The sequence below is a fragment of the Oncorhynchus nerka genome, linkage group LG13 (assembly GCF_034236695.1).
Source record: "Oncorhynchus nerka isolate Pitt River linkage group LG13, Oner_Uvic_2.0, whole genome shotgun sequence".
Classification (NCBI taxonomy): domain Eukaryota; kingdom Metazoa; phylum Chordata; class Actinopteri; order Salmoniformes; family Salmonidae; genus Oncorhynchus; species Oncorhynchus nerka.
The window spans coordinates 77869836-77981305 of NC_088408.1; the positions used below are offsets into that span (position 1 = coordinate 77869836).

Consider the following 111470-nt stretch of genomic DNA (forward strand, 5'->3'; position numbering starts at 1 on the left):
GACACTTGGAGGGGAGTGGAGACAATCGCAAAGACAGGTGAAACAGATCAGGGTGTGACATAACCCTAATTTTCCTCTAAGTCACTGGATAAGTGTCTGCTAAATTTTAAAATGTAGCAACTTTGCAACTACTTTTTAGCTGCTTTGCAACTACTTAGCATGTTAGCTAACCCTAATCTTAAACCTTTAACCTTAACCTTAACCCCTAGCCTAGCTAACTTTAGCTACCTAGCTAATGTTAGCCACAACAAATTGGAATTCGTAACATATAATTCGTATCAATTCGTAACATATACAAATTTGAGTGTCGCAGATTTTTGTTGAGTCCAGATTGGTGCATTTTACAGGATCACACACACACACACACACACACACACACACACACACACACACACACACACACACACACACACACACCTTGACCCTCTCTCGACTCTATTTACGCTACCTAAGATTAATTGCTTTATGTTTTGATGTTCACTATCGACTAAGAGTAAAATCTAGCAAATCTACACCCACACAGAGGCATGCATTTAACAGTGTATAGATGTATAGTGGGAGTTGGTAGTTACACACACACTCACACACAGTATGCCATGTTCTCATTACGGGTGTCAACAACTGGTGGGTGGTTGTCGTGAGGCCATAATGTTTGTTTCCCATTTTCCATCGCCCACACAATGTCAGTTAGGAGTGAGAAACCGACCACAGAATTAGATTCCTAACCAACTCATTCTGATTCCATGACCCCAACCACAAGCAAATAACTGCTTTCGTTCTGTTCAATGCCAAGCGTTCTAAATACAAAAAGCACTTTTCACAGGAGAGTGCTCTCCAATCAAGTGTTACCTGCAGTCGTGTGTGAATTACTGCGGTTGGTAAAACAGTGAAAGTGGATTCAGGAGGTTATTCTACACAATTTTCAGCTCTCACACACCCACTCCAAATAAGTCTATTGGAAAAGAACAACCCCACACACTACAAACATATCTTAAGAAATATCTGTTACGCTTCACTGCACATTCTGTGTTACAGAGCGACGGAACAACCGATTTTGCATGTGTAACTCTGTTTCTCATTAAGAAAAAACTAGCTATTTGACTTTTTGGTATGGTTCGTTGTGTGCAAAATTATTCAGCCCCCTTAAGTTAATACTTTGTAGCGCCACCTTTTGCTGCGATTACAGCTGTAAGTCGCTTGGGGTATGTCTCTATCAGTTTTGCACATGGAGAGACTGAAATTTTTTCCCATTCCTCCTTGCAAAACAGCTCGAGCTCAGTGAGGTTGGATGGAGAGCATTTGTGAACAGCAGTTTTCAGTTCTTTCCACAGATTCTCGATTGGATTCAGGTCTGGACTTTGACTTGGCCATTCTAACACCTGGATATGTTTATCTTTGAACCATTCCATTGTAGATTTTGCTTTATGTTTTGGATCATTGTCTTGTTGGAAGACAAATCTCCGTCCCAGTCTCAGGTCTTTTGCAGACTCCATCAGGTTTTCTTCCAGAATGGTCCTGTATTTGGCTCCATCCATCTTCCCATCAATTTTAACCATCTTCCCTGTCCCTGCTGAAGAAAAGCAGGCCCAAACCATGATGCTGCCACCACCATATTTGACAGTGGGGATGGTGTGTTCAGGGTGATGAGCTGTGTTGCTTTTACGCCAAACATAACGTTTTGCATTGTTGCCAAAAAGTTCAATTTTGTTTTCATCTGACCAGAGCACCTTCTTCCACATGTTTGGTGTGTCTCCCAGGTGGCTTGTGGCAAACTTTAAACAACACTTTTTATGGATATCTTTAAGAAATGGCTTTCTTCTTGCCACTCTTCCATAAAGGCCAGATTTGTGCAATATACGACTGATTGTTGTCCTATGGACAGAGTCTCCCACCTCAGCTGTAGATCTCTGCAGTTCATCCAGAGTGATCATGGGCCTCTTGGCTGCATCTCTGATCAGTCTTCTCCTTGTATGAGCTGAAAGTTTAGAGGGACGGACAGGTCTTGGTAGATTTGCAGTGGTCTGATACTCCTTCCATTTCAATATTATCGCTTGCACAGTGCTCCTTGGGATGTTTAAAGCTTGGGAAATCTTTTTGTATCCAAATCCGTCTTTAAACTTTTTCACAACAGTATCTTGGACCTGCCTGGTGTGTTCCTTGTTCTTCATGATGCTCTCTGTGCTTTTAACGGACCTCTGAGACTATCACAGTGCAGGTGCATTTATACGGAGACTTGATTACACACAGGTGGATTGTATTTATCATCATTAGTCATTTAGGTCAACATTGGATCATTCAGAGATCCTCACTGAACTTCTGGAGAGAGTTTGCTGCACTGAAAGTAAAGGGGCTGACTAATTTTGCACGCCCAATTTTTCAGTTTTTGATTTGTTAAAAAAGTTTGAAATATCCAATAAATGTCGTTCCACTTCATGATTGTGTCCCACTTGTTGTTGATTCTTCACAAAAAAATACAGTTTTATATCTTTATGTTTGAAGCCTGAAATGTGGCAAAAGGTCGCAAAGTTCAAGGGGGCCGAATACTTTCGCAAGGCACTGTAGCTTGAAAATCTAGCTAACGTTGCTTATAATTAAGTTAGCTAGCTTGCTTAACATTGACTACAGTATATGATCAAACTAGCTACATTAGGCTCTAGATACCGTTGTCATATTTTGTTTGAAAAGGTAAAAGGTCAGTGGTGAAACGTCACAACTTGGCAACTCGAACAACAGTTTGTAATTTAGATTTGAAGTGAATTTCAAGTGAAACCTACCAGTCGGAACAAGACATTTCCGACAACTCCCATAGCACATGAACGCAGCATGTCTCAATGTCTGTGTGTTCTGAGGTAGGATTGGATAGAGTGCAATCTCTGCAGCTGTGTGTCCTGTGTTAGTGAGCAAGTGAGAATTGTCAAAATCAAAACCCAACCTTTAAGTAAGTCATGACGAACTCATTAACAAAACTCAATTTTGGACAAGACTGACTATATGAACAAAATAATCCTATTTACACATTGTAGTCAAATTGACTACAAAGTGTAAATAGAAAGTGACACTAGAATACATTTTTCTGACTAATATCAATGCCACATAGGACATTTTCTATCAGATAAATTGTTTTAAACTGAGGAGATTATTTTAGGATTTGTGCTTTTGGAATAAAAATTAGACTAGAGTCAAACTAGACAAGGTCTGAAGTATCCTACTGCTCTCTCAGGAAGTACCAATTGATTCCTGTCACTGATTGGCCAGAGAGCCCACTCACCTGGTATCTCCCAGCTGGCACATAATGTTCTAAGAACCATATGTTTCTTAGAGCTTGGTGACTGTTGTTGTCCTATGGTTATTTTACATACAATATTCCCACAACGTTCTGGGAATGGTGCAGGATAGTTGCTTGGCTTCGGAACATTCTCAGCACATTTAAGGAACTTCATAAAATAATATAATTTTCTTGGTATTTCTTTACTATACCCAGAACGTTTCCTAAAGGTTCAAACATGGTTACATTTCATTTCAATTTTGGTCATGTTCTAGGAACGTTCTCCAACTGGTTTGATATTGGGAACATTCTCAAATAATTCAGAGTACGTTAACGAACAACGTTCTTCTGTGGAAATGTCAGTACTTCAGCATATTGTTTCCTCATGGTTCTATTTAAAGTCATATTCTCACATTGTTCCGAGAACGTTAAGAAACAATGTTCTTCTGTGGGAATTTCAGGACTTCAGCATAACGTTTCTTACAGGTTTCCTCATGGTTCTATTTAAAGTCATGTTCTCAAATTTTACAGAGAACGTTAAGGAAACTTTCCATAATAAATACAAGAAAACTTTAGTCACATTCAGACAACATTCTAAAAATGTTATTTAAAAACATATACATCCCGTTCTCAGCATCAACCAAACTCTCTCTATCCTCTATCATGTTAAGTGTGTTCAGGTGTATTGGCCGAACCCACTAGTTTCTTAATGAGTGTTTGTATCCTTTGAAATATGGTCTGTTTGAATAGACTAAAATGAAAAGCTTTGTATGAGTTAAAAAATAACAAGGCATGCTAGCTCCCTCCTGGTGGCACAGTGGACTAATTCCATGGTTAGAGTCCAGGAGATCATAGATTTGAAACTCACTGACACCGTGCCACAATAAAAAATAAATGTGTTTGCAGCCTCCACACAGACAGTGTGGGGAAAAAGGCGCAACAGTGCCTCTTCAACCTCAGGAGGTAGAAGAAATTTGGCTTGGCACCTAAAACCCTCACAAATGTTTACAGATGCACAATTGAGGGCATCCTGTTGGGCTGTATCACCGCCTGGTACGGCAACTGCACTGCCCACAACCGCAGGGCACTCCAGAGGGTGGTGCGGACTTCCCAATGCATCACCGGGGTTGAAAACTACCTGCCCTCCAGTACACCTACAGCACCCTATACACATAGACTTGAATTCACTGGCCACTTTAATAATGGAACACTATCACTTTAATAATGTTTATATATTTTGCATTACTCAGTATATACTATATTCTATCCTATTCTACTGTATCTTAGTCTATGCCGATCTGACACTGCTTGCCCAAATATTTATGTATTCTTAATTCCATTTATGTACTTTAGATTTGTATGTATTGTTGTGAAATTGTTAGATATTACTGCACTGTTGGAGCTAGAAACACACGCATTTCGCTACACCCGCAATAATATCTGCTAAACAGGTGTATGTGAGCAATACAATTTGATTTGATTAATGCCTCAGCAAATTAATTTCCATGTGTCTTATTTGTGCTTGGAGTTCAAAATATTTAACACACACTAAGCAAACAGAGTTATAAAAATTCTTATTGAAACATTTACTCCGAACGTTATCTAATAACCTATGATTTCCGTTCTCAGAACATTAATAAAACCTCAGGGAACCATAGTAAAACGTTCTCAGACCCTCCCTGCATTATAAAATGCATGTTTCCAGAACAGGTGAAAGTTTCACTTCCGTTCGCAGGACGTTTAAAAAACATTCTGTTTTACAGGTCAGGAAACGTATGACTCGTTCCCAGAACCCAGTGGTGTAGTGGAGGGTATACTCACTTCTTAAACCCCATGCTGTGTATCAAAGTAGTGTTATGCAGGTATACGACGTATCAGTTAATAAGGCTGATGGAACAGAACAGACTGTTGATAAACTATTATTTCTTCACATTTTAGGTGTAGCAAAGTGCACACCATGGTAGGCCTTTGTGCGAATGTTACAAAATGCCAGTGGTTTCATAGACAGAGACAGAAATGTCCGTTAGAAATGTAGAAAGAGGGGAGATCTAAAGATGCAACAACTATAATGGATTGCTAATATGACTATAATAATGCATTTGGCTTCTAGACAATGAAAGAAAGTTTAAAGAAAACCAATAGAACATGAGGAAGTCTTTATATAATAATTGTCTTTATGTTTCTATGGTGTGATTTTGGCTGTATGCTACTTTGAAACAAGGTAATACATGTTTAATAATATGAAGTAAAACATCGTCTTCTGGTAGATGGAAAGGCTTTCCCAAAAATGACATGTTAACTATCTACAAAGTAGCTTATTTATGCCAACCTGGCAGAATGATATCATGATTATTTGCAATAATCCAGTGGCCATTTGTTTTGCTAAATCCATCTCATGTGCTACAGAAACACTGCTAACCAAACAACAGTACAACAGTGCTTGCCTGCACACATGAAGTAAAGGGTAACTACTCTCAAAAATAAAATGTCTTATATTTTTCCCAGACCTCAAAATTGGTCTCCTGATGTAGTTTAAACATTTTCATGGACTTTAGTAGAACATCCAATTTTTCTATAACAAAAGTGTGACTTTGAGAGCAAAGACCTGATTTAAAAAAAACAGAGACTTGTGAATTTCTGACGCAATTGACAGTCTCATTTATCTGTTTCAATAGTAGGCATACTAATAGTCTCCTTGCACAGTACAGCTTGGGTTTGCCTGACTGTAAAAGACCAATATGGGATTGATACTTTTAGGTCATTGAGTGTATGTCACTGTTTGTCATAGAATTATTCACACAGGGTGCCGTTTGGGATTTCTTTTGCTCAATTACAGTATACCCACTTCTCCAGGCACCACTACACCACTGCCAGAACCAATGAGAAACCAAAAATGTGCATTCCCACAACTTCCAAGGAATTAAATGTCTCAGGTCTAAATTAGTCCCTGATTAGAGGATAAAATCAACTGTGCAGCAGTGCCACAAATCTGTATTTTGACAGCACACCTTGTTTTACAGAAAGTATCCATATCCCTTGACTTATTCTACATTTTATTATGTTACAGCCTGAATTCAACATTTATAAAATAGCTTTTGTCACCCTTAATGACAAAGTGAAAACGTGTTTTAGACATTTTTGCAAAATAAATGTATTGAAAATTAAATACAAAAATACCTAATTTACAGAGGTATTCACACCCCTGAGTCAATACATGTTAGAATCAAACTTGGCAGTGATTACAGCTGTGAATCTTTCTGGGTAAGTCTCTAAGAGCTTTGCACACCTGGATTGTACAACATTTGCATATTATTCTCTTTAAAAATCTTCAAGCTCTGTCAAGTTGGTTGTTGATCATTGCTAGACAACCATTTTCAATTATTGCCATAGATTTTCAAGCCTATTTAAGCATAGCCGTGGGAAGTAGTTGCAAATGTAGTGCACTGGTCCTTTTATAGTCCTGTATTAGCAGGCCAGCATGGTCTCAAAATCAAATCAAATCAAATGTATTTCTAAAGCCCTTCTTACATCAGCTGATATCTCAAAGTGCTGTACAGAAACAGCAAGCAATGCAGGTGTAGAAGCATGGTGGCTAGGAAAAACTCCCTAGAAAGGCCAGAACCGAGGAAGAAACCTAGAGAGGAACTAGGCTATGAGGGGTTGCCAGTCCTCTTCTGGCTGTGCCGGGTGACGATTATAATAGAAGATGTTCAAATGTTCATAGATGACCAGCAGGGTCAAATAATAATAATCACAGTGGTTGTCGAGGGTGCAACAGGTCAGCATCTCAGGAGTAAATGTCAGTTGGCTTTTCATAGCTGATCATTCAGAGTATCTCTACCACTCCTGCTGTCTCTAGAGAGTTGAAAACAGCAGGTAGCACGTCCGGTGAACAGGTCAGGGTTCCATAGCCGCAGGCAGAACAGTTGAAACTGGAGCAGCAGCACGGCCAGGTGGACTGGGGACAGCAAGGAGTCATCAGGTAGTCCTGAGGCATGGTCCTAGGACTCAGGTCCTCAGAGAGAAAGAAAGAAAATATCAAGAAAAAAATCAAGAAAAAAAAGAAAGAAAGAAAGAAAGAGAGAGAGAAAGAGAGAGATAATTAGAGAGAGCATACTTAAATTCACACAGGACACCGGATAAGATAGGAGAAATACTACAGATATAACAGACAGACCCTAGCCCCCCGACACATAAACTACTGCAGCATAATACTGGAGGCTGAGACAGGAGGGGTCGGGTGACACTGTGGGGGGGGGGGGGGGGTCGCCAATCCAGACAGGAAGATCACGTCAATGCTCATCCAGAAGTGGCGCTCCTAGTGGCCGGGGACTTTAATGCAGGCAAACTAAATACATTTTACCTAATTTCTACCAGCATGTCATATGTGCAACCAGAGGGAAAAAAAACTCTAAACCACCTTTACTCCACACACAGAGACTGATACAAAGCTCTCCCTCGCTCTCCATTTGGCAAATCTGACCATAATTCCTCCTGATTCCTGCTTACAAGCAAAAACTAAAGCATGAAGTACCAGTTACTTGCTCAATATGGAAGTGGTCAGATGATGCGGAATATCACTGGATTAATCCAATGGTATTGGGAAGTATACCACCTCAGTCACCGGCTTCATCAATAAGTGCATTGATGACGTCATTCCCACAGTGACAGAACATACATTTCCCAACCAGAAGCCATGGATTACAGGCAACATCCACACAAAGCTAAAAGCTAGAGATTCCGCTTTCAAGGAGCGGGACACTAATCCGGACGCTTATAAGAAATCCCACTATGCCCTCAGACGAACCATCAAACAAGCAAAGCTTCAATACAGGACTAAATTGAATCCTACTACACTGGCTCTGATGCTCGTCGGATGTGGCAGGGCTTGAAAGATATTACAGACTATAAAGGGAAACCTAGCCGCGAGCTGTCCAGTGACGCAAAACTACCAGATGAGCCAAATGCCTTTTAGGCGTACGTCGAGGTAAGCAACACTGAAGCATGCATGAGAGCACCAGCTGTTCCAGACGACTGTGTGATCACACTCCCCACAAATGATGTGAGCAAGACCTTTAAACAAGTCAACATTCATAAAGCCACGGGGCCAGACGGATTACCAGGATGTGTACTCAAAGCATGTGTAGACCAATTGGCAAGTGTCTTCACAGACATTTTCAACCTCTCCCTGACCAAGTCTGTAATACCTACATGTGTCAAACAGACAAACCACCATAGTCCCTGTGCCCAAAAAAGTGAAGGTAACCTGCCTAAATGATTACCGCCCGTAGCACTCATGTCGGTAGCCATGAAGTGCTTTGAAAGGCATGTCATGGCTCACATCAACACCATCATGCCAGAAACTCTATACCCACTCCATTTCTCATACCGCCCCAACAGATCCACAGATGACGCAATCTTAATCGCACTCCACACTGCCCTTTCCCACCTGGGCAAAAGGAACACCTATGTGAGAATGATGTTCATTGACTACAGCTCAGCGTTCAACACCATAGTGCCCACAAAGCTCATTACAGCCATTCAACTCTGTAGCTGTTTTAAATTCACAATTGGCCTCATGGTGAAATCCCTGAGCGGTTTCCTTCCTCTCCATCAACTGCCCTACTTTGTGAGGCATTGGAAAACCTCCCTGGTCTTTGTGGTTGAATCTGTGTTTGTAATTCACTGCTTAACTGAGGGACCAATAATTGTATGTGTGGGATACAGAGATGAGGTATTCATTCAAATATGTTAAACACTATTTCTACTGCACACAGAGTGAGTCCATGCAACTTATTATGTGACTTGTTAAGCACATTTTTACTCCCCAACTTGCCATAACAAAGGGGTTTTTATTGACACAAGACATTTCATCTTTTCATGTTTAATGAATTTTTAAAAATGTATAAAAACATAATTCCACTATGACATTGTGGGTTATTGTGTGTTTGCCAGCGACACAAAATCTCAATTTAATCAGTTTTAAATTCAGGCTGTAACACAACAAAATTTGGAAATAGTCAAAGGGTGTGAATACTTTCTGAAGACATTATTATATAAATGTACATAGACAAACTTGTTTTCCAGCTTAGAAAGTATTTCATCTGTGTGAAAAACAGCAGGACTTGTAAAGCAAATTTTTACTCCTGAAATGTATTTAGGCTTGCCATAACAAAGGGGTTGAATAATTATTGACTCAACACATTTCTTCTTTTAATTTTTTATTAATTTGTAAACATTTCGAAAAACACAATTTCACTTTGACACTACTGGGTATTTATTGTATGTAGGGCAGTGACAAAAAAATCTAAATTTAACCCATTTTGAATTCCAGTTGTACAACAAAATGTGGAAAAATTCTTTCTGAAGGCTATATATTTTTTTAACAAAGGGTGACTGATTTCATTCCACTAAGAGCCTCATTCTATTACTTGATGGTTGGAATGGCTCAGAATAGCGTCTCCTAAATGAAGAGCCACCAGCTTGATGCTGGTTGTAACTAGAAACATGTTTTTATTTCAAAGGTGACTCGCGCACTGGAGAAGAGGCTTTAGGACCCCTTGATGAAATTCTGACCTGGAGGTCTAGAACAGCCAAGTCACCCAAAATATAAGTCAGTTTTCAACATCCATCCATGACTGAGAATGTCAGGAGATGAAGTGAAAACTGGATCCTAGGGGCAACAGTGAGCGCTGTTCCCTTCATCTATCTCTGATTCTGAAGGTTGGATGTTTGAATCCAGCTATAAAGGTTGTTTTTGATATTTATGTTTTAAGCCTATCCCAAACCTTAACCCTTACCTTAATCATTCAGAATTAATGCCTAACCTTAAGAATTTGGAGTTAATTTCTCAAATGAACCCTAATCTTTAAAATGCAGAGTTAATACCTAAACTTAACCTTAAACACGTTGAAATGTTATACGTTTTGAACAACTTCTACATTTGACGTTTGAGAAACATTTAATTCTGATGTGAGACTGTGAGAGCTGGTAGGTCTATCAGTCTTCGCCTCTAATCAGGGACTGAATCAGACCTGAGACACCAGTTGAGTTGAATCTGGCAGACCTCTGGACCTCAAGGCTTGTATTTGAGTATCCCTGGTTTAGGCGGATCGCCATGCAAGAAGGTTTTGGAGGGACCCATTGGTTTAGTGAGAAAGCCTGCCACTGTGTGTGCATGTGAAAGAAACCTCAATTGAACCAAGGTGGGTAGCTGCTGGTGGTATCCTTATGTTATTCCAATCACACATGTATGTGTGTATTTGTACTTGCGTGCATTTGTGTGTATATGTGAGTGTATGTGTGTGTGCACACCTTTGTATACTGTATTGTTGGCCTGGCAACATGTAACGATTTTGAAGAAATCGCCTAAACACTCACACAGTCATCCTCTCTGGGAAAGCTTATCTTGTAATGTATTGTGTGTGTAGCAACACTAGAACTAAAGCCCTACCAGAAATTTCACACCTGTTCCTCATTCTGCTTGGCACACGGTATGTGTGTGCATGTGTTACATTGAATTGGCCATGATTGGCCTGCCAATATTTCACCCTGCACAGTGTAAGCAATATGTCAATCTCTGTTTGTATTTTCTCTTGCTCTCCTACTCCCCCCCCTCTCTCTCTCTCTGTCTCTCTCTCTCTCTCTCTCTCTCTCTCTCTCTCTCTCTCTCGGTTAGAGCATAAATAATCATGTCCATCAGTGTGTGGGTACGTAACTGCTTAGAGTGGTGCGTGGAGGCAAGACAGATCTAATCATTTCAGACAGTAAATCTGAATCTGAATAACTGATTTATTCATAGGTCATAGTACTAACTGACATTTACATTTAAACACACACTCTCCTACTGTCTCTTTCCTTGGCCCAAAAGTGTGTGTGTGTGTGTGTGTGTGTGTGTGTGTGTGTGTGTGTGTGTGTGTGTGTGTGTGTGTGTGTGTGTGTGTGTGTGTGTGTGTGTGTGTGTGTGTGTGTGTGTGAGAGAGAGAGAGAGAGAGAGTGTAAGGAACATATCTTTAAGTACTAACAACCACAAGGTGCTGAGTAAAAGGAACACATGGGGTCCTTTTTTGTTTTGTTACGTATTCTTGCCAAGAGAGAAGGAGTCTTGATATTGACTAAATGCCTTAGCCATGACAGATCTGTATTCGTACTGGGACCAACTCTGACAACAAGAGATGATTGAGGACCTGAACAGGACACACACACACACATACTGAGATAATACATAGAGCTACAAAGCTCTTTATCCAGGCTTTGGTTTGATCAAGACAGCTAAATTGAATTATATTCTGAGAAAATGAAGCAGTCTGTCTTCAAATAGGTAGGCTAGTATCCTCATGGGGGTGAGGGTTAGATTTTAGGGTGAGGGATGGAGGGGGTGGGGACACCGAAGAAAATGTAAAATGCATCAGGTAATTTTATCATTTAGATGACATTTTCAAGTTAGAGTGGAATAAGCAGGCACTTGTCTTCATGATGCCATTAGGTCTGGTCAGAAAGATGTCTTTCGATTTACATTAGATAACATGGACGGGGGACCTGATCCTCAATCTAGATCAGCACTCCTACTCTGAGACGTTCAATAAATACGGCTCATTTTTTGCCCTTGACTTCTCAGATCTCCATCTCTCTATTTCCTATTTTATAAATAAATGTTTAAAAAAAGTCGTAAAATTATGAATGAAAATGGAGTCTGATTCATATTTTGGTATTTGCTCCATTAGTCCATTGTTGATATAGTCCCAAAATGTTTTGCATGTCAGCAATCAAGTTTTCAAGATATGTAACTTTCAAAATACCGTTTTTTATTTTAACTAGGCAAGTCAGTTAAGAACATATTCTTATTTACAATGACAGCCAAGGAACAGTGAGTTAACTGCCTTCTTCAGGGGCAAAATAACAGATTATTTTTACCTTGTCAGCTCAGGGATTTGATCTAGCAACCATTCAGTTACTGGCCCAATAATTTAACCACTAGGCTACCTGCTTCCCCTAGGCTAATCTGGCTTGTATGATGCATTTTGCATCATGTGATGCTGCGTTTGGCTTCATGTGATGGAAAATGCATCATAGGTGCAAATGTCAGTATTTTGAGGAGGACTGGTCCTAGACCGCCATCCACTGGATATCTCTAGATATCTACATTTATTATCTGAATAATACTAAAACTTGGTCTTCAAAGCTATCACTAGAGGACGCTGTTACATTATAAATCACCTCTTCATACAGGCAGGTATTCGCTGTCCCTCTTTGCTTTATGGCCCTGAACTTGATCCACTACAGGCTTGTGCAAGCTTTTGCTCCAACATGCTGGAAAGAAGTAAGGCTGTGGCCAGTTCACTTGAGATTAACTTTTGGATGGACAAAAACGGACAATTAATAAATGCATGTACTATTTCATCCTCATCATGTGTCTGTGTGGCCATAGCCTAAGATGTTTGTGTTGGCTGTTGTTTCATTCAACAGGATATATTTGAGGGCAGGACAGATACAGTGCCTTCAAAAAGTATTCATACCCCTTGACTAATTCCACATTTTGATGTGTTACAGCCTGAATTTAAAATGTATTAAATATATGTTTTCTCACCCATCTACACACAATACCCCATAATGACAAATTGAAAACATGTTTTTAGACATTTTTGCAAATGTTTTGAAATGAAATACAGAAATATTGAATTTACATAAGTATTCACACCCCTGAGTCAGTACATGTTAGTGTTAGCTTTGGCAGCGATTACAGATGTGTTTCTGGGTAAGTGTTTCTGGGTAATTCTCTAAGAGCTTTGCACACCTGGATTGTACAATATCTTCACATGATTTATTTTACGATTCCTCAAGCTCTGTCAAGTTGATTCCTCAAGTTCTGTCAATCATTGCTTAACAGCCATTTTCAAGTCTTGCCATAGATTTCAAGTCGATTTAAGTAATAACCTGCAACTAGGCCACTCAGGAAGATTCAATGTCATCTTGGTAACCAACTCAGTGTATATTTGGCTATGTGTTTTAAGTTATTGCCCTGCTGAAAGGTGAATTTGTTTCTCAGTCTTTTGGAAAGCAGACAGAACCAGGTTTTTCTCTAGGACTTTTCATGAGCTGAACTCTACTCCATTAATTTATTTCCTAAAATACTCCCTAGTCCTTGCCAATGACAAGCATACACATGACATGATGCAGCCACCACCATGCTTGAAAATATAAAGAGTGGTACTCGGTGATGTGTTGTGTTGGATTGGCCCCAAACATAACACTTTGTTTTACTTTGGTGCCTTATTGCAAACAGGATGCATGTTTTGGAATATTTGTATTCTGTACAGACTTCCTTCTTTTGACTCTGTAAATTAGGTTAGTATTGTGGAGTAACTATAATGTGAATGATCCATCCTCAGTTGGATCCTGTCACAGCCATTAAACTCTCCGGAAGCCTGTATCTTTGTAGTGGCTGGCTGTATTGATACACCGTCCAGAGTGTAATTAATAACTTCACGCTCAAAGGGATATTCACTGTCTCCTTTTTTAACCCATCTACCATAAGTTCCGTTGTTTGTGAAGCAATGGAAAACTTCCCAGGTCTTTGTGGTTGAATCTGTGTTTGAAGTTCACCGCTCAACTAAGTGACCTTACAGATAATTGTATGTGAGGGGTACAGAGATGAGGTAGTCATTCAGGAATCATGTTAAACACTATTATTGCACACAGAGTGAGTCCATGCACCTTATGTGACTTGTAATCACATTTTTACTTCGGAACTTATTTCAGCTTGCCTTAAAGTGGAAATTGTATTGAGACATTTATATTGGACAATTTAGCCACTACACACACAATACCCTATAATGCCAAAGTGGAATGATGTTTTTATCCATTTTTACTAATTAAATATTAAAAGTCAATAAGTCATTGAGTCAATAAGTATTCAACCCCTTTGTTAATCCTTTAGCCACAATGGAGAGGGGTGAAATGTTAGTCTAGACGCATTAACATCCCATGTCCAGAGTTTGATTCAAGTTGAAAAATAATACATTTATTTGTCGTTGTTCTGGATACAAAAATGCATTGAATTCTACCAAAACTAATTCTGATCATTAAACTAAAGGAAGAAACAGCATGATAAACATGGTCTGGCATGGTCAAAAGACTGTGTGCAGCCATTCCAGTCACTCCCAGTAGGCCTTGGAGCATGTATGCCTTCTAACTGTATTCTCCATTGGCCTGTAGAGGGGGTACACACACTTGACAGGGGATTAACAGCAAACACACATACAACAGAAATGCATTGAATTGGAAACATACCGATATACAATATGACATATTTGGCTCCTACAGTGTGTATGCCAGTGACACAAAATCTCAATGTAATCCACTTTATATTCAAGCTGTAACTCCACAAAATGTAGAAAAAGTCAAGGGGTGTGAATACTTTAAGGCACTGTATGTATACAGGGCATCATTATATAAACATACATAGACAAACATGTGTTTTCCAGTTTATAAAGTATTTCATCTATGTGAAAAACAGCAGGAATCTGCCTCCACATTGGCAAATAAAGTGCAGTAACAGACAGTGTAAATCACAATACTGTCAAAACCATAATAAAATTAAAAATTAAAGTTTTATAAAAACACCATAAGGATTGAGATGGCTTCTTCCCTTTGCCCAGAGCAGACCTACAAGCTACAGCCAACACCTATGATTTGATAAGGATGAGCTTGTTTCAGATTTGCACAATCAGGAAATTGATTGTATTGATGTATTGCCCTTAATACATTAAATCACCTGATCAAGATACAAATCATTCACATTTAGCTTTACAGACAGTAGTTATTACTCTGGTAACCAACAGCTTGCTGGGGTTTATCACACAGTATAGGCCTTTATGTCAGCCCTTGCAAAATGTCCAAAAAGGCAAACACATACACATATATATATCTCCTGCCAGCAGTACAGCAGATATACATTTCTCTCACCATGTACTGTCTCTGTGGGTTTCTCTCAGATACAGCCCAGCCCGTGGCAGAGTGGGTAAACATTTCTCTGAGCAGTTATATGAGGCTGTGGCCACGCAGAGACACATAAAAACGTGTGAAATCGATCAACTTTCTTCATCACAGTCCAAGTGGATTAGGTGGACTTTAGTCCAACTTTTTGGACTAATCCACCTAGTGGAAGTGCATATATACAGTACATTTCTCTTGAGTCTTCCTCTGAAATATATTTCTGCTAGTCTTGTTAGTGGCAAAGCGTATATATAAATATATGGCTAATGATGGGGTCAGTGACACAGAACGTCGGTCTCAAACTGCAGCAGCTGTCCCATGAAGGCCAGGTTAGGAGAGATGACCTGGCGTCGCTGCTTCACGAAGTCGAAAGCCTCGTCCAATCGGACGCGGCGGGTGTGGATGAGGTAGGCCAGACAGATAGTGGCCGAGCGAGAGATGCCGGCCTGGCAGTGCACCAGCACACGACCACCACTCTCCTTCACCGAGTCTGCAACAGAGAAGGTACAGAGCAGGGTAGTTAGCTTTGAGCTCTGTGTTTTAGCAAACAGTCTCAATAGTCTAAAATGGTTTCCTTCCTCGTCTCTTCAATCTAGATATATGTGAAAGAAATGTCCCAGAAATTGGCAATCTTTCACCTGTCCTGCGTTTTCAAATTAAGGAGAGGAGACAATGGTCGTGTTCCCCTGCTCAGACGTTGCTGACGCATGCCAGATCTTACAATGCCTTGATAGATACTTTACGTACCAGCTTACCACATCATATGTTATATTAATCTGGTGCACAACGCCACAGTCGATGACATGGCACACAACCATTGGTGGATGATAGCAACGTCTGAGCAGGGGAACCTGACCAATGTCTGCGTACCAAATTAGAATAAGGTGCCTTTTGGGACACACCCAGAAGGTGATGCTAGTAGTAGAACTGACCTATGAAGGCGATGGCCTCAGGGAAGCGGGCTGCGATGTCTGCAGCCAGGCTGTCCTCTACAGTGAGTCTCATGTATTTTAGGTCCTCTTCATACAGGTTGGGGCTGGAGGAGGACACATTGAGCACTGCCGTGATCCCCGCTGCAGTGAGAGTTTCGCGCCTTGAGGAATGAACTGCACTGCCCAGAAACAGGAAGGGGAGGAGCTCCACTGGACCCTCCTGTTAATCGAATACAAACCAACCAATCAAAAACAATAACCAACCAAAACATGACTTTGATTTCAATCCATGAAGGAAAAACATCCCAAACCAAATAAAGTAGTGGACAAATGCCTGAGAAAAATATCCTCATGCAACTGTTTCAGTTATTTTCCCAGTGTCTCACCTGATCATAGGGTGGTGTTTTCCGCCCTGTCACGCTAGGCTCTGGGTCCATCATTGCAGGGCTGTGTCCCAGCAGGCCTGGGGAGTTGAAACAGACTTCTGGATATTCTTCATGGAACCCCTCAAAGCCACCTGCCATTAAGAAACATTACAATGACACTCAGCAGCTTATGACATAACTCCTTACCTCTTCTGTACCAGATAGGAACATGACCTAGTTAGATGATGGTTTGTAGAGGAAATTATAAAAAATGTATGTAACGTAATAATATGGTTATTATAATATTTTGGCCTAAAAATATGAATTAACAACTCCAATTTTGGACTTTTTGGGCTATTCTTGTTTTATTTTGTAGGCCATTTGATTTCATTCAAAATGTATCTAATAGTCGACTTGTTTTGCTTTGTAGCCTGGTAAATCTCACCTTTTAGAAAGCAGATCTGTGCTGAGCTGGATTGGACATCGGCTTGTAAAGCGTTCAGCAGCATACTGGCCAAGCTCTCCCCTTTCAGTTCGGCCATAGAAAGGCTACTCTCATCAAGCACCACCATTGGCGAGAAATCCCCCCTGCACAGCCGACCAAGGAGGTCCTTGTCCGCGACCAACCACTCCAAACAAACAACGGAGCTCTTGGAACGACGCCGGAGCATTGAGTTCCAGTTGACATTGCGGGACTCAGAGATGTGAGTCCTGGAGAAGGCAAGGAAAGGCCGACAGTCCAGCAGTACACAGCCACCTGAGGTGAACTGGTCCCGGGGAGTTCTGAGGATGTGGGCCAACTCAATACCAGTTATCTCCAGAGGCTCGCTGTTTGAACACATTGTTTAGTTCTGGTCCCAAAAATAAACAGGTAAAAAAATTGTCGCTTTGATTTGTTTCTCCTGTGGAAAGTTATAGACCAGCCTAAAAGCAGCAAAATGTTTGGCAAAACACACTTGTTCTTGATCAGAATATATTTCAAACTTGATCAACTAATTAAAACAATTTGAGTTCAGTCAGAGAGTACTGAATGTGACTATTTCCATAAACAATTCACCTCGAAATTAGTACTAAACTGTCTTTACCTCTTGTTTCTTGTTAAGAGATGGGATGAGATTGGAGGGACAGGGTTTTATACCAAACTGCTACTCCGCCCTCTTTTTCCACATAAGGAGGACACATCACAGACGGAACGACCATATAAGCTCATCTGTCTGTACCGGAACTCCTTATAAGGTGTTTGACGTAAAAACTCGGATTTTCCAAAACCACACGTGGTGCTTGGGGTTTACCCTGTGTTTGTTCTAAATTACATCATGTTTTGACTTTAAGCACCCATTTTAACACACACACACATCTCATTTAAACTGTTTCCATTGATTCACGGCTGATTAATTGAAATTGCAGGGGGGTAGCCTATGACATATAAAACATATTATTTTTACATGCTATTTTGTTATCAATCAAGGGTTTACAGATAAGTTTAGGGTTGGGTTAAAGGTTATGGTCAGATAAATATCTGTGTTTCAGTTCCAATCCTCTAGTTGTGTCCTTGCCTCTGGTTACAGTTGGACGTGTGAAAGTTGATTAGAATTAATACCTTGCTGTTGATTAGAATGGATATCCATTATCACTGTGGTGGAAAAATACCCCCAGACAGCCAGCCATCCAAACTACAGAACTGATACAAAGTTTGTGAATGTCTGTTTGAGATGCATTACTATATATATATATAGATCTCTCTCTCTCTCTCTCTCTCTCTCTCTCTCTAAGAGTAACTTTTCATTAAGAAAACATATTTTAGCCATAGTTATAGTGAAGCAAGTCAATTATGGTCTTCATTTTGACAGTTTGTTTCAAAAGTTATATATTTTTGTCATTTAGTAGTAAATCTCTCTCTTTTTTCACCCTAGAGGTGCAACTCTACCATTGAAATCATGATGCAGAGGGAAGGTGCCTCTACGTCATCTCAAGGGAGGGATTCAGGGTGTCCGCTTTGTTATTGTTCTAACTGCAGATTGCAGCTTTAAATCAAATCAAATGTTATTTGTCACATGTGCCGAATACAGCGGGTGTAGACTTTACTGTGAAATGCTTACTTATGAGCCTTTCCCAACTATGCAGAATTAAAAAGTAAGAAAATCAACTATTTTGTGAATGTTGAGAATATTATAAAGAAAATGTGCCAAACACACAGGTGTATTGATGCATGTGTGTGAGCGCTTATGTAATGAGTTAGGCTATTCTGCACAGCAGAGAAGGATAAATATTTACATCATACCCTATTCATAAACTGTTTCCCACCCCCTCTCTCTGGCTCCCTCCCTCTCTCTGATTTACATGTTAATCTGACCCCAGTCTGGTTGGAGTTGTCCCTAATCTGAGCTAATGTTCTGTAGAATTCCATTCATTAACCCTTTCATAGCATTAATTAACTCTGTTATTAATAACTCTGTTTCAACTTTGGCTCCATTCATTCTTTACAACAACAATAGTAACCATGATTGTCTACCACTGGTGAGTCATAACCTTGTGCAGTGATGATGTATGTAGTTGTAATTAAGGAGTCAGCAGGACTGTGGTACTATGCTAGAGTATCTACCTTCCATCAGCACAAAATACAGCCTAACAGTCATCTGACCTCCTGCTCCCTTCTCCACCACTTCCTTGTAATCCACAGCACATCCATTCACTGTTTCTCCCACTATTTTCCTCCCACTCCACTTCCTTTCTCTCCCTCCATCTCTCATTCTCTCTTTCTCCCTCCCTTGTCTTTGTAAACTGAGACTGCACGTACTGTACCAGAGTGACACACACACAGTCACACGGTTCTAATTGCCAACAGGCACACACACATATCATGCTTGGCAACCGCTGAGCTAGCTTTACTGACATGCAATACAAACACAATCTGTCAGGCTCTCCCACACAAAACCCAGAATATTACTCAGAGAGCTACAGTACAGTGTTCTATAATCCTTCCTTAAATAGAGACTGTGTGTGTGTGTGTGTGTGTGTGTGTGTGTGTGTGTGTGTGTGTGTGTCTAGTGTCTACGCACCTGAGGGTGAGCATGGAGGTTAGAGTAACAGGATGTATGTGGTACAGCTTCCTGTAATGCTGACATGTGGGCAAACGACAAGAGGAAAACACCCCCATGACCCACACACACACACCTTTAAAACCTTCATCCTGGAAAATACACTTTGTTCATTTTCCAAATGAGTCAGTGAGCAATGCAATAGTGAAATGAATTATTGATGCCACCTTCACATGTAGGATGCTGTGGCTAACATTGAGGCAGTGTGACAAGTCCCTTTTAAAGTCAAGCATTGTCAGTAAAAGGGGCTATTCCATGAAGGTGGGAAATAAAACAAAAGAGCTACAGTAGTCAAGACCCTGTATCTCTTATTACTAATAAAGGTTAAGATAGGAAATTCAAATATTTTGAAAAGGTTTTGTTTTCAGTTTCACTCACTTGATTACATTGCACAAGCGAATGAAAACCTTGTGTGTATGTTCGTCAACAGCATTACTGCGCATATCAATGTTGAGCAACCATGACGCTTTGTAAAGACACACTGGACACTTAGAAGGAGCTGGTTTTTACAAATGGAATATTTTTTGAGAGAGGAAACCATCTTTTGATTGATTGATTGGCTAATAACTCCAGTACAAAATACTGATGGTGATGATGAGTGAAGGGCCCTAATGTAGACTGTTTTACTTCTCTGTTATGGCCCTCTCTCACTCACGTGTCTCTCTCTAGCCCACTTTTTAATACTCTCTTTATCTGAATGAAAAGGGAACTTGAATATGGAAACGGTCTCTGTTTCCCCTCCCCCTCGCCTACCCTCCCCCCCTGCTCCCATAGTGGATTATCTAGAATTAGGTTAACATTTGGGAATATTCATCTGAAAAAGTCTAATCTAGGAGTTTTACCTCCATCCCTCACTCCTCTCATCCTCCCTCTTCATCCTATCCCACGTGTCTATAATCTTCTCTCCGTTCAGAAAACCTTATTAAGGTCAATCAAGTGAATTAAATGAAATGATGTGTGTGTGTGTGTGTGTTACACTCTGAGATAGTTATTAACAGTGTCAGTATTCATTTACACCTTCTCTTAACTTTGTGTTTTTTTTAAACTCAAAATCTTGTCCATCCCTTCTCATATTCCACATCAGTCACATTCTTGTTCCGCTGTCATCATCTCTTCCCTTCCCTCTCCTCCTCTTCTCTCTGTTGTCTCAGAGTCATCAATCTGGTGGAAGGACACACACACACACACACACACACACACACACACACATATTGTTCAGACTTTATGACATTATGTCATTCTATTTCCTCGTCAACTCTGACACCTACAAGACCATGGTGCTTGCCTACGGAGCTTTGAGGGGAACGGCACCTCAGTACCTCCAGGCTCTACACCCAAACAAGGGCACTGCGTTCATCCACCTCTGGCCTGCTCGCCTCCCTACCACTGAGGAAGTACAGTTCCCGCTCAGCCCAGTCAAAACTGTTCGCTGCTCTGGCCCCCCAATGGTGGAACAAACTCCCTCACGACGCCAGGACAGCGGAGTCAATCACCACCTTCCGGAGACACCTGAAACCCCACCTCTTTAAGGAATACCTAGGATAGGATAAAGTAATCCTTCTCACCCCCCTTAAAAGACCTAGATGCACTATTGTAAAGTGGCTGTTCCACTGGATGTCATAAGGTGAAAGCACCAATTTGTAAGTCGCTCTGGATAAGAGCGTCTGCTAAATGACTTAAATGTAATGTAAATGTAAATGTGTCCTTGATTATTCAAGGAAAAAGTTTACATTTCTGTTACTTCTCACTCTGCTGTATGTGTAGTATCTTTCCTATTTATTGTATTTCTGTATCTACTATTCCTGGCAACTAACAGTAGATACTTCAAAATGTAACATCTGTTGGGAGGCTGTGGGATATGAGGGTAATGAGAAACAATTCTATCAGTGCGATTTCCTACACAGGGAAAAAAAAATGAATTTTGGAAGGGAAATGAGATTGGACTTGTCTGCTACCACAGAAGATCTGTCCTGGTTCCACAAATTTCACACAGCCAAATTTCTCAATTCATCTTTTGAACATCGATTCATATTTTTTCTAATTAATCCCTCCATCATCTCTCTCCCCCTCTGTCTCTCCCACTCCTATTTTAAGCAATCACTCACTCGGTCACTCTCTCCTCCTCCCCTTTCTCTGTCTTTCTCCCTCCCTCTCCCTCACCCATCATTCACTCTGTCCCCCACCTTTACCCTCCATCCCTCTCTCACCCAAAAGCAATAGCAAGGGCTAGGCTGACCGTCAGACTCAGGGCAGTAACCATGATGATGATGACCAGCAGGAGGTCAGTGGGAGGGTGAGAAATGGGGGAGGCATCATAACTAGGAGGGAGGGAGGGCAGGGTGAGGAGAGATCTGGGAGTCGGGACAGGTGACGGGGTGACTGTGGACAAAAGAGAGGGAGAGGTGAAGGGTGATCTGGCCTATTCTGTTTCCAAACGTCTTTATTTTCATCCCATTTCATGCCTATTCTTACTGGAGAATTGGAACCCCTGAATGTCTATGCCTCTATCAATGCCTTTAACAAAGACTGATCTGTCCTCTTGAAGTAGTCACTAATCTAACACAGCTGGATAAGTGAAAGCAAAGAATATAACTTTTAACAACTCTTATCGCTTTAACATTGAGGGAAGGGAGAAAGGGATGATGCATTTCTGAAGTAGGCCAGGGGCTACATGTATTCAAACTAGCATACCAGTGAGCAGGAAGTGTGTGCGTGAAAGGACAGTTCCTTTGCCATCCGTTAGGAGGCAGCGGTACATGCCCTCCTCATCGACATGCAGCTGGTTCAGCACCACAGAGGAATCCTCAGTAACCACCAGCACTCTGAAATCACCCTCTGTCAGCTAGAGGGAAGTGAAAAATGGGAAAGGGATGGATGAAAGTCAAAATGAATAACATTACATGTATGTGTTCAAAGCCAGAACACTTCAGTGTGTTTGTCTGTGTGTGTGTGTGTGCACCCTCACATTTGCAGTCCTTTGCGTCCCTGGAGCCCAGGTGTAGTGATAATCTGGCCGGCCCACAACTAGACTATGCCAGGGGAGGAAACAGTCCAACACTGCCTGGCCCCCCTCTGCTGCCTCCACTGGATACTCTACCAGAGAGAGAGGAGTAGGGGGAGGATCGGGGTAGAGGGAGAGAGAATGAAAATGAGAGGGAGGAGGGAGTGAGGAAGAGAGAATAATGCTTAGAGGAAGGGAGGGATAGACAGTGGGATTGATTTAACCTCAGATTAGAATAGTTTGAACAGGTCAATATTACCTAAGTCATCTATGACATTCAATAAGAGTAGACAGTGCTGCTGCATAAAGACAGACACACAGGCTCGCCCACGCATGAACGCACACATGGATGCACGCACACACACTCACCCCCGCAGTCCTGAGTGGTAGAGGGGCAGGTGTGCAGCTTGTACTGACAGGAAATGCAGTTCATTACTCTCTGATACAGCAACCCTGCAGTTTAAAAAGACAGCACAATTTGTTGCTGATCTATAAAGTAATAACTGTAATGGCAGAGGTTGTGTGTGTGTGAGTGTGAGATCACAGACCAATAGGCGAGGTGAAATGATAGCACTATGGAAGGGGGTGAAAGGAATGGCAGGAATGACAAATTAATTAAATTGCTCATGGGCTTACCACATTTGTTTGGGCAGAGACCTGACAAAACGAAAACAAGACATTAGTTAAATTCCACTCTAAAGTGTTGCCATACACTGTTATTACAGAAAGAATCATAAACATATTACAGTGCCACTGATATCACTGTTGGTATTGTTGATATTAACACTAGGCTACAGCTGAACCAGTCACCTTTCTGGGCAAAAGTCTGCAGGTGTTTCTCCAGAATTTTCCTGCCTTTCTCCAGAATTTGAATGGCCTCAAACGTCAGAGGCCCTTACACAGGGAGAGGACATACAGACTGTAGTCAGTTTCACACGCACGCAAATACGCAAGCACAAACACACGCAGGCACACACCTGTGAGTTGGCTTCCCTGGAAACGGTCAAACTCACTCTGGTATTCTGTACTGGCCCTGTAGAGGGTGGTCGGGTCTGGGGGCACACACACACACGTATTAACATGCTCTGTAACGCCTACTAAGAGGTCTGTACCTTTTTGGCACAGTTGGTAGTGCGCTTGGCTCGTAAGTAACAACCACCTACCAATAACTCCGCTATACTGGTTGCTGGTGGTTGTGTAGGTGACGTAGGCGTAGTCTAGAATCTTCTTCAGTTCTATCTGGTCCTCGATGGTGGCAGAGGCAGCAGCCAATAGGTAGTCTTCATGAAGGAGCCTGACCCTGCGGTCACACTGCAGACAGGGTCTCCCCGCAGGGACACAGCACAGCAGGGACAGGAGACATAGAAGGCTGGGGACAGACAGGAGCCGGACAGACAGGGCACTAGCTGCCTTTTCCATAGCTAACTTTACTGACACAGATGGAGAGAGATTGACCTAAGTTGTTTCAACCCCAAAGCGTTATGATGCTCTACAAATGCGTAACTCCATGGCAGCTGTTTTAATAGGTTGAACAATATACAACCTTCTAATATGGGAAGATAAAATTGTTAACTACTCACTAAAGAAAAGCAACTTAAGTGGTAGAATTAGAACTATAGAATTAGAATGAAGAATTCCATTTCTATGGCAGCAAGCAACACATAGTACTGTGAAGTCACTGACACTAAAGTTTGAAACACTCAAACACTTGATAGAAATATAATTCTACTGTGTTCCTGCAGTAACTTTACAGGGACATCACAACTGTCTTGCTTTGCATAGTTCAATGGGGGCCTAATGGGAACACTTTGTTAAGTTTGTGGCTCACTGCTGACACTAAGTGGTGGAAGCTGGGCATGTGCAACAGTGATAGCCTGTAACTGCTGGATCAAATCCAGTATAATAACATAGCTGACATGATAATGTATAGTCATGGAGGGTCAATAAAAAGGTATTCATGATTGGCACCCTATTCTCTGCAGTTAAATACTTTTGACCAGGGCCCATAGGGATCTGATCAAAAGCAGTGCACTATATAGGCCAGAGAATAGGGTGCCAGTTGGGATGCAGCAAAGTGTTTGTATTAAAGCCTTCATCAGGGTGTTTTCAACACTGAGCTATATATTGCCAGGGAATGACAGTACAACAACAAATAACATAATAGGCTAACAATAATAGACAGGAGACAAACCATAAAAATGGATGGCATTTACATTGGCTGGCTATATCTGTAATCAAAACCATACATATCAGAATGACTGGACGTGGATAAAGCAACAGAATGAACCCTATGTAACAAACCCAGGCTAAGTCCCAAATAGCACCATATAAACAATGAAAATAAATCGTTTGATTTCACTATTAGTTATTGTCAGGACCCGGTTACGAACTCGGGTCTCCGGTGTGAGAAAGTCACTTTGCAAACTGAGCCACTAGTCGGCAGAACCCAGAAGATGAGGCAGACACAGCAGTACTGGAAACTGTGTTTTAATAAAGTAAAAAGGAATGTTCAGGCAAAAATATAAATCCACAACGTCAAAAGTAATTCCAAGAGAACAAAGGTAATCCTCCAAGTCAAAAAGGTAAATCCACAAGGTGGTAGGTACAGCAGAAAAAAGCCTCAAAAATAAATAAACGAGAACAAAAACAGAGTACCTCAAGAGCGTCCAACTGGTGCAACAAATGTTCACAGCGTCGCTGGGGCTGGGTGCTAACATTCAAACACAGAGCAAAGAACTGAGGAAAACTAAGGGTTTAAATACATTCAAGGGAAAGAGGCACAGGTGCAAATCATAACTGGGAACAAGGGAAAACAAAAGGGTCAAAAAGCACAATGGGGGCATCTAGTGACCAAAACCGGAACAACCCTGGCCAAGTCCTGACAGTTATGTTCAACTATTCTATTTAAGTTTAAACATGTCTATTTAAGTTTAAAACGTGTTGCTATAATAACAGATGAACTGACATGTTTTTGGAAACCAGAATGTGTATGTGGCTTTACAATAAACAATGACTGGATTATAATGAGAGGAAAGTCACCAAGTGATAACACCAACTAATCAATATTCCATGCATGTACATTAGTCATTGCAAATTATAATTTACATGTCAAGACACTTTATTTAAATTTAATTCAATAGCAAATAATAGTAAGGATGGTCTATTGATTAATATCATCGGAAAGTATTCAGACCCCTTGACTTTTCCCACATTTTATTACATTACAGCCATATTCTAAAATGGATTAAATAACAAAAAATCATCAGCAATCCACACACAATACTCCATAAATAAAAAGCAAAAACATGTTTTTAGAAATGTTTGCACATTTATTATAAAAATAAACAGAAATACCTTATTTACATAAGTATCCAGAGCTCAGGTGCATCCTGTTTCCATTGATCATCCTTGAGATGTTTCTACAACTGATTGGAGTCCACCTCTGGTAAATTCAATTGATTGGACATGATTTGGAAAGGTACACACCTGTCTATATAAGGTCCCACAGTTGACGGTGCATGTCAGAGCAAAAACCAAACCATCTTCCATCGAAGGAATTGTCCGTAGAGCTCAAAGACAGCATTGTGTCGAGGCAGAGATCTGGGGAAGGGTACCAAAACATTTCTGCAGCATTGAATGTCCCCAAGAACACAGCGGCCTCCATCATTCTTAAATGGAAGAGGTTTGGAGCTAGCAAGACTATTCCTAGAACTGGATGCCATTCTGGACACCAAACTGAGCAATCGGGGGGGAAAGGGCCTTTGTCAGAGGTCCTCTGTGGAGATGAGAGCACGTTCCAGAAGGACAACCATCTCTGCAGCATTCCACCAATCAGGCCTTTATGGTAGAGTGGCCAGACGGAAGCCACTCCTTGGTAAATGGCACATGACAGCCCGCTTGGAGTTTGCCAAAAGGCACCTAAAGAAACAAGATTCTCTGGTCTGATGAAACCAAGATTGAACTCTTTGGTCTGAATGCCAAGCAACAAATCTGGAGAAAACCTGGCACCATCCCTACGGTGAAGCATGGTGGTGGCAGCATCATACTGTGGGGATGTTTTTCAGCGACAGGGACTGGGAGACTAGTCAGGATCGAGGCAAAGCTGAACAGGGCAAAGTACAGAGAGATCCTTGATGAAAACCTGCTTCAGAGCACTCAGGTCCTCAGACTGGGGCAAAGGTTCACCTTCTAACAGGACAACAACTCTTAAGCACACAGCCAAGACAATTTTGAATTTTTTAATATTTAACCTTTAACTAAGCAAGTCAGTTACGAACAAATTCTTACTTACAATGACGGGCTACCAAACCTGGACGATTTGATTCAGCCTGGTTTCGAACCAGGGACTGTAGTGACAACTCTTGCACTGAGATGCAGTGCCTTAGACCGTTACGCCACCCGGGAGCCCAAATGCTGGAGTATCTTCGGGACAAGTCTCTGAATGTCCTTGATTGGCCCGGACTTGAACCCGATCAAACATCTCTGGAGAGACCTGAAAATAGCTGTGCAGCAACTCTCCCCATCCAACCTGACAGAGCTTGAGAAGATCTGCAGAGAAGAATGGGAGAAAATCCACAAATACAGGTTTGCCAAGCTTGTAGCATCATACTGTCAAACTGACATACATCATAAGCTTGAAGAAGAAGCTTGAAGAACAAGAAGAATCGATGCTGTAATCGCTGCCAAAGGTACTTCAACAAAGTATTGAGTAAAGGGTCTGAATACTTATGTAAATGTAGTATGTCAGTTTGACATTTTTATAGATTAGCAAACGTTTCTAAAAACACGTTTTTGCTTTGTCATTTTGAATACTTTCCGAAGGCACTGTAAATACAGTTAAATACCCTCTTAAATATTTGGGAACCCTATTTGTTGTTTTTATTCAATTCAGTTGGTATGAGAACGGTAGCCCCTATCTGCAAAAGCAGGGCGTCTGAGGAAAGCTGAGTATCTTGGCTATTGATCTGTGCCTTAACATCTTTGGTCTGACTTACTACCATATATGGGCATACAAATATATAAGGCCAGGCGGAGCCGATTACCTCATTTTAAGGTTTTTCGACCGTGACGTTCCGAGGGGTTCGTGCTGACTGTGCGGAGATTGTGACAGTTGGTTAAACTGCATCCCTTGACAAGGCAAGAACCAGATGTCAGGAGAAGTGCAGTATTATCATAAGGAGACGTATACTTGGAATATGTTGGAGGAATGGAGGGAAAAAGAGAGGCAGAGGACGTCTGAGAGAGAGAGAGAGGAAGAGTGTGAGCTTGAGTCAGTAAAGAAATGTCGGGAAAAGGGAGATGGTTTGTTAAAGAAGCATGGTAGAAAGTGGAAGCAGGGTGAGCTGACAGGAGAAGTGGAAATATATGAGGTCGAAGTATAGGAGGTGGGTGATGTGGTGAAGTTCTCGGAGCCTGAGGCTTGTACCGAGGGTCACGATAAAGAGGCGTCTGTGACAGTAGGGTTGACGTTTTTGGAAAAAGTGGACACTTGCCTTTTGTCTGATCCAGTTGTGGTTTCAGGGTGGGTGAAAACAGAGTTGGGTGGGGTGGAATCGGTGAGGGTAACCAGAAGTCTTCTTGTGATATAATTGTTTGTGTTTCTGCTGGTCAGAGAGAGAAGGCGATCCGCGTTAAATGAATGGGGGAAAGAAATGTGAATTGTTTTTCTCTCAAGTGAAGGGCGTGATTACTGGCGTAGAAGTAAATGTACAAGTTGACCAAGTGAAAGGGAAGATTCTCGATGTTTGTGATGCTCGTCGTTTGGTGCGACGCAGACAGGGTGATGAGACAGAAGAGTCATTGTCTGTTATTTTTAGTTTTGATGTTGAGTCTTTGCCCGACAAAGTGATTTTAAGAACTTATTTATCCTGTATGAGCTTTTCTGCCGAATACATTACATTGTTACAAGTGTCAAGCTTATGGGCATGTGGCAGACGTGTGTAGGAGGGAGGTTCCTAGGTGTGAGAAGTGTACAGAAGGACATGAGACAAAGGATGTGTAGCATTGGGGAAAGTAGTGGAATGTGTGGGTGCCCATGGGGCTGGGGATCAGAAATGTCCCGTGCGAGAGAGGCTGGTACAGATTTTCAGGGTTAGAGTAGAGCAGAAGTTGTCATATGCTGAGGCAGTGAAGAAAGTAGAGGAAGATGGGTCAAGGGGGAGTGATCCTGAGAGTCGTGGTGTAAGTAGAAGATCTGTACCATATATGAAAATTTACTTACAAGCATCATCCTCATGGAGAGACTTTCCAGATTTCAAACCTTTAGATAATGAAAAATGTAAAACACGCATCACATCTTGCGTTTGGTTCTGACTACATTGTATAATGAAAATACGATATATGTTTAATTCTACAAGACAATGGCTTTTACGATTCCAAAAACAATGAACACAAATTTGATATGTAGCCTTGAGCTACATGGTGGTCTGGTGAATCCTGTTTTGTTGCATGGCCTGAAAGGGCATGTGTATCAGACCACCTTAGTTTCTATTTAACGTGCCAATAGAGAAGCTTCTGTTACTACCGTTATGTATCTGGATTTAGCAACCACATGTTTATCTGATATTAATCATTCCTATGGCAACTATGTTGCTATCTAGGTGTAATCTCGCTATTTGATTAAAGGCTGTTGTATCGCACGCCCCTAGGAAGAGGGAACGCAACACCCTGCTACAACTCAGCTCCCCGTGGAGTGAAAAAAATATATGGGATTGTAGGTGTGAGTAAGGATGACAAAAGGCAGAGAATTTACCGTTTACTGGGAATGTATTCCTTCACACGGTTAATTTGGGGAAAAGGGGCTGAACAGAACCAAAGCAAAGAAAGTAAATGCCACAGCCCCCTCTCCTGCCTTACCTGCCTACCCACTACTTACATAACTTAGCACCACCTGGTGCGCTAACCAAAATACAGGGGGTGGTCCACCCAGGTCTTTCCTAGTGTGCATAGACAGTTAATACTACGGGTTATGTATGCCCGCAGGCCTCTTGCCTAAGCACTCCATAGGTGCCTTCCCCTTCCTCCCTGGGAACAAATTAAACAGAATATTACAAACTACTTCACAAAAAAAACTCTGAGAAACAACTAACACAGGACATAACCATCAGCTCTCTGAGCAACAACTAATACAGGACATAACCATCAGCTCTCTGAGCAACAACTAACACAGGACATAACCATCAGCTCTCTGAGCAACAACTAATACAGGACATAACCATCAGCTCTCTGAGCAACAACTAACACAGGACATAACCATCAGCTCTCTGAGCAACAACTAATACAGGACATAACCATCAGCTCTCTGAGCAACAACTAATACAGGACATAACCATCAGCTCTCTGAGCAACAACTAATACAGGACATAACCATCAGCTCTCTGAGCAACAACTAATACAGGACATAACCATCAGCTCTCTGAGCAACAACTAATACAGGACATAACCATCAGCTCTCTGAGCAACAACTAATACAGGACATAACCATCAGCTCTCTGAGCAACAACTAATACAGGACATAACCATCAGCTCTCTGAGCAACAACTAACACAGGACATAACCATCAGCTCTCTGAGCAACAACTAATACAGGACATAACCATCAGCTCTCTGAGCAACAACTAATACAGGACATAACCATCAGCTCTCTGAGCAACAACTAACACAGGACATAACCATCAGCTCTCTGAGCAACAACTAATACAGGACATAACCATCAGCTCTCTGAGCAACAACTAATACAGGACATAACCATCAGCTCTCTGAGCAACAACTAATACAGGACATAACCATCAGCTCTCTGAGCAACAACTAACACAGGACATAACCATCAGCTCTCTGAGCAACAACTAACACAGGGCATAACCATCAGCTCTCTGAGCAACAACTAACACAGGGCATAACCATCAGCTCTCTGAGCAACAACTAATACAGGACATAACCATCAGCTCTCTGAGCAACAACTAATACAGGACATAACCATCAGCTCTCTGAGCAACAACTAATACAGGACATAACCATCAGCTCTCTGAGCAACAACTAATACAGGACATAACCATCAGCTCTCTGAGCAACAACTAATACAGGACATAACCATCAGCTCTCTGAGCAACAACTAATACAGGACATAACCATCAGCTCTCTGAGCAACAACTAATACAGGACATAACCATCAGCTCTCTGAGCAACAACTAATACAGGACATAACCATCAGCTCTCTGAGCAACAACTAATACAGGACATAACCATCAGCTCTCTGAGCAACAACTAATACAGGACATAACCATCAGCTCTCTGAGCAACAACTAATACAGGACATAACCATCAGCTCTCTGAGCAACAACTAATACAGGACATAACCATCAGCTCTCTGAGCAACAACTAATACAGGACATAACCATCAGCTCTCTGAGCAACAACTAATACAGGACATAACCATCAGCTCTCTAAGCAACAACTAATACAGGACATAACCATCAGCTCTCTGAGCAACAACTAATACAGGACATAACCATCAGCTCTCTGAGCAACAACTAATACAGGACATAACCATCAGCTCTCTCTCAGCAACACTAACCAAAATACAGGACATAACCATCAGCTCTCTCTCAGCAACACTAACCAAAATACAGGACATAACCATCAGCTCTCTGAGAAACAACTAATACAGGACATAACCATCAGCTCTCTGAGAAACAACTAATACAGGACATAACCATCAGCTCTCTGAGCAACAACTAACACAGGACATAACCATCAGCTCTCTGAGAAACAACTAATACAGGACATAACCATCAGCTCTCTGAGCAACAACTAACACAGGGCATAACCATCAGCTCTCTGAGCAACAACTAACACAGGGCATAACCATCAGCTCTCTGAGAAACAACTAATACAGGACATAACCATCAGCTCTCTGAGCAACAACTAACACAGGACATAACCATCAGCTCTCTGAGCAACAACTAATACAGGACATAACCATCAGCTCTCTGAGCAACAACTAACACAGGACATAACCATCAGCTCTCTGAGCAACAACTAATACAGGACATAACCATCAGCTCTCTCTCAGCAACACTAACCAAAATACAGGACATAACCATCAGCTCTCTGAGCAACAACTAATACAGGACATAACCATCAGCTCTCTGAGCAACAACTAATACAGGACATAACCATCAGCTCTCTGAGCAACAACTAATACAGGACATAACCATCAGCTCTCTGAGCAACAACTAACACAGGACATAACCATCAGCTCTCTGAGCAACAACTAACACAGGATATAACCATCAGCTCTCTGAGCAACAACTAATACAGGACATAACCATCAGCTCTCTGAGCAACAACTAATACAGGACATAACCATCAGCTCTCTCTCAGCAACACTAACCAAAATACAGGACATAACCATAAGCTCTCTCTCAGCAACACTAACCAAAATACAGGACATAACCATAAGCTTGCTCTCTGTCTCACACCTCTCAGATGGGCTTCAGTGAAACATGGGAAAAAATCTCACCTCTAATTAGTCCACACCCTTTGATTATATGCATAAAACATGTAGCCCTGTCCCATCCTTACAACTATATTGTTTAAAGAAAATACACGCAACAATCTTGATCTCTTGACAGTAATGTTGACTTTCTTTTCTTCTAGATATCCCTTCGTTCTGATTTAATTATTATATATTCAATTATATAGATGACTTTGTGGTTCATTTGATACTTTTGTTGATGTATTTCTATAGGCCGTAAACTCCAGTGTTTCCTTTTTCTATTTTTACAGGATGTTGAACTTTTTTTATGTGCTTAAGTTGAGTCTCCATCAGTTTCCCAGTAAGTGACCATTTCTTCACATTTAACATTTAAAACCACGAGGCAGTAAGCTGCTGATATCATCATATAAACAAATTTGGGGCTCTTTACCATAATTCAAATAGTGTTTTGTCTCTTATAAGATGAGAGCAAAAAAACATCATCCAGTTGGCCATTTGCTCAGATATCCCCTGTCAAGACCCTTGGATCAGAGGGACAAGGACTATGACTCCTTCACTTCCACCTTTCACTTTGAGGACCCTCTATTTCCCCCTCACCGCACCCCCAAACCTGTCCCTCCCCCACTGCTCCGACCCACACCACCACCCCCAGACGAGGACCCATACAGGCCCATTAAGCCCCCTAATACCTCTGATCCCTCTGTCCCTCCTTTCAAAGGCGCTGTCTAACCTATCACAGGTATTGTATACATATCCTCCCTGTTTTCTTAGTGGAAACTGTGATCACTTTGCCCTTCCCCCCCCACTAGCCCTGTGTACCCAACCCTCATACTCCACACGCGGGGACACAGAACAAGGTGTGCCCATACAACGAAACGTAATCCCGAGCAGCCCGGAGTATTCATTCTGCCCCCAGTGGCCAACCAGACAGATTGGCCCCCATCCCGCCCTGTAACCCATATTTGTACTTCCTTCAGGACAGAGCACAAACACGAGGGCGGAGGCAGCAGAGGGACTTCCTGGACCCATCTTTGTATTCCCATCTGAGGTGGCCACTGGGATGGGCAACAGTGGGGTTAACATGTTGTCTCCTCCCCTACGACCTGACTCTGTTCCTCCCCCCATCCTCATTTACCCTGGTGTTTTTATTCCCATCATAGGAGAAAACATCAGACATAGATAATCGCCTGCTGAGATTCAGACTTCACTGATTCAAAGTAGTTTTCCCCAGTTCACTCCACAGATACCCAGCTACTTTTGTATTGAAAGTAGCTGGAGATTAAACTAAATAAATGTATAATGCTGACTATTATATAACAATCCACACTGTCAATCGTTGGGTCTTTCTATACTTAATGCATATTTCTGTTTACCATTGGATGTAAAACAATTATCTGCAATAAATGAATAAAACTTGTGTGTTGCGATTTTACAGTGTATCTGTGCACATTTTGGGAAGAAATACTACCATTTAATTAATGAATATTAGATAATGGCGTTTTAATGTGCAGCATGGTCTATTTGGTCTATTTGTTTTTCTGTGTTTACGCAAATCATTCCTGAGGAATGAGGGTGTTCCTTTGGTTTGGTGGTATGATATAATTAAAAAATCATTCTTCCTTTAATGACTACTGTAAAGTCTTGACAGAATATTGCCCTGGGTCTAAAATTCTGTTTTAGTAGTTGTTTACTGGGCTTATAGTTTTTTTCTTCAAATTACATTGGTTCGTCTGTCTGTATGTTATTTCCGTTACTCTCTCATTCAACACTTTGGGGGATTTAATGTTGAAGTTTCTATTCTTCAAATATAGACTAGACTAAAGTATATACCAGTATTGCCATATATACCAGTAAATGTGTCAGAAAATGTAATGAATTATTATGGAGTGACACTTGGTTTATCCCACGCACCAAATCATGCATATAAGCATACCCCATTCATACAGTTTCTATTGTTCATTCATACATCGCATTTGATTCTATAGTATTTTTATTAGTGCTGGATATACAGCAGGAACAGTAGCTTTTCATTTGTATTCATTGGGACTGTATACCCCTTCCTTTTTATGCTGAAGAGGAGAGGATACTCAACCTAATCAAGGTAATGCTTAGAATAAAATTTATTTTCTACTAGTCTTTGGCATATACAGTCGTATGAAAAAGTTTGGGCACCCCTGACAATTTCCATGATTTCCATTTATAAATAATTGGGTGTTTGGATCAGCAATTTCATTTTGATCTATCAAATAACTGATGGACACAGTAATATTTCAGTAGTGAAATTAGGTTTATTGGATTAACAGAAAATGTGCAATATGCATCAAAACAAAATTAGACAGGTGCATAAATTTGGGCACCCCAATAGAAAAATCACATCAATATTTAGTAGAGCTTCCTTTTGCTAAAATAACAGCCTCTAGACGCTTCCCATAGCCTCTAATGAGTTTCTGGATGAAGGTATTTTGGACCATTCCTCCTTACAAAACATCTCCAGTTCAGTTAGGTTTGATGGTTGCCGAGCATGGGCAGCCCGCTTCAAATCATCCCACAGATTCTCAATGATATTCAGGTCTGGGGACTGGGATGGCCATTCCAGAACATTGTACTTGTTCCTCTGCATAAATGCCAGGGTAGATTTTGAGCAGTTTTGAGTCGTTGTCTTGTTGAAATATCCAGCCCCGGCACAAGAATCAACTGATTCTTCAACATTATTCACAAGAATCTGCTGATATTGAGTGGAATCCATGCGACCCTCAACTTGAACAAGATTCCCAGTACCGACACTGGCCACACAGCCCCACAGCCACACAGCCCCACAGCCACACAGCCCCACAGCATGATGGAACCCCCACCATATTTTACTGTGGGTGGCAAGTGTTTTTCTTGGAACGCTGTGTTCTTTTGCCGCCATGCATAACGTCCCTTGTTATGACCAAATAACTCAACCTTTGTTTCATCAGTCCACAGCACCTTATTCCAAAATTAAGCTGGCTTGTCCAAATGTGCGTTTGCATACCTCAAGCGACTCTGTTTGTGGCGTGTATGCAGAAAAGGCTTCTTCCGCATCACTCTCCCATACAGCTTCTCCTTGTGCAAAGTGCGCTGAATTGTTTAACGATGCACAGTGACACCATCTGCAGCAAGATGATGTTGAAGGTCTTTGGAGGTGGTCTGTGGGCTGTTTTTGACCGTTCTCACCATCCTTTGCCTTTGCCTCTCCGATATTTTACTTGGCCTGCCACTTCTGGCCTTAACAAGAACTGTGCCTGTGGTCTTCCATTTCCTCACTATGTTCCTTACAGTGGACACTGACAGCTTAAATCTCTGCGATAGCATTTTGTAGCCTTCCTCTAAACCATAATGTTGAACAATCTTTGTTTTCAGGTCATTTGAGAGTTGTTTTGAGGCCCCCATGTTGCCACTCTTCAGAGGAGAGTCAAAGAGAACAACAACTTGCAATTGGCCACCTTAAATACCTTTTCTCATGATTGGATGCACTTGTCTATGAAGTTCCAGGATTAATGAGCTCACTAACCCAATTGTGTGTTCCAATTAATCTGTGCTAAGTTACAGGTATTCAAATCAACAGAATGACAAGGATGCCCACATTTTTGCATAGCCTATTTTTCACATCTGATTTAATTTCATACAACTTAATATTGCTAAACTAAAAATCTTTGTCTGGACAATACCCCAGTACTCAGCTTTTATTAGAAAATGAATGGCATGCCACTGTGATCATTTTCTGTGACGACAGAGTAAATTATTATGCAGCCTCAGAGTGATGCCCAAACTTTTTCATACGAATGTAGTGTTGAATGGTCAAATGGTCCTGTGTTTTGGACAATCATATCACATGACCTGGATTTGAACATTTATTTATAGCTTTTTCAACAACCTGTCTCCTTTTTATGTCAGATGGTCCAGCTCCATCCGCAGATAATTGCTTTAATTTTTTGGTGTAATTCTAATTCCTGGCTTAAAATAACAGTTAAAATCTAGGTCATGAGACATGACAGTTCAAAACACATGGCCCTATAGAATGAATAATGTTACATTATAATGTATTCAATAAACCTTTGGTACTCAACATTGTTTGTCAAGTTTACTATGTTAAAAAAAGTGACATTTATTTGACTCTTTTAGAAATGAAGGAAAAGAAATTGGAGATTTTGAGGACCGCCTTCTATATTTTATTTGTGGCAACAGTAGCATCTTCAAAACCAGTAAGAGTGCCCCTGCCGTTTTCCATCATCTTTATTCTTATAAATCTGTCATTCTTATAATGTGCACAATGACAAAGTCAGTGAATAGAGACTGTGTCAAAAGTGTCTATGTTTCTACACTCAAATAGTATTTATATTTGTGAAACCAGGTCAGTCTACATGGATTCCAATTCAGAAGCATGATAGCTGACAGCCTGGAATTGTCTGAGTCCTCAGAGTCCAGCAAGTCTTCCTCAGAGAATGGTCAGCCAATGGTCGCTGGCACTGAGATCGCAATACCAGACACTCAGGAGGAGACAGACCCACCAGACAGTGAAGCTATAGCCTCTGAAACAGCCTCAGAAGTTGATGATGCTTTAATTGCTTCACAAACCACACTTCAAACGGATGCCTCATCAGCAGATGCACTAAATGGGACAGACACTGAGGCTACCTCACAGCATCCAGTCATCGTCGCATTGACGGATTCTCCCAGTCTGACTTCTGATAATGTCACAACCCATATACGGTCTATGGTCACAACGGCTCTGCCATCAATCACTGACACAGCCACAATTCAAACATTATATGTGGGCACAACTTCTCCCCCGGGCCCATACCACATGCCCATTATGGAGCAGCCAACTCCTCCACCAGTCTCCCCAATACCAAGCCTAACTCCCCAGCAGCTAGTTCCATTGGGAACCACTGATGACATAGCTGGTGTGCCAGGTTGTTTTACTGTAGTATACATAACCAGCCCTCATGCTCAGCCAGTTCCTGTTAGAGGTGATAACATTTAAAGCAGAGAGGAAGTTATTATATCATTGATTAAAGTCAGACATAAAAGCTGGCTTCTTTTTTTCATTTGTCTTTATGAACATATGAGCACATTGCAGCCACATAGTGAGCTGGAGGGGCGCCTGTGCTGCAACTGGCTGAAGCGCTCATGAAAATGATTCACTATAATATTTTGCACTATATAAGTGACACATATGTAGATGCACTGTACTTTATATTGCTCAGTGTCTTCCATGAGTCAGTCTCACATGTATTTGTATTTTTTCCCATCTTTTATCGTGTGATTTATTTTGAAAGGTGACACAGATTGCATTAACACTGTCAACAACATTTTAGTCTATTTGTAAAAGAGGACCCACCATCTGTAAATAAATGCTCTTTAAACATTTAGAAAAAGGACGGAAGTCAGAAAGAGTACCTTTTTGTGTGCTGCAGGATATTTTGGGGCTTTTGATTATACTGCAAAACTTATTACAGGCGATTTGCAGATAATGCCAGCTGTTGGGCATTCTTTGTGACTCCCATTGTGTCCTCAGTTATCATTGAATGAATGAATGATGATTACATTCCTGTTTTAATTTTGTACTGTAAAGTTTGTCTTGTATACAATTGAATGTCTGACCCAGAAAGACAGAGACCCTGGAGCAGATGTTGTTTAACTTCTGGTATGAATGCAATGCAGTGAGTGAACAAGTGGGTGTTGTTTTTTCTCCCGGTATTACAGAGACACTGTTGTTGAGAGATACCAAAGCTCATGGCATGAAGTATGTTTGCCACCGCACAACACACATTGATCATTTACTAAAAATATTTTTCAAATAGCTTCACTACTTGGACCCCAAATAAACATTTGAAAGTTGTACTTTTTCATATTCCTACATGGAACGTATAGGAACCATAGACCAAGCTGGACCCAATGGTCAGCCTACCATGCAAAAGGCAGCAGAAGGTATCTAAATGCATCTGCTACGTTGTATAGATTATAACCTGCAACCAGGTTAGCCCCCTGTTGTCCTGAGATGATAACAGTCTGTAATCTGATGCATTGCGAATGTTAAGCTCTTGAGCCGCTTAAAACCACTTGTGGTGTAAAATTCATACTCATCTGATAATGTGGACAGAACACCATACTAACATTAATAGCCTGGTCAGAAATTACCTCTATTTTGTAGCACTTATTTGGCAATGTTTTTCAAAACTCCCAACTGAAATAAGTAAGTTGTTGTTGTCCTCATTGGGAATTGTATTCATTAACATTTGAATAACATCTTATTCAAGTACCTGTGAAGATGTATGATATTCATAATTTGAATCTACTGTACATAGATTAAACACTCTTTACAATCCATTTAGAGGTCCTATTGAAATCCACGTAATCCTATGGTATGATACTGCTTGTGACTGAGTACTACACCCTAATAAGTCTTGATTTGTGTCTAAATACTATAATGACCAGGTCTGTCTAGTCAACAACAAACACTATTTCTGCATGTTCTTCACTTAAATACAAAAACATTGTAGTGAAAATAAAATTAACAAATGCTTGTTCCTAGGGATGAGGTCAATTATAGTTTGTCAGAACTCTTTTAATCACATTTCAATTTAGATTGACCCGTCCCCGACCCTCAGTGCACTAGTTCATATAAACATGTTTTTTAATATATTTAAATAGTTCTCCTGAGCCTGGCAGCTCTATTCAAACATCAAGGCTATAACAAGTTCAGCTTAAGTCCTTAATTGCTTTAACCAATAGACTGGTATGGGAACAGAGGAGAAAAAAGGAAATACATTATATTGAAACAGGCCCAGTACAAGTGTTTGACTAGATCTGTGTGTAGACCTTTTAATCAGCAAGTCAATAATCTGATATCCTATAAGAGGATTCCTTTTCCAAGCCAAGTTATGTCAGACAATAAAATGGCTGTTGAGTTCTTTTATAGAATTAATATCTTCTCTACGATCACCATCACTATATTCTTGTCAGTGTTATTGTATATAATTGTTCTCCATGTGTAGTTGTAACATAATTCATGTAATTGAATATATGTCAAAGTGAGCTTGTGGCATTGATTCTAATAGGCTAAGAGAGACCACAGACACCTGTTGTCCACTCTGACAGGAAGCATGTTAACGTCTTAAAGTCCTTATCCTCTTTAAACACCCCCACACCCTCTTTGTTCTCCTGCAGCACAGAGGTCTCTGTGTCATAACAATCTGGCAATAAACAATTAACAATAACGTTCAGACTATTTTCTGGAATTATGTGAAAACCAAAATGAATGTATTGTATCGCAAGAGAATACAAAAATCCCCTCGTTGGAGATTCATTCATTCAAATTCTTAATTTGTCCCCTAAGCCTAAGGAAACTATCACCTAATCTTTACATTCTTAAGAGACAATGGATTAGCTTACACCTAGATGACTCAATTGGAGCAGTGCTTGGCCAGCGTTCATGAATGCATGTGCTCAGCAGTATCAGTAATATGTAATACATACAGTGGGGAGAACAAGTATTTGATACACTGCCGATTTTGCAGGTTTTCCTATTAACAAAGCATGTAGAGGTCTGTAATTTTTATCATAGGTACACTTCAACTGTGAGAGACGGAATCTAAAACCAGAATCCAGAAAATCTAATTGTATGATTTTTAAGTCATTAATTAGCATTTTATTGCATGACATAAGTATTTGATACATCAGAAAAGCAGAACTTAATATTTGGTACAGAAACCTTTGTTTGCAATTACAGAGATCATACGTTTCCTGTAGTTCTGGACCAGGTTTGCACACACTGCAGCAGGGATTTTGGCCCACTCCTCCATACAGACCTTCTCCAGATCCTTCAGGTTTCGGGGCTGTCGCTGGGCAATACGGACTTTCAGCTGCCTCCAAAGATGTTCTATTGGGTTCAGGTCTGGAGACTGGCTAGGCCACTCCAGGACCTTGAGATGCTTCTTACGGAGCCACTCCTTAGTTGCCCTGGCTGTGTGTTTCGGGTCGTTGTCATGCTGGAAGACCCAGCTACGACCCATCTTCAATGCTCTTACTGAGGGAAGGAGGTTGTTGGCCAAGATCTCGCGATACATGGCCCCATCCATCGTCCCCTCAATACGGTGCAGTCGTCCTGTCCCCCTTTGCAGAAAAGCATCCCCAAAGAATGATGTTTCCACCTCCGTGATTCACAGTTGGGATGGTGTTCTTGGGGTTGTACTCATCCTTCTTCTTCCTCCAAACACGGCGAGTGGAGTTTAGACCAAAAAGCTCTATTTTTGTCTCATCAGACCACATGACCATCTCCCATTCCTCCTCTGGATCATCCAGATGGTCATTGGCAAACTTCAGACGGGCCTGGACATGCGCTGGCTTGAGCAGGGGGACCTTGCGTGCGCTGCAGGATTTTAATCCATGACGGCGTAGTGTGTTCCTAATGGTTTTCTTTGAGACTGTGGTCCCAGCTCACTTCAGGTCATTGATCAGGTCCTGCCGTGTAGTTCTGGGCTGATCCCTCACCTTCCTCATGATCATTGATGCCCCACGAGGTGAGATCTTGCATGGAGCCCCAGACCAAGGGTGATTGACCGTCATCTTGAACTTCTTCCACTTTCTAATAAATTGCCTTCTCAGTTGTTGCCTTCTCACCAAGCTGCTTGCCTATTGTCCTGTAGCCCATCCCAGCCTTGTGCAGGTCTACAATTTTAGTCCTGATGTCCTTACACAGCTCTCTGGTCTTGGCCATTGTGGAGAGGTTGGAGTCTGTTTGATTGAGTGTGTGAACAGGTGTCTTTTATACAGGTAACGAGTTCAAACAGGTGCAGTTCACACAGGTAATGAGTGGAGAACAGGAGGGGTTCTTAAAGAAAAACGAACAGGTCTGTGAGAGACAGAATTTTTGCTGGTTGGTAGGTGATCAAATACTTATGTCATGCAATAAAATGCAAATGAATTACTTAAAAATCACACAATGGGATTTTCTGGATTTTTGTTTTAGATTCCGTCTCAACACTCACAGTTGAAGTGTACCTATGATAAGAAATTACAGACCTGTACATGCTTTGTAAGTAGGAAAACCTGTAAAATCGGCAGTGTATCAAATATTTTTCTCCCCACTGTATGTATCACTAGCCACTTTAAACTATGCCACTTTGTTTACATACCCTACATTACTCATCTCATATGTATATACTGTATTCGATACCATCTACTGCATCTTGCCTATGCCCTTCTGTACCATCACTCATTCATATATCTTTATGTACATATTCTTTATCCCTTTACACTTGTGTGTATAAGGTAGTAGTTTTGGAATTGTTAGGTTAGATTACTCGTTGGTTATTACTGCATTGTCGGAACTAGAAGCACAAGCATTTCGCTCCACTTGCATTAACATCTGCTAACCATGTGTATGTGACAAATAAAATGTGATTTGATTTGATCAGTTGACAAGGATGCAGTTGAGGTAACGGCAGTCCTTACTCTGCCCAAAACAACACTACAGAAAACCTATTGATGAATTCATGAAGGGGAGAGTTCATGTATCAGTTTGTCTTCATATACTCAGTTTGATGACACATACCGTATACAGACTTGTTTACAGACTCTAAGGAAGTGAGTTGATGAAGTGTGTTCACTGACAGACATATTTGTATTTATTAGGGATCCCCACTCTTCCTGGGGTCCAAACATATTAAAGCACTTACATTACACACAGGGCCAGAGGAGCTTGGGAGGGGATAATGGTAAGTAAATATTCTGTAAGCACATGGATCCTCTGTCAGCATCATTGATGGGGCCGTGGCACGCAATGCATCCTGCTAACATCCTCTGCATGTGCTTAATCAGAGGGGGGTATTAAAGTAGAACAGTAATGCTCTCAGATTTCAATCTGCCGTCTGCTGTATAGCCCACGGAAGGCAACGACATGGGAAGCACCGGGAGGATGCTCAACCTTTGGAACAGGAGGCAGAGCCTCTTCCCTAACTACAAAGTCACCGGGCCTAGTGCTGAACTTAGAAGACCCTCAGAAGACAACACCCTTCCATTCACCAAGGACAGCTGTATAAAAGAGTGGAATTCCATGCAGGAACTGAGCAAGGACATTTATGACATCTACTCTGAGTATGAGGATGAGGAAGATGAGAAGCCTTTGGCTCTTCTTTCAAGGCTGGCTTCACCCACCAAGAATTACAATCTCAACATCAATGTTGGGGGGAAGTCCTATCAGATAGCTTACCGGTTGGCGGCCAGGTACCCCAAAACTAGGATAGGGCGGCTTGCCACCTATACAGACCACAACAAGAAACTGGACCTGTGTGATGATTACCAAGTCAAGAAAAATGAGTACTTCTTCGACAGGGACCCAGAGATTTTCAACAACATCTTCACCTTCTACAGAACTGGGGTGCTGTGGATAAAAGATGAGCTGTGTCCCAGAAACTTTCTGGAGGAGATCAACTACTGGGGTGTGAGGATCAAGAACACCCACCGCTGCTGCCGGATTTCCTTTGAGGAGCGACAGGACGAAATAAACGAGCAGCTGAACATCCAGAGAGAGCTGGAGGCCGAGGTGGAGATCGAGGAGAATGAGGAGCTGTTTCAGGACATGTTCATGGGCCATAACCGCAGAGTGATCTGGAACCTAATGGAAAAACCTTTCTCATCTGTCCCTGCCAAGCTCATGGCCTTGGTCTCCAGCCTGTTTGTCCTGGTATCCCTGGTGGCAATGACACTCAACACAGTAGAGGATATGCAGTACAAGACTCCCTCTGGCCAATTGAGCGGGAAGACCTACTGTGAATTTGTGGAGTCTCTGTGCATTGCTTTTTTCACCATGGAGTATCTGCTCAGGCTGGTGTCCACACCTGACATCCAGACTTTCGCCAGGAGCATGCTCAACACGGTGGACCTGATCGCTATTCTACCTCAGTACCTGCAGCTGGCTTTGGAGTGCTTTGAAAACAATGACTACGTGAAGCACGAACATGACATGAGGACAGTTGGGCAGGTGGGGAAGCTGGGCCAGGTGTTGCGGATTATGCGGCTGATGCGTATATTTCGTATCTTGAAGCTGGCGCGCCACTCCACCGGACTGAGGGCGTTTGGCTTCACACTCCGCCAGTGCTACCAGCAGGTGGGCTGCCTCTTCCTCTTCATTGCCATGGGAATCTTCGCCTTCTCTGCCATGGTCTACACTGTGGAGCATGACGTGCCCCAAACCAACTTCACAAGCATCCCCCATGCATGGTGGTGGGCTGCTGTAAGTATATTAGTTCACAATAGACCGTTAGGAGTTTAAAAAAAAGTCAAACTTTCATTCTCTGTAGCTTTATATTCAGCTTTGTTTCTGGTGATCTTCCAGCGATGATGCAGGGAGGCTCAGGTCTGGCTTCAGGTCTGTAGTGTGTCTGGTCTCTGGCTCGCTCTGTAGTCACCTCATAATACTACCTACTGCACTGTGTACTAATGGCTGTCAGTGGCCACTAACTGAATGATAAGCTTAAACACTGATCAAAGTACCAGTAACTGTTTCATATGAACTGCATGGCCTGACATGATTTAAATGGATGGTTTATATGGTTCCTGGATAGTGTCTTAATACTATAATGCTATTACAGGGTGGACCTTAGGTCAGCGAACCTCCATTAGAATATGTGTATCTGTCCATGTCCATGCCTGTTCACATGAAGCATGCCGTATGTGCTTAATTATGATCAACACTCTGGACATAAAGTCAGGCCACTATTAGGCCCTGTATATCTCTTTCTGAAAGGGTATGATAAGAATTTCTTAAGTTGTGACTGAAGTGGGACAGATAACACTTTTACATTTTCACTGTGAAAGGGGTTCAAGTTCCATAACTCTTGTAATTTCTGCCCTCCAGGTCAGCATCTCCACCGTGGGCTATGGAGACATGTATCCAGAGACCATCCTGGGGCGTCTCTTTGCTTTCTTCTGTATTTCCTTTGGAATCATACTGAACGGACTGCCCATCTCCATCCTCTTCAACAAGTTCTCAGACTACTACGCCAAACTGAAATCCCACGAGTACACCGCAAACATGAAGAACCGGGGGAAAATTAGGTTTGCCAAAAGGACAGCAATGAAGATCTCACTTTGTTGTGGAGTTGGACACACTACATGATGCTACAGTTAACTGTTTAGGACTTTGTAAGACACAATATCTGCCTGATCTTTCTTACATTGGCAACATATATAGTATCGGGTTGAATAAAGTAATGTTAACTTTGAAATTGCTGAAAACCCATGCACCCTTTTGTCTTACCCATCAGATATGCTTCTCCATGGGTGGAAATGGGAGGGAGTCTGGGGGAAGGGGATTCTGGACGTGAAAACATTTTGCGATGTAAAATTTTGCATTTCACATTGAATTCATAGATTTTACATTGGAGGGCTCCAGGAGTGATTTTCTTTCTCCATTTCTACCCCTGCACTTCACACATATTACCAAATGAGAGTGCTTCTCCCCCAAAAGGTAGGCCTGTTAACAATACCATATAGACAGTGCATTATCATAAAGAGCTCCACAGCTATGGAGCAACTTGCCCCGTCAGGTCAAGTTGATTCTATTTGCTCCTTTTTTATATATATTTTTATGCATTTAATGATTGAAACACTTTCTACTTTGCTTAATGTCCTTTATGTCACATGCTGCTTCTCAGTTTTAATTTGTATTTTTTGAACACTTGAATAACATGGAGCTTTAATGAGATTTGATTTTGCAATCATATCTTGTACGCTCAATAAAGAGAAATAATGCTACATGATTTTTGTATGTGCCGTTATATTACTGCTGCAGAGGCAAACATGGTCACTCACTAATAAAGCAATGATGTGTACATTTTGCAATGCAGTGTGATTTAAATATGTCCACAGTTTCAGCCCCCCCACCCCCTCACAGGTTTTCTGGCAGGCTATTCCAGAGGCTGTGGGCATAATAACTAAAGAGAGGGGTTGTTGTAAATGTGTCCACACCTGACCTCCAGACTTTCGCCAGGAGCATGCTCAACACGGTGGACCTGATCGCTATTCTACCTCAGTACCTGCAGCTGGCTTTGGAGTGCTTTGAAAACAATGACTACGTGAAGCACGAACATGACATGAGGACAGTTGGGCAGGTGGGGAAGCTGGGCCAAGCCTAAAGGAAGAGAGGGGTTGTTGTAAATTGCTGCCATTCATTTGTCATGCTGAGCAAGATTGAGGCCAAATCCCAGATGGAAAAACTAAACAACATATTTTACCTACTGATTGTGAGGGTATGTTTTGCATCATTAAAATAGGCTTGGCATGTATGCTTTGGAATGTATGAACACTTTACCATGATGATAAGCTTTCTGTAGCAGCAAATACATTCACTACAGCAGGAGTAGATCCCATACTCTACTAATCTGTCTGATCCTGCCAAATTAGCCTGCTACCTGGCTGAAGCAAAGACCCACAAAAGCTTGCAGCTGCTGGCATCTTGTGGTTAGTGTTGATAGAGCAGAAGGTGGTGAACGATTTTAATACGTCACACTTGATAATCTAGAACATTTAGCTAAATACTCGGTTATGAAATTTAGGATTATAAGGTTTGATAAAATTAAGATATTATTTGTAATTGTATAAAACATATGAACCACATGTGAATTTGAAGGGGGGTTTCACTAGTTATCACAGCCACAAAGTTAAATGTCCATATCGTAAAAATTCATGACAACAAACATTAGGTTTTTGGTCTTAATGTAAGGTTAGGATTAGGCATACAATTAGCAATGTGGTTGAGGTTAGGATTAGGTTTAAAAATGGATTTTAAAAAGAGACATTGTAGAAATAGTAATGTCTTTGACATTGTGGCTTTGATGACGCTATATGGGATCATTGGGACTGTTTCATTACAGTATTTTCAATGGTTTAATCCATGATTAAGGTTAGGTAAGGGTTATGGTTAACGGGAGGGACATCCCAAGGATTCCAGATAGCGCTACCAAAATTAGACACCGGCAATTTCCCACAATCCTTTTCATCAGTAGAGTGACCTCTGGTGCTGTTGTTGTGCAAAATTTCGGAGCAGGCTAACCAACACAAACCAGCAGCAAAATGGTCCCTCCAGTGGCAGTGTCACCGCTTATTAAGGTTTGTGGCAACACATTTGTGTAACATACTGTTTTGTTTAAAAATAAATCGTGAATTGTTTCCTAATTTGCAGCGAATAAGTTGCATAACAATGCTGCATTGTCCAAGACCTCTGCCAAACTCAGCTGGCTAACTAACAACCTAGCTAGTGGAATAATTAATAACGTTAGCTAGCTACATTTTCAACACATAGATATTACTTCCAAACCTGCAATCATTTGCGCATGTTATGCATCAGCTGACCGCTTTGACATTGCATGCCTATTGTTGTTGTGGACTACCAAGTGGCGCAGCGGTCTACCCTGGTTCGATTCCAGGCTGTATCACAACTGGCCGTGATTGGGAGGCCCATAAGGCGGTGCACAATTGGCCCTGTGTCGTTGGGATTTGGCCGGGGTAGGCCGTCATTGTAAATAAGAATTTGTTCTTAACTGACTAGCCTAGTTAAATAAATGTGAAATATAAAAGCCAGTGAATTAGCTAGCGTTTGTCTAATGTTAGCATTAAATCATTGCCTGAGTGATACTGTCTGATATGCGTAATTTGTTTCTCATTACAGACCGCAAGGTACTCAGCTTTGTTAGCTGGTATAGTATTTGGCAAGAGGAGATATGGTGAGTTGTGAACCTTGAATAAAGGTTTTGCATGGACTCTAACTGTGCAGACAGGCGGCATGCCGTATGGACGCCTCAGGTGGTGGCATACTAACGTTAGAGTACAAATGTCCTATACTGTGGCCACAGACTAACGTTAGCTAAACTAGCAACCTTAACATTGAAGCCATGCAGACACTGACCTCCAACTTGTTGAAAACCTGCAATAACATAGGATTCTTCATAGTTCTAAACATAAATAGATTACAGGTACATCATATGGTGTTTGATTTTTTTTCAGAAGTAATTCCATTTTAAGTTTTGATTTTAACACCCTCTCCCCCTCTAAATTAATTTCAGATGAACTAAAGCCTATTGCTGCAGAGGAAAGAAGAATTGAGGAAGAGGAGAAGAAGGTTCGTGAAGAACAAGAGAAAATTGCCAAGGCGCTAGCAGAAGGTAAACGTCCATGTTTGTTTTTAAGAGATTACTGGCAAATTTGCTCTCATGTTTGTTCTTTTAAGTAAACACATTTACATGCTTAGATATAGGTCTTTTGCATGTTCTATAGGAATAGCCTGAATAACAACATGTGGCAGTAAAAACAGCTGCTTCATTTTATTCAACACTTGATTGTTTCTGTATAGAAACTTGACACCTACTTTTTTTTCTGGTCTCTCACTACAGCCAGTGAAGAGTCGATTTTGAAATGAGCTGGCACTGGGAGAAGTTACTGTGAAGCTCTTCACACTGCTCCTGTATTTTTCCACTCTTATTTTCCTGGATATACTTGGTCCAAAACTCTCCGGCACAGTTATTTTACTGACGTGTGCACTCTAACCGATAAACCCTCACTTGGTCTGGAGACCAAATATAGTTTTTTGTAGTCATTTACATGGCATATAAAATAATGGCTTGCTATTTGGATTCAACTGTAATATCACAAATGCACTATTGTAAGTAAAGTTAAATGTTTGTACCCTTGTTACACACCCTCATGACAATGTCATACATACTACTTGATAAATAAATGGTAAATATTTATTCTGTCTTTGAATCATCATTCTTTCATCCTTTCTCCATTTTCCTTGCACTTGCTTCAATAACTTCTTTTTTTTGTCACACTTCCTTTGTTTTTGAGTAATGGATATGCTATAATGGATTTTTCTCCCCCCTCTAGTCTACACTATATGAAGCGTCATTCATCAACCATCAACTCTAATATTTGTTCTTTCTAATCTTCTGGACATTAAAACTGAAGCTACATGAAACCAGCATTATTACAAACATTATTACATGAAACAAGATCGTACTGTTCTGTGTCATGGCCATACACGTAAATAGGACGACTGTGGTTTGCTGTCATGACTGGAGTAGAGCAGACCCTTGACCTGGCACTGTGTTGTCATGGCCGAAAGCCAAAGGTGCCAAGACGCAGTAATTCAAGCTCATCCCCAGGCAATAATGACAGAAGTGGTTAATAATAGAAAAAGACAAAAGCTTTATTTGTCAACTATGTATATTATCTATAGTGCACAGTATATATTAGCAAGGGATGATCCAATGTATGGCTTTGCTCACTGAAATCATTTTCAGAAATGACACTTATGCACCCATTTCACCTGGCGTCAACCCTCTTGTAATGTGCTTCAGCGGTCTGTCCAAGAACATTTTGTCTGGGATTACAGAACCAAACTGGTGCAACAGATCATGTTACTTAACCCAGGGGCATTAACAGTCCCACGTGGACTGTTCATTTCATAAAGCATGTATTCTTACAATTGAATAATTGTTTACTCTTCAACTGCCTGAACTTGATATCCAATCTTAATTATTAATCATTGTTCAATGAATATGTTACCAACTGAACATCTTGGCCATGTTCTGTTATAATCTCCACCCGGCACAGCCAGAAGAGGACTGGCCACCCCACATAGCCTGGTTCCTCTCTAGGTTTCTTCCTAGGTTTTGGCCTTTCTAGGGAGTTTTTCCTAGCCACCGTGCTTCTACACCTGCATTGCTTGCTGTTTGGGGTTTTAGGCTGGGTTTCTGTACAGCACTTTGAGATATCAGCTGATGTACGAAGGGCTATATAAATACATTTGATTTGATAAGACATGCATGTCATTTATTTCCATTTAATTTCCATGTCACTAAAGAACTATCTAATACCTTGGTGTTGCCATGCCCATATGTAAACAGTACTTTGGCTTGGCTAAGGTAAACTAATTCCCTAGATGTGCTCTCTCTGTGTTTAGACTAGAAAATACCCTTGCTACAATTACATAAAGCCATTTCATTGTGTATGGGAGAGTGCAACAGTTTTTGGGTAGGATTTTGTTAACTGGATTAGTAATAGATTAAGATTTAACCCTCCATTTAGGACCAAGATGTGAAAATATAATCAGTGAGCTCGTCTGTGCCTTGTGTATATAAGGATCCTAGACAGAAGAGAAACGCATACCTGCAACTTCATTGAAGCGTAACCTCTTGCTTTGTTCCTGAAAAGGTACGTTTTTGCTACTTTTCATGGGAATGTTAAAATGTTGCTGTGAATATTTTTATGTTATGGGCTTTTTATAAAAATGTAGTTACCAATTGAGAGGACCAGCTATTGTGCTTTATCAAAATATTGATTTGTTTTTATTACATATGAAGTTACACTTATGGAATTTCTCTCTTCTCTAGAAATGGACTTCCATATGCTGGCCCTTGTGGTGGTGCTCCTGGCGGGTCTGGAGCAGAGTTGGGGTGCCTCCTGTGTGGTGGACAGCTTCAATGTCAAGGAAGACTTTGAACCCAAGAGAGTGAGTAAAACAAACAGTCCTCTATAGAAGACCAAACTGTCCTGCAAGGCCCTACATCTGTTTTTATGTGCTAGTGCCACAGTACACAGCTAGAAAAATAGTTGCAACACTCCTGCTCCAGTATGGAGGAAATAATAATTGCCTAGGCTACCTGCAAGGTTCTTCAACCAACCAGTTTATCTGTGTGTGCTCCAGTACGCAGGGAAGTGGTACGCTCTGCAGAAGAAGGACCCTGAGGGACTGTTCCTCCAGGACAACATCTCAGCTGAGTACACCATCGGTGACGACGGCTCCATGGTCGCCGCCTCCAAGGGACGTGTCACACTTTTTGGGTAAGAGCTGCCTGGAGGTTATTTCTGATGAAATGGTAAGTCTTAAAAGTAGTAATAGTCTTAAATGGAACATGGCTTTCCGAATCTGTGTATAAGGGTCAAACTGAAAACCTTACATCTACTACATGTTTGTAACTTAAAGCCATTTTACATGAATACTGTATCTATGATAAGTTGATTGGAAATACTTTCCCCTATTTACAGATTCTGGGTTGTGTGCGCTGACATGGCTGCCCAGTACACTGTGCCAGACTCCACCACCCCTGGAAAGATGTTCATGAACTACCAGGGCCTGGCCAGCTATCTGTCCAGTGGAGGTACGTCTACTAAATATACCGTTATACACAAATACACTTACAGATGCAGAAATAACAACTAGTAAGCTGCGCACGATACTCACAATACTCTCCTCTTCTCTCAGGTGACAACTACTGGGTGATTGACACCGACTATGACAACTATGCCATCACATATGCCTGCCGTACCCTGAAGGATGATGGAAGCTGTGAGGATGGCTACTCCCTGATATTCTCCCGTAACCCCCGTGGCCTGCCACCAGCCATCCAGAGGAGCATTCGCGCCAAGCAGGAAGAGATCTGCATGGCTGGACAATTTGAGCCCGTGCTGCAGTCTGGTATGGGTTACATTTTTCATATTTTATTTATAAAGCCCTTACATCAACAATTGTTATGAAATGCTTTAAAGTAATCCGGACTACACCATCAAAGAGGAAGGATCAGTGTTGTCTGCATTACTGTAAATGCTGAGTGCCGCCTTTAAACATTCACTGAGAGTTACTTAACTCATCTCCTACTCAACAAATATTTATTACCAGCATAAATGTGCTTTCTACAACTAAAGCAAATGTTTATTTTTCGGATGTCCAACAAATTTAGCATCCCAGTTGACCCTCTTCTGATTTTTCTCTGCTCAACAGGAGCTTGCTGAATGTCTACTATGAAGGAACTGCTGCCAAGGGATCCCTACAACGTGCTGGCTTGGACAGAGATATTTACTGATGACTGAAGAGGGAAATCGCATAAGATTTTTTTATATAAAAATTATATTATGCCCCTCATGTACAGTACCAGTCAAAAGTTTGGACACCTACTTTATTTTCTACATTGTAGAAGACATCAAAACTATGAAATAACACATATGGAATCATATAGTAACCAAAAATGTTAAACAAATCAAAATATATTGAATGGAAAAGCATTCCAAGTGAAGCTGGTTGAGAGAATGCCAAGTGTGCAAAGCTGTCGAAGGTTAAATGTAGCAACTTTGAAGAATCTAAAATCTTTAGAAATTTTTAACACTTTTTTGGTTATAAAATGATTCCATAAGTGTTCTTTCATAGTTTGCCTTCACTATTATTCTACAATGTAAAAATGTAGTAGGTGTCAACATTTGAGTGGTACTGTATATAAAAGTAATTGTACATTTGAGCATGACGCCTGCACCAATCCAATGGAGGTAGACTCTACATCACAGAAATACCTATATGAATAGTAACACCACTATGTTATTGCTCATTCACTGTTCATCAGTTTGTGTTGGCAACAATAGAGTTTAAAGAAACTTAGTTGGCTTGGTGAGTACATTGTCCAGGGGAAAAACATGAGCATTCTAATGTTATCACTGTCTCATGAGCATTAAAAAAATATTCAAAATGGTAAAAGTTTTACTTATTGATTGTGAAATTACAAAATATTTGTATGGAAAAATTATTCCATGTAAACAAACATTTCAGACTAAGTCAATGCTGATTTATATTTTCTGAAAGTAAAAATTTTACAAACAAAATATGCTTTTGTACAATCAGTCATGGTACCATGTAGGAAACACTAGTTAAATTCTAGTTTTCCTCTGAATATTTCTCAGTCAGTGAATATTCTCCAGTTCTTCCCCAGTAGTCCACAGCTCGTACTCTGTAGCTACCACTAACCTCCAGGTTTTCTGTAATCAAATGACACATTTTCAAATGTGAATCCACAATGCTTAATACAGGCCAACTATTGCATAAGATCACAAAAGAAAGTTGTAACTTTCTAAACCATTTTTACCTGGTGAATATACATAGGACGTGAAAATGGTATCCCGGGTGTTTACCCTCTTGAATTCTTCCTGGTCTTTGGAGAACTCCACCTCAAAAGTCTTAATGCACCTACAAAAAAATAAGACATGTCAACTCACCACTAAGTAGAAGAGCCCCCCCCCAAAAAAGTACTTACTTGGAATTTACACAATCATCTTTCCACACAATCATAACTTGGCTTTTTGTGATGCTGATGAATCGCAATCCATTCACCTTATAGGAGATCAATAAAATACAGTTAGGGTATTGATGATTTAACAGGACAGTTTGAAAATACCATCCTAAGAAATGATAGACAAATGAATCACCAAGGTGTGGATAATACTGTCATCAAAGCCCATGTCAGCTGGTGGCACTGACCTGGTCTGGCGTGGCCTTGGGCTGGGCACACACATGTATGAGGAGGACAGAGGGCACATAGAGCTTGGCCCACATGGTCAGGATGCCTTCAGCAGGGAAGGGCAGAGGTCCATCCACCTGAGGATCCTAAGGTTAAATCAACAAACCATTCAGCTCAGCTACAATGGCTGTAGTTCATTCCATAAAAAAACTGACCATGTTCATACATTGCTGTCACTTAAAAAGAAGAGGAATTTATGATGTGATTGACTGAAATACAAGCTTAGTTATTTGAGAGAAATTTTATTTTCATGGAAGAGGGTGTTTTTCTTTGTACCTCAATGTTCCTCAGCTGTCTGAACTGCTCTGCTGTGGGGTAGTCTGGGCTGCCCATGCTCTGCCACAGCTGGGATGGGTTGGTCACATTGTTGTCCAGGTAATATGTTACATACACAAGTCCTAAAGTCAAAATCACAATTCATGAAACTGCTGAAGTCACTATTTTGCTCATCTACTAACAGTTCAAATCCAATACTTACGGAACTGATAATACATTTGAATCCAACTGCAATTTTGTTTGCAACATCAAAGAAACATTTAAAATTGACTATATACAGTGCTTTCAGAAAGTATTCAAACTCCTTGACTTTATCCACATTTTGTTACGTTACAGCCTTATTCTAAAATGTATTCAATTGTTTTTGTGTCAATATACACACAATATCCCATAATGATAAAACAAAATGTTTTTAGAAATGTTTGCTCATTTATTACAATTAAACTGAGACATCACATTTACATAAGTATTCAGACCCTTTACTCCACACCTTTGGCAGCAATTACAGCATTGGGACTTCTTGGGTATGACGCTACAAGCTTGGTACACTTGTATTTTGGGAGTTTCTCTGCAGATCCTCTCAAGCTCTGTCAGGTTGGATGGGGAGCATTTGCTGCACAGATATTTTCAGGTCTCTCCAGAGATGTTCGATCAGGTTAAAGTCCGGACTCTGGCTGGACCACAAGAACATTCAGAAACTTGTCCCGAAGCCACTCCTTGCATTGTCTTGGCTGTGTGCTTAGGGTCGTTGTCCTGTTGGAAGGTGAACCTTAGTCCCAGTCTGAGGTCCTGAGCACTCTGGAGCAGGTTTTCATCAAGGATCTCTCTGTACTTTGTTCCGTTCGTCTTTGCCTCGATCCTGACTAGTCTCCCAGTCCCTGCCACTAAAAAAGGTCCCTACAGCATGATGCCGCCACCACCATGCTTCACCGTAGGGATGGTGCCAGGTTTCCTCCAGACATGGCGCTTGGCATTTAGGCCAAAGAGTTCAATCTTGGTTTCATCAGACCAGAGAATCCTGTTTCTCATGGTCTGAGAGTCTTTAGGTGTCTTTTGGAAAACTCAAAGCAGGCTGTCATGTGCCTTTTACTGAGGAGTGGCTTCCGTCTGGCCACTCTACCATAAAGCCTGATTGGTGGAGTGCTACACAGATGGTTGTCCTTCTGGAAGGTTCTCCCATCTCCACAGAGGAGCTCTGTCAAAGTGACCATTGGATTCTTCTTCACCTCCCTGACCAAGGCCTTTCTCCTCCGATTGCTCAGTTTGACCGGGCGGCCAGCTCTAGGAAGAGTCTTGGTGGTTCCAAACTTCTTCCGTTTAAGAATGATGGAGGCCACTGTTCTTGGGGACCTTCCATGCTGCAGACATTTTTTGGTACACCTCCCCAGATCTGTGTCGACACAATCCTTTCTCGGAGCTCTACAGACAATTCCTTTGACCTCATGGCTTTGTTTTGTGGAACCTTATATAGACAGATGTGTGCCTTTCCAAATCATGTTCAATAAATTGAATATACCAAGTGGACTCCAAGTTGTAAATATATCAAGGATGATCAATGGAAACAGGATGCACCTAAGCTCAATTTCGAGTCTCATAGAAAAGTGTCTGATTTACATAAGTATTAAGGTATGTTATTTATTTTATTTTTATACATTTGCAAAGACTTCTAAAAATCTGTTTTCGCTTTGTCATTATGGGGTATTGTGTGTAGATTTAGGATTTTCTATTCAATCCATTTTAGAATAAGGCTGTAACGTAACAATGTGGAAAAATGGACGAGGTCGGAATTCTTTCTGAATGCACTCTACATATGAAGTAAAACTAAGTCCTGATTCAGACATTCGTCAACACCCACCTTGCTGTCCTGTGAATCCTTTGAGAGACACCCTAATGAGGTCGGTGGTGGTAGATGTGCTGGTGTCATCGCTGTTATAGATCAGCACAGTGGCTTGCCAGCTGTCAGAGGTCCAGGACATGAGGGGGTCATGGGTGCTGGCAAGGATCCCCACAGTGTTGTTGTCGGTCCCCCCAACCTCCACAACCTCAGACAGTACTTGAGTCTCTCCTTTTTGCAAAACAATAATAAAAAAACTAAACATAATTTCATAAAAAGTTAGAAAACCTGGGTAGACAGATTAAGTCCCACCTAAATTTGGTGGGAAAAAACAAGAACTGTTCTATACCTTATCACTACAAGAAAAGACTACAGCTATTGAAAATAACTACTTATTTATTATTATTTGTTTATGTGTAACTCTATTGTTTTTGTCACAATGCTTTGCTCTATCTTGGCCAGGTCGCAGTTGTAAATGAAAACTTCTTCTCAACTGGCCTACCTGGTTAAATAAATAGAGCGAACAGCCCCATGACGGTCACTACAGGAGAGAGCCTCACCTAGCAGAGCAAGCAGCCCCATGACGGTCAGTATAGGCTTCCTGAGCAGCTGGACGTGGGGGGGCTGGGTGTTGTTGATCTGGAAGCGGGCCGTCAGGGTGCGCTGAGTGAACGGATGAGGGTGGTAGCTGAGAAAGGCATTGTCATTGCTTAGCAGGGTGTAGTTGATGGTGTTGTTCTGGTCAGACAACAGCAGGTCCTGGTGTTGGGAGATCACCTGGTGGACAGCAGGGTTAGGGTCAATTCCATTTCAATACAGTCAATTCAATAAGCACAGTATACTGAAATTCCAATTCCAATGTTCCTCAATGCATTTCAATTAGGAAAGTTTGGAATTGACCCCAAACCTGATGGACATAGGAGATAACAATCAGGACAGATAACAGACAAGTCAGTTAACTGTTTCATACCTTGACAACCATGGCTGCATATGTCACATCAGCCCTCCACGCCAGAGGTTTGGACCAGCCCACCAATGGATCGGCCTCATCATTGTAAACTGGCAGAGTTCGGAAGAGAGGGAAATGCTCCTGGATCTCTCTCACTGTCTGGATCTCCTGTTCCATGATGGGTAACGAATAGCCTCCACCCTGAAAGAAAGCAAAACCTAAACTTGAACTGAGTCTCACAAGCCCAAGCCAGTTTTCATCCTGAAACTGAGTGCTTCAATTGTCAGGATTAGGCACTGTTCTCTTGTTAGGAGACTAGAGTCAGACAGAGTAATTGTTAAAACATAGTAATGAAGGTGTGCAGTTTACGCACACCACGGTCCCAGGCCCACCTTTTTGTGCAGGGCGATGTAGTCCAGCCGCACCCCTGTCTCCCCAGTGAAGAAATTGGTGCCATTGTAGCAGTGCTGCAGCATAGCCCAGCAGTAGGGGGAGTGTGGTGGGGTGTGGCAGGAGTCTCCTGGACCGCCCAAGCGCAGGGCCCTACTGGCAGCCCGCAGGCCCTCAGAACAAGCATCATAGTAGTTCAGGAACCCTGGAGGTGGAAGCAGACCAATAACCTCTAGTGGGTGCTGAGATACAGACCACATACAAATTATTATTCATCAAATGAGATTATATTATGCTTTCTTTCATTCCTTACAGAAAGTATGATGGTAAGTATGATGCCACCTGTGGGAATATTTTAAATGTTTTATACCTTGGATAGACACAGTGACGTTGTCAAAGTCATGATTGTTCGGTTCATTCCATGTTTCAAAGTTCCACAGAGATACACTTCCCAAGCCATACTTCTCTGTAATTCAGGAGGAATAGTGTTAGTGAGTATACCATTTATATGATCCATAAGGTTACATAGGTGAACACACAGTAACCTATCACTGAACAGTATACTCACCAATATACCTCTTTGCAATGAGATGCACCAGGTTTCTCCACTCCACCACCTGCATTTTGTCTTCAAAGTTGGTGAAGTAGTTGTTCACACTGCCCATCAATTCAAAACCTGGAACAAAGAAGTAGAAAAAAACCTCAATATGAACCATAGTCAAAAAGAAAAATACTACTGAGAAAGCATATACTGAACAAAAATAAATGCAACATGTAAAGTTTTGGTTCCATGAGCTGAAATAAGATCCCAGACATTTTCCATACACACAAAAAGTGTATTTTTCTCAACTGTTGTGCACAATTGTTGTTACATCCCTGTTAGTGAGCATTTCTCTTTTGCCAAGATAATCCATCCCCCTGAATGGTATGGCATATCAAGAAACTGATTAAACAGCATGGTCATTACACAGGTGCATCTTGTGCTGGGTACAATAAAAGGCCACTCTAAAATGTGCAGTTTTGTCACGAAACACAAGGCCACAGATGTCTCAAGTTGAGGGAGCATCCAATTGGCATGTCCACCAGATCTGCTGCAAGAGAATTTAATGTTAATTTCTCGACCATATGCCGCCTCTAACGACATTTTAGAGAATTTGGCAGTACGTCCAACCGGCCTCACAACTGCAGACCACTTGTAACCATGCCAACCTAGGACCTCCACATCCAGCTTATTCATCTGCGGGATCATCTGAGACCATCACCCGGGCAACTGAATCATTTCTGCACAAGCTGTCAGGGAAGCTCATCTGCGTGCTCTTCGTCCTTACCAGAGTGTTGACATGACTGCAATTCGGCGTCGTATCCAACTTCAGTGGGCAAATGCTCACCTTCGATGGCCCGCTGGAGAGGTGTGCTCTTCACAGATGAATCCCGGTATCAACTGTACCGGGCAGATGGTAGACAACGTGTATTGTGTCGTGTGGACGGGCAGTTTGCTGATGTCAATGTTGTGAACAGAGTGCCCCTTGGTGGTGGGGTTATGGTATGGGCTGGCATAAGCTACGGACAACAAACACAATTGCATTTTATCAATGGCAATTTGAATGGACAGAGATACCGTGACGAGATCCTGAGGCCCATTGTCGTGCCATTCATCTGTTGCCATCACCTCATGTTTCAGCATGATAATGGATAATCCCATGTCACAAGGATCTGTACACAATTCCTGGAATATGAAAATGTCCCAGTTCTTCCGTGGCCTGCATACTCACAAAACATGTAAGCCAATGAGCATGTTTGGGATGCTCTCTCATACATACATACATACACACATATATATATATATACACACTGCTCATAAAAATAAAGGGAACACTAAAATAACACATCCTATGAAATATTCTTATTAAATACTTTTTTCTTTACATAGTTGAATGTGCTGACAACAAAATCACACAAAAATTATCAATGGAAATCAAATGTTCCTCTTGCAGGAACTGCTGACACACTCCAGCCATATGAGGTCTAGCATTGTCTTGCATTAGGAGGAACCCAGGGCCAACCGCACCAGCATATGGTCTCACAAGGGGTCTGAGGATCTCATCTCGGTACCTAATGGCAGTCAGGCGACCTCTGGCGAGCACATGGAGGGCTGTGCGGCCCCACAAAGAAATGCCACCCCACACTATGACTGACCCAACGCCAAACCGGTCATGCTGGAGGATGTTGCAGGCAGCAGAACGTTCTCCACAGCGTCTCCAGACTCTGTCACGTCTGTCACATGTGCTCAGTGTGAACCTGCTTTCATCTGTGAAGAGCACAGGGCGCCAGTGGCGAATTTGCCAATCTTGGTGTTCTCTGGCAAATGCCAAACATCCTGCACGGTGATGGGCTGTAAGCACAACCCCCACCTGTGGACGTCAGGCCCTCATACCACCCTCATGGAGTCTGTTTCTGACCGCTTACATTTACATTTAAGTCATTTAGCAGACGCTCTTATCCAGAGCGACTTACAAATTGGTGCATTCACCTTATGACTGCTTGAGCAGACACATGCACATTTGTGGCCTGCTGGAGGTCATTTTGCAGGGCTCTGGCAGTGCTCCTCCTGCTCCTCCTTGCACAAAGGCGGAGGTAGCGGTCCTGCTGCTGGGTTGTTGCCCTCCTACGGCCTCCTCCACGTCTCCTGATGTACTGGCCTGTCTCCTGGTAGCGCCTCCATGCTCTGGACACTACGCTGACAGACACAGCAAACCTTCTTGCCACAGCTCGCATTGATGTGCCATCCTGGATGAGCTGCACTACCTGAGCCACTTGTGTGGGTTGTAGACTCCGTCTCATGCTACCACTAGAGTGAAAGCACCACCAGCATTCAAAAGTGACCAAAACATCAGCCAGGAAGTATAGGAACTGAGAAGTGGTCTGTGGTCACCACATGCAGAACCACTCCTTTATTGGGGGTGTCTTGCTAATTGCCTATAATTTCCACCTGTTGTCTATTCCATTTGCACAACAGCATGTGAAATTTATTGTCAATCAGTGTTGCTTCCTAAGTGGACAGTTTGATTTCACAGAAGTGTGATTGACTTGGAGTTACATTGTGTTGTTTAAGTGTGCCCTTTATTTTTTTGAGCAATATATACACATACTGTGACGGCCCCGAATTTTTCTGAACCGTCTCAGTGCAGCTCCTTCCAATAGGGCGCTTTCCCTTTAATTCCCAATTAAATAGCCAGCATCAGCTGCGCAAAAGTGGGGTTGTGATGGAGACGTGACTGAGGATGTGTTCAACCCTCAGTTCCGAAGCTTCTCTATTCCGTTTGTTTTGTTGCCGTTAAACGTGTGTTTTGTAGCCTAAGAGAGTTTACCCAGGATCGGATCCACTCTTTGCGTCCGTGGACTTACACCTCTCCGTTCTTCGTGGCCTTTCTCCGCTGGAGATCTATTGGCGGATTGGATTGTCTGACTGACCACAACCTTTTTGTATACGGTATTTCATTTGTTTTGATGTGAGGTATACTGTGATGATTTATGTAGTTAGTTGTAGTTAGGTGTAGTTGAGGACTTAGTAAGAGTTGATACGCTTTAAGTTCTGTGGTAAAATAATTGTTACATTGGTGGTATGTTTAATACTGGGTTTACGCTACACTGAATGAACGGACAAACATTGCGTGACAGAAGTCACTTGAGTTCCCTGAACTCTACCAGGCAGGACTCTTTTTAGGCCCGAGGTACAGGACATTTCTGGAGGAACCAGAACTCATTGTGTTATGTTATATTATATGTGTGTGTAATCATTGATGTTGTTAATACAACCCACGCAAAATAATATAGTTGTTTTGGAAGTTCTTTCCAATGTTTTAAGGGTTTATGAAAAGTGTATTTCCATCCTGACTTTTACATGAGTCCTTTGTATTGGTGTAGACTTGACGGACCAGATGGGACTCAATTCCCACCCAAACTAAAAGGAGAAACCAATGTTTTCTCTGGTAGGCACAACCTACCTGGCACCCCTATAAATAATAACCTCAAGTCAAAACCGTTACAATACGTATACACACACACACATATATACATACATACATGCGTATGTACGTTTTTAGTAGCGTACAAGCAGGTCAGCAACCAGGTGGAGACTCGTTGAAGCCTGGTGACAGACGGAGTATACATCATGAGACGATGGCTGTAACTGACAGTTAGACTTACAGGTTATGTCATTGTCTTTTGTTTGAATTGTTTACGTGTCCGCTGTGCGGGGGAAATTATAATACAAGCGGAACTACGTAGCTAATACTGTTGTAACGGGGTTCCTTATTGTAGCAACATACTTTTGGAGGGAAGGCAATCCTGCGCTGCGTTAGCTAAGTTTTCATGTCATCGGGTGTAGTTCATAAAGGTTGAAGAGTGTATGTTAGGATGAAGTGTGAATTCATGCCAGGAATAATAAGTGTGAAGTTTGATTTCCTCCCTTCTGTAATAAGCAGCCAATGAGGTATTTTTTTCCTTTATTCATGTGTTTAATCTGAACCCGTTATAACGCCGGTTAAACTGTTATGTATGTAAGCACTTCAGAGTTATACCAAGCTAATAAGTCACTCGTAAGATAAGGTTGTAAGAGTGTGCTTAACTGTATTTTTCATTTACGGTACTTTATAGTTCTCAAGGAAGGTGATAATTCTGACCAAAACTACAGAATAAAGCCGCCAGTTAAAATCAAGGAACGGTTGTGCTCGTGGTTACTGAAGGGAGCTACAATGGCTCCATCTGCTGGACGTGCCAGGTCTCGACGGGCTCTCCACCCAGGACTAATTCGGGCTGATTGGGGAGTTCTTGAGTAATCAAGGGCTGATTGCTAACCAGCTGTACAAGCCCCATAAAGCTGCCAGAAGGGCAGCACACAGGGGAGGACTGGGAGAAGTAAGGTGACTTCCGCGTAGTTGAAGACGGTATCCTGGAGAGGGTCTCATTGGGGAGAACTATCCTTTTCTTTTGATTTATTATTTAATAAACACCCATGAAACAGAGCTAATCATACTCTGTCCGTGTCTGATCTGTGTAAACGTCTTGACCCAACCTCCTGGTTTGCCACAAGATATATATATATGTGTGTATATATATATATATATATATATATACACACACAGTTGAAGTCAGAAGTTTATATACACTTAGGTTGGAGTCATTACAACTCGTTTTTCAACCACTCCACAAATTTCTTGTTAAACCATAGTTTTGACAAGTTAGTTAGGACATCTACTTTGAGCATAACGCAAGTAATTTTTCCAACACTTGTTTACAGACCGATTATTTCACTTATAATTCACTGTATCACAATTCCAGTGGGTCAGAAGTTTACATACACCAAGTTGACTGGGCCTTTAAACAGCTTGGAAAATTACAGAAAACGATATCATGGCTTTAGAAGCTTCTGATAGGCTAATTGACATCATTTGAGTCAATTGGAGGTGTACCTGTGGATGTATTTCAAGGCCTACCTTCAAACTCAGTGCCTCTTTGCTTGACATCATGGGAAAATAAAAATAAATCACCCAAGACCTCAGAAAAAAAAGATGTAGACCTCCACAAGTCTGGTTCATCCTTGGGAGCAATTTCCAAATGCCTGAAGGTACCACGTTCATCTGTACAAACAATAGTACGCAAGTATAAACACCATAGGACCATGCAGCTGTCATACCACTCAGGAAGGAGACACATTCTGCCTCCTAGAATCAATCCCAGAACAACAGCAAAGGATCCTGTGAAGATGCTGGAGGAAATGGGTACAAATGTATCTATATCCACAGTAAAACAAGTCCTATATCGACATAACCTGAAAGGCTGCTCAGCAAGGAAGAGCCACTGCTCCAAAACTGCAATAAAAAAGCCAGACTATGGTTTGCAACTGCACATGGGGACAAAGATGGTACTTTTTGGAGAAATGTCCTCTGGTCTGATGGAACAAAAATAGATCGTTATGTTTGGAGGAAAAAGGGGGATGCTCGCAAGCCGAAGAACACCATCCCAAACGTGAAGCACGGGGGTGGCAGCATCATGCTGTGGGGGTCCTTTGCTGCAGGAGGGACTGGTGCACTTCACAAAATAGATGGCATCATGAGGTAGGAAAATTATGTGGATATATTGAAGCAACATCTCAAGACATCAGTCAGGAAGTTAAAGCTTGGTCGCAAATGGGTCTTTCAAATGGGCAATAACCCCAAGCATACTTCCAAAGTTGTGGCAAAATGGCTTAAGGACAACAAAGTCAAGGTATTGGAGTGGCCATCACAAATCCCATAGAAAACCTGTGGGCAGAACTGACAAAGCGTATGCGAGCAAGGAGGCCTGCCAACCTGACTCAGTTACTCCAGCTCTGTCAGGAGGAATGGGACAAAATTCACCCAACTAATTGTGGGAAGCTTGTGGAAGGCTACCTGACAAATTTGACCCAAGTTAAACAATTCAAAGGCAATGCTACCAAATACTAATTGAATGTATGTAAACTTCTGACCCACTGGGAATGTGATGAAAGAAATAAAAGCTTAAATAAATCACTCTACTATTATTCTGACATTTCACAATCTTAAAATAGTGGTGATCCTAACTGACCTAAGACAGATAATTTTTACCTGGATTAAATGTCAGGAATTGTGAAACACTGAGTTAAATGTAGTTGGCTAAGGTGTATGCAAACGTCTGACTTCAACTATAATATATATTTATATATAAAAGTCACCAGATCAGGTGGGTGAAAGTACTGTACCTGGGAGTAGTCCATTTATCCACAAGAGGTCAATCAGCTGGTCCAGTTGGCTAAAGTTGTACTGGAGTTCTCCTTTGTCAATGCTACAAAACAATACTTTGAATTAGATTAACGCGACATATCACAATGGGATATACAACATAAAGGTCACTTAACATGTACATATTTGATTTACTAACCCACCTCAAGGCCCTAAAGCAGGCACCCCCATACTCACTGTGCTGTGATCAGCTCCAGCATCCAGTGGATCCGAACCTGCTGAATCCCCCCATGGGGGACTGAGCCCACATAGGCCAGGTTCAGCTCCTGGTCCCTGCTCAGGTCATACTGGTTGGACTGGGTGTGTGGAAGAGGGGGGCTGGAGAGGGGAAGAAAGCATGTGTTTACAATTAACTGAGTCGTCGGGCAAATTGAGCCACCCATAGGGAATCCCTGTGTTTACCAAAGTCAATCAGATTTAAAAAAAAAAACAGAAATACACCTTATGGAACAGCGGGCACTGTGAAGAGACACACATACACACGATAAAAACGCACTCTACAAACAGATTTGACATTGTAGATATGCGATAGTAGAGTAATGGCCTGAGGGAACACAGTTAATGCGTTGTGAAAAGTGTTATAGTAATATTTTAACTGCCTTAATGTTGTTGGACCCCAGAAAGAGTAGCTGCTCATGGGGGTCCTAAATAAATACGAATACAAAATAGCCTATGACAAATAGTTTTTTTGCATGTGGTCCTGCCCTTATTTTAATAATAAGGTAGTTTTTTAAAAATATTTTGTTTTAACACTGTTGCAAAGTGGTATTTGACTAACAGAAAGTAGCCATGGAAGGTAGCATAGCCACAAAATATGACTAAACTAAATCAAAAAGGTGCATTATCCTACCAGAAACCAGTGCTCCTCCAGAAATGTTTCAGATGTCCTGATGGCTTTCCGACATCCACTGTGATCTCATATGAAGAGCCTACAGCATTGGGTATTGTCATCAACAATGCAAAGACAAACAAGTTTACAGGATGCATCAAACTGAACATGTTAGCAAGACAGCTAACTCAAGCTACTAACAAAAACGTAGATAAACATAGTCGCATAAGTAATGGCTGCAAATGTTATGACATGTCTAGGAGCTAGGCATCATCCTTGAAATAAAGGAGCATTTTAAATGATACATCTCAGTACTTCAACGATAGCTAGCGAAGTACAGTAGTTTGTTGTCATACGTCAACGTAACAGTTCCGCTCGCTCAGCTGATTATGCCGACGTAAAACTCCAGCGACTTTTACTCTTGCCTACTACATTTCTTCGTAGCATAAAAAAATCTAACTCATGAAACAGTTTCCCAGCTTCATCTGGCACAAATTCTGGACGCTAAAGAGGTTGACATAAATCTTAATTTAGAGGATGGTGACATACAACAGTTGGGTAGTACCTGTTACACCAAGATACCAATGTGGGGAATGGTTTTTGCATGTTGTAAATTCCATCTTCATTAGACAAACTTATTTGTGGAGTTATAAATCTAAAGTTAATTAGAAATATAACAAGTCAACACAAGAACTCTGATAACACCCGTGTAGATGTGGTACAGTTTGTCTGAAATTGACACACACCTTAGCCAAATACATTTACACTCAGTTTCACAATTCCTGACATTTAATCCTAGTTAAAATTCCCTGTTTTTGGTCAGTTAGGATCACCGATGTATTTTAAGAATGTGAAATAATATCAGAATAATAGTAGAGAGAATGCTTTATTTCAGCTTTTATTTCTTCCATCACATGCCCACTGGGTCAGAAGCTTACATACACTCAATTAGTATTTGGTAGCATTGCCTTTAAATTGTTTAACTTGGATCAAACGTTTCAGGTAGCCTTCCACAAGCTTCCCACACTAAGTTAGGTGAATTTTGGCCCATTCCTCCTGACAGAGCTGGTGTAACTGAGTCAGGTTGGCAGGCTTCCTTGCTCGCACACGCTTTTTCAGTTCTGGCCACACATTTTCTATAGGATTGAGGTCAGGGCTTTGTGATGGCCACTCCAATACCTTGACTTGTTGTTGTTGTCCTTAAGCCAATTTGCCAGAACTTTGGAAGTATGCTTGGGGTCATTGTCCATTTGGAAGACTCATTTATGACCAAGCTTTAACTTCCTGACTGATGTCTTGAGATGTTGCTTCAATATATCCACATAATTTTCATACCTCATGAAGCCATCTATTTTGTGAGGTGCACCAGTCCCTCCTGCAGCAAAGCACCCCCACAACATGATGCTGCCACCCCCGTGCTTCACGGTTGGGATGGTGTCCTTCGGCTTGCAAGCCTCCCCCTTTCTCCTTCAAACAGAACGATGGTCATTATGGCCAAACAGTCCTATTTTTGTTTCATCAGATCAGAGGACATTTCTCCAAAAAGTAACATCTTTTTCCCCATGTGCAGTTGCAAGCCGTAGGGTTTGGAGCAGCGGCTTCTTCCTTGCGGAGTGGCCTTTCAGGTTATGTCGATATAGGACTCATTTTACTGTGGATATAGATACTTTTGTACCTGTTTCCTCCAGCATCTTCACAAGGTCCTTTGCTGTTGTTCTGGGATTGATTTGTACTTTTTGCACCAAAGTACGTTCATCTCTAGGAGACAGAACGCGTCGCCTTCCTGACCAGTATGACGGCTGCATGGTCCCATGGTGTTTATACTTGCGTACTATTGTTTGTACAGATGAACGTGGTACCTTCAGGCATTTGGAAATTGCTCCCAAGGATGAACCAGACTTGTGGTCTACATTTTTTTCTGAGGTCTTGGCTGATTTCTTTTCATTTTCCCATGATGTCAAGCAAAGAGGCACTGAGTTTGAAGGTAGGCCTTGAAATACATCCACAGGTACACCTCCAATTGACTCAAATGATGTCAATTAGCCTATCAGAAGCTTCTAAAGCTTGACATTGTTTTCTTAAATTTTCCAAGCTGTTTAAAGGCACAGTCAACTTAGTGTATGTAAACTTCTGACCCACTGGAATTGTGATACAGTGAATTATAAGTGAAATAATCTGTCTGTAAACAATTGTTGGAAAAATTACTTGTGTCATGCACAACCGACTTGCCAAAACTATAGTTTGTTAACAAGAAATTTGTGGAGTGGTTGAAAAACAAGTTTTAATGACTCCAACCTAAGTGTATGTAAACTTCTGACTTCATCTGTAGGTGTGTGCTATTTTGATTGGCTCAAAGGCCATACATTGTTTTGAAAATGGTTGAAGTGTATTGGTATATCAGAAATATAACTCCTCAGGAGTCTGCGAGAGAAACCTAAATACACATTCAAAGGTAAAAAAAAAAAAAAAGCTTTTGATATGAGGACCATTTTCATCAGTTTTGAATTACTTTTGATTTTATTAATGATTTATGCATGGCATGCTTGATTTTGCTTTGTGATTGGAAATGCATTTAAATGCACAAGTTAGGTTAGCAAAACTAGTCATATCTGTGAATGAACAATCATTGTCTGACAGGTGAACGTCCGATATTAATACCTTCATTTTGCTGCTTGGTTCTTTATACCTTTGTTTGGCAGTTCCAGTAAGTGAAAATATACATGATAACCAGATTGAATGTCTTTATTATATTAATCTGTATCCAAGTTTGAGCTATGTGTAAACTGTGTTTTATTGCACTAGCCAGGCCAAATATTGGTTTTGTTTGAAGGATTTTACATTAAGAACCGTTTTTGAAAAATATTGCTTTTCGTGCATTATATTTAGTTTTAACATTCTCATTCATGACCCCAACCATCGATGTTCCAGGATCTAAGTATTATATGGACACAGATGGGTCAGCAGTGAGGAACCATTGGAACCAACCCTCATACCCTAAGCCTATGTACACCATGGATAACATCTATAACCGGTTTCCCAACAACTTGAATCCCTATTCCCTGAATCAATAGTATGTAAACAGATTCTCTGTATCTCCGACTATTGGAGTACAGCCTATCATAATCCCAGAGAGACCAGCCAGTACTCTAACCATAGTCTCTACTCCAGCACCAACCACAGTGACCGAGTGCCAGATACAAGTTGACCTCCACTCGACTGAAACAGAACGCTCATTGCAGAGAACTAAAGTCCAGTAGCTATTATTTAGTAATGGTTCTAGTTAAAACATTGACTTGTTTCTTATTATGTATGACTTTATTTTATCTATGGAGCTTTAATAAATAACTAATAATCAGGGGTTGAACTGATCAAGCGGTTGGGATTTATGTATTTCTTTCAAGGTATCCATACCTCATACACCTTTCAAATTCAGTGCTTTTAAAATCATTATCAGTAATTACTTTTCTCTACTACTAAATCATGTTTAACTTTTTCATACATCATTAACATCAAACATGTTTGGCTATACTAATTGCATATTACTATCTTACCAGCTGTAGAAAATAATCAGAGCCAACATGAAAACAAAATGTCCAACAAACTGCTCTTACATGGACAACATTTATTCAAAAAGTAAAGAGAATCAAGGCCAGAAAGGAATTTAGACTTCATTTACAATAAACTCCAAATTACATTGTTAAACAGTTATACACATCCATTTACACAACCTGTACATACATTTTTTTTACCATAACATTTGCAATTAATGTCAAATAACTTAAATAGTATCTATTTAAAAGTGCAAATCTTTACTCATGAATTTAAAGAAGTCCATGAATAAGACCATGGCAATCCGGGTTGTGGAGTTCACATTTCTTGTACAACAAATAATATGTCAGAGTAGATAACTGTTCTCTTCCAAATCATGCGTGTTCTCCTCATAGAATTAGGAATTCTAATTCTACGGTTCTCTTGCATTATCTGGAATATACCTCAGGCATGTAGTAAGGCAATTCAAGAAGAGTTAAGAAAAACAATCCTATTAATAATATTGAGTAATCCATGTGGTACTAGTGTAATCTGCATCATTATAAATCACAAATCTCATAAACTATTCTACGGCTATACATTATGTATGTATGCATGTAAGGATGGTGGGCGGGGGGCAGTATTACAGGGGTTACAGACTGGTTGAGAACAACAGGGTTGAAAATAGGTGATTCTCCAAGTCACAAGGCATGATTAGGTAAGAATGGTAGCCAATTATTCTGACACTGCAGGGCAGATGAGAGTGAATCTCTACAACCCCCTCTCCAAGGGTAGCTAATGGGGAACCCACACCCGATATTGGCCATACATGCAGCCAATGCAAAGGAAACTGAAAGACTATCACCACAAGCAGGAGATAATATACGACAGTTAAATTCATATTATAAACTGGGTGATTCGGAGCCCCGAATGCTGATTGGCTGAACGCGTGGTATATCAGACCATATACCACGGGTATGACAAATTTGTACTGCTCTAATTAGGTTGGTAACCAGTTTATAATAGCAATAAGGCACCTTGGGGGTTTGTGGTATATGGCAAATATACCACGGCCAAGGGCTGTATTCAGTCACTCTGCTTTGCATCATGCTTAAGCGCAACCCTTAGCCTAGGTATTTTGGCCATATGCCAAACCCCCTTGTGCCTTACTGCTTAATTATAAACTGGGTAGTTTGAGCCCTGAATCCTGATTAGTTGAAAGTCATGGCATATCAGACCATATACCACAGTTAAGATTAAAACATCATTTTTACTGTTCTAATTAGGTTGGTAACCAATTTATAATAGCAATAAGGCACCTCTGGGTTTGTGGTATATGGCCAATATACCATGGCTAAGGGCTGTATTCAGGCACTCTGCGTTGCGTTGTGCTTAAGAACAGGCCTTAACTGTGGTATATTGGACATATACCACACCTCCTCGGGCCTTATTGCATAAATATATTACAGTACATTTCATAATATATTACAGTATATTACAATATATTTAATGTCATCTGTCCAGTTTACTGTTACTGGACAAAAAGCATGGAACTCAGTCTGAAAAAGGTTTAGGCATTACAATAATGTTGTGGGTCAGGAGAATGTGTGTGTGTGTGTGTGTGTGTGTGAGAGAGAGAGATTGGTCTGGTGGCGCAGGACTAGGACTTCTGATCCTCTCCTGCAGCAGACGTGGCTGTGCTCTCCGGCTTAAGGATCTGATAGGTGATGAGATATTCTGGGTAGGCCTGCCAACAAACATGAGACAGTGAAGAGCAATAAGAGCAAATAATAAGTACTGGATTTCAAAGCAAATTTTCCATTGTGGATGCTTTAATCCAGGTCTAGGCTCAAATCTGTGTCTGGGAAACCAGCCCCTAATTTGTAAAACTTCTGCCTGGACTTGCCTTTGAGGGGATAAATAAAATAGTATTCAATTTAAGTCTCACCTGCTCCCCTCTGTAGATTACGTACTCTGCGTAGGCCAGGCCGTTGACGCTGGGCCGACCAATCACAGAGTGGTGTCCAGGGGGGGCGTGGGCCATCTTCATGGCACTGAACTGGAGGAAGGACTTCCCCAGGGTCACACGGCAGAATAACATCTGCCTGGAAGTCACGGAGAACAGGGGTCAAATAATGGTTCAGTAATGAGGTTTCACAATTATCATAGCTCTGATGAAAGCTGTCTATTCATGAGTAATAGCAGTAAACCCTCAATTCACCGAAATATGTGTTCTTTCCATCAATCATGTCTCACCTGTGGCACAGGTAACAGGAGCGGTCTTTGTGAGTGGGGCATCCGGTGCCACCCCCGATGCCATACACATACTGGTTACTCTTAGAGGAGTTCTCAGCAAAGTAGATCCCTGCTCCAAACATCCCTCCGATGTATGCATGCCGCTCGTCAAAGCCTTTGTGGATGATGGCATTTATGAACGGAGAACCTGGAGAACCAAAAGACATGAAACAAGAACAATGTGAAATACGATTGAAATTGATATTTGTAAAAAAATATATATAAAAAAAAATATAACAATAATGACACAGGGTAAACATTTCTCTAGTGATAATCAGTTAAGACATTTTTGTTGTTGAAATAAGGAGCGTGGTTAAAAAAACTTTTTTTTAAAGAACAGGTTGTAATATGATTATGGAATATGTCTTGTTACCATGGAAGAGCATGCGCTCATTGTGGTGGTTATGGTTCTCATCGGAGATCTCCTTCTGGCGGTGTGTGTATCGCTCTCGCAGCTTCTTATTGACCACCTTCTGGATCTGCATGGACACACAGACAGGAATCAATTATAGCCGCAATACCAATAACTTCTAATCTTCCTTCCTTTTCAAAAGATGGGATCAAAATTCCTGAAACCATTGTGCAGGGGTAGGCAACTAGATTCAGCCCGATGCTGATTTTTGTCCGAGTGGATGATCGGGGCCAGAACATAATTATAATAAATTTGTACACTGCAAACTGGCCACAACTAAGCCCAAAAAGAGACAATTTGAAAATAACAGTAATTACATTAAAAACACGAACACGTCTCTTATTTTAACATTTAAAAAAAAATGTATCCACTTGCAGGCAAGTTTTGGGCCGCCTGCTGCCATAGTGCATTCTTAACAACCTATAACTGATCGAGGATGGTATCAAATTGAAGATATGGGTATATTTCTAAAGCCAGCAGCATACCACCCTGCATACCACTGCTGGTTTGCTTCTGAAGCTAAGCAGGGTTGGTCCTGGTCAGTCACTGGATGGGAGACCAGATGCTGCTGGAAGTGGTGTTGGAGGGCCAATAGGAGGCACTATTTCCTCTGGTCTAAAAAATTATCAGTGATTGGGGACACTGCCCTGTGTAGGGTGCAGTCTTTCGGATGGGACGTTAAACTGGTGTCCTGACTCTCTGAGGTCATTAAAAGATCCCATGGCACTTATTGTAAGAGTAGGGGTGTTAACCCCGGTGTCCTGGCTAAATTCCCAATCTGGCCCTCAAACCATCACGGTCACCTAAGAATCCCCAAGTTTACAATTGGCTCATTCTTCCCCCTCCTCTCCCCTGTAACTATTCCCCAGGTCGTTGCTGTAAATGAGAACGTGTTCTCAGTCAACTTACCTGGTAAAATAACAGATATTTATATATCTCAAAGAGATCCATCCTATGAGCAAATGTAGTACTGTAATATAATGTAAAGCAGACCTTGATGATGTTGTATCTGCTGAACACCCCTCCTGCATTGCCTCCATCCCTGTGTTCTCGGATGGTACTTTGCATCTGGAGCAGAGAGAAGAAAAACAAACATGAAATGTCTTAAAACCGTTTTTATCAGCATTCAGACCAGAGTGTGATGAGGTCAACTCACAGAATCACATAGAATATGTACGTACGTGTACATAATATTAGGAACACCTTCCTAATATTGAGTGGCACCCCCTTTTTCCCTCAGAACAGCCTCAATTTGTTGGAGCATGGACTCTACAGGTGTCAAAAGCATTCCACAGAGATGCTGGCCGATGTTGACTCCAATGCTTCCCACTGTTGTGTCAAGTTGGCTGGATGTCCTTTGGGTGGTGGACCATTCTTGATACACACAGGAAACTGTTGAGCGTGAAAAACCTTGCAGTGTTGCAGTTCTTGACACACTCAAACCAGTGTGCCTGGCACCTACTACCATATGCCGTTCAAATCTTTTGTCTTACCCATTCACCCTCTGAATGGCACACAAACACAATCCATGTCTTGTCTCAGGGCTTGAAAATCCTTATTTAACCTGTCTCCTACCCTTCATCTGCACTGATTGAAGTGGATTTAACAAGTCAAGTGACATCAATAATAAATCATAGCTTTCACCTGGATTCACCTGGTCAGTCTCATGGAAAGAGCAGGTGTTCCTAATGTTTTGTACACTCAGTGTATCTCTCTCTGTATGGGTGTACCCACCTCCTCCTCCACTGATTGTCCCTCCTTGTCATCAGGGGCAAGGTCAATGAGGACCGTGCCCTGGTTGGCACAGTGGAATGTTAGGTATGGGTTGGCACCTGGAGAACAAACAAATAACCTGTAAATAAACTTGGTTACATATTGGGTTGGCTTCCCACCTATACTTTCAGGGTGAGTTTCCCACACGTATATTAGGCCTAGCCCTGGACTAAAAATAACTTTCAATAGAGAATCTCCATTCCAGGAATTGGAGGAATAGTCTAAGTATTTGAGGCAGCAATAAATGGGAAAAGCCACTTCAGCTCCTCAGAGATTTCTCGGGAATGTCCTGACCGATGTTCCCTCGCGCAGTAGCTCCGAGACTGCCGCACAAAAAAAATATCAGCCCACGGAGAGAAGCACAAGATTGAACTTCACTCAATTTTCTAGAGTTTTCTCTGTTAGTTAACATTATCAATGTTTCCCTTTACTGTGGCAATTATGATCAAATCAACACAATATTAGCCACTTTAAATGCAACATACCGCAACAAAACAAACTATGAGAGACTTTGTATGCAAAACGATGCAAGAAATGTTGTTGTAGGCAGAACGCATTGGAGTAGGATTCTATTGCATTAATGCACAAGACTCAGCCCGGTGCAGCGTAACCAATCAGAGCTGCAGTAGACCTATATGCAAATAGACCATTGCCATATATGGATCTGGACCATTTACAGTATGAGCGGTCGTGAGAAGATGTGCTTGCTTTGAGATCAAAGCAGGACCTGCATGTAGTCACGTGTGAACATTTAGTTAATATCTTTTGCTAGTTAGTGAGGGGAGTGATTTCTTCCTACATGAGCACAAAACTTTGAAAAGCAAGTCAGGTAAAAAGCTTTTTTTATGTTAAGGGGAAGTGTTGTATTTTGAGACATGCTTGAATAAGTTAAGTAGCCAATAGGCAGAGGGTAGCTAGCATAATTTGTCTGATTCGCTGTAATAAAGGGTATAGGAATAATAATGCATTTTATTTTGCAAAGTGGTTTCTTGCATCAAACAACCTTTTCAGTCACCTCCTTGTCTGAAGGACAAGTGGATAAACAGGTTAATGTCAAGCACTGCATGTTTTTTTCCAAAAGTCTCATGGAATGTAGGCCTACATTGAACACCACATATTGACTGTTTGCTGAATGATAGAACAGCTATTTCCATGTTAAAATGTTATGGGGTGTATTTTCTCCATTGTTTGTCTCCACTCTGGTAGGCTTACATTATGATCAAATAGCCACAGTAGCCTACTTGGCCATTGTTAAAACTATAACTTAAAGCCGGTACAGCCTCAGTGTTCACAGTAAATGTGCGCTGGAAGTTGCACAGAATTTTCACAACGTTCAAGTTTGCGCTCAGCAGACCTGAAATGTATCTTTTGAGGGAATATCTTTTGAGGGAATATTGGTCCAGACCTTGTTGTCCTCCCAGCAGCCTCTCCACTCCCTTGATGAGTTTGTGTCGGTGGCCGTAGGCATTGATCCCAATCTCCTTCAGCTCCTCATGACCCATGTCAGCCAGCACATCCAGAGAGATCTGGGAGAGAACAGGACTTTCAGTACAGAGCAGGGATCCTAAACTGTGTCATGATAACAGCTACTTCAAGAGTGGGAAAAAGACACATGAGATGTCAGACTAATTAGATGCCCTATTAAATAAGTTACGATATAGCATAAAACTCAATCATTAAAACACTCGCCTGTTCTCTCTCAAAGATGTCCCTCAGATGCTCCAGACCCAAGCTCTTCAAGAACTGACTGATGTTCATGTCCAACATTGCCACTGGAATACAAAGAGCAGATTCAGTAAGTGAAATGAATAGGCCACATTGAGTCATCTGTATTGACTTACATGCTGACCACATACATGTTATTCAATAATTTTATCCAAACTGCTCACACACGCGCCAAAATAGAACTTAGTTCTATTTGAGACGCTTGATGCGCTGCAAGTCCCGCCTCTCCCATTTCCTCATTGGTTTTTAGGAGCATATATCCACATGGGTGATTGAAAGATGAACTGAGATTCACACTCCAGTCCAGTTGGTGGTGGTAATGCACCTTAAATTGGTTGCCAACCAATATAAAGTCAGAAGACTGAAGGAGGAGAGACTAGAAAACAAAAACTAGGTGCACACCAGTGCCTGGTCTAGTCAGCATGTTAGACTTCCACCATTGAGTCAAAGCTGTTGACGGAGCTGTTGAATCTACAAGAATATCAAAACAGGTAGAATATCAGCTTCATGCTAAAACCCCGGCCCCAGTTTCGTTCCTGGCTCTCTCTCTACTCACATTCTCCCTCCTTCCTATCGGAGCCTGTGGCCCCGTCGGCCACCCCGGAGGTCCCTGCGGCCCCCAGCTCGTTGAGGGGCCCGGCCAGGTTGTCGATGCTGCTTGCTGCAGACAGGCAGGAGGGCGTGGAGGCCGGGGAGATGACCGAGCCGGCGCTGACCACTGTGGCCTGGGGCTTGAAGCAGCTGGGCAGGGCGTCTGGGGGCATGGCATCCATCAGCAGGGCCCGGATGTCATCAGCCTGAGAGGAGGGCATAATTAGATGGCAAAGCCATATGTGAGAGCTGGTTGTTCTAAAAGTTTGAATTTCAGGCTGTGGACCAAATCCCTAGTTTCTGCTAAGTATGTCAAAATATATAAAATGGGAAAAGTGGTAAGAATATATTATGGTATAGTGCATAAAGATGGCGTCCCCCATGTACTCACATAACAAACGGCTCATTTGCCATGTTCACCGAAATGTATTGTTACTATTTTTTTTGTATGGACATTAGCACAGTATACAGTGAATTCAGATAGTATTCAGACTCCTTGACTTTTTCCACATTGTTACGTTACAGCCTTAATCTACATTTTTTTATCCTCAATCTACACATAGTACCCCATAATGACAAAGCAAAACAGTTTTTTAGAAACGTTTGCAAATGTATAAAAATAAAATGAAAAAGTATTCAGACCCTTTACTCAGTACTTTGTTTAAGCACCTTTGGCAGCAATTATAGCCTCAAGTCTTGGGTATGACGCTAGCAGCTTGGCACACTTGTATTTGGGGAGTTTCTCCCATTTTTCTCAAGCTCGGTCAGGTTGGATGGGGAGTGTCGCTGCACAGCTATTTTCAGGTGGTCTCTCAAGAGATGTTCGATCGGGTTCAAGTCCGGGCTCTGGCTGGGCCACTCAAGGAAAATCAGAGACTTGTCCTGAAGCCACTCCTGCATTGCCTTGGTTGTGTGCTTAGGATCGTTGTCCTGTTGGAAGGTGAACCTTAGCCCCAGTCTGAGGTCCTGAGCGCTTTGGAACAGGTTTTCATCAAGGATCGCTGTACTTTTCTCCGTTCAGCTTTCCTTCGATCCTGACTAGTCTCTCAGTCCCTGCCGCTGAAAAACACCCCCACAGTATGATGCTGCCACCACCATGCTTCACCGTAGAGATGGTGCCAGGTTTCCTCCAGGATGATGCTTTGCATGCAGGCCAAAGAGTTCCATCTTGGTTTCATCAGACCAGAGAATCTTGTTTCTCATGGTCTGAGTGTCTTTCATTGCCTTTTGGCAAACTCCAAGCGGGCTGTCATGTGCTTTTTGCTGAGGAGTGGCTTCCATCTGGCCACTCTACGATAAAGGAATGATTGGTGCTGCAGAGATGGTTGTCCTTTTGGAAGGTTCACCCATCTTCACAGAGGAACTCTGGAGCACTGTCAGTGACCATCAGGTTCTTGATCACCTCCCTGACCAAGCCCCTTTTCCCCTTTGGCCGGGCGGCCAGCTCTAGGAAGAGTCTTAGTGCTTCCAAACTTCTTCCATTTAAGAATGATGGAGGGCACTGTGTTCTTGGGGACTTTTAATGGTGCAGAAATGTTTTGGTACCCTTCCCCAGATCTGTGTCTCGACACATTCATGTCTCGGAGCTCTACGGACAATTCCTTTGACCTCATGGCCTGGTTTATGCTCTGACATGCACTGTCAACTGTGGGACCTTATATAGACAGGTGTGTGCCTTTCCAAATCATGTCCAATCAATTGAATTTACCATAGGTGGACTCCAATCAAGTTGTAGAAACATCAAGGATGATCAATGGAAACAGGATGCACCCAAGCTCAATTTCGAGTCTCATAGCAAAGGGTCTGAATACTTATGTATAAGTTATGTTTTTTATTTTTTAATACATTCTACAAACCTGTTTTTTCTTTTTCATTATGGGGTATTGTGTGCAGATTGATGAGGGGGAAAAATTATTGGATACATTTTAGAATAAGGCTGTTAACGTCATTTGTTTTTTGAAAGTCACAGGGTCTGAATACTTTCCGAATGCACTGTACATGATCCCAATTCTAGCTCCAAGACGGCGGCAATTAGAAAAAAGAGAAAAATTAGATGGTTCAATCTGCCTATAAAATCAGAACTACGTCGCACGCCGTAGTTAAACTGTGGATAGTGTTCAAACGATGGAGTCATATCTGAATTCCTATCTTTATGCACCTTCGCCATTTGAGCAGATGTCTGCCAGTAACAGCAAAAAAACAACACTTCATTTTGTGGCATTGCTAGCTGCTCTAACAGTAAGAGATCAAGGCATGTTACCGTGGCCAGGTCCAGTGCAGTCTGTCCCTCCTGATTCTTCATGGTGGGGTCTGCTCCGTGGGCCAGCAGGAGCGCACACAGCTGGGTCCGGCCCTTTTGAGCCGCCTCATGGAGGGGGGTGAAGGCCCACTTGTCTGTAGCATTCACACACGTGTTGAACTTTATCAGGAGGGCAGCAATGTCCACGTGCTGTAGGAGAGGAGAGACAGGAGAGGAGCAGAGGATAGGAGTAGCAGATGAGACTAAATTAATAACACGATATGACCAGAAACGGATGACATCCACACAGTTACAAAACCTTATAGAAAATCCACACAGCAAATATAAGGAACAAAACACCCACACTGTGATGAAAGTGACCTTGTGGAAAGCTTGTGAAAGCAGTGTGGGTGTTTTGTTCCTTATATTTGCTGTGCGGATTTTCTATAAGGTTTTGTAACCCAAACAATATCTTCTAAGTCATCATCCAAGCTGTTACATAGCATAGGTATTTATGTATTGTCTATGTTATAAAACCTTAGGTCAAACCATACAGCATGTACAATGTCTTCCACGGCCTGGCGTAATATTTGTGCCGACTCACCCCGTAAGAGGCAGCGTTGTGCAGGGGGATGAGGCCTCCTTTGTCCTGTGCGTTGACATCAGCCCCGTGCTCCAGGAGATACTCCGCCACCTCCAGGTTGTTGTAGCCAGCTACAGAGGTGGGACACAAGACGGATGACAACATGAAACATGGCAGTCTACCTTACAAAAAAGCATTAATGAATGAATGTAATGTGTAATAGTATAGCTCCAAATGATCAAAGTGTCCAGGGTTTGATGAGTTGCCTTTCATCCTTTTATGTAAGGGGATCCACTTCTGTTTGGGTAGTAAAAGTTTGTGTCTGGGTTCTACATTAAATAAATAAATTGATTCCACTGCTTGCTATTCAAGGTTTAGGCTGGGTAACTGTAAAGCACTGTGACAACTGTTGATGTAAAAAGTGCTTTATAAAAATATGAAAATGGATTGATTGATTCCATGAATTGATTCTGGTAGGTACAGTACCAGCAAGGTGCAGGGGGGTGGAGTTGCGTCCCTGTGTGTCTCTACAATTGATGTTCTCTGGGCTGCAGAGTTTCTGGACGCGAGCCAGACAGCCCTTTTTAGCAGCATCCAGCAGGGCAGCGTCTCCTCTTAGCAGGTCCTGGATGTCTGTGTCTCCATCCTTCACCATGTCCAGAGGCATATTGCCATCACGGTTCTTCTTGGTGGGGTCTGCTCCATGCTGGAGAAACACACACAAATACATAATCTTGAATGTACATTTAAAAAAAGATGTTCTGTTAAATACTTTGTTCTGGCGCTGAAAATCTCTTTTAGCTATACACATAGCTACAGAGAGACAATTTGGTGCTTTGAGCAAAGTCTATAAAAAGCTATCACAATAAATACTTCCATTTGCCTCAGTATATATAGCCTTATGCCTTTGCGACCTGATCATTTCTGAAGAGTTGATATGAAAGGCACAGCTAGACTAACCTTGAGCAGCAGTTTGCAGATCTCGTATTTGCCCTTGGCAGCAGCCTCATGGAGAGGGGTGAATTTCCAGAGGTCAGCTACGTTCACCGATGCCCCGTGTCTGACCAGCAGCTCAGCCACCTCATAGTGACCATAGGAGCAGGCGTTGTGGAGGGGCACCAGACCACTGCAGGACAGACAGAAGACTAGTTAAACCAGTAAAAGCACAGCGATCCTATAAATTATGTAATTTTATGACTAAAGTTTTCAAGTATTGTATGTATTGAATGCAAAATGTAATCCAATGATAAAGAGGTAGTCAATGCAGAATGAAAGCAAATGTAAAGATATTTATTCAATACAAAGTGAAAGCCTTTTTGCTGACTATCTGAAGTGAAAGCAAACGTCTCAGCAGAGACCTAAGGGAAGACAGAGGTAGTAGGGTGGACTAGTAAGACAACACGGACCCTTTGTCTTTAGCGTGTACGTCAGCTCCATGATGTAGCAGGTCCTCCACCACGGCCACGCGGTTGTAGCCTGCAGCAAAGTGCAGAGGGGTGGAGTGACGACCCTCCAGATCCCGACAGTTCACGTTCTGAGGAGTGCACAGTTGCTACAACACACAGACGTGACAACATAGACGGAATATCAAAGGTGACAGAGGAAGACATCTTGGATTCATGATGTTAGGTCGATGGTTGATGCATGTAACGTGATTAAATTCATGACCCCGAGACGATGTAGCTGATCAGCTTACCTGCACAGTGTCCAAATCTCCAGCCTTAGCGGCTTCCAGAAACCGGTAGTCCACGTCAGAGTTACGAGTTGGAACATTTTCTGTATGAAATGAACCAACATCATGAAATAAAACATACTGGGAAATTTGACAAAGCACTATGCAATATTTATGGGCAAGATAATCGATCATTTCTTTGTTATACATCCTGCAAACTTACCATCACTGCATAGGCTAGATTTAAAGGCCATATGTATGTAATGCATCTTTCATCGAAGTTCATAAAACATCTTAGATGCACACAGGTACCATTGTCAACCCAAATGTAGAGAATAGAATATAAAAAGAGAATCTTTGTATTTAACCCAAGACGCTCTATTACTGTACCATTGAGGATCTGCTGCACGGCCTCGTTGCCCATCTGTGAGGCAGTGAAGCCCTGCAGGGAGACGATGGCAGGGTCAGCCCCGTAGCTCAGTAGTAGTCTGCATGTCTGGATGTGACCCGCCAGTGCTGCCCTGTGGAGGGCCGTCTGACCCAGGGTGTCCACCGCATTCACCTGGAGGGATGGAGGGGGTAGGGAGAAGGACAGAGGGAATAGTCAGTGACAAACAGCAACAGACTCAAAACTAAATGTGATACACTTAACTTCACCCAAAAATATTTTATGAAATATCAGATATGGAGGCTGTGAGCCAGTGAGAGATATGACAAGATAAATTAAATGAAGTAGTATTTGTGAGACTGAAGAAGCCTGCAGGGTGTACCTTGGCTCCATGTTTCTGCAGCACCTCTAGGATGTCGTTGTGTGCTCTCTCAGACGCAACATGCAGGGCTGTCATGAAGCTACAGACAGAAGAGGAGACAGAGGTATCACTTTACTTGTGCTGGAATCAGCCTCAGAGGGTTCTCATTCTGCAGGGGGGGGGCTCCGATACAATGTTATTGGAAACACGGACATGGTGTCTTACTCTTTGTTCTTCTCGTTGATGTTGGCACCTTTACGCAGCAGCAGCTCTGTCACCTGCTTCCGTTTGGGGTGAGGGGAGGCAACGGCACAGTGCTGAAACAGAAGGACAACACCTTCAATGAAATCACTGTATGGAGAGTGTGTGAATGCCTTCAGGTTTTGTGCTTGTTTTTATGGTGGTCATCCTAGGTCATGCATGTCACAAAGGGAGCAAGGTTCTGTATGTTACACAAATGTATTCTGACATAGGATTACATCCAAAATAGCACCCTATTCCCTATATAGTACACTACTTTTGATCACGGCCCATAACTTTTAATATAGGAAATAGGTTGCCATTTGTGACATCCATAGCTGTTGATTATGACGTAACATTAGACGTTATTAGCACTGTGACATTGAGCATCAGCCAGAAGGAACAGGGATGATCTCACCAGGGCTGTCTCATTTGTCTGTGGGTGTTTGAAGCTGATGATCTCCAGAGCCAGAGTCTTCTTCACCTTCGCCATGTCTGCCTCCCGAGCTGCCTGGAGCAGTGAATGACCTTTAAACTCATCTGGATGGCAGAAAGGAGATTGAATGAAAAAGGTTAAATTGAAATGTGAGAAAAGCCATGGGCCCACGCAGACATTCTCATCTGTATATAGTCTTTATGAATTGTGAGAGTAGTCTGTGCACAAGTGTTTATTTCATTATCAGGTATAAAAAGTGTGCACATGTATATTTGTGCATTTGGAAGGTATTTTGCCACAATCTACACACATTAACCCATAATGACAAAAGAAATCATCTGGATTTTATCAAAAATAAAGAACTGAGGGCATCCCGAGTGGCGCAGTGGTCTAAGGCACTGGATCACAGTTGCTAGCTGTGCCACTAGAGATCCTGGTTCAAGTCCAGGCTCTGTAGCAGCTGCCGCGACCAGGGGACCCATCGGGCGGCGCACATTGGCCCAGCATCGTCAGGGTTAGAGGAGGGTTTGGCCGGCAAGGATGTCCTCGTCCCATCGCGCTCTAGGTTCTCCTTGTGGCGGGCCGTGCGCATGCACGCTGACACGGTCGCCAGGTGTGCGGTGTTTCCTCAGACACATTGGTGTGGCTGGCTTCCAGGTTAAGCGGGCCTTGTGTCAAGAAGCAGTGCGGCTTGGTTGGGTTGTATTTCGGAGGATGCATGGCCTTCACCTCTCCCGAGTCCGTACGGGAGTTGCAGCAATGAGACAAGACTAACTACCAATTGGATACCACGAAATTGGAGAGAAAAAATATATATATTTTTATAAAGATTTGAAATATCACATTTACATAATTACTTTTACTCAGTACTTTGTTCAAGCACAATTGGCAGCGATTACAGCCTCGAGTCTTCTTGGGTATGACGCTACATGCTTGGCACACCTGTATTTGAGAATTTTCTCCCTTCTGTGCAGGTCCTCTCAAGCTCTGTCAGGTTGGACGGGGATCATTGATGCCCCACGAGGTGAGATCTTGCATGGAACCCCAGACAGAGGGTGATTGACTGTCATCTTAAACTTCTTCCATTTTCTAATAATTGCGCCAACAGTTGTTGCCTTCTCACCAAGCTGCTTGCCTATTGTCCTGTAGCCCATCCCAAGCCTTGTGCAGGCCTACAATTGTATCCCTGATGTCCGTACACAGCTCTCTGGTCTTAGCCATTGTGGAGAGGTTAGAGTCTGTTTGATTGAGTGTCTTTTATACAGGTAATGAGTTCAAACAGGTGCAGTTAATACAGGTAATGAGTGGAGAACAGAAGGGCTTCTTAAAGAGAAACTAACAAGTCTGTGAGAGCCGGAATTCTTACTGGTTGGTAGGTGATCAAATACTTATGTCATGCAATAAAATGGAAAATAATTACTTAAAAATCATACAAAGTGATTTTCTGGATTTTTGTTTTAGATTCCGTCTCTCAGAGATGAAGTGTACCTATGATAAAAATGACAGACTACATGATTTGTAAGTAGAAAAACCTGCAAAATCGGCAGTGTATCAAATACTTGTTCTCCCCACTGTAGGTGTCTGGTTAGACTGTAAACTCTCCTTCCAGACTCACATTAAGCATCTCCAATCCAAAATTAAATCTCGATTCGGCTTCCTATTTCGCAACAAAGCATCCTTCCCTCATGCTGCCAATCATACCCTCGAAAAACTGACCATCCTACCGATCCTTGACTTTGGCGATGTCATTTACAAAATAGCCTCCAACACTCTACTCAACAAATTGGATGCAGTCTATCACAGTGCCATCCGTTTTGTCACCAAAGCCCCATATACTACCCACCACTGCGACCTGTACGCTCTCGTTGGCTGGCCCTCGCTTCATACTCGTTGCAAAATCCACTGGCTCCAGGTCATCTACAAGTCTCTGCTAGGTAAAGCCCCGCCTTATCTCAGCTCACTGGTCACCATAGCAGCACCCACCCGTAGCCCGCGTTCCAGCAGGTATACCTCACTGGTCACCCCCAAAGCCAATTCTTCTTTTGGCCGCCTCTCCTTCCAGTTCTCTGCTGCCAATGACTGGAACGAACTGCAAAAATCACTGAAGCTGGAGACTCATATCTCCCTCACCAGCTGTCAGAGCAGCTGACAGATCACTGCACCTGTACATAGCCCATCTGTAAATAGACCATCCAACTACCTCACCCCCATACTGTATTTATTTATTTATCTTGCTCCTTTGCACCTCCATCTTCTGCACATCTACCATTCCAGTGTTTAACTACTATAATGTAATTACTTCGCCACCATGGTCTATTTATTTCTTACCTCCCTTATCCTACCTCATTTGAACACACTGTATATATACTTTTTCTACTGTATGTTTGTTTATTCCATGTGTAACTCCGTTACTGTGTGTGTCGAACTTCTTTGCTTTATCTGGGTCAGGTCGCTGTTGTAAATGAGAACTTGTTCTCAATTAGCCTACCTGGTTAAATAAAGGTTAAATAAATAAAAATTGGTGTGCTGTACCTTTTATTCTCCACGCATAGTGTTGTGTGTTCCTTACAAACAACTCAACTGTAGTTTAATCTGTCCACAGAATATTTTGGCAGTAGTGCTGTGGAACATCCAGGTGCACATTTGCAAACTTCAAATGTACAGCAATTTTTTGGACAGTAGTGGCTTCTTCTGTGCTGTCCTCCCATGAACACCATTCTTGTTTAGTGTTTTACGTATTGTAGACTCGTCAACAGAGATGTCAGCATGTTAGAGATTTCTGTAAGTCTTTAGCTTACACTCCAATTTTCTTCTTAACCTCATTGGGCTTTCTGTGCTGTGATCTTGCAGTCATCTTTGCAGGACGGCCACTCCTAGGGAGAGTAGCAACAGTGCTGAACTTCCTCCATTTATAGACCATTTGTCTTACTGTGTACAGATGAATATCAAAGCTTTTAGAGATACTTTTATAACCATTTCCAGCTTTATGCAAGTCAACAATACTTAATCTTATGTCTTCTGAGATCTCTTTTGTTCGAGGCATGGTTGACATCAGGCAATGCTTTTAATGAATAGCAAACTAAAATTTTGGGCAAGGCAGCCCTAACCTACATCTCCTCCAATATCGTCTCATTGATTGGACTCCAGGTTAGCTGACCACTGACTCCAATTATCCAAAAGCTAAGTCATTAGCCTAGGGGTTCACATACTTTCCTCCAACCTACACTGTGAAGTTTAAATTATGTATTCAATATAGACAAGAAAAATAAACTAATAACACACAAATTTGTGTAAGCACACTATGTTTGTCTATTGCTGTGACTTAGATGAAGATCAGATCAAATTTGATGACCAATTTATGCATAAATCCAGGTAATTCCAAAGGGCTCACATACATGCATACCGTGGCAAGAAAAAGTGTGTATGCACCTATGTATGCACATATGTGTTCTCTCCAGTCTCCCACTGAACTCACAGGTTAGTCTCTCTTTGAGTTCGGGGGTGGGGGCCATGTCCACGGCGCTCTTGCTGTGGCAGTTGAGAAGGGTGGGGTCGGCACCATGACTCAGCAGCAGCGAACACACCTCCACACGGTTCTTAGATGCAGCCTCATGGAGAGGAGTAAACTGCCACAGGTCCATGGCATTCACACACGCTCCATGCTGTAGACAGGAGAGTTTATTAATTGTTCTCCATCAATAAAACCAACATTCTACAATTGTCTAATTAAAAGGGGCATCAATGGCGGGTCCACAGAAATCAATTTTGTAAAAAGAACTAGAATCTTTTAGAGCCCTTACCTTGAGCAGAAGCTCTGTGACCTCAAAGTGTCCATAGGAGCAGGCGTTGTGGAGAGGGACCAGGCCACTGCCAGAGAGATAGTCATTCAAATGAACAGTTCTTGTATTCTATGAATCTGTGGTTGAGACGCTTCTCAGCTGAGAATGGTCTCAGACGAAGAAACAGTGGAGGAAAACAGGCCTTCAATGGAACTGTATTGAGTTTGGTCTTACCCTTTGTCCTTGGCATGGACGTCTGCCCCGTGCTGCAACAGTAGCTGGACGATACGGACTCGGTTGTAGCCAGCCGCCAAGTGCAGTGGGGTGGACTGGAAGAGAGGACATGTCATTAGACACACAGAGCTCAGAGTCAATGCACATCAGGACACACTGCCTTCAGGGAGCCAGAGAGTGAATGGCTGATTATGCTAGGAAGCAAATTGCATGGACGAGCGGTCTGAGTTCTCATTGCAGTTGAATGGTGGAAGGATGCAAGCTCAGAATGGTTAGAGTATTACACCCCAAAACAAAATCAACCTGTTCTCAACCGCCCTGTCTATGCAAGTCTGACAGAAGTCTCAGATGATCAATCTTAAAATATATTTCTTAGGCCGCACACTAACGCTTGCTTACCTCAAACAAGTTATGAAAAATGGAAATCTGACTTGTCCCTCAACTACACCCCTTCCTTCCTAAACATAATATACAGGAGGCTAAAAAGATGGCTACGGTTTGAATCTACTGTTTATTCATAAAAATATGTTGTGTAGATCTGTTTGGCCATTCCAAATCACATGGTGCCTATGTGAGCCAAGCATAATAATGTTAGTGTACACAAAGCTGTGGAAAAGTTTTCCACCCAGGAGTTTAGCAACAGTTTACCTCACAGACAGAAAGGAAGAAACAGTAGCATTCATGCACTGGTAGGTATCAAGACAAAATAAGACCACTGAACAACTCAGACAGGACAGACTAACAATATCATTCACGTTTGATGAAGGCAATCACACGGAAAGAAATCGAATAATACAAAAAGCATGAGCAGCAACGACGGCACAGCACTTAAAGATGAGGAATTATATTTTTTCTTCAACCAAGGAATATGACCCATTCAAGACGAGACAAGCGGACAGTGTCAAATCACAAACATACAATATAGTACAAGAATCAATTGACAAAATGCAGGTGCAGGCATCCAGACATGCACATGTGACCAAAACAGAAAAGTCACAGTCCTACAATAAATATATTGATTGAAGAGCAAGAAGTGATTGAAACTTAGCAGAGGTGGGAGTGTGTAAAGTAGTTAGGAGTGCAGAAAGGGGAGGGTGGCACTCTGGAAAAGCAGGCAATGTGGTATATTCGAGCTCCTTTCCAAAACCAACGAGCGAAGCGGGCCGTGGCCTCAGAACCACTTACTCACCTCCACCACACACACACACACCAGACCTGGGTTCAAATAGTAGGTTGGCCCACCTGTTTTCTTTTAAATCCTTTCAGCATGTGATTGAGCCTTGCTGGAGTGCTTGATGGGCATGGTTTTGGTAGTCAACTTTGGGGACTATTCCATCTGTACCATCGCAGCAGGAAAGCTCAAATCAAGCACAGCTAATGTATTCGAAAGACAACAAATACGATTTAAACCTAGGTCTGGCACACAAACACCCCCACCCACACACATATTCACAGGACAGGAGCATTGGGGTGGGAAATATGAACGTGACCAGTAGACCCATTTCCATGATGCGCAATTACAAGTGAGAGCCAGCGTATTGGTCAAATAAAACATGGATTAAAGAAAAAAAATACAAAATCACAACAGTGCAACAATCAGGTGGCAGTTATCGAGAAACTTACCAGCATTTTTTGGGATGTTGACTGATCGACAATGTTGCCAGAGTCACAAAAAACAAAACAAATTACAATTTTAGTATTTTTATTTCACAGCAAAAAATAATACTTTTAGCCTATCACCCTTTAAAGTGAAGTGAGAAACACACCGGAATTAACCATTCATATAAATTCAGTGACACCAGGTACAATGAGTACACAGCTTTAGGGAAATGTGACTTAATAAGGCAGACAGGCTGCCTGGTTATCCCCTCGGGAAAAGCCAAAGTGCTTATCCTACACCCACACAAGTCCTCAGACTGGCACAGGCACACGGAGGCGCAGGGAGTGAGTGCTTTGTTGTCACCACAGTGTGCCCAAGAGTCTTCTTAACAAAACGGCCCATTCATACAAACCCAAACAAAACAGATGGAGGAGACGCAGTTATGATAACATTTAGTTGTTGTTGAGGATTTCCTAAATGTCAGTTAGGAACAAGGTAATGTGCTTGGAAAACCTAAATGTCAAAGAATAATGAGTAGGATTTTAAATTATACACTTTAGGGACCAGGTTAGCCAGAGTGAATTATGATGACAGAAAAATACTGCTCATCCTAGCCAATAGACTCTAGATTATGCATTATTCAAAATTATGAAAAGGAGAAAGATATGGTTTCTTGCCAACTCAGAGATGAATTCTAGCTTTTTGGCAATAACTTCTCTACTCATGAGAATGCATTGGGGGTGAAAAACTGAATAATTAAAACTAGTGCCAAACAAGACGAGGGGTAAATACAATTACAAATGAGCAAAAACTATTCCAATTACCAATGCAAAGTAGAGCCTTGACTTTAAGTACACTTTCCTCAGACTGAAGTTAATTGTCAAGTCATGACACCCTGAGTGCTCTGGTGAAACAATATCATCTGATCCAAACACTAAACTAATCAACAGCTAATAACAATGCAAAGATGAAAATAATCCTAAACAACCATCCTATTACCACAAAGCACTCATGACAGTAAGCCAATGACCATGTTCACATGTGCAGTATTCTGGATAGTAGCTCATATCCTGCTAAAGGTCTTTTGGGATAAGCCGTGTACTTTCACCTTCAATATCCCACTCACGAGTATCCCTGTATCTATGAATGAACAAAATATTCATAATTTAAATTCATAGGGGTTAAATGGAATACTAACTGAAATATGGACATGGACTGTAGGACTATAACCTCACATGCGGCGTGATATCCTATTAACTCCTGCAGAATTAAGTTTTATTGTTTTTAACAACAAATGTTTATTTTGTCTCAAACAGGAAAATATGATTTCTTTCAGCATCTCGAGAAAATGCGAATGAGTGTGTCATCTTCGACACTTATGCAAGCAGACAGTATTTCAACCACATACAATTTGCACCCAAGGCGAATTGAAGTCTTATCGGAAACGTGTTTCATAGTCCTCAGCTATACATTTCCTTAAAATCGGTCAAACTGATGACATTAGGACATTTTGCACAAGACCAATCTTTAGTGTTTTGAAGTTATTGCGTTTTCTCCTCAGCTCCTAAACGAAACAGACAACTTAACCAATGTTAACCAGGTTACTAATGCATGAATTCTATCGATGCAAGACATTCTGGTGAGCACTACTTTATTTAGTCTTCTGGTGCAATACGTTGACAGAGAAGAAGCTGCGTGTATCTAACTGTAGTTGACAAACAAATTATAAGCAGAAACTTATAGGCTATATAGCCAGTAGGCTATATGGTCCAGTACAGAGTATCAGCTAAATAAATTCTGGAATTATGGTTGATCGAATTCCGCAGGTAGCCTACATTTTGAAGTGATTTGTTTGACAATGAGAAGAAAACATCGCCCAACACCCATGAAATGTGAAACTAAGCCTGCGCAGACTGTGAAAAACAACAGTAAATGGGATAAGATGTTTACATGCCACAGTATCCCACCTAAGATCAGCAAATCCCAGGCAACTTATCCAGGTTTCGCATAACCAGGATACAAGCCTTTTCAGGTTATTGTAAACGGGATATGATATTTATATGCGTCAACTCAAACAATACATGAGTATCCCGAATAATGAGATATTAGTGTGCATGTAAACGTGGTCAGTGAAAGTTCTAGAGATTCAATGCATTAAGCTAAAATTGAATTTACATAACATATACACGCTACAATCCATGTCTCCAACTCCGGTCCTCGAGTACCCCCAACAGCACATTTTTGAAAACCTGATTCAATTTTGTCAAGGGCTTGATGATTAGTTGACAAGTAGTATCAGGTGTGCTTGTCCTGGGCCACAAATATTTTTTTTTATTTATTTTTTTTACTGTTGGGAGTTCTAGGACCAGAATTGGGAATCACTGTACAACATCATGGTTTAACAACCCTGTCCTCACCCCACCCCCCAGATGTTTCACATTTTGGTTTTAACCCTAAACTGACACACCTGATTAAATTTGTGAACTAATCATCAAGCCTTTGACTAATTGAATCAGGTGTGCCAGTTTAGGGTTAAAACAAAACAACCCTGTGGAGAGGGTTGGGAAACTCTGCACTACATGATAGAATATTAATGATGTGATAAACATGACCAACTATTCAAAAACAAAGATCTGAGAGCTTCAAGCTAGTATATTCAAATAACAGCTTTGATAGGTAAATTTGATCGATATTGGCAACAACTTGGTTATAGCAAATGTTTGATGTGCAGAAGACCGAGGATCAGTGTTACTAGAATTAAGGGGTAACTGAGGGACCCAAATAAAAGTGAAAATATTTCCTACGAAAATCTATCTGCAAAATCGATTTGGAGCAATAGCTAAACACTGAAGGAGTAGAAACAAAAATACTAATTATCCATATTCTATTAAACTGTTTGAAAATGAAAACAGGGAATGGTTAAATAGGGTAACATACATTTATATACAATGAAAAGGATTACATTTCAACTACAATCACAGAAAATATTTGGTCCAAAATGGGAAAACCCGTGTTGATATCACTGTTAAATCAGTACAGTATATAGAGAATATGGCCTGGGCAGAAGTTGGTTCAAGTCAAAGCGCCCCCTGCCTAAATCCAATCCAATGACAAATCCTCTTCATAGTGTTCTACATATAATAATCCGCCTAGGATGAGATGGTGTTTTTAATCCCTACACAAGTGACTGTTTTGGAATGTAGGCTGAAAACACAGTCTCTCTCCAGACTTTTCTTGCCATTGGTCACACCAATCTTTAGAACAAATCAAGCATATGCTACAATATTATACAACATTAATATAAAGTGTGGGCATGTAATGTTGTGGAGGCGATATCCTTCTTACCTTGCGGCCATCACTGGCATGGCAGTTGACATTTAATGGGGTCAATAGTGCCATCAGCTTCTCTTCATTGCCACTCCTGTAGCACACAGTTCATAAGAGAACAGAAGAGAAAATATTTTGTATTAGAAAATTATTAAAGATGTGGTAGGTAGCCTAATACTACAAACAGATCACTCCAATGAAACAAGTCGATAAAGATACTCACCTTGCCGCTTCCAAGAGTTCATCTTTCTTATACTCACCTGAATACAAAATATCAGGTTAGAACAGCACAGAGTTCCAAGTCAAGACAAGCCATGATTCAGATAAAAGGTTACCGTCCTGGGCCCAGTTTCCCAAAAGCATCTTATGGCTAAGTTAATCATTAGAATGATAGGATCCTATGGTTCCAATATTCATTTTGCCTTAAGATGCTTTTGGGAAAGCGGGCCCAGGTCGTTGCAGTCACGTAAAATACAATATACAACATAGGAACGTATCCAATGTAATGGGGGAGAGAATTGGCTGAAAGGGAGTAGTTGTATGAAACTCACCGGTGAGCACAGCCTTGGCAGAGGGGTCTGCCAGATCCAGAGCAGACTTGCCATCCGTATTACGGATGTTGGGATCAGCGCCATGCTGGAGAAGCACTGTGTGAAGGAGACATAGGAAACTGTCATTTTAATTCAATTATAGTCTTATACCTTGCACAGTTTACAGTACTTTAACATACCTATAGTAAATCACCTTAGTAAAGTCAATTCTACATCTGCATTGCTTGCTTTTTGGGGTTTTAGGCTGGGTTCTGTATAAGCACTTTGTGACATCTGCTGATGTAAATTGGATTGATTGAATATTGTCAACATAACATTTCCTGGACAAATGACCAGGGTTTAAGAGTGTTGAAAGACAAAACTGTATATTTGGGTGCAGTAACAAGGCACTGGGAGCGGCAATATTCCATGTGCAGGTATTTGAAGTACAGCTATTCTTAAGTTTAGGATGTGCATGTCACCCTCCATCTTCAGACAATTTATTTTTGACATCCACCCTTACCGATGCACACGTCAATTTTGCCCTTGATGGCTGCCTCGTGCAGAGGTGTGTAGTTCCAGTTGTCCCGTGCATTGGGGTCTGCACCTTGGCACAACAGTAGACTGACCACCTCAGCGTGGCCAAAGGAGCAGGCATTGTGCAGGGGGATGAGGCCACCATCGTCTCTGGCGTGCACATTAGCTCCAGTCTGTAAGAGGTGGTCAACCACATCCTTCCGGCCAAAACCTGACACAATGACAGACAAAACATGATCAGTGCATACATGGTGACAGTAATCCAGGCTGTATCACATACGGCCGTGATTGGGAGACCCATAGGGCGGCGCACAATTGACCCAGCATTGTCCAGGTTTGGCAGTCATTGTAAACAAGAATTTGTCCTTAAACTGGCTTGCCTAGTTAAATAAAGTTTAAATTACCCCAAAAAATGTCATGTCAGTTCTATGAAGAAAAAAATATATAATAACAGAGCATAATATTAACAACCAAACTACTTTTTAGCAGTTCCTCTTGAACATGGTTTCCCAAACTCGATCCTGCGATCAAGGCACGTTTTGGTTTTTGACCTAACACCACATTACTGATTCAAATAATCAAAGCTTGAAGAGTTGGTTATTAGAGTCAGCTGTGTAATACTATTGCAAAAACGACGAGTGCACCCTGCATTGGCCCCAGGACAGAGTTTGGGAAACCATGCTCTAGAATGCCAAAAAAGGTATGCATATTTTGGTTACAGCCCTGGAACAGAACGGATTCAACAAATCACCAACTATTGATTTAGTGAACCAGAGGTATGTTAGTGCTGGGTTGGAAACAAAAAGTACACACTCTGGGGTTCACCACGGATTAGCTTGAGAAACACCCAAAAATGCACGTTTGTTTACCTTTAGCTAGTAACAACGAAGGCTGAGAGACTGAGGCCTTCTGTCCCTATCGGTCTGTGTACCAAACTGTTTTTAGTATTAGCTAGTTAGCCAACTAAGCTAGCTGTTTTCGATGGGCCTTGATATTGGAAAAGTAGTTAGCTAACTAACAGAAGCAAATTAAATTAGCATTCGTAATTAGTTACAGTATAGTAGCTAACTAATAACTAGTTATCCATTCTCGTCGTGGCACACCAGCATTTTGATATTTTTCACAAGCACGATGCGACGTTTGAAAACACTCCAACCTGCCAGCTCGCGCTGACAACACAAAAACAAAGCTTGTTAGCGCTATCTTAACTAACCAGCAGCGAAATGCAGAGGGGTAGATTTTCGTCCGGCCATGTCCTTCGCATTCACATTCACCGAGTCAACAAGTCTCTTCACCCGGGACACATCTCCATTCCGACAGGCCTCAAATAGCTCCCTGAAAGCTCCACCGATCCCACTACCGTCGCCAGGGGTCGTGCCTCCTGAACCCGGGCTCGAGACACTACTACTCCCTCCGCCGGAGGTTGTTGTGGTCGGACTTGTGCTGTTCCCACTGCTGAGGGCCGAGGTTTGAAGATCCGGGGAGGCCGAAGGATTCTCCATGCCCGTGCTGCATCCACGCTCACCATCCGGAGGCACTAACGTCGCTGTCACAAGATCAAGCGAGGGAGATCCTGGCGGACTTACCGAAAGAGAACAGTTTCGTGGCGGAGATAGCAGGTTGCCCTGTTGTTGCTGCGATGAGCGACGAGACACCGCCATTTTCGCAGCAGCTCTCAAGTCAGACTAGAGAGAAAGAGGCGAAAGCGAGAATGATAAATCGGCCCAAAATCTGTCTTCTCCAGCAGGTGGCGTTTTTTGTCTCTCGCAGAGTGAGGTGTTTGTGTGTGTAGGAACAGTGGCAAGAAAAATTATGTGAACCCCTTGAAAATACCTGGATTTCTGCATAAATTGGTCATAAAATTTGATCTGATCTTCATCTAGGTCACAACAGACAAACACAGCCTGCTTAAACGAGTAACACACAATTATACGTTTTGAAGTCTTTGTTGAACACACCATGTAAACATTCACAGTTCAGGGTGGGAGAAGTATGTGAACCCTTGGATTGAATAACTAATTGACCCTCCTTTGGTAGCAATAACCTCAACCAAACGTTTTCTGTAGTTGCAAATCGGACCTGCACAACGTTCAGGAGGAATTTTGGACCATTCCTCTTTACAAAACTGTTTCAGTTCAGCAATAATCTTGGGATGTGAACTGCTCTCTTGAGGTCATGCCACAGCATCTCAAATCGTGTTGAGGTCAGGACTCGAACTGGGCCGCTCCAGAAGGCATATTTTCTTCTGTTGAAGCCATTCTGTTGTTGATTTACTTCTGTGTTTTGGGTCGTTGTCCTGTTGCATCACCCAACATCTGTTGAGCTTCAACTTACTGCAAAATGTCTTGATAAACTTGGGAAACAATTTTTCTGTCAATGAAAGCTGTCCAGGCCCTGAGGCAGCAAAACAGCCCCAAACCATGATGCTCCCTCCACCATACTTTACAGTTGGGATGTTTTGCGAGGTGTTTTGTATGGAGGTCATTGGTAGAATTTTCTACCAATGTCAACTTCTGGAGATCAGTGCGGCAATGATTTATGGTTCTGAACGGTCTGCAAGCGTTATCGCGCTAAAGAATCATTTCAAATGAAGTATTGTGCTTTCTGACTGTGACCCTTTTGGACACTTTATTTTTCTTGTTGTCAACTGTAACATTATTATTACCACCACCATGTATGGGTACAATTCCACACTTGATAATGATCAGTTACTTGAATCTTTGGAAAGCGTATTCTCTATTGGCTAACCAAGTTCCCTAATGCTTTACTTACAGTAGGTGGGTTTTTTAATACTTCTCCAACTAATTGAATTGATAGATGGCCTCCGGAACAGTCCACTTCCATGAATACAAGTTTGGGGCAGTTTATGGAAAGGTTTGATATTAGAGATATTTGGAACAGTCCACTTCTATGAATACAAGTTTGAGGCAGTTTATGGAAAGATTTGATATTAGAGATATTTGGAACAGTCCACTTCCATGAATACAAGTGTGGGGCAGTTTATGGAAAGGTTTGATATTAGAGATATTTGGAGAGTAAAGTTTCCTAATGACAAGTCTTTCACTTGGAGTAATAAGGCACGCTCCAGACAATCACACAGATTTTTGGCTGGTGTCTAAATGTTTGGATAAACAGGGTATTTCTGTTAACATCCTTGCCACTCCCCTTACTGATCATAGAACTGCAAAAATCGCTGAAGTTGGAGACTTATCTCCCTCACCAACTTCAAACATCAGCTATCTGAGCAGCTAACTGATCGCTGCAGCTGTACATAGTCTATTGGTAAATAGCCCACCCATTTTCACCTACCTCATCCCCATACTGTTTTTATTTATTTACTTTTCTGCTCTTTTGCACACCAATATCTCTACCTGTACATGACCATCTGATCATTTATCACTCCAGTGTTAATCTGCAAAATTGTAATTATTCGCCTACCTCCTCATGCCTTTTGCACACATTGTATATAGACCCCCCTTTTTTCTACTGTGTTATTGACTTGTTAATTGTTTACTCCATGTGTAACTCTGTGTTGTCTGTTCACACTGCTATGCTTTATCTTGGCCAGGTCGCAGTTGCAAATGAGAACTTGTTCTCAACTAGCCTACCTGGTTAAATAAAGGTGAAATAAAAAAATAGAGCTATTTATATTGACATTAAACTTTTTCTCTGATAATGGCCTTGGCAGAGCATCCTACTGGAAGATTAATAGCTCTATAATATAGGAGTATTCTTGCCAAGACGAGGATAGCTGAAGAAGAAAGTGTTATTACAAAGATCACCTCTACTTCAAAAGCCTGTTGAAAGCTCTGAGGACAAATCTGTTCTGTTTGAGCTACAACACAAGTTGATGATATGTATAAACTGAAAGCAGAGGGAGCCTTTGTCAGATCTAGGAAGAAGTGGCTAGAGGGTGAACAAAATTCATAGTTTCATGTTAGAAAAATACCACAAGTAAATATTAATGGTCTCATCACATATGATCCCAAATTAATCTTTAACTTTAGTTGCAACTTCTACAGGAATTTATATAGTTATTGTGAGGTTTCCTCACCTCTTTTTTTGACTCTCTGGGGGATGTGAAATCAATTGGGGAGGCTGAAAGGGAACAGTGTGATGATCCTATTATAGTTGAAGAGATCATTTCTTCTATTGAACACCTTAAAAATAATAAGTCTCCTGGGACTGATGGTATATCTGCTGAGTTTTACAAAACGTTTTCTCAACAGTTGGCCCATTTCTGTTGGTCTTTTCTGAAAGCATTGCAAATAATGCTCTCTCCCAGTTTGACTCAGTCTGATTACATTAATCCCTAAGCCCAAGAAAGACTTGTTTCTGCTCGATAATTGGCATCCAATCTGTCTGCTCAATAACAAACAAAAAATATTAGCCTCCAATACTGAAGGCAGCATTGGAATCAATTATAGAGCCGCCCAATTTGGCTTCATGAGGAATAGACATATCTAATAATATCCGACTGGTATTAAACCTTTATAGACTATTCTGATCTAATCTTCAAAGATAGTTTTGTCTTCTTAGACTTTTATAAAGCCTTCGATACAGTGGAACATGAGTTTTTATTTCTCTCCCTTGAGAAATTTGGTTTTGGGGAATTATTTTGTAGTACTATTAAAACTCTTTATATGAATGGGAACAGTTCAATTAAATTAAAGCATGGCACTTCTCCTAGATTTGATTTGAAAAGAGGAATTAGGCAAGGTCGCCAAATTTTACCTTACCTCTTCCTGCTTGCAACCCAACTTCTTACAAGTTTTGTTAAATCCAGCAATTGATAATGCATGGCCCCACGAAGCAAGGATCTGTACACAATTCCTGGAAGCTGAGCATGTCCCAGTTCTTACATGGCCTGTATACTCACCAGATGTGTCACCCATTGAGCATTTTTGGGATGCTCTGGATCGACGTGTATGACAGCGTGTTCCAGTTCCCGCCAATATCCAGAAACTTCACACTGCCATTTGAAGAGGAGTGGGATAACATTCCACAATCAACAGCCTGATCAGGTACTTGAATTTTAGCAACCAGGAAATGCCGCCGCGATGTCTGCATAGTGCTTCTTTAAACGATCAACTGTGTACTCTCATGCCGATTTGTTGCAAAACATTTGTCTGTTGCAACAAACCGTTTAACAGAAAACATTTTGCAACAGTAGTTTATTGGACAAATTTAGGTAGGTCCCTGTGTTTTTCCGTTTCGTTCTTAAACGGTTTCTGCTGCAAGAGGTAATGAATATACCCCAGGCCTGTGCCTACACACCTACAGAGAAGGGACATCACAGCTAATGGACTATCAATACATTCAAGTGGAAAGCTTTTTGATCACTTTGACATGCAGTACATTGGGGATGGCCCCACAAACATTCTGTAAAAAAAAAATTAAAAACAGGTTAAGAACTTTTCCCATCCACACAAATGTATCTGGAGCAACAAAACCAAACACAAAAACTACTATGGTTGGTGTTAAATTAAAATACTTTTGTCACACCTAGATCAAAAATATACTGATTTTTATTTTTTCAAATCAACATTTTATTGGTCGCACACATATTTAGCAGATGTTATTATGGGTGTAGCGAAATGCTTGTGTTTCTAGCTTCAACAGTGCATTGGTATCGAACAATACACACATTTAAAAGTAAAATAATGGAATTAAGAAATATATACATATTAGATCGAGCAATGTCGGCGTGGCATTGACTAAAATACAATAGAATACAGTATATACATATGAGATGAGTGAAGCAGTATGTAAACATTATTTAAACATTAATAATGGAACACTAGTAACTTTAGTAAAGTGGCCAGTAATTCCAAGTCTATGAAAATGGGGCAGCAGCCTCTAAAGATGCAGGGTTGCGTAACGGGGTGGAAGCCGAATAGTGATGGCTATTTAAGTCTGATGGCCTTAAGACAGAAGCTGTTATCCAGTCTCTCGGTCCCAGCTTTGATGCACTTGTACTGACCTCGCCTTTAAAATGTTTACAAACTGCTTTTCTCATCTCTTATGTATATACTGTATTCTATTTGGGTCTTTTATTAGAATCCCCATTAGCTGTTGCGAAAGAAGCAGCTACTCTTCCTGGGGTCCACACAAAACATGACAAGATACTAAAACAAGAACAGCTCAAGGACAGAACTACATCAATTTAAAAATGGCACACATAGCCTACATATCAATACAAACAGAAACTATCTAGGTCAGTGGAGGATGCTGAGGGGAGGTTGGCTCATAATGGCTGGAATGGAGCAAATGGAATAGAACATAGAAACCATATGTTTGATCTTATTCCACTCCAGCCATTACCACGAGCCCATCCTGCCCAATTAAGGTGCCACCAACCTCCTGTGATCTAGGACACATAGGGGGGAGGCGTTGCTGTGAGGTGTTGCTTTATGTTTTTTGAAACCAGGTTTGGTGTTCATTTGTGCAGTATGAGATGGGTGTTTCATGCAATAATGTCTCTATGTAATACCATACGCTTTCTTGACTTTGCTCAGGATTTGGGGACTGTGAAAAGACCCCAGGTGGCATGTCTGGTGGGGTGTGTGTCAGAGATGTATAAATGCAACAATTAACGATTTCTTTATGAATCTCGCTTTGTGCATGGGGGCATTGTCATGCTGAAACAGGAAAGGCCTTTCCCAAACTGTTGCCACAGTTGGAAGCACAGAATCGTCTAGAATGTCAGTGGTGTAAAGTACTTAAGTAAAAATACCCTGAAACTACTTAAGTAGTACTTTACTATTTATATTTTTGACAACTTTTACTTCACTACATTCCTAAAGAAAATAATGTACTTTTTACTCCATATGTTTTCCCTGACACCCAAAAGTACTTGTTTACATTTTGAATGCTTAACAGGACAGGAAAATTATCCAATTCACACACTTATCAAGAGAACATCCCTGGTCATCCCTACTGTCGCTGATCTGGCAGACTCACTAAACACACATGCTTTGTTTGTAAATTATTTTCTGAGTGTTGGAGTGTGCACCTGGCTATCCGTACATTAAAATAACAAGAAAATGGTGCCGTCTGAATTGCTTAATATAAGGAAATTATTTATACTTTAACCTTTTGATAAAGTATATTTTAGGAATTACATTTATATTTGATACTTAAGTATATTTAACATATTACTTTTAGACTTTTACTCAAGTCGTGTTTTACTGGAGGACGTTTACTTGAGTCATTTTCTATTAAGGTATATTTACTTTAAAAAGATGACGATTGGGTACTTTTCCCACCACTGGTCATCATTGCATTGCCTAGCCCGAACCGTGAAAAACAGCCCCAGACCATTAATCCTCCGCCACCAAACTTTACAGTTGGCACAATGCATTAGGGCAGATAGCATTCTCCTGGTGTCCACCAAACCACATTCGTCCGGCGGACTGCCAGATGGTGAAGCGTGATTCATCACTCCAGAGAACGAGTCTCCACTGCTCCAGAGTCCAATGGTGATGAGCTTCACACCACCAGCTGACTCTTGGCATTGCTCATGGTGATCTTAGGCTTGTGTTGTTGTTTTTTTACACCTTTAACTAGGCAAGTCAGTTAAGAACAAATTCTTATTTACAATGATGGCCTAGGAACAGCCTTGTTCAGGGGCAGAACAACAGATTTTTAACTTGTCAGCTCGGGGATTCAATCTAGCAACCTTTTGGTTACTGGCCCAACGCTCTAACCACTAGGCTACCTACCTGTGGCTGTTCGGCCATGGAAACCCATTTCATGAAGCTCCCGACGAACAGTTCTTGTGCTGTCGTTGCTTCCAGAGGCAGTTTGGTACTTGGTAGTGAGTGTTGCAACAGAGGACAGACAATTTTTATGCACTTCAGCGGTCCCATTCTATGCGCTTGTGTGGCCTACCACTTCGCACTGAGCTTGTTGCTCCTAAACGTTTCCACTTCACAATAACAGCACTTACAGTTGACTGGGGCAGCTCTAGCAGGGCAGACATTTGACTGACTTCTTTGAAAGGTGGCATCCTATGACTGTGCCACATTGAAAGTCACTGTGCTCTTCAGTAAGGCCATTCTATTGTCAATGTTTGTCTATGGAGATTGCATGGCAGTGTGCTCGATTTTATACACCTGTCAGCAATGGGTGTGGCTGAAATGGCCAAATCCACTAATTTGAAGGGGTGTCCAAATACATTTATATATATAGTGTGTATTTAACTCTTACAAAATGTTAGCCATGTAAACACGAACCTCAGCGGCAGAGCTAAAGCGATACTTTCTTCATTCTCTTCTTAACTCCCATGGATAGTTGCAGGGGGAACGTTGGCATTTAGAATTTGCCCAGTTAAATCAAATACATTTTTGCTCCATTAAGTAATCCAACAAAGTATACACCGCCATCTTATTTCTTATCTCATTGATCAGATGGGTCAGGGCAGTAGGTAGCCTAATGGCAGACTAGGTGAAAAAGTTGGTGACGTGCCCCTGATAAAGGCACTTATCCAGAGGGACTTACATGAGCAATTAGGGTTAAGAGCTTCTGCTGAATGACTAAAATGTAAATGTGTCCATGTCATGTGCGTGTCTCAGAAATTAAGCGTTGCTTTGAATGACACCTGTTTCGATCAATGAGAGAAGACAGACTAATTGTTGGATTTTCACAACTCCAACATACCACCTGCAACTTGACAAGTTTTAGACACCAGTGCCTTCAGAGAACAAAGAAAGTGTCGCTAAGTAAAGGTTGGTCAAAAACTTGCTGATTACAGCTAAACACAAGCCTCGTATCACTGATAAAATGGCACCGGATGAAATGGCAGCAGTTTTACGGGAACCCAACCAATTGTGCTATTATGTGTTTTTTTTGCGTTATTTGTAACTTATTTTGTACATAATGTTTCTGCAACCATATCTTACGGCAAAAAGAGCGTCTGGATATCAGAACAGCGATCACTCACCTTGGATTAGACAAACATTTTTTCATCAACAAGATGAACAGGACATTCTCCAAACACCCAACAGGGCAAACATCCAAGGTATTTGCAAGAGGAAGCAACGCAGGTACAGAGGACAAAGAGCCGGATGCCTGGTCAGGACCCGGAAAAGGCGAGTGGGAAAGTTGCCGTTACCGTCAATACTACTCGCCAACGTGCAATCATTGGACAATAAACTAGACGAGGTACGCTCACAAATATCCTACCAACGGGACATCAAAAACTGTAATATCCTATGTTTCACAGAATCGTGGCTGAATGACAACATGGATATTCAGCTAGTGGGATATACGCTGCACCGGCAAGATAAAACAGCACACTCCAGTTGTAATATTTGTGTTGTGGAGAAATGACCAGGCAGGAGACGGGAGTACAGTTAGTTTTCGTTTAGTCAAAAACCCCTCGTGCTCTACAGTTCGCGGCATTCCAGTGCGCATGTGCATTTCCTATTAGGTGTAGTAACGTAACACTGCCGTAATGCATTACTGCTTAGTAACAGCACAGTAACTAATATAAACAGATGTAGATCCCAGATACTACACTCCTCCCCCATAGTGTTTAACTCCCAGAGAACAAGGTAAATATGTTAGGTAACTACTAATGCAATATCTGAACAATGCATTCTTAAACATTTTTCAACTACTGGGTTGAAGCAGACTTTTCAGAGCCCAGCACAAATCCAGGGGATTATTCTGCCCCGAAGATGGAGTTTGTGTCCTAATAACTAACCCAGGTAATGTCCTTTATCTTTCCTTTTATCTAGGACATATTAAAGTGTTTGTTTTACTGTCCGTTACCTCCTTAACCAGCTCAACTCACAGGTCAAGCTTTTGAGGTGCCCTTCGCTGTCGAATAGGATACCTCCGCTCCTCCTGGGCTTCCTGTGGTGGGCCAGGTTCGGGTGGAAGGTCAGGCTCTGTCTCTCCCGTACGTCCACAGTCAGGAGAATAGTCCTGGGGGTCGTTATTGTTCTTGTTCTCTCGGCATGTCTCTGCTGGGGCGTTGGACCGTAGCAGATGATCCACATGAACGTTGACCTGGCGATGACCAATTTGGATTTGGTAAGTCAAAGGTCCTCTGCGTTGCAAGATCACACCTGAGTTCCACAGGCGCTTGGGGTGTCTGAAATCACGTACCATCACCCTCTCTTCCTCTTTGAATTCTCTGACAGTCTTTGAGTGTCTGTCATGAGCTTTCTTCTGCTGTAGCTGGTGCTTTGCCACAGTGCTTGACAAGTCTGGTTTCAACAATGTCAGGCGGGTACGTGGTTGGCGTTTCAGAAACAGTTCAGCTGGTGTACATTCCGTTACTGTGTGTGGGGTGTTACGGTAAGTAAACAGGAACCGGGGAAGCCTTTGGTGGATGGGCACAGACTGAACCCCGAGTCTAGTCCAGGCCTTCTTAAAGGTTTGCACGGCTCTCTCCGCTGCTCCGTTTGATGCCGGATGGTAAGGTGGTGACAGGATGTGCCTTACCCCATTGTTCTTGAGAAACATTTCAAAATCGTTTGACGTGAACGGAGGGCCATTGTCCGATACGAGCTCCTTGACTAGTCCAAAGGATGCAAACAGGTGTCTGAGAAGATTGATGGTCTTCTCAGCTGTGGTCAGTTGAGTAGGGAACACTTCCATCCACTTGGAATGGACATCGACGACAACAAGGAAATGTTGCTTGTCAATTTCGGCATAATCCACATGGATGCGTTCCCAAGGTGTAGCAGCCCAGGACCATGGATGAAGAGGTGCAGCAGCAGGCTTGTTGCGAACAGCTTCACAAGGTGAGCAGTGGCCTACATGCCGTTGAATGTCCTGATCCAGTCCAGGCCACCACAGATAACTGCGAGCGAGTGCTTTCATTCGAGTGATCCCTGGATGTCCCTCATGCAGGTCAGATAGCAGTCTCCTCTGGAATTTGTGAGGTACCACCACCCTTGATCCCCACAGAACACACCCTTGATCAGTGGACAACTGGTCTTTCTTGTCGATGAATGGACAAAGGTTATCGTCATTTACGAAGGTTGGCCAACCGCCTAATGTTAAGTCCAAGACTTTGGAAAGCACTGGGTCTTTCCTTGTTTCCTCTGCTATGTCAGAAGCAGATATGGGCAGTTCATCAATGAGAGAGATCTGGAAGACTGCTCTATCATCTTCACTGTCGGAGTCACTATTGCATGGTAGTCTTGATAGTGCATCGGCATTTGCGTGATCACTGGATCGTCTGTACTCAATCTCGTAGTCGTAGGCTAACAATATCAGAGCCCAACGTTGCATTCGAAGTGCATCAAGGGTTGTTATAGCTGATTTTGGTCCAAGGATGGCCAACAGAGGCTTGTGATCTGTCAGCAGTTGGAACTTCCTTCCGTAGAGGTATTTGTGAAACTTCTTCACTCCGAATATTATGCTCAGGTGACGGCTCCTACTCCGTATGGAGATGCATCACACGCGAGTCTCAGCTTCATCTCTGTGTTATAGTGGGCAAGCCACTTGCTCTTTAGCAGACGCTGTTTGCTAGTCTTGAATGCTTCTTCACATTGTGGGGACCAATTCCACTTTGTATCGGCCTGCAGCAGTTGGTGAAGCGGATGCAACAATGTGGACAAGTTTGCCACGAACTTTCCGTAATAGTTCAGGAGCCCCAAAAATGACCTCAGCTCTGAGATATTTGTGGGTGCTGGAGCGTTTACGATTGCTTCCACCTTGCTGTTGGTTGGGTGCAGGCCTTGTGCATCAATCTTGTATCTGAGATACTCCACTGAGTCCTGGAGGAACTCACACTTGCTGCGTTTCATTCTCACTCCGTATTTCTCCAGTCTTGACATCACTTTGTCCAGCACTACAAGGTGCTCTCCAATGGTTGGTGCTGACATGAGGATGTCGTCCATGAAGCACACAACATGGTCTATACCGTCCAAGATCTGATCCATTGTTTGTTGGAATATCGCTGGAGCTGTCGAGATTCCATAGGCCAAGCGATTGAATCTGAATAGCCCCTTGTGTGTATTGATGGTCAGATACTGTTCTGACTCCGGATCCAGCTTCAGTTGCTGATAAGCGAATGCCAGGTCCAGCTTACTGAAAACCTTCCCACCAGCTAGAGTGACAAACAGATCTTCAGCGTTTGGTAGTGGATATTCCTCTGGTAGTATGCAGCGATTTACTGTGACCTTGTAGTCACCGCACATTCTGACGGTCTTGTCTTTCTTTGGGACTACAACAATCGGAGCGGCCCAGTCGCTCCTCGCTACTTTCGTTATTATGTTATTCTTCTGTAGGCGGTTCAGTTCCTTCTCTACTGCTTCCTTAAGAGCATAGGGAACTGGACGTGGTTTGTGAAAGATAGGCTTGGTTCCTTCTTGCACTCTGACTTTTGCTGTGAAGTCTTGTATTTCACCGTAGCCATCTTTAAAAAGTTATTTGTGCTTCTCCAGCATGTTAGTGAGTGTAGCCTGACTCACTGGTTTGTCATTTCTCAGACTGAAGATTTCTCCCCAGTTCAACTTGATCTTTTGTAGCCAGTTTCTGCCTAGCAAGGCTGATTTTTCTCCTTTAACAATGACAAGCGGTAGCGTCCACTCCTTCCCCTCATACCTAATACCTAGGATAGGATAAAGTAATCCTTCTCACCCCCCCCCCCCCCCTTAAAAGATTTAGATGCACTATTGTAAAGTGGCTGTTCCACTGGATGTCTTAAGGTGAACGCACCAATTTGTAAGTCGCTCTGGATAAGAGCGTCTGCTAAATGACTTAAATGTAAATGTAAATACCGGACTGGTACCTGGATCTGCCCTAACACAGGAATAGTGTCACCAGTGTATGAAGAAAGGCGGATGGACGCGGGCTGAAGAGGGCACTATTTCAGTTTTTCTTTGTAGAGTCTCTCTGGAACCAGGGATACAGACGCTCCGGTGTCCAGCTGCATTTTTACTGGTTTTCCCGCTAACTCCATGTTGAGATAGATTCCATCTTTTAGTTGTTGAGCCGTGTACACTGTGAACAGATCCAATACTGTTTCAGTTGTACCTTCCTCGTCTTGTGCTGCGTCTGACACTTTGTGCGCTCTTGCTGTGCGTTTCGAGTCTTTACACACTCTCTGTAAATGTCCAACCTTTCCACAATTGTGGCACTTTTCCTTTTGGAATCGACATTCACTGTGCTGATGATTATCTCCCCCACATCTGTAGCAACTTGGTTTATACCTTTGAGATGTGGGCTGCTTTGTTCTTGTGTAACCTTGAGGACGGGACTGAAAAAAGTGTGACTTTTGTGAGCTTTTTTCACCACGTGCATCACTGACCTTGTGAACACCTTTCTGACGTTCTGCATGTCCCGATAGCTCAATAGTATCCCTGTGGGCAAGCTCGAGTCCAAGTGCTATATCACAGGCTTTCTTAAAAGGTCAGGTCCTTCTCTGACAGGAGCCTTCTGTGATATGCTTCACCTGTGAGACCACATACAAACTTGTCTCGGAGAGCATCATCAAGAAATCGTGCAAACTCACATGTACTTGCCAGCCTTTTCAAAGCAAGGATGTAGTCAGCCACGGTTTCCCCTTGACTCTGGTGACGTTGGTAAAATCTGAAACGTTCTGCAATGAGAATTGGCTTAGGCTTGAAATACCTTGAAAGAGTTTCAGTCAGTTCTGCATAGTTCAACTCCACTGCTTTCATTGGTTCAATGAGCCCTTTCAGCAATCCATACTCAGTTGGACCCAAAACACTGAGAAATACGTCTGCTTTCTTTCCATCTTTGATTTCATTTGCAGCCAGCCAACGCTCAAAACGCTCCAAATAGGAATCAAAATCCTCTTTTGTAGCCTCAAACTCTGGTACTCGACCAATGGTTGCCATTTTCACAGTTAATTGTTCAGTTTCCTTATATTCCTTAATTTTCTGAATATTCATCTACTTCTTCACTTCAGAAGTTTCTGCAATTACTTCATTCACTGCACTCATTTGTATTAATGTACACACCGTGTTACGTTCCTTCTTCCTTTTTTTTCCCCCTTGACAATATTTCTCCACTGAGATCGCCTAATTTCAATGGGTTCAATGACAGTTTATTTTATTTAACCACCAGAGGGCAGTGTCGCTATTCTGGACTCCAATAGTCTTGCTACTTGGCAGCTCCTGAATACTGTGCTAGCAGTGCTTAGCCTTCTCTACTGGCGAAAGAAAATAAAAAATAACTGACGAATTACATAATTATTTTGAGTTTCATTACTCACGCAACATTCTTCCCTTCAAGCAATGTCCGTTTATGTAGTTTAATCACCTCGTCGCCACTGTAATATTTGTGTTGTGGAGAAATGACCAGGCAGGAGACGGGAGTACAGTTAGTTTTCGTTTAGTCAAAAACCCCTCGTGCTCTACAGTTCGCGGCATTCCAGTGCGCATGTGCATTTCCTATTAGGTGTAGAAACGTAACACTGCCGTAATGCATTACTGCTTAGTAACAGCACAGTAACTAATATAAACAGATGTAGATCCCAGATACTACACCAGTAAGACGGGGGGTCTGTGCATATTTGTAAACAACAACTGGTGCACGAAATCGAAGGAAGTCTCTAGATTTTGCTCGCCTGAAGTAGAGTATATTGTGATAAATTGCAGGCCACACTACTTGCCTAGAGAGTTCTCGGCTATACTTTTCGTGGCTGTTTATTTACCACCACAGACAGATGCTGGCACCAAGACCGCACTCAGCCAGCTGTATAAGGAAATAAGCAAACAGTAAACCACTCACCCAGAGGCGGCACTCCTAGTGGCCGGAGACTGTAATGCAGGGAAACTTAAATCAGTTCTAACAAATTTCCATCAACATATTAAATGTGCAACCAGAGGGAAAAAAATTCTAGATCACCTGTACTCCACACACAGAGACGCGTACAAAGCTCTTCCTCCATTCGGTAAATCCGACCACAACTCTATCCTCCTGATTCCTGCTTACAAGCAAAAATTAAAGCAGGAAGCACCAGTGACTCGGTCTATAAAAAAAGTGGTCAGATGAAGCAGATACTAAACTACAGGACTGTTTTGCTGGCACAGACTGGAACATGTTCCGGGATTCTTCCGATGGCATTGAGTACACCACATCAGTCACTGGCTTTATCAATAAGTGCATCAAGGACGTCGTCCCCACAGTGACTAAGTACATTCCCCAACCAGAAGCCATGGATTACAGACAACATTCGCACTGAGCTAAAGGGTAGAGCTGCCGCTTTCAAGGTGCGGGACTCTAACCCGGAAGCTTACAAGAAATCCTGCTATGCCCTGCGACGAACCATCAAACAGGCAAAGCGTCAATTCAGGGCTAAGACTGAATCACACTACACCGGCTCCGATGCTTGTCTTATGTGGCAGGGCTTGCAAACTATTAAACTATAAAGGGAAGCACAGCCACGAGCTGCCCAGTGACCCGTCCTACCAGACGAGCTAAATCACTTCTATGCTCTCTTTGAGGAAAGCAACACTGAGGCATGCATGAGAGCATCAGCTGTTCCGGACTGTTGATCACGCTCTCTGTAGCCGACGTGAGTAAGACCTTTAAACAGGTCAACATACATAAGGCTGCAGGGCCAGATGGATTACCAGGACGTGTGCTCAGGGCATGTGCTGACCAACTGGCAGGTGTCTTCACTGAAATTTTCAACATGTCCCTGATTGAGTCTGTAATAACATGTTTCAAGCAGACCACTATAGTCCCTGTGCCCAAGAACACAAAGGCAACCAGCCTAAATTACTACAGACCCGTAGCACACACGTCCATAACCATGAAGTGCTTTAAAAGGCTGGTAATGGCTCACATCAACACCATTATCCCAGAAACCCTAGACTCACTCCAATTTGCATACCGCCCAAACAGATCCACAGATGATGCAATCTCTATTGCACTCCACACTGCCCTTTCCCACCTGGACAAAAGGAACACTTATGTGAGAATGCTATTCATTGACTACAGCTCAGCGTTCAACACCATAGTACCCTCAAAGCTCATCACTAAGCTAAGGATCCTGGGACTAAACACCTCCCTCTGCAACTGGATCCTGGACTTCCTGACTGGCCGCACCCAGGTGGTGAGGGTAGGCAGCAACACATCTGCCATGCTGATCCTCAACACTGGAGCTCCCCAGGGGTGCGTGCTCAGTCCCCTCCTGTACTCCCTTTTCACCCACGACTGCATGGCCAGGCACGACTCCAACACCATCATTAAGTCTGCAGACGACACAACAGTGGTAGGCCTGATCACTGACAACGACGAGACAGCCTATAGGGAGGAGGTCAGAGACCTGGCCGGGTGGTGCCAGAATAACAACCTATCCCTTAACGTAACTAAGACTAAGGAGATGATTGTGGACTACAGGAAAAGGAGGACCGAGCACGCCCCAATTCTCATCAACGGGGCTGTAGTGGAGCAGGTTGAGAGCTTCAAGTTCCTTGGTGTCCACATCACCAACAAACTAGAATGGTCCAAACACACCAAGACAAAGCCTATTCTCCGTCAGGAAAAAAAAAAGATTTGGCATAGGTCCTGCATAGGTCCTGAAGGTTCTACAGCTGCAACCTCGAGAGCATCCTGACTGGTTGCATCACTGCCTGGTACAGCAATTGCTCGGCCTCTGACCACAAGGCATTACAGAGGGTAGTGCGTACGGCCCAGTACATCACTGGGGCTAAGCTGCCTGCCATCCAGGACCTCTACACCAGGCGGTGTCAGAGGAAGGCCCTAAAAATTGTAAAAGACCCCAGCCAACCCAGTCATAGAATGTACCGGAGTGCCAAGTCTAGGACAAAAAGGCTGTTCAACAGTTTTTACCCCCAAGCCATAAGACTCCTGAACAGGTAATCAAATGGCTACCCGGACTATTTGCATTGGGTAATAATACATTTTCCCACCTCTTTCTATTTTTCTTCTTTACGGTTTGCTCGGTTGAGACCTGTTCATTGTTGTGCAGACTGGTGTGCTCCTTCTAGGGGGGCTGAGGCTAAGGAGGAAGTAAAGCTTGTCTGTCAGCTGGATGGCCAGCTCTGAGTGGAAGTACTGGCTTGACAGATAGGCCAGTTTGAGGCCGTATTTGTACGGCACTGGCACCTGGATAGTCCAGGGCCAATTCCAGTACATGTGGCACATTTTGAAGGTCAGCCTGGAGTGAAACCCAGGGTTAGATTATGTTAATAATGACAGGCGACCCATTCCACGCCACCTACCAACCTATAAAGTCAACAACTGAGGTATTATGATAACTAGTGGATACTATTTGGCCCTTACTGCAACCAGAGATTTATGGTGACGTTCAATGTATGTTTAACCTTGCCTTTGAAAAGTGGTCTGGGGAGAGGTTTGCCGTGTTGTAGACTGATATGTAGTGTGTGGGCAAGCCACAGCCCTGTTGAATGTGATGAGCCATCAGGTAGAAGAAGTAAACCCTGGGGAGAGATATATATTTTGATAAATGAGGAAGTGTTACAAAACTGATGACCTAAGCCTAATTCTGCCCATTTCTCCACTGAGAATGTACAGCCAGAGGGGTAGAAGTGGGTGTCTAAACAGCATTGGGCTTCATAATGACAGAGCCAGGAAGAACCAATCCCTGTTGGTGACGGTGTGGTCCAGGACAGTCCTGAGCGGAAGGTTGGCTGGATGCCCTTTCGGTCAGGAAATGGTTGCACCTGGTGAAACCCAGCAGCGTTGCAGTTCTTGACACAAACTGGTGCACCTGGCACCTACTACCATACCCCGTTCAAAGGCACTTAAATATTGTCTTGCCCATTCACCCTCAATGGCATAAATACACAATCCATGTCTCAATTGTCTCAAGGCTTAACAATCCTCCTTTAACCCATCTCCTCCCCTTCATCTACACTGATTGAAGTGGATTTAACAGGTGACATCAATAAGGATCATAGTTTTCACCTGGATTCACCTGGTCACCTGCTCTTTCATGGAAAGAGCAGGTGTCCTTAATCTTGATACAGTGGGGCAAAAAAAGTATTTAGTCAGCCACCAATTGTACAAGTTCTCCCACTTAAAAAGATGAGGCCTGTAATTTTCATCATAGGTACACTTCAACTATGACAGACAAAATGAGAAAAAAAAATCTTTGCAAATTATGGTGGAAAATAAGTATTTGGTCAATAACAAAAGTTTCTCAATACTTTGTTATATACCCTTTGTTGGCAATGACAGAGGTCAAGTGTTATCTGTAAGTCTTCACACACTATTGCTGGTATTTTGGCCCTTTCCTCCATGCAGATCTCCTTTAGAGCAGTGATGTTTTGAGGCTGTTGCTGTACAGGTTTCCTTATTTTAGGTTAGTATTGTGGAGTAAGTACAATATTGATCCATTTTTCCCTGTTACAATCATTACAATGTAACTGTTTTAAAGTCACCATTGGCATAATGGTGAAATCCCTGACCGTTATTCTTCCTCTCCATCAACCGAGTTAGGATGGACACCTGCATAGTTGTTGTGAATATTGATACACCATCCAAAGTATAATTAATAACTTACCCATGCTCAAAGGGATATTCAATGTTTTATTTTACATCTACCAATAGGTGCCCTTTGCGAGGCACTGTAAATCCTTCCATGTCTTTGTGGTTGAATCTGTTTGACATTCACTGCTAGACTGAGGGACACAACAGATGTATGTGTGGGGTACAGAGATGAGGTAGTCATTCAAAAATCATGTTAAAACACTTATTACACAGTGAGTCCATGCAACTTATTAAGCACATTTGTACTCCTGAACTTATTTAAGCTTTCCATAACAAAGCGGTTGAATACTTATTGACCTTAGACATCAGCTTTTTATTATTGTTTGTATTTGTAAACATTTCTAAAAACATAATTCCACCTAGATATTATGGGGAATTTTGTGCATGCCAGTGACACAGTCTCAATTTAATACATTTTAAATTCAGGCTGTAATATAACAATTTTAAAAGTCAAGGGGTGTGAATACTTTCTGAAAGGCATTTTTTACTGTCTCTGGTTTTGAACAAAAATGTATAGTTTTTCCAGGCTGGAAGGCCTTTAGTAAGCTATGTTTAAAAATATATATAATTGGCATCACAACTCTGTAGGGTCACCTCATATTGGCCTAACCTCAAAAATCGTATGTATTTAAAATGGTAACAACGTAGTATTTCTGCAGTGCAGCCAGCAGGCACACCCTGATCCCATTGATGACCTCCTCGTTGGGCATGTGAAAGGTCACTCTGGTGTACCACCTGGTCAGCATGCTAGGGGAGGGGATGAATGGGTAGAAATGTCACAGGCAATATCCCAAAAAGCACACTATTCCCTATATAGTGCACCCTATGGGCCCTGGTCAAAAGTAGTGCACTATATAGGGAATAGGGTGTCATTTGGGATACAACCATAATTATGTCAGAGCCATCAATAATCTGTTAATTGCAATTATTAGCCCTATTCAAACAGGATTCAGTTTACTGGGGGAGGTTGGGTAATATAGTTATGTGCACAAGCACAAAACACCACATTGTAACTTTAGTCCCGTGCGAATCTGCCACGGCAGTCATTTTTACATGGCAGGAGTGTAACAATTCCAGACAGAAAACCTAATGTTTTTCAAAAAACTAATTTGTATTCAGGACAAAAAAGTGAATTGCTTTGCCACATTTTTCAGTATTACTTTAGTGCCTTGTTGCAAACCGGATGCATATTTTTGTACTTCCTTTTCACTCTGTTACACAATGCAAATAGTCCGGGTAGCCATTTGATTACCTGTTCAGGATTCTTATGGCTTTGGGGTAAAAACTGTCGAGAAGCCTTTTTGTCCTAGAGACTTGGCACTCCGGTACCGCTTGCCATGTGGTAGTAGAGAGAACAGTCTATGACTGGGGTGGCTGGGGTCTTTTACAATTTGTAGGGCCTTCCTCAGACACCGCCTGGTGTAGAGGTCCTGGATGGCAGGCAGCTTAGCCCCAGTGATGTACTGGGCCGTACGCACTACCCTCTGTTTATGTCTCCGTGTCCAGTATGTTATAAGTTATAGGTACATTTGCAAGCCAATGCAAACTAGTGTTACCCATAAAGTTCCAGTCATTGCATTATCTGGAAGCATGCTAGTCCCGAAGTATCCCTTTAATGTAGTATCCCTTTAATGTAGTATCCCTTTAATACAGACATTAATATGCTTTAGAATGATATATATATATATATATATTGGAGTAACATATAAGTCAATAGCCCTATTTGGACTAGGGTTGAATAATTTCCCATTATTTTACAAATGTTCCATCCTAATGATAAATCCCTCTTCTCCCAGGTAACGCTGTATCTCCCACCAAAGTGTCATTCTGGTCACATCACTCCTCTACTCCAGCCTCCCAAAGGGTAACATGAGGCGCCCACCTTCACCAGAACTGTTAAGTGGCAGGTACATTTTAAAATAGCTGACTTCAGAAAAATAACTAAACAAATCACCTTACATATTCAGACTGCATACTGAAAATGTAATTATGCTGTATTAAACTCTACTTGTTTTATATCATCCCATTCGCATGTCACCTTGGGTAAATGTTTGTTGTCCACTACAAAGTAAGGTTTTTGTGCGAAAGAAACATTTTGGTTGAATGCATTCAGTTGTGCAACTAACTAGATATCCCCTTTCTCTCTTTGTTATACAAAGCTTTAATTCTGACTTGCATGTCTCTCTGGATTCATCAACCCACTGTCTCCATCTGGTGGACACAATACATATCTACACCCAAACTTGGAATGGTCAACATCAGCCAAAACTTAATTTTTGATGTAACCTTTATTTAACTAGGCAAGTCAGTTAAGAACAAATTCTTATTTACAATGACAGTCTACCCCGGCCAAACCCGGACGACGCTGGGCAAAATGTGACTCCTAATCACGGCCGGTTGTGATACAGTGCCTTAGACGGCTGCACCACTCGGGAGTCCTACTTTACCAGTAAAGATTATAATACTAAACAGAGGGATGTTCACAGTTCTCCCCCCAGTTTGCAGTTCATCTGTAGCAGGATTTTCTGGGCATCGCTTCTCAGCTTTTGGGGTTGGGAGATGGCCCGGATGTTGATGGCCTACAAAGCCGAAGAGATGAACATTTATTTTTTTATTCAACTTTTAAATGTATTTTAGATTAACCTTTGCGTTAGGCTAAACAAGTAATTGAATCCTTTTTGTGTGCTCATGAAAACCTGGATATGTTGTGAACATCTGGTTCCTAAATTATGGTTCCTTGCCTTTTCCCCTGAAAACTTCAGTATTCTGATAGGACCTGAGGTGAAGGCTAAGCAAAATAATGCTGGCACCCATCGATGTTATTTACTTTTGCTTATTGTATGTCGCAGAGTAGACTATCCTGACTAAATGAAGATGAATACTGAATTGTCTGGAGATGTGGCCGTATCAACCTGAGAGGGCACTGGACTCCTGTCATGATGCACACCACCAACTGCACTTTGGGTTGAACTTTTTTTCACAAAAACATTTACAGGACACTAGCTCCTCTGCCTGCTCAGCAAAGCAGGTAGAATTTGGCCCAGCAGTTCATGTAGATCTGATAGACAAACATAACAGGCCAGAGGAGAATTAGAGCAGTCAGATTCACTCTGTAGTGAACTATTTTTGTCCAATTTCATTTAATTTTTCTT

At 41.9% G+C, this 111470-nt stretch overlaps 6 protein-coding genes and 2 long non-coding RNA genes across 12 annotated transcripts; 4 read left to right on the forward strand and 4 right to left on the reverse strand.

Moving 5' to 3' along the window:
• Positions 1-14664: 14664 nt before the first annotated feature.
• On the reverse strand, positions 14665-18292 carry dusp2 (dual specificity phosphatase 2). The gene is made up of 4 exons (XM_029678409.2): positions 17002-18292; positions 16578-16708; positions 16192-16411; positions 14665-15749 (listed from the first exon to the last, which is right to left on the reverse strand). The coding sequence occupies exons 1-4, from the start codon at positions 17396-17398 to the stop codon at positions 15535-15537; spliced, it is 963 nt and encodes a 320-aa protein (XP_029534269.1). The 5' UTR covers positions 17399-18292; the 3' UTR covers positions 14665-15534.
• Positions 18293-21857: 3565 nt separating this feature from the next.
• LOC115140686 (izumo sperm-egg fusion protein 1) lies at positions 21858-24074 on the reverse strand. The gene is made up of 8 exons (XM_065027005.1): positions 23819-24074; positions 23633-23707; positions 23466-23549; positions 23292-23312; positions 23025-23108; positions 22620-22747; positions 22346-22496; positions 21858-22033 (listed from the first exon to the last, which is right to left on the reverse strand). Exons 1-8 carry the CDS (start codon positions 24072-24074, stop codon positions 21858-21860), a joined length of 975 nt encoding a protein of 324 aa, XP_064883077.1.
• A 10049-nt stretch (positions 24075-34123) lies between these two features.
• LOC115140593 (uncharacterized) lies at positions 34124-37953 on the forward strand. Its single transcript, XR_003865260.2, has 3 exons — positions 34124-34251; positions 36297-36376; positions 36526-37953. It is a non-coding gene; the product is annotated as an uncharacterized LOC115140593 (long non-coding RNA).
• A 4031-nt stretch (positions 37954-41984) lies between these two features.
• Positions 41985-45012, forward strand: LOC115140210 (potassium voltage-gated channel subfamily V member 2-like). The gene is made up of 2 exons (XM_029678411.2): positions 41985-43410; positions 44035-45012. The coding sequence occupies exons 1-2, from the start codon at positions 42076-42078 to the stop codon at positions 44293-44295; spliced, it is 1596 nt and encodes a 531-aa protein (XP_029534271.1). The 5' UTR covers positions 41985-42075; the 3' UTR covers positions 44296-45012.
• A 1146-nt stretch (positions 45013-46158) lies between these two features.
• Positions 46159-47923, forward strand: LOC115140594 (uncharacterized). The gene is made up of 4 exons (XR_003865261.2): positions 46159-46286; positions 46846-46900; positions 47240-47338; positions 47567-47923. It is a non-coding gene; the product is annotated as an uncharacterized LOC115140594 (long non-coding RNA).
• A 1358-nt stretch (positions 47924-49281) lies between these two features.
• LOC115140212 (purpurin-like) lies at positions 49282-51622 on the forward strand. 2 transcript variants are annotated; one of them, XM_029678413.2, is made up of 6 exons: positions 49282-49388; positions 49568-49686; positions 49882-50018; positions 50223-50335; positions 50440-50652; positions 50956-51622. In XM_029678413.2, the coding sequence occupies exons 2-6, from the start codon at positions 49570-49572 to the stop codon at positions 50964-50966; spliced, it is 591 nt and encodes a 196-aa protein (XP_029534273.1). In that variant the 5' UTR covers positions 49282-49388; positions 49568-49569; the 3' UTR covers positions 50967-51622. The 2 variants fall into 2 exon arrangements, with proteins under 2 accessions (XP_029534273.1, XP_064882801.1); XM_065026729.1 differs by lacking the exon at positions 49282-49388 and having other exon boundaries at positions 49531-49686.
• Positions 50231-63972, reverse strand: idua (alpha-L-iduronidase). The gene is made up of 14 exons (XM_029678412.2): positions 63616-63972; positions 62943-63083; positions 62726-62808; positions 56534-56641; positions 56336-56431; positions 55968-56170; positions 55597-55776; positions 55187-55403; positions 54648-54857; positions 52793-52914; positions 52477-52602; positions 52253-52329; positions 52085-52185; positions 50231-51977 (listed from the first exon to the last, which is right to left on the reverse strand). The coding sequence occupies exons 1-14, from the start codon at positions 63762-63764 to the stop codon at positions 51877-51879; spliced, it is 1914 nt and encodes a 637-aa protein (XP_029534272.1). The 5' UTR covers positions 63765-63972; the 3' UTR covers positions 50231-51876.
• A 3229-nt stretch (positions 63973-67201) lies between these two features.
• Positions 67202-91556, reverse strand: LOC115140213 (poly [ADP-ribose] polymerase tankyrase-1). 4 transcript variants are annotated; one of them, XM_065026730.1, is made up of 28 exons: positions 91058-91556; positions 89831-90055; positions 89329-89424; positions 89001-89037; positions 88796-88871; positions 85474-85494; positions 83851-83945; positions 83638-83704; positions 83313-83499; positions 79820-79941; positions 79387-79478; positions 79183-79261; positions 78803-78974; positions 78437-78516; positions 78147-78292; positions 77701-77866; positions 77227-77446; positions 76762-76871; positions 76179-76367; positions 73884-74124; positions 73292-73374; positions 73008-73128; positions 71564-71661; positions 70823-70897; positions 69789-69896; positions 69379-69572; positions 69071-69227; positions 67202-68869 (listed from the first exon to the last, which is right to left on the reverse strand). In XM_065026730.1, the coding sequence occupies exons 1-28, from the start codon at positions 91503-91505 to the stop codon at positions 68783-68785; spliced, it is 3792 nt and encodes a 1263-aa protein (XP_064882802.1). In that variant the 5' UTR covers positions 91506-91556; the 3' UTR covers positions 67202-68782. The 4 variants fall into 4 exon arrangements, with proteins under 4 accessions (XP_064882802.1, XP_029534275.1, XP_064882804.1 ...); XM_029678415.2 differs by having other exon boundaries at positions 69379-69565; positions 69791-69896; positions 91058-91555; XM_065026732.1 differs by lacking the exon at positions 85474-85494.
• Positions 91557-111470: the final 19914 nt, after the last annotated feature.

Bases quoted from the DNA above. Each gene is read 5' to 3' on its own strand.
- LOC115140213 (XM_065026730.1), bottom strand. From the start codon at position 91,505: ATGGCGGTGTCTCGTCGCTCATCGCAGCAACAACAGGGCAACCTGCTA. The intron at 71,662-73,007 runs GTCTGGACCAAT...TTTGTTCTCCAG, and splicing joins GCTGCTGGGAGGACAACAAG to GTGCCAACCCATACCTAACA. The intron at 69,573-69,788 runs AACAAGACATAT...ATGTCTTTTGGT, and splicing joins AGCGCATGCTCTTCCATGGT to TCTCCAGGTTCTCCGTTCAT.
- LOC115140212 (XM_065026729.1), top strand. From the start codon at position 49,546: ATGGAATTTCTCTCTTCTCTAGAAATGGACTTCCATATGCTGGCCCTT. The intron at 49,687-49,881 runs GTGAGTAAAACA...TGTGTGCTCCAG, and splicing joins AAGACTTTGAACCCAAGAGA to TACGCAGGGAAGTGGTACGC. The intron at 50,336-50,439 runs GTACGTCTACTA...CTCTTCTCTCAG, and splicing joins CAGCTATCTGTCCAGTGGAG to GTGACAACTACTGGGTGATT.
- LOC115140210 (XM_029678411.2), top strand. From the start codon at position 42,076: ATGGGAAGCACCGGGAGGATGCTCAACCTTTGGAACAGGAGGCAGAGC. The intron at 43,411-44,034 runs GTAAGTATATTA...TCTGCCCTCCAG, and splicing joins ATGCATGGTGGTGGGCTGCT to GTCAGCATCTCCACCGTGGG.
- dusp2 (XM_029678409.2), bottom strand. From the start codon at position 17,398: ATGTGTTCAAACAGCGAGCCTCTGGAGATAACTGGTATTGAGTTGGCC. The intron at 16,412-16,577 runs GTGAGACACTGG...TTCGATTAACAG, and splicing joins AAACACCACCCTATGATCAG to GAGGGTCCAGTGGAGCTCCT. The intron at 15,750-16,191 runs GTCAGTTCTACT...TCTCTGTTGCAG, and splicing joins TGAGGCCATCGCCTTCATAG to ACTCGGTGAAGGAGAGTGGT.
- LOC115140686 (XM_065027005.1), bottom strand. From the start codon at position 24,074: ATGGAAAAGGCAGCTAGTGCCCTGTCTGTCCGGCTCCTGTCTGTCCCC. The intron at 23,708-23,818 runs GTAGGTGGTTGT...GTGTGCCCCCAG, and splicing joins CCAGTATAGCGGAGTTATTG to ACCCGACCACCCTCTACAGG. The intron at 22,748-23,024 runs GTGAGTGTGTGT...TCTCTCTGGTAG, and splicing joins TACCACTCAGGACTGCGGGG to AGTATCCAGTGGAGGCAGCA.
- idua (XM_029678412.2), bottom strand. From the start codon at position 63,764: ATGTTCAGTTTGATGCATCCTGTAAACTTGTTTGTCTTTGCATTGTTG. The intron at 55,777-55,967 runs GTGGGCCTGGGA...GCTTTCTTTCAG, and splicing joins ACATCGCCCTGCACAAAAAG to GGTGGAGGCTATTCGTTACC. The intron at 52,603-52,792 runs GTACAAAGAAAA...ATTTAACCTTAG, and splicing joins GACAGCTGAGGAACATTGAG to GATCCTCAGGTGGATGGACC.